The sequence below is a fragment of the Scophthalmus maximus genome, chromosome 22, assembly GCF_022379125.1.
Source record: "Scophthalmus maximus strain ysfricsl-2021 chromosome 22, ASM2237912v1, whole genome shotgun sequence".
In the NCBI taxonomy this organism is placed as follows: domain Eukaryota; kingdom Metazoa; phylum Chordata; class Actinopteri; order Pleuronectiformes; family Scophthalmidae; genus Scophthalmus; species Scophthalmus maximus.
In genome coordinates, this window is record NC_061536.1 from 252,012 (window position 1) to 396,190 (window position 144,179).

The window sequence follows — 144,179 nt, forward strand, 5'->3', positions numbered from 1 at the left end:
ACGTGGCGCCAGAGAAAGGTGGGGCGTGAGACCTCAAGTTAAACGGCGGCTACCTTTAAACATGTGACTCTAACAAAGGAGAGATCGGGACGAAGTTAACTTCGGACCAGAATCTCTCCAGCACCCACGAGTGTGTGTAAATGTTTGTTAGTAGGAAAGCAAAGGGAAAGCGATCAAAGCAGCAGTAAGGCTCATGCGATGATGACTGAGGTCCAGCACCTGGTCTGGGACGCAGGGGCGCAGCGGCTCAGCTGGTGAGCCGGCGCGTCTCTGGTCTTTAAACGGATGACAGCGTGCTGAGTTCAGACACGATGGCAGAGCAACACACAATAGTCCGACGTGGTCGGACACAAATCACAGTCAAGCAACACTGATAATAACGCGGTTATTATAGCGGCAATAAACGGGACACGGAGGTCCGGTACAAACTTCACAACAATACACAGTAAGTTAACTTACTGAAACACACAAATAATCTACGTTCTGCCCAGAGCTAAAGCCTCTTACGGTACTCCTTGCGGGGGAACAAGCGTGTGTGGTCCATCCTGGGATGCGCGAGGCGGGAGCCGCGGCGCTTCCTAGCTACTGGTGGGGGGGTGCGCGGTCCTCCGGGGTCCGGATCGGACCGGCGGTCGACTCGGTTGAAAGACTGTGGGTTCAGATCTTTCCTTCTGCAGGGATCAATAGACAGAGTGTTCCGTCTCGGCGGCTCTTGTCTCGGTACCAGCGCGGTGTGCGTTTCCAAACGTGCACAAAGAAAAGGAAAAAAAGAAAAGCGGATTCCGATTCGTCCGGCGAAGTCGGGAATCCTGGGGCCTGGTTCAGCTGCGTGCACGGTCACTTCTTCTGGGTTCTAGAGTGATCGTCGCGGTGGATGAAGTCTAGATTTAGAAGTGGTTGCCTCCTTTGTAGGTCAGAGGAACCCACCTGATCAAAGTGTGTTTCTTTCCTGGAGAGCGATGATCGGTGGGCATCGCAATGTTTTATAGAGTCTGTGACGTCGTGCGACCCCTCGCGGTGCCGTGCGGGTCTCTGCCAATAAGGGATGCGAGTTGGGCTATGTCCAAACCACGCCCTCAGGTGTGAGATGCGGGGTCTCCGCAGGTCGCCGTGGGGGTCCAGGGGTCTTGGCGTTCCCTTTCTTCAGAAGACCATGCGGTCAGGCTTCTGAGATAACATGTAGGCCAAAGTTGTCCTATACCCATGGTGCTCGTGCACAACAGAGCCAATCCCGGCGGACATTGGGTGAGATGAGGGGTACACCCTGGACAAGTCGCTCGTGTATCGCAGGGCCAACATGCAGAGACAAACAACCATTCATACTCACATTCACACCTACAGGCAATTTAGATGTATTTGTATTTCCCCTAATGCAAATGGACATCCATGTAAAAAAAAAAAAGGTTAAATGAGATTCTGTGAAGTCAAATGTACATGAATTTAACAGCCTGCTCTTGCATCCATATGCCAAGGGTAATCTGGGAGAGAACACTATTCCACATTTGTATCCCTATGACTTTTTGATAGTTACATTTACATGTGCATGTCACTTGTTAAGACTCCTAACTGTTTATGGTTTCCGGCTGAGTACACAGGTTCAGATATTGTTCTCCTCATTTCAGGGGGAACATTAAAGACCGCCTCCGAGGCCTTGCCGCAGAGGGTTCAATGATCTGTGCGCTGAGGACCCCGTACTGGAATACTTGCACCCTTTGCCCTTCTTCTTCTCCTCCCTATCTTGCTCCTTCCCTGTATTTTGTCATTTCTCCTGCCAACCAGCAAAGGTCAGCTCCCTGAAAGCCATTAAATTAGTGTTTTAACAAAAAAAACTGGCATGCTTTTGCACTCCTTCAAAGGCGACTTTTCTGGCTTTGGAGACAATACAGAGACTCCTCTCATGTCTTGTTGCATATTCTCAGACACACTCATCTGAGGGGTGGGATATTTGCATGAATATTCCAGGCATCACCACAAACTCCACACACATGCACATACACATGCAAAGAGACAAAAGACGAGAGTGACAAAAACTCTCCCATACTCATAATTTTATACCTGAGATGGTCTTTAAGAGTGAGCTTTCCCAGAGCTCTGATGAGTGTTGCACTCTGGCGCTGCGGTTCCCAGGAGGTTGTGTGCTCCAATCTCTCTAATGAGAGAACCTTCCAGGCTAGACATTGTGGTCTCTGGCCCCAGCCTCCAGCCCATGCTGTTCTCACCACAAAGAAACAAGCCAAGTTATTCACTGATTCCTCTGACATCCCTGGCCAAAATGTCTCCAATCCTCTCCTCCAACTGCCATCCCTCTCAACTTTCTCTCAAACACATACCCTCATCTTTCTGTTGTTTTTCTTTAAAGGACTCTTATTTTTTCTTGTAAAATGTGGTCGCAGTTGTTATTCTGACCCAGAGAGCACATACTCTTCAACTAAAGATGGTATGAGACACATAAATATACATTTTAAAGGCGCAATTCCTACGTGGGCAACACTACTGGCTAACTGATTCAAAATTCAAGCTTTTGCAGGATCGCTGCTGTGCTTGGCATGTTCAGAGAGCGTCGTGTTTACACAGCATGTGATAGGTCTGGCTAACAGGAGGCAGGAAATAGCATCTGAAAAAAGGTTGGCCAGTTCTAAAGGAGGAGGTCCATCTGTGCAAACAGCACCTAGTTAAGGGAGTTATTAATTACCCCGGGTCACTGGCCAAGCAGCACAGCAAGGAGAGAGGTGACGTTGAATAACAAAGGGAAAGGAAAGAGGGGGTGAGGGTGGTGAGGTAGTTGATGTTAGAAACCATATTTTTGGTTGTTTTTTGTATATAGCAAGACATTTTTAAAAAGAGAGACGTAAGCAAAGCAGATTGTACAGTTCCTGGGAACATTTGGGCTTCGTACAACACACATGCAAGTTTTATTTCCACGTCCTCCTCTCTCCTTCACTTTCTTCTCCTCATAAATTTGGGAGAGATGGGTCAATTGCTCTTTCTTTTGACCCCTCCTTTCTGATTTCAAGAATGTCTGCAATGCTTTACAGGAATCCTGCCTTGTTGACTTTGGTTTTGGATAAAAGGTATAGCCTTTTCTGTTCTCCATACTGATCCGAAAGGTTATTAGGCCAGCCTTAACCTGAGCCCATACATAGCCCAGCACACTGGTCTAGACAGATTACCCCACGTTCCTGTGAACTCCCAGGTGAAAAGGTAGATGAGAGGGGAGAAATGAAGGGAAGAATGTTGGTTGCTTGATGGCGGTATAGAGAGGACACGTTTGTTATGATGGAAGAGTGAAAATTCAGATTAAGCAGTTTTCTGGGAAAAGCAGGTGATTCTGCTGAATTCAGTAATTCCTGAATGAATACAGCAGATTCCCAGACTGGCCACATCTCGGCCAGGTTAGAGGTGGAAATTTTGAATCACTACTGATTCAAATGTTTTCAGAACATAGAGTTTGTTTGTTTTTATCACGAAACTAGAAGTAAAAACACCAGTAGGTAGGGGACTCACTCCTTCTACTCAGTTTTTATTCTAAGCATGTTTGGTCTGTCGCAGGTTGTAACTCTTCTGTTTAGTTACTGTGGAAAACGTTCAAAAGTTCACATATACCCCTCTGCCCCATTTAGGTACACCTGTTATTGTTCTGTACCAGGCTAGTTTTGGTCATCTAGGTATTCTTTTGTCTGGATGAATCCATCTCAGCACAGTCCATCGACACTTTCTTTTTGGCATTATACAAAGGTGGTATTTCGTCATCTCACTCTAACTTGTCAGATACATTGTTTTGGAAGTCCCATATCCAGACCATTTTCATTGCAACACTTGGTTTCCTCCTTTCCTCTCTACACTGTAATTACCATTTGCCCCCTCCTTATGCCTCTCCCCAAAACTGCCATCAGGAAGCTCTAAGTAAAACTGGTGTTTTGAAATAAGGTGTATTTTCACATTCACATGGTTGAGAGAAAATTGTGATTAGCTCGCATGGGCCAACAATAATATTGTGTTTAATCTAGATATCATTACATGCAAAACGAGCAGGAGAAATTCAAGGGCGCCATTGTTTCCCTCGGCTACTTTTGTTTCCTTTTGAAACCCAAAGCGTGAGAGATTTGATGGTGCCACTTACAGTATTTGAGCAAAATGAAAAGTGTAAGTGCACCATTATAATACACAATGGACAAAATATATACTCTGGCAAAGAAGACAGGTTTACCCGGTAACAGCTTGAGAGCTTAAATTATTAATTCTTATTATCTACAGCTAATAAAATCTACAGACACAATTGTCATTTTGGCCTAAAAATTCAAAAGCTGTCAGCTAAAAGTAAGCTGGAGCCTGCTTTTTTTTCTATTTTAGGTTTTCAGTTGCCAAAGGTCAGGTGAGGGAACTTGAAGTGGAAAAACCCATGAAGGAGGCACTGGGACAGAGGCAATCCTCTGCCGCCCCGTTTCTCATCACCTATATCCAAGAGGAAGCATCAGGGCCAAGTGCAGCAGTGGCAAAACAGGAGGAGGAAACAGAGGCAGGGACATCTGCAGATTCACCAAACTGAGCCAGAGAGACTGAGGGAGAGTTGTTGGAGCTTGTTAAGGAGCACACACAGTTCCAGGAAGACATGGAAAGGTAAGAGTAGCAGGCCATTCACCCCTTTTGGAAAAAACATGTCGAAAAATTTAATAGCAAAATGTGAAAAAAGAAATCTATGAATCTCTGTATGTATGTCCTCAATGAGCTGCAACAAATGAAAAGACAGAAATGGGCTAATTATAGTCCTTTTACTGGCTTTTAAAGCTCTTAATGGTCTTGGCCCTTCTTATCTTTCAGATTTTCTTTTAACATATGAGCTCTCTAGAACCCTCAGGCCTTCTTGTAGTGGCCTTTTAATTATTCCCAAAGTTAACTAAACTAATTTGCAGTCGGGGGTGATTATTAGCTTTGAACCAGTGTTAATATAGAAAATAACACCAAGTGCACAATGTCTGACACTTGGTTTACTACTCTGTGCTTCATTAGGGACAGAGTAGTATTTAGAAACTATTCCTGCAAAGGGATATTTCCAACACCTGACTGTTAGTATGGTGTGTTTTCATTGTACTACTTGTGTGGCTTTTTCTCACCAGTGCATTAGCTGGGGTACAGAACAGCCAGAAACTTACTTGAGTTACACCCATATATACACACAGCAAAGGAAACAATAATGCTATTGCTCTCAGTCTCGCCATCCCTTTTTAATAACTCCTCAGAGAGGATGAGAAGAACAGGAAGGAGGAAAAGGTTGAGAGTGCTACGGGATGTGATTAGGCTGGACCTCCCGTTTATGATTTCTGTATTACAGGCGCTTGGTGCCAGACATTCCCTTCATGGAAGGAATGTCTTCCTAACCAGTTCCATGTGAATGGTTTAGGAGGGAACCACAGCCCACTGGTTGGGTTTAGGGCTCAGCCTTTAAAACACACACCAAGGGAGAAATATGTTGAGGATGCTGGGCAAGAGACTGGAGAGGAGGGAGAACGAGAGAATAAAGGGGAAAAGATGATGAATAAAAGCTCAGAAACTAGTGGACTGCGCGAACATGTTATACACCACAGGCACTTCTCTTTTTAGTATATGCAGTATTCAGTCTTGTCTCACTTTTTCCCCCAAACTGCTATCCACACCAGCAGCACTGGACATAAATTAACAAAAATACTGAATAACACAATATTAAGTGGGGATTCAAATAAAGTTAGTGATGTGGCTTTAGTTTTTATACAAAAAGGCTCATATATTTGCCAGGATAGCAGGACTTCAGCTTTAAAAGGCAAATAGAGGGAGGGAGCAAAATAACCCTAGGCAAGAAAAGAAAGCATATTTATATACAATGTGTTGGCTTTTTATAGATGAGATCATCGTGTGATCATGTGTGTTAAAATGGTGTGGTTGGATGATGCATCACTTACTGCTGCTTTTATATGTAGCCTATTAGATCTTGTAAGAGCCATTTGTTTGTTTTTCTTTGTTTTCTTTGTGTTATGCTGTGTGTGTATGGGAGGGACAATTGAGCATCATTAAGTGGGAAGGCATAAAGCCAGGAAGGGTGATACAGTGGTGTTTGTTGCATGTCGGGAGGCCTACAGTTTTTTGACCACTTCGTATCACAATGTTGGGAACGCTGCAGGATATGGCTTACAAAATAATCAAGTTTTTATGAACCATGAAGTGTTATATTAGCGTATAAATTAATCAACGAAACACAATACACGGTAAATGTTATTTACCATGTATGGCACGCATCATTAAAAGTTTCACCGACATGCAGCAATGTATAGTGACTAAATGGAAAGCCACTTTAGATCCAAAGGTCGTGGCACATTAAGAGAGATTTTGTTTAAATTTTCATCATTATGACCTTTTATCACAGAGACATCTAAACACTAAAACATACTCAGACTTTAAACAACACCACAAAAGCCCTGTTTGTTGTCTGAGTTTTAATTTAAGACAATTGTACGTACTTGAATCGTAATCGCAACATCAACAAATGTGCAATTCACATTCTGTTTCTCTTCCCACGAGAAAATGACCTGGAGAGAGCACAGAGCTGAGCTCCGTCCCTCCACAAGTTATTTGCCCAAGAGTATCACAGTGCAAAGTGTCAACGTTTGTTTGTCCTGGAATTTTTACTGGGCTGGATTACTTGCCTGGTGATTTTGGCCACGTGTAACATAATGATAACAGTGGTTGTGTGGGGACCGGCTGCAGTCTCTGAGCAGTTAACAGCAGAAAAAAGCTTCCCCTAGGAAAACTGCTGTGAGGAACATTTAGTTGGCAAATTGAATCAAAAAAAATATGCTAAAATAAAAAAAGGCAAAAGACAACCTCAGACAAAACTGAGAGGCGCTGTTAGAAATTGTATGTAATACCCTATTTATTTTAACTTTACCTTAGCTCTTTGTGTCTTCCCTGAACACACCCACACACACAGAAGTCAGCTGGTTCAGCTGAGAGGGTTACACCACTAACTTCAGAAGTTCAGGGTTCATTTCCAGCTAGGCCCTTCATGCTACCTTCCTCGATGATTGTAAATCACTTTGGAAAAAGTGTCAGCAAAATGAATAAAATTAAGTCATGACCTTGCTCCTGTACAAGTTATTGGCCTTAGCTTCAACAATAATTTTTATTTGTCTGACTCAAAAACGCCCTAGAGAATGTAGATGTCCTGCATGTGTCCTAGGCCCAAATCTCATGCACATAAACCTTCATAGGTGTGCAAACAGACAGACGTTGGCGTGTGGAGTGACGGGCTGTAGCCCCATGTCTGTGGCAACAAGCTTTAGTTGCGAACTGGGGAAGGTGCTCATTGGTGAATTGTTGGTTAATCACTTGGCCACACTGAGGATTTGGAGGCATGTTACTTAGATAACTTTTTCAGGTCTGACATTGATTCTGTAAAACCCTAGACGTGTTTTAGTATTCAATATCTGTGCATGAAAACTTATGGTTTCCAGATAGGGAAAAAACTGTAGTTCTTACAAATAAACTACTGTTAAACCTATCCATACTGTCAGGCCTGGACTATAAAGAGGACTCAGATGCAGTAGACAGTTCAGGCAGGCTTTTATTCAATAATCTTAAAACCTCAGACAATGACAAAAATAGGAGGGTGTAGTAAATTCATCTTTATAACGACACATAAGGCGATTCTACTTAAGAACAAAAAACACGGAGGGAAAATAACCTCAAGACTAATCTAATTGACTAAACATAAATCACTCCAACGGAGGCAAAGAAAAATGGCTATGAACCAAAACTGTGCTATGAACCTGCGCTATGAAAATTACAACAAAAAAAATCACTCACAAGGAGGCAAAGAGTACAAACCACAATACGAGAAAAGCAAGGCGAGGACTGTGACATGGGGCTGGGGTGCTCGTCTGAAACAATAACACTCAGGCACAGGACAAAGGGAGACGCAGACTATAAAACACCTGAGGGGAATGGGGAACAGGTGGACAAGATCAGAAATCAGGGAAGACGATCAGACCGGTGACACATGAGGAAGGACAAGTAACCTGAAACGGGAGGAGTTCGTTTTCAAAATAAAACAGGAAGTCACAAGACAAAAAACCCAGGACGAGACAACCCTCACCGCGGTGTGTGACAGTACCCCCACCTCTAGGGCCAACACCTGACGGCCCAGACTGTTCAGGGTGGTCCCTATGAAACTCCTCTATGAGGCTAGTGTCTACTATGTGGCGTGAAGGAACCCATTGTCTCTCCTCAGGTCCATAACCTTCCCAGTCCACCAAGTATTATTTGCCCCGGCCCCGGTTGCGTGCCGCCGTCTATCACCTCAGGAGGCGGGGGAGGTGTGGCGGCTGGGACCATCGGACTCTCCTTGGCAGGTTTAATCTGGCTTACATGGAAGGTAGGGTGTACCCTGAGAGATCGAGGCAGGTGAAGACAAACTGCCGCGGGGCCGATGATCTTGATGATGGGGAACGGGCCCACGAACCGTGGCGCCAGCTTCTTGGAGGGAACTCTGAGGTGGAGATTCTTGGCAGAGAGCCACACTCTCTGACCTCGCTGGTAGGCGGGAGCAGGCCATCTCTTGCGGTCTTCTTGTCGAATCAGCACCTGTCGGGCGGCTGCCCAGATACGGCGGGATTGACGAATCATGGCATGGGCGGAGGGCACAGACACCTCTGGCTTGTTGTCTGCAAAGACGGGGGGCTGGTCACCATACACACATTTAAAGGGGGAGAAACCTGTGGCTGAGGTGGGCAGTGAGTTGTGGGCATATTCGACCCAGACCAGGTGTTTGCTCCATGTAGAGGAGTTCTGGGAGACCAGGCACCGGAGGCCGGTTTCCAGTTGCTGGTTAAGGCGTTCGGTCTGGCCATTGGCATCTGGGTGATACCCCAAGGTCAGGCTGTCCTTTGCGCCGATGAGCTGGCAGAACTCCCTCCAGAACCGGGACACAAACTGGGGCCCCCGGTCAGAGACGATGTCTTTAGGAAAACCATGAACCCTGAAAACACTGTTCATCATGACCTCCGCCGTTTCCTTGGGCAGAGCAATGAATCTAGCCATCTTGGAAAATCTGTCCACCACCGTGAGGACAGTGGTGTTTCTTTGAGATACCGGGAGCCCCGTGACGAAGTCCATGGAGATGTCGGACCATGGTCTGGAGGGGATGGGGAGTGGTTGCAAGAGACCCATGCGGGATCCGGAGGACGTCTTGTTTCGGGCGCAGACCGTACATGCCTCTACGTACTCCCGGACCTCCGGCTCCATGGATGGCCACCAGAACCTCCGAAAGATGGCGAACATCGTCCTCCGAACTACCGGATGGCAGGAAAGCAGCGAGGTGTGGGCCCAGTGGATCACCTGTGGGTGCAACTCAACCGGAACCAACAACCGATTCTCCGGGCAACCACTAGGTGGCAGAGCCTCACCATTAGCCTGCTTAACCTCCATTTCTATCTGCCAAGTCACCGCTCCAACCACACAGCTTAGTGGAAGGAGAGATTCTGGTTCTTTGGCAACAGGCTCAGGGACGAAGAGTCGGGACAAGATGTCGGGTTTGACGTTTCGGGACCCCGGCCTGTAAGAGAGAGAAAAAGAAAAACGGTTAAAGGAAAGCGCCCACCTGGCCTGGCGAGAATTTAGTCTTTTAGCCTTCTTGATGTATTCCAGATTTTTGTGGTCAGTCCAGACGATGAACAGATGGTTTGCCCCCTCTAGCCAGTGCCTCCATTCCTTCAGGGTAACCTTGACCGCCAGCAGCTCCCGTATGCCGACATCATAGTTGCGTTCTGCCTTGGACATCCGCCGTGACAAAAAGGCGCAGGGATGCATCTTACCATCCTGCTCTGAGCGTTGAGAGAGGACTGCCCCGATCCCCTCGTTGGAGGCATCTACCTCGACCACGAACTGACGCTGTGGGTCTGGCATCGCGAGGATGGGGACCGAGGTGAAGCGCCGCTTGAGGATCTGGAAGGCAGTGTCCGCCTCCGGAGAGCAGTGGAACTGCACCTGGGAAGAGGTAAGAGCATGGAGAGGGGCAGCTATTGCGCTAAAGCCTCTGATGAACCACCTGTAAAAGTTAGCGAATCCTAAAAACTGCTGAACCTTTTTGCGGCTATCAGGTGTGGGCCATTCAGCCACAGCGCTAATTTTAGCCGGGTCCATCTGTACTCTTCCAGGGGCTACAATGAAGCCCAGGAAGGATCAATGTGGGCATGAAACACACTCTTCTCTGCTTTGACATAGAGTTGGTGTTGTAACAGTCTTTTCAGAACTCTAATCACATGGTCTTGGTGCGTGTCAAGGTCCGGGGAATAAATGAGAATGTCATCGAGGTAAACTTAAACAAAATGGTCAAGAAAGTCTCTAAGTACATCATTAATCATGGCTTTAAAAACGCCAGGAGCATTTGTGAGCCCAAAAGGCATGACCAGGTACTCGCTTGGGGTATTAAACCCGGTTTTCCCTTCGTCACCCTCTCTTATGCGGATCAAATGGTAAGCGTTGCGGAGGTCTATCTTAGTAAACACTTTGGCCTGCTGGAGCTGGTCGAACACTGAAGACATGAGAGGAAGTGGGTAACGGTTCTTTATTGTAATGTCATTTACCGGGCTATAGTCTATGCAGGGTCTTAGGGTCCCGTCCTTCTTTCCCACAAAGAAGAACCCGGCGCCTGCTGGAGATGAGGGGCGGATCAATCCCGCTTTCAGTGAGGTGGTAATGTACTCCCTCATAGCCTCCCTCTCCGGCCCAGAGACCGAGTGCAGGCGGCCCTTTGGAATGGTGGAGCCCGGGATCAGTTTGATAGCGCAGTCGTATGGCTGGTGTGGAGGAAGGGACATGGCTTTAGTCTTATCGAAAACCTCCCGGATGTGATGGTAGCAGGGAGGCACTGGGCTCAGGTCCGGGTATTCAGAGACTGTGGTGAAATTAGCAGAAGCAAGATTAATCCCTGCCACAAGTGGCAAAACAGTTCCCCACACAGTCTTCCCCCCATCCCATGATTTCTCCCGTTCTCCAATTTGGCCTTGATGGGCTTAGCTAAAAGTTCAGTCTTGAGGCCAAATTCCTCTGCTGAGCCCCAGTCCATCAAACCCTCATCAGCCCCTGAGTCTATGAGCGCCTTGAGTTCTGTGGTGGTGTGATGCTTTACCTTGACTGTAGTGAGGGTGCGAGAATCGGGGCCTGAAGCCGTGAACGGTCTCACCACCAGGGGCCTCTTGGCTGGGCAGGCGGCGACGAGGTGACCAAACTCCCCGCAGTAGAAGCACCGGCCTTCCAGTTGTCGCCTCCGTCGTTTCTCCTGGGTCAGCCGAGCTCTGCCCAGCTGCATGGGCTCCCCCTCTCCTTCCGAGGTGGAGTGACGACGCTGCTCTGGCGGCGAACAGCGGGGAGCCGACCAACCCGGTGTTTGGTAGCGCGGGGGTCTCTCCTTCGCCACGGATCTTCCGCTCCGTTGCGGTCTGAGCTGGCTGATCCTGTTGTCTGTCTGAATTGCGAGCACGACAAAGCAGTCTAAATCTGGGGGTAAATCCAAGGGGACGAGAAGGTCTTGAATAGGAGCTGCCAGCCCCTTCAGGTACACATCGTAGAGGGCTGTGGAATTCCACCCACCCTCCACAGCCAGGGTGCGGAAGCGGATGGCGTAGTCACAGACGGACCCGCTGCCTTGTGTCAATCTGCTCAGCTCCTGAGCCTTTTCCCGGTCTGTCGAAACCAGATCAAAAGTCCTCTGTAACGCTGCCTGGATATCTATGAGAGAACTGCAGAGTGGTGAGCCCCGAGCCCATTCCGCTGAGGCCCATGCTTTGGCTCAACCGGTCAGGTGGGAGATCATGAAGGCTATCCGGACCGGTCAGTAGGAAAAGCATGGGGGGTGAGCTCAAAATGAATTGAACAGTCAATGAGAAATGTCTTACATAGTCCCAGCTCCCCAGCGAATTTCGCTGGCGGGGCCAACTTGCTACCAGCCCCAACGATAGTCACGGTCGGAGCTGGTGCAGCAGCGACTGCCGGGGGCGGAGCTGCTGTGGTCGGCTGGACGAGCTGGTCCTGCATTTGGGACGAGAGGTGGCCCAGCTGAGAAGCCATAGCCGTCTGAAACTCCTCCTGACGGGAGAAACAGGCCTCTTGGGCACGCAGGATATCCGTCATCTGTTCTGCCTCTGCTGAGTCCATACTGGCCAGAGTGTACTGTCAGGCCTGGACTATAAAGAGGACTCAGATGCAGTAGACAGTTCAGGCAGGCTTTTATTCAATAATCTCAAAACCTCAGACAGTGTGACAAAAATAACAGGCTGTAGAAAATTCCTCTTTATAACGAAACATAAGGCGATTCTACTTAAGAACAAAAAACACTCCAAAACACGGAGGGACAATAACCTCAAGACTAATCTAATTGACTAAACATAAATCACTCCAACGGAGGTAAAGAAAAACAGCTATGAACTAAAACTGCGCTATGAAACTGCGCTATGAAAATTACAACAAAAAAATCACTCACAAGGAGGCAAAGAGTACAAACCACAATACGAGAAAAGCAAGGCGAGGACTGTGACATGGGGCTGGGATGCTCGGCTGAAACGATAACACTCAGGCACATGACAAAGGGAGACACAGACTATAAAACACCTGAGGGGAATGGGGAACAGGTGGACAAGATCAGAAATCAGGGAAGACGATCAGACCGGTGACACATGAGGAAGAGCAAGTAACCTGAAACGAGAGGAGAATTAGTTTTCAAAATAAAACACAAGTCACGAGACAAAAAACCCAGGACGAGACAACCCTCGACGCGGTGTGACATACAAGTTTCTGGAAGTAGATTGATAGTAGATTTATTGATATTGGTAGATTCGGTTACGGAGTTGGTGGCAGCAGCACTGGCAGGGAGGACCTGAGAGCATACACACACGTAGGCAGGTTCAGTGAAGGGGAGAAGAAGAAATCCGAAGCTACGGAAAACAGGTCACATTGGGAAACACACTGAGACATAAGCAGACGATCTGACAAGGAGCAGGTGGATATGGCTGCATGGTTTACAGTGATAATACTTAGTGATAATGACGATAATGAGAGAAATAAGAACAGGTGATTGAGAATGGGAGACAGGTGAGTGACAGGCAGTTGTAGCAATCAGGTGACTGGATTGGGCAAGGGAAGTCCGAGGACGTCGGGTGGACAGATGGAGAATTGCAGGAGATTGTTGACAAAAATAGACAGGACTGAGACATCATACTTTCAGCTCTTTTTTTGGGACATCTGCATCTAACTCTTTAGCCATCCATGCATGTCGTGCTCCTTATCTAGTAGCACCCTAGTACAAGAAGCTGGTTTTGGTTCTTGTTGCTCACTTGTCACCTCCATGGGTGGTCCTTTGCTGCAGTTTTCCTGCTGTGATGTTTGTACAGTTCGCATGGCTTTGTCTTTCTGGTGTGGCAAAAGCCGGAGGCCTGCTGAATGTTTTCTTATGTGAAGCTACATATCTGTGGAGAAAAACAGGAGGAGCGGAGAGAAGAGAGGCAGAAAAACACAGAATGCTTTGCATTCAAATTCACGTTGTCCATTTTCTCCTTGTAGGTGTATGGGAGCGTTAGTGTTAATCTCGCTCTACTGACATAAATTGTGGTTTGTTGGCAATGGCCTGGCACACATGTTGACATCCTCGTTATTTATACTCCATTTGACAGCTTGTTTTGCGCAATATACACACACATATTTCCATCCTTGCACCACCCGGTCTTCTCAGTTTCACAGGAATAAGTCAACTTAATGAATTTTGCATGAAAAAACATTGTCCCCAAAGGGTGTGTTATGGATTAAACAGTCACTCAGTCACCAGAGCTTTATGGCCAATCCCTACTCTGAACAACATCATGTTGTTCCCTATTTATGCTCCCACAATGATCAAAGCTGAAAAAGTATCCCATCTGACAGTTAATATTTCGAAATGCCCCTCTAAGAGCGCGTTTTGTGTTGTACAGACTGTTTTCCCAGATGCATTTATCATGACATATTTCCAATGTAGAATTTGAAATTCATGATGTCATGACTGTATGCAAATGTGAGTGTGTGTTTTTGTGTGTGTGAATTTAGCAGGATGTATGTACACTACAGCACTACTGACAAATATTTGGCTATAAAGGGGCTGTAACACAAACAATACTTTAAAGCTCTCCAGGGTCAGCAATTGGTCAAGTGAATATATTAATTTGTTATAATAGGACTTGACTTACAACAGTGGGTTTGAGAGGACCGCGGTGACCTCCTGAGGCATTTGCAGTGGGAACACATATGCTACTTAGTGTTAACATGGAGGACAAAGGTCAGGGAATTGATTGCTGTCATTTAAAAGGTCATAACCCAGGTTGTTTTAATGCTTGGGAGACCAGGACCTACAAGCATAAAACAGCCGGGAAACTTGTCAGTTTGATGCAACTTGGGACTTTACAGTGAAATTCAATCATCAGTTTAATGAAATCAAAATCAAGTATCTCAGGATCTCATGAAATCTGAATCCTTGATAGAATCTATCTAGCTTTAGTAGTATTTATAGTATTATTTTGACTTTGTTTATTAATATATTGAATCTACATTTTGGGGGATTGATCAGTCATTTCAATTGATTAATCAAGCGAACATAGCCAACATTTTAAGTGTTAATACTGAAATAACCTTTCCCTGTTTCGGACTAAAGAATAGAAACAGAAACAGCAAGATGTGACAGTTTGAGCGCATCTAACCTCACTTTAACTCCCAGAAGTTTTACTGTGAAGCTGGGCTAAGACTTTAAAATCCTGAGCGTACACTTCAAGATTTAAAGATAATGACACATCACACACTGCAGGTTATTATCAGGATTTTCACTCCCAAAGGAGCAACGCAACAATTTACGTCACCTCTCTGACGGTGTTATGCCACGTATTGACAAGCCTTTCCTCCAACTCAGCTGTCCACCGCGCTCATACAGTAGGCATAGCTTGTTTTGGGCTGCCATTTTAAAAGGTCTATGATTGGTTACGCATGGAAAGTGCTGATGTAATCATCCACATTTAAAATCCTGAATATCAAGCATGTTTAATAATTATTGGGATGAATCTGCGGGCAGTTTGGGAGGTTTAAGAGAGGTTCTGTAAACCCCTCACACTCAAGTGGCAACCACCATGATGTCACCCGCTGGTTTGTGAACTACATAAATTCTTATATAGAATGAGTTTAAGCTACCAAATAATCTCGCCGAACATCAGTACCAACCAAGGGCCCAGACCAGATTCTCGAGGGGGACGAATATGGGTAAGATTGGTCGAAAATTCCAATAGTCTGAGCCCAGCTTAACATTGTCTCACTGTGCTTACCCTGCTTTTGCAAAATGGGATTTAACCTGTGAGCCAGTTTGAGCTGTGTTGTCTCAAGATCGCTTAATTACCTTGTCATTCTTCATATCAGTCTATGTTGATTGATTATCAAAAGAAAACAATTTTATGTATACTGTGCTGTCAGTCTTCCTGAGAAAATAGTTTACATTCTTATGTTGATATATGAAACATTGTTGTCATTGCTGATTATGGCCAAAATATCTCAATAATTTTAAATCAGCCAGATTAACCCATGAATGAGTGTTTTTTGAGGTCTATCCGTCAGGGTGCCAACACCACAGATCTTCATCAAGTATCTGTTGAATAGAAAACAGATGTAAAGTTCACTTTATAGGTTTGCAGGCCATTAGATCAATTTTGTCACCACGATAACACAACATATACTCTTTATCCCACTGATTTATTCAAGTAATCACAAGAAAACATCCTGTCAACATGTTCGACATCTCACTATGAATCGAGTCATGTGAGTTAATTGATGTGGTTGAAAATGCAGGACAACACTGCAATCTATTATAGCAAGATAATAAGATAATAAGGTTGTGATTATGTGAAACAGTTTGTTGTGAGAGTAAGTGAGATAATTAGGATGTGATCTACAGATAAAGGCGTCACTACATTTGACCTCAAATAATGAACCTCCTGTACTCTACTCTGAAGGTTTAACATTTTCCTGTCTTAACAATAATTCCTGAGGTTTAAGACAGGTTTATTAATAATAATAATAATAATATATTTGATTTATAAAGCTCTTTTCATGTACCCAAAGCTCTGGTACAAAAATAAATAAATAAAATAAAAGTGGAACGGGGGGAGCTAGGGATATGCAGAGGAAAAGAGGTGGGTTTTTAGGCGTGACTGAAAGGTGGTGAGGGAGTCGGAATCACGGATCTCTTGGGGGAGGGAGTTTGCACATCCTTAGACCACAGTCCCAGCCGCTCTTATCTAACTATTTCGTATCTTGAGAAACTGCAGCAGGTGACTTTATTTATTCTGAGCAGGCAACTCCTCGTCTTGCCTACTGGTTCTCAAACTGAAAATGTTTTTTTTGATAAATTGTAAAACAAAACAAACCTCAAACTTTCTCTGTCTGTCTTTTTGCGAGAGATCATCATTGGCCCTGTCTGAACCGGGACATGTCTGTTAACAAAGGGGGAGAACAAAAATAGAATTATAAGCTGTTGAATAGCTGTTAGAGTGATGGCCTTATCAGTAGAGTGCAGGTCTCTGGGTGTGTTGTTTTTACTGAAGACTGGCAGGATATGGGTTAGGTTAGTGACATGGGGAAATTACAGTTGCAGCAGGTTTGTGCTGGTATGCACTTTTTAAGATTGTTTTGTTAAAGATGGGGTTGAACTTTGAGCTTTATACAGTAGATGTGTATTTGTGTGCTCACACACTGCATTGAAAGGCCTTCTGTTTGGAATATGTCGCACTGTCGCACTCTGGAAACAATTACCCTGCAATAATCTTCACATTCTTTAATCCCACCACCAGCTCAGCTGATTGGGATATTCACTGGTATGCAAGTAGGCTGACCTCAAACACGCTATCACACGCTTGCACGTTTACTGTTTCTACTGTACAGTCCAGAGGGTGCCCTCACTCCCTCTGTGGTTACTTACCCAGCCTCCTCTGTTTCTCAGGTTCACACACACATGACATTTGATTCCTGACTGATGATTAATGACCCTGGAAGTCTTTCAGGAGGGACCACCCAGGTTCAGAATAAATTGCCATAAATACAGAAGCAGTAAATTACCATGCAGTTGCCACTCTTCTTTTTTCACATGCTGAAGCATCTTGCATGTGTAAATGCATACATGCACACTTAGGTGTGTTGGGGGGGATTTACTTTTCTAACGCCTTTGAAATTGCACATCCTCATCTTCATTTTTCATTCTATTTCCCCCAGTCTCCTCTTGTCCGTTTCAACAGACAGAAGAATTGCCCAGGCTGTCGTCCCCCCCCCCCCCCACCAGATCAGTGTCAAATGAATACTTGGGAAACCAAGTTTGGCAACAATATGCGTTAGGTGAGCCAGGGGAGTCTGGCCAAAAACATCTCCTACTCAACCTGCTCCCTCCCTCACTCCCTACCTCCATCCATACATACATCCATCCATCCATCCACCAACCACCTTGTCTTCCTCTCATGCCCTCCCATCACCCCACTATCCACCCATGTGTCATGCGAGTGTGGTGGCAAAGCCCCAAGCCCATCTGAGAGGAATTTCCCTGTTGAAATTCTTATAAATTTCAGAGGCCTCAGGTTTTATGGTGTGTGAAAAACTGAAACTCCCCTCTCCCTCTAGCATTCACTTTCCATTCCTTCCTATTCTATGTCTGCTGCGTTCTTCAAATGCTTCTTTCCCTTCCTGCTTGTCCTCTCCACTTTTAAAAAAACCCTCACATTAGCTGTGCTCCTTAAATATTTATCTCTTTAAATCCACTTTTCTTTTGCCTTTTTTCTCTCTCTTTTCCATTCCTTCCCTCACCACCTTTTTTCACTCTCTTTAATGGCCCTGCGTGGGCACAACTTGGTGAATGCCAGGCATTCCTTTGTAAGGTTAGAACAGACAAAGGTGGACCACATCACCTGAGAGAAAACGGCCCTTTTCATTGCCCGAGGGATAGAGAGGCTGATAGTTAACAAAAGAGCGAGGATAAAAGCATGGGGAAAAGAGAGATAGAAGGACGCCTGTCCTTGTGTGAACCTTCAACTCTCACCTTATGTGATATTGATACCTTGTCTGAATAAAAAGGGGGCTGAGCTGAAAGAGAGCACTTTAGGTGAAAAACAAGGTGTTTGGGTGCTTTTAAAGGGTTTTTGTGCATCAGAGTAATGAGATTAAACACTGTCAAAACCATATTTATCTCACACTTTCAATGCAATTACTACCATACAATACTTCACTCAGAGAGTGATCACTGACTTGAATAAACAAGGTAAAACGTTTATTCCAAATCAAGCTCATAAACACAAACAACTCCACCCTTCAACACACTCCAACCATTCACAAAAATCAGTCAAGGAAAATACATGCTCAACACACCCTCAAACAAATTCACCCCAGCACCACCTTCGACTAGAACAGACCCCTTTACGTTAACACATAGTGGGCCTATGTTTGGTGATGCTAGGTGTGGTATAGGGTGGAGTGTATCGGTGACGCCAACGTGCCTCTTAAAGCTTATTTTTGGGGGTTTGATGGACATCAAGGGCAACGTCTGTGTGATGCAATGCATCAGTTTTCCAGTCGGTCAATGGCTCCTGTTTGTTTTTACTCTTACTAATGGAATAGAACGAAGGGGAAAAGTGTAGTGAAAAAACACAGCTTATGAGAACCAGGTGTTTTTTTCGCCTATTCTCGGGAATGTTTCACCTTGTAAAAGCAAGCGAGTGGAAGGGGCATGTGTACCATGCTGGAGTGAATGGTTTGGGAATGGGTTTTTTCAAGGGGTGTGTGCTGACCAAAAGGGTATGAGTGAGAATGAATGTGTTTTGAGAGAGCATTAGAGGGTGAGCTGAGTTTTAAAAAAAAATTTGAGTAGTCAGAAGGTAGAATTATTCAGTGCAACTGTAGCATAGCCATGACTGGAAGAGGCAGAGGCTTCCTTGTGCCTCTTGTGGATGAGCCTCTGCTAACCAATTTCTTGCCTCATTGAGCCACAGAAAGCTATTGCTTTTTGCGGTAAGGGTGTGATCCACAACACATACATGCATGTCATGCTAAAACACCCACCTGGGGCATGAATGAATGGCAAGCCTGACTACCACACAGGGCTCCTATTGATGACATCATTGCAGGGCATCTGGTCACTCCACCCATTGCATGTTCAGAGAGCCATTCAGTCAACTTTGACGGCACCATGGTTCTTTTACAGACATGACGGCAAGTGCTTATTTTTACAAAAATTATTTAATTAAGCTGGCTCTGGTAGTGAATGAACAAAATCCCTTTCATTTGAGTCTGATTGAACAATCAACAATCGGGCAGTTTATGATCTGCATCAGTACAATAAAGACATCTGCGAAAAGAAAGATATTAAATCAGCATGCTTTATTCCTCTAATGCATGTTTAATCACTTTTCTATCCTAATGTTGATGGAATATGCAAAAAGAGAACAAAGGACATAAAAAACCCATCTGCATTGTGAATTGCGCTATAATGATGCTCATTATCCAAATATGTCCTTATTGAAATGTAGCCTATAGTTTGCATGCAAGGGAAAGCTGACTTTACTTTTAATGGGTGGTAGATCACACAGTCTGGGAAAGTTTATTTGTTTTCATGAGCAAAACATGAATGAAAGGAGTGCATCAGGACTGCCAGCATTTGATAACAAGGAATTTATGAAAGTAACGAATTCAGAATACTGAAATGGCAAGCCTTAAATAAATCAGTATAACCAGATGATGAACGAGCCCCCCCCCCCCCGAAAAAAACCTTAATTCTTTATACCTCTCTCTCCTCTCCCTGTAGCATTTCAAGATGTATTTGAATAACAGTCTCTATCTGATCTCTAACTCTGCCAATGGCTTAGTCCCAGTAGGTCTTTCAGGAAAAGGCTAGGCCTGCTTTCCTCCAGCTCGTCAAATCACATGCAACAGTACAGCTAACTCTTCAAGGTCCACTACCATAGCACAGGGACAGCTAAAACTCTGCCAATTAAACCCTGAATGCTCAGCCTGTACTGGTCTCACTAAACCTCTTCTTTATTAGAAGTTACCTGGTGAATGATAAAAAAACAACTGTAGTCAATCCACATTGTTAGCTAACGTCCAAAACATGATTTCCAGCCACCCATGTTGATGAGAATGTATGCATTTTCCCGGTAAATGCTTGGCATTGTTTAAATGAAAGGAGTTTTTGATGCTTGTAGTACATCTTTTAGAAGTTAATAGCTGTGCTGTTGCAACGACCTGATGTCATTTACTGCTGCTTTGGTGATTAACCCCAAGAGAGCTATCATGCAACCAATTTATTTGAACTTCGAGGATTAAATCTCTGGGGTGGGTCATGCCAGTAGCTCCTGAATAGGTTGAATTTGATTTGATGTTTTGATTTGTGAGCCTGTTTGAAGAGCAAACTGATAAAGTGCAGAGTGAATTCTTGGATGGTGAGTTTGGGAAGGAGAGGAGGGTGGAGGGCGCAGGACATGAAGAGCTGCCTCCCAATTCCCCTCTTCTTGTCTCTTTTCTTTCCCTTCCCTCCTCTTCATCCTACCCCACCCCTCTCTACGCGGCTGCTACCCCACCCCTTCCTGCTCACTCCCCTCAGTGCAGCCAGACAGAGACACTTGTTTTTTTGTATGAAGGGGGTTTACCCAATGAACAATCCTGTCGTTCTTTACCAAAATAAGCCAGTGGGAGAGGGATCGGCGAGTCAGCCAGGGAGATTGGAGCAGCAAGGTGAACAGCCCCTGGTTATAAGTTCTGGGAGTGGGAGTGCAGCATGCTTGGACCCACATATACACTGCCTTGCTGCCTTCCTGCCTGACTGACTTGACTGGCTGACTGACTGACTCACTCCACTGTTACTCACTCACTCTCTCTCCCTCTCTGTCCTGCTCCCTCGCTCCTTCCCTCCTACTTTCCACCCTTGAGAGCAAGAGCGCACAGATTGGGAAGGTGCTCCTCAGACCTGCGTCTGGACAGCTTGAAGACAGCACAGAGGATTTTTCCCTCTTCTCTCATCTTCTCCCTTACTTCCACCACTTCTGCCACAAAACCACATGGATGAGTTTTTTTTGCGTTTTGCTGGAGGAAGAAAAATAAAAGTTAAACAGACAATTTGTTTCATTTGCAGTTGAAAATATAACATTTTTAACTTTTGTTTTCTGGTTGTACTTTTTTTTCTTTCCCTGCACTTGTGAGCAGCACTGGACCAATTCAGGGTGCCAGCTCTTTGCCAAGGAGGACACCACTCCTCTTTTTTGGCTGCATGTTCATTGAATATCTGATGCCATCGCATCCCATGGGAGATATGCGTGGCTGAAGCAAGGAGGGAGGTAAAAGAGAGAGACCCACCTGAAGCTCACACCTACCGCCTCCCTGTACCGTAACGCTCTGAGGAAAGAAAGGTAAGCCCTACCTGCCCTCATGTTTCCTGTGGCTGTGTTAGCATCCTCATGTCCTGCCACCTCTAATCTTTTCACTTGTATTACCTGGGGCTGGAGCTAGAGTGGCCAAAAGAATCAGATGGAGAAAACAGGACAGAAAAAAAAAAAATATATATATATATATATATGTATATATAATAAATCTTAGTCATGGGACCAGCATAATTATCCTCAATCCTGAACTAGTGTCACAGGGTCTACGTGGAGATTAAAAGGAACCGGTACAGTGTTCACCAAGCTCCAGCCAAAACACCATATGGTCAGTGATTCTAATATTTAGATTGTGCATCTTGTGCCCTCGCATTCTCTTCAAAGAAAGGAATGTTGATCTACATGGAAAACAGATGGCATTGATTATGGATTATGCCTTGGGTATGTGAAATTTCAGGTGTTTTTGGTAAGACATTGTTGATCCACAAACATCTGCAACCTTTGATGATGATGATGATAAGGGGGGTGCTATGTATTTGGAGAGTGCGTTTAAAGGTTGGGTAATGTGGTAGTTGGATATATAAAGATGCTGATTATTTTTTTAAAGAGTATTCTCCATGTAGGCAGATCGTGTGTTTGTATCTGTGAATGTAGTTGCTACTCATGACTCACTCTCACATGATCGGTTGGTAAAGACTGACACTTGTTTTCTAGTTTTGATAGATGTGGTAAACAAACATATTATGTTTTCTGTGGAAAAAAAAAGGAATGTTGCAAATGGTCAGATGGTCCTCTATATTTTCCTTTCTTCTCTTCTCCTCTCCTAATGCCCCTGTTGCTTCACTCTGTCCATCCACTGTGACGCTTCTGGCAAGCGACACTGCATTCCACTGTAACGACATCCCTCCCTTGCAAACAGAAAAAGGGGAGATAGTCGCGACCTTGAGTTCTCAGGTACCCTGCATGACAAAATAACAGGGAGTGAGACAGATAGGAAGAGTTGAGCAAAAAGTGAAGAGGAAAAAGAGCAACAGGAACACATTAGTGAAGCTAGGAAAACATTTCCAAAAATAAAGAGAAGATTCGAAAATGCATGCTTTGCTGAGATGATACATTTCTCAATCACATGTTATTCAGTGCACCAACAGCAGGCTTGCTTAGGAAGGAGAGGTGGAGGGAGACAGAGAGAGAGAGAGAAAGAGAGGTATTGCTGAGAGTAACAGAGAAGGGGGGAGAGAGTCTGGAAAAGACAGTGGGCTGGAGTTCTGAAATCCAAAAACATTTGGCAGCATCCCTAGATTTCACTGCCTTATGGCAAGAAAAGTCAACTGGATATGTGTGTGTGTATGTGTGTATGTGTGTGTGTGTGTGTTGGGGTATACACGTGTATCCACACATGCATGCTCCTATGTGACTGAATCTGTGTGCGTATCAAAGTGCGTTACACAATCTTCAAGGGGAGTGGGTGAACGCATTAAAGTGTGAACTCTCCCCCCTGGCAGCGAGTTATAACAGAAGTTCTGCGGTCGACGGAGCTGCTGGTGCGCAGCAGCGTCTGCTTAACTGTTCAAAGTAGTATTTGCTCATAAATTTCAGGGCCTTTCGTAGGTTTAGTGGTTTCCAGGCAGCTTCCCACCCTCTCTTCATTTCTATTAAAAAGTACCTGTAGGTGAGAAGATCTATGCACCTTTCTGTTTCTGCCAACATCACTGCATTTTTATGGCATGTATTTCCATGCCTGGAACAATGGTCATGGCAACATTGTGCTGTGACCATGGCAACCCCATGCCACTCACAGTGGATGGCTCCTGGTCAGCAGTTGGTCGACTGGTGGATATAGGCAACTCAAGTGTGTGTGTGTGTGTGTCTTTGTTTTACATCACACCTAACGGCCTCCAACCAGCTGATCATTCCAGACTTTTGATAGTCTCAATCTCAAACAGATGAACACACTCACACTGTCTGTTACCAAACCGCCTACTCATATAGTACTGAGCTTCATTCACTATGAGCTTCATACGCCCCACTGCAGTTACTTTATAGGCCAGACGTGTTGAAGTTGGGACTTCAGACTACAAGGTGTCTCGGTGACTTCCTCTTCTTTATAGAAGAATAGATTAAGCTATTTCGTGAACTTATATCCTTGAAAGTTGGATGGCTGTGATGTCTCTTCTCTCAGTCAAGGCTGATTTTTGATTAAAATCAATCACTCGATCAGAGGGAGCGAGGCAGAGTTAATGCACACAGCATCAAGTTTTTTCTAGAAGCAGAGAGAAGAACATTCTATAAGACAGTGAGCGAATTTAGATTGAACTTTTAGGAGCTGCAAGAATGAATGCCTTCTCTGTATCACCCTTTGTATGGCTCTGCTACCAGCAGAGTGATAACTCTGGCTTCAAGGCTCAGGATCTAGCTGTCAAGTAAACATAGAGAGAGTAAACATAGAGGTCTCTCAGTGTCACTACTTTCTCCAGTCCACTTTAAAGACGCCAAATCACTTTTCATATTTGCTCAAAACCTTAATGTATCACTTGCATGTACTGCTGCCTAACTCTGACTGATGGTGCATTTTTCTCAAAGAGGGGGTGACACCAAACCCCCAAAATCTAAGTTAACAAAATATCAAGCAAACATGTATAAAGGCATTACGACAGTAGATATAAATCCTTGAATTTGTTTTTGTTGAGCTAAATGGATATTTGTGTTTGTGGGTCCTCAAAGTGTAAAGTAATGGTAAAGAGAGCCATGATGTCTGGATTATCTGCCCCAAGCTCTTTGACTCAGAGCATGTCTTATACGGCATCATTTTTTTTAGGAATTTCACTTTAATTTCTGGTTATTAGTCACTTTGCGAGCTGCAAGCCTCAAGTTTAGCATTTTGACCAGCACCATCTTGTTTTTTTCAGGAACAGATGTAGGAGAGGGGGATGGGTCTGATTGAGAACTTGTCCACTGCGTGCTCACCTAAACTTGCAACCATGAACAGATTGAACAAGTACTAGCTGTCAATCAGGCTGTATCTATGCTCCAATGCATGTCATAGCTATTTTACTTTAAATGAGACCATCATTTACAAAATGAACATCATGCTTTATTCGAGAAGACACGGAAATAGCAATTGAGACCATTAAATCCTTTGTAAAATGTTTACTGAGATTATAAATCTCTAGACAACCAAGAATACTTGTAACCCTGGATTTTTACTGCAGATTATACATTTTGTAAGAAGTAGTTTTTCTAAAAAACGGTTATTCGGTGAAGGTCTCTGTGGTTCTTTTTATGTTGGTAAGGGTGGGGTGGTGCCCTACCACCCTCTATTGGCTAATCGTCTTCTAGTTCATGTTTTTATGTGCTTTTTTGCATGTGTGTGGGTCAGTCTTTTGCCGTGCTCGCAGGAAATGAAAGAGAATGCCACTCATTCTCAAGGAAAAGTAAAGACACTTTTCACTTATGTCTCTTGAACCCAAACACCTTAAGAATACATGCACGAACACATGCACGCACGCATGCACACACACACTTTCCTTATGTTTCATATGTGCTTTAACAAGGGAAAAAGACAGTGCCAACAGGCCACTCCCTTAAATCTGTTCAAAAAAGAATGTATTTTCTTTCTTGCTCTCTTCTGCTTGTCATAACACACACATAGACATACTTTACATGCACACATTCTTCAGTATGTGTTGTGAGACGTGCCAACTGGTATTATGAATTAGGAATAGTCATGAAGGAAGCCGGAAACAAAATACAGGCCCTGGTCTTGATCTTTACCTGGACCATAACATTCAAGATAATTGACCTGATTTGTTTTTCAGCAAAAAAGGGGAGAACAAAAAGACAAAGACTGATATATGTGGAAGTCAGTCAGCTATATGGCAAGTGGTGAATCTGCATAAACATAAGGACCTCAATTGTGGATGGAGGAGCAGGTTATTAATCAATATAGTAAAGGACCTTGTTTTGGCCCTCAGCTCCATATGAGCTCAGAAATCAGAGCAAATGACATAATGAAACAATAAAACAGCAGAACATCTTCTACAATTGTAATTCGGTTCTATTTGTTTCAAATTAAAATGTTTCTTGCTCTGTCATTGTCTGATTCACTTTCCTGTTTCCCAGTCACACTGTCGGTCTATCATAACTGTGTCTGGACAATTGGGAGATTTTCCACTGGGCTGGCAGCAACAGGGACAGGGGGTCCGTGCAGCATAAAGACTTGGCAAAAGTTCCTTATTATTTTTCATCCGCATCCCATTGACTCTGTCAGCAGTTTCTCAGTCTTAGAAGACCAATGCAGGCTTAGAGTGGCTTGACAACACGCCCTCTTCAACTATCGCAGGGAACTTATCGCAGGCACGCTTACGAGACAGAGTCTTGAACATTCCCCTTCTTTTTTGATTCAATTCCAGTTGCCCCTGCTCCTTCATTTTTTTACTGGTGTAGACTACAAATCCTCTTGAAACAAACCCTCACTCTTTACTGGACTCAAACTAAAACTCCTGTGGTAAAGCAACCTTGCTCTCCGACGCCAGACATTGCTTTTAGTCAGTGAGGCCTGAACAAGGCGCAGTAACTAAGCCATGCACAACACATGTATTAAGCAATACTTCCTGGAATCAAATGTATATTTTTCCAGTGGTGCGTCATAGTTTTAGGGGACGGCAGCTCATGTTTTCAAAGAGAAACCAACAGGAACAAACAGGAATGAGAGACCGAGTGCTCATCCAACAAATGTGCTGTTCCTGGTTAATGGGATCTGACATCTTGCACTCTTCCGCTGAGGCTGAGTTTTTCCTGGTTAAACTCTGGATGCAAGGAAGCAAGAGTTTTCCCATGTCTCCTCAGAGGATATGTATGACCTCCCCACTTACCAGTCTCAGTTATGGTAAAAACGAGGGGGAATCCATTTCACAGAGGGAAACCAAATGTAGATTGTCTGATTGTTTGGTTGGCTGTGCAGCGCAAATATTTGTATGTTCAGGTAGCTAGTACAAATGAGCATGTGCGTGCAGTGTATGTGTGTAGGTTTATTTGCCTTTGGCTTTTGACTCTGCTACAGCTTATTCATCACGCCCCAGTTCACTGTCTGGCAAGAATTTAGTTTGGAGCTTCTAAAAGCAGGACGTTTGGCCAACTCTTAACAGGGGTCATAGTCCTCAAAATAAAATTCACATTATCCCTCTTTTGATCTTGTTACAGGCGCATTTCAGAAGCCAACTCTTTATTTTTATTGCTTCACTTCAGATGCAGGATGGATATATCTCTCTTTGATGGGTCAATATTGAGAAAGGGGTTGGAAACGTCTTTTCTGAGACCATCTGAATAGCTCCAGACTTTGTTATTGTTCGGTCTGAGATAGATTTCGACGTGTGCATAGTTGTTCGTAAAATCAGAATAGACATCCCATCGGAGCAGAATAATAAAAAACATGCATTATGTGTTCACTCAAAGTAGAGTTTTTCCTCAAATTCAGACAGTAACTTCATAGCTATAGTGCATCAACAAGTTTTGTTCCACCTATTACCTAATAATTATTTTTTTATTAATAAATAAGAAACAGAGCCAGACTACATATTTCCACTGACTTCAATTCTTTGTGCGAAGCCAAACCTACCAGCTGTGATAGGGAGCTTAATATTTAGGGGCAAGACAGAAATCCTTAATATAAAATGATATAAAAAGAGAAAAAAAGGCTTATTTTGATATTTTAAAAGATTTACAACACATGGAAACAATCATTTGTTTTACCACCTGGGGGCAGCAGAAAAAGCTGTAAACATACTGTTGACATACTGAATTATTTACCTTATATAGTTGATGGTGAACATGTTAGCAAAAGCATATTTACACATATATTAAACACAAACCAACATTATAATTCATTCATCCATTAATTCTGTATTCCTGGCTCCTGAGAAATTTAAGTCCAATATTCTCTCTGCTTTAGCTCAGTCGTCAACTTATGAGAGTTGACGACTATCTGCTAATTGCACCACCATAGCATTATACAACACTGGCTAGCACTACACAATAGTGCAGTAGCAGGAGGTTATGACACAAACAACCTAGAAAAAAGTTTGTATTGATGAATATGTTGATAGTAGATGATAATTTATTCATATATTATTAATATATGATATATTCATTATAACATAATAATGCTGCTCAGCATTATATGAAATGAAAATATTTAAGACTGTCAATGTGTCTCAACGTCCTTAAACAAACTGACAGGGGTCGTCAGTTTTCTACCCAGATAAACACGTGATATTTAGATTGGATCACAGTTTTCCTTTAAAACAAAACTCATTTTGACGCACTGTACTATATGACCTCTAGTGGATCATACAATCTTTGTGTACACTGATTGACACCAAAGACTTAATCACTGTTGAAGACAGCAAATAGAAAAACATAAATGAATAGAATAATTAGACAAAACACAAAATATTACTTTTACTATAGCCACTGTGGTATCCTATTATTGTTCAATGCAGGTTACTGGTCTCTCAGTCTTTATGTGTGAATGGCCATGGCTTAGAGACGTAATCTTTTCTGTACAGACTTTGAGCTCATTGAGCAACATGTGTTTCATAATGCAATGCTCAGAGGCATTAGGCAGCATACAAAACAACCAGTCCTTCAAGGATTTTGTCCTAATCATTTCCTGTAATCAGCAGCAAAGTAGTGAAACGATTAAATGAAAAAGCGACTTAGTGCCGAATCAAACTGGTTCTAGGTAGATTGCTGTGTGAGCATTGCATTACAGTGTGTGTGTGTGTACGTGTTCTTAACTGCAGTTCTCTTGTTTTCTGTTTATCGCTGCAATTTATGTAATGTTTCCTGAAGTAAGACAGGAGAGGCACTGGAGTCTGGCAACATTCCTTTGGGCTTAAAGTAGCCGTTGAAGACAAATCATTTTTGTTTCATGCTCTCAGGACAGGAAGGGATATTTCTCTGTCTCCAGTAACAATTTAAGAAGGAGACAAGTTGAGTAGAGTTTCATGGAGAGTATTTAAGATGCTGTAGAGCAAAGATTAAGATAACAAAAACACAAGATTAATTGGATGACAGCCCCACTGTTTGGCTCTCCATCACACACTTGCTTTGTTTGGTCTGTCAAAGTCAACTTAAGTGGGTACCATAAGTAACATTGCAAGCAAGTTTGGAAAGATTTCAAACCTGGCAATTAAGCTAGTGGCGCCTCTTTTCACATAGTGATCATATTAAGTATATTTCTGTTGATCAAATGCTGCTTATTCATCCATTAAAGCTCAATTTCTACCATTTTCCATGTATGAGCACATGATAAGAGGGTTAAGTAAGCTGCTGTCTGCTGTACGAATATAGCTGTAGTTGCATAAAGCATCACAGAAGTGAACTGTCTTGTTGAAAATTGAGGAAGGTCAAAGATTTAGTTGAGTTGAGTTAAAACCTGGATGTTCTAGATTGCAAAATTAAAACATTGTCTACCTCACGTTAACCATGGAAGTCTGCAGTTGTTTGGACAGTGAACTCTACAGAAGTACAACCACTTGTGGGAGGATGTTTTTTGGCCAACCAACATAATACTTAATTAGAGAGGGCTTTGAATCAATTACCACTCACTTTCATGTGGTTAGCAGATGGCTACACATTCTCTCTTCCCCATTTTTCCTGCTTTTTTCCTCTGCAGGCCGCCAGCAAAAAGCCATGTTGCGTTGCCTCAGTGCTAATTTGAACCAGAGAAGTGGTCATTTCCTAACTGTGGGCCCCCGCCTCTGCTCCGCAAGCCGAACCGACAACCAGCCCAATGGAGCCTGAGCTTGAGTGCTCCCAAAGCTGGGTAGAAACCACACAAACCCCTTTTCCTGACATGTGGTAAAAGTGTGATAGGGATATAGGAAATATCAGGCAGGGTTAGGAAAGAGGAATGGCAATGGATCCATTTGGAAAAGAAGGAAAGATTGAAGTAGGACATGATGAAAATGTGGATAGGAGAAAGGGGAAGGGGGAGATTGGAAAAAGGCAAGAAGAGGTGAAAGTATACAATGAAAGATTTAAAGGTAGAAGAAGCAGAAAAGAGAAAAATAAGCTTAGTCTGAGGTGCACTAAGGTTGTAGAAACCATGTTGCGTCTTTGATCTGGCCAAGGATTTGAACCAGTATCAACCAAAACATGCAGGGGCCGTCTGTTTGCGCCTAGACACAATGTGATCATTCCTCTATGAATTACTCTGCTTCAGTTCGCCACAACTTCTTTACTACTCCAATGTTTGTTTACCCTGTCAGGAACACCCAGCCCATTCCTCAAGCAAGCTCAATAATACGTCAGAACTCCTGCAATCAGCTAAACTTTCTATGGCATTAATCTCGAGGGGAAAACAGAAATCTGTGTAGTTTTGAAGATTTTTAAGATACAATTGAGTCAACCAATACTGCCTTTATGTTCTCTATTTTGCTTAGCAAAAGGCATTTCTCAATTAGCGATGTAATACAGGATCCATTTATTCTACTTTAGCCACTGTATTCCAACATTAGGACGAAGCATGTCTTGTATCCCTCGTAGTCTGGAAGGAAGGAAGAGGGATAACAAGGAGGCGGAGGAGGAAGTCAAGGATGCAGACATGTCCGCCAGATCGTTATAGTAAGAGGATGTGTCCTGAATGGTGTGTCTCTGCCATATGACAGCCTACTGATTCAAACCTCATGTTGGTAGCAGAGAAACAGTGAAGAGGCAATAGAGTTAGAAGCTTAATTATGGGTAGCCTGCAAACAATGGCCATCTAGAGAAGGTATTTTGTGCGAAAGAGAAACCTTTTATTTTGGTTTTAAAAGCTGCACCAATTGATATTTAAACATGAAGAGTATCAAATAGTTTTGTGCAATGTCAAAGGGGATTCATGGCACAAAACTTCTGCCTTTGACAGAGCTTTCTGAAGTCTGTTAAGATAACACAAGTGATGTGACCAAGGTAATAATAAGCTTGAGCCTGCACAGAGTACACATTTTGTGCAATCCTAAATCACAGGGGACCTCTAATAACATTGTATAATTTTAGAAAGTAATACACATAAATAGAATGTAGACACTCTAAGGACGGATCTTGTTTAGATTAAATTGGAAAGGACAGATAGCAAAACATTAAGAAATTTGAAAATGATTGTTACAAATTACCCTTTACCAGTATAAAAAACAGGCAATTGTGTTGTGTAAAAATGGTTAACATAGTTAACACATTAGTAGATGCAATTAGAACCACATATCCTAATCCCTCATTGCAAGGGGATCAGCCAGAACATCTCATCTTCAGGGATTCTGAGGAAGGCCAGCTGAGGCAAGCCAGGTGTAATGATGTAGTGAAACGCACAAACAGCCATCCACTCTCATGTGGAGAGAATGACAAATCCAGACCGCTTCAACACTTGTGGGAAATGTGCATAGACCCCATCTAAGTCAGCAGAGTACACACTAACAGTGTCCTAAAGAATCAGGGGCATTTCCCCAATATGCTGCATATATTGTGTGTGTGATCATAAAACCAGGGTCCCTCACATTTCTCTCTGTCTTGTTCTTATTGTGATCCCATGCATAATTCAGTTTATCACATGTATTGCTGTTTTCTCTGGAGTATGAGTATAATAGTCATTATGCAAAGCTCTTCTCAAAGACAGATAATACTTCTGCAGTACAGCACCACAATACCGTGGTCCAATTGCTCCTGATAGTAGGTGATAAGAATCACTTTGATCCTGGACACCACAAATTTCTGTCCCAGCACAGACCTACAACTTTTGCTTTACATTACTATAAACTTACCCATATCATAGGTATCATCATCAAATAATGTCTTTAAAATGACATTTGAGTCACATTCACGAAGTGCTGCTATTTACCACTATTTTTCTGTCGGCCAGAGTAGTACAATTACAACAACAACAAAGAGAGAAACAAGCTTTCTCCAGAATCAGTCACTACCCCTTTAAGTCTCTTTCCCAAGGACACGTCGGCATGCGGACCGGGTAAAGTAGAGATTAAACTGCTGACCTTTGGGTTAGTGTTAGATTGCCTCTACTTCCTAAGCCACTACTATTGTGGAAAAAAAATTGTGTGAGGGAAGTAGGGGAACCTAAACTCAACATAAATTAAGCTGTGTTGTGGGGTTTCACACTGCTCCTTTCCTTTGTGATCAGTGGTGTGTATCAAACAAATGGGCGAACAACATTGAAGTATGCACTCCATGGAGCCTGCATCGATTAATTTGCTAGTCTTCTCTATGTGACACTCCTCTTGCCTTCGTCCCTACCCATTACACAAATCTCGATATGCTTATACAGGGAGGAAAGGAAAAAGAAAAGCATTAGTTTTAACGCTGCCAGGGTTCCAAATTGTCCAAATGGTTCTCAGGCCTGCCAGACACAACAGCATATTGACTCAGCCTGTCTGTGGATTCAATTCAGTCTGGCACATTTTGATTCTGTCTCCTGTTGTGTCCTTTAGCGATTTTTGTAATGTTTGAAGGAGCAAAATAAAAAAAAATATTTGAATAAATTGTAAACAAAACAGACTATTTATAGATGATTATATTCTCAAAAGGTAAAAATAACAAAATCACTGGAGAGACAACAAAACAAACCAGGGAACCGGGCACGAGAGACAGGAACAGTTGGAGCGATAATCAAGGACTGGAACAGACAGGTAACAAACAGGTCCACAAGAGGTAATTAAAGCATTAATAACAGTCCATAAAGAAAAATAAAAGACTTTTCAAGAGTCTATCAAGTTCATGGGGGCAGAACCATGAAAATTTTGGCATTTTGCTAAGATGCTGCCTATATGTCTTTTATGTCTATTGTCATGACAGTGCTCTTGTTCTTGTGAATAATCTGAAAATCACATACCAGCATAAGCCATATTCCCATGCAGAGACTCAAACTTGTTGTCTCCTCATTCCTCTGCATGTTCTGAGCCTCATCTGTAACCTCAGATGCATTTCATCCTATGTCCTCTCCGCATCGTCATGCTTCTCTGTTGGTCCATCATTCACCCCACAGTGGGCCTGTGAAATGTGTCCATAATTGTTTTCAGTGCATTTTTCTTCAACAAGTGGGAAACAAACAGTAACACCAAGTGTCTGATGGATGGGAGCATATGCAGAGATGCAGACAGTATTGACAGGCAAAGTAATGGATGGTGACGTTTGTTAGCTGAGAAAATCATGTGATTTACAGATATAGACATTTAGACTGGAGAGGGCTGGACCGTTTTCTTTAAAGTGTCTTAAAACAAAAACATATTTGCTCTATTGACTTATGATACTTTGGGAACCAAGTTTCCAACCCAAATGGAGGGTTTTGTCTCCACTATCAGTCTAGACTAGACTCTAGACGTATTTACACATCTGTGCTTGTGCGATAAGTAAATTATAGCCATTACCTTATGACTGTGAGAAGGCCATTGCGTTTTTCCCCACGGTGTGGATAAAGAAGCAGAGGCAGAAGGGGGGAAACAAATGCACACAAGCAAAAATGAGCGTGACCAATGTGGGAGATGTGTTGAACATCAAGAAGTGGGAATGGAGGTCTGGGGGGAGGGTTTTTCGTGGTCGGGTGAAAGAAATTTGGCATCGCTGATGGAAACAGGGAATGGAGACAGCACACACGCATAAACACATACAGTATATGCACTGTCAGAGGAAAGACACAGCACCCATCATTCAAACACATTTAAAGGACATTTAAGTCATTCCAATAAAAACCACAGTCATTACAGCCAATATAATGTCCAGGGGAGATGGAGGGAGAGAAAGTTATGGCATTGCCAGGCTAGGGGTAAAGGCTAGTAGAAAAGAAAATGCAGGAAAAGTGAGTCAGACAGTGTTTGTTTTCAAGTCTGCACTTTGAATCTTTTTCATGTCATTCTCCCTCCCTGCTTCTCCCAGTGAGAGGGAGTTAAGTTCCCTGTCTGGGAAAATCATTTTGTAATGGCAAGAAGGTGTGAAGGGTTTATATTCCTGCCTGTCTTATCAGTAATCAGTTAAGTTCTCCTGTTAGCAAAAAGTGTCATATTTCCCACAGGTCTAGTGTGTGTTGGCTTAAACGCATTGATTCAGCACTGTGGCCAAATACTGACCCCGTGTTGGCAACATGTTGCCAGGAAACATTTCACGAGATGTCTGACCATGTGGTGCACTCTGCTACTTTTTGCTAGTTGCTAAAACCTATTTATTTACCCTGATGTAAAACCCTTCACCATTATGCTTTTGTTGTGTAATTCAGCTATCCCCCACCACCTCCCATTAAGACGCCAGACTACCGTCAGACAACAACCTCCTGACAGACGTGACAGGCCAGACTAACATGTAGCAAAAAAAGTGAGGGGGGTTTATCTATCTGTCTCATGACTTTAAATCTCCATCCAAGGCCAACAACTGAATATGCAGTGTTGCATTCCGGCGAATGTTATTTCGGCATTATGTCTATTTGCACTGTTCTCAACGAAGGAGCTGTGAGAAGCCGTCTAAACACAGCTCTCTCATACCACGCGATCCTGGCCAGTGTTAGCATAACCGACTGAGTGCAAATATGGAGCAGGGTGAAGTAGATGTCGGATAATCACTGCTCCTTGAATTCATGAGCTGTGTTCTTAATTTTGTGTGTCTTAAATCTTTTTCATCCAACTGGTCCTTTTTCAACCCCTCCAGTGACTCTCTGAAGCATGCAAATCGTCATACCTCTACATCTAAATGAAAAAAAAATTGTTTTCTTACATTCCCCTTAGTGGTGCCTAGTCATGCAATCTTTCGGTTCAGTACATGTTGCGAACCGAAACGATTCGTTGTAATCCTAAATACAGCTTAAAATGTGTGAAATATAATTTTCTCAGAGCCACTGCGCTCAACCAGGTAGTCAACACTACATAACAGACAGCGTGCTGTCTGCTCCTCCCCTCCACAAAGCAAAACGTTGCCCTCCAGTACGGCAGCCGGGAGGGTAAGCTAGCTCATTTCAATATGGCTAGTAATGCTATTAAAAAAAAGGCATGTCGCATCCGTCTCAGTGCACATCACCTGACTAATGTAGACTTCAGATAGTTACCGGAAAACCGTAATAAATAACAGCGCCCAAACATAGAGCCAACCGTCCGAAGCACCGTGAAGCCATCTGCGGTCAGCACGTAAAGGGCTACACAGAGCTACAAAGCTAACGGCACATTACGTTACACAGTAATGCTGTTACTTGTCTGTGAACGCCTTTCCCTACTGAGAGGGTATTTTCCACTGCAGGTGACAATGTCACATCAAGCATATCTGTGCTGTGTACAGAAAATGTGGACATTTACTGGAGTGAAAACACAATGAGTTCCATAAATAAAAAGATGTTTCTTTGGTTCTTTTCTTTTGTTTGTATTTGTTCATATCTACTACAATACGACACATTTTTTTATTAAATGATCTGCTTTTGTTTTGTATGCTGCTAAGAAGACCTCCAGAAGATGTGCCCTTGTTCAAAATCCAAAAACATTTAACATTATTATGTTATTTAAAAATATTGGACATTTCTCTGGCATTTCTACTTTTTATGCTGCATTGAAAACGTACCGAACCGTGACACCACTGTCAACCATGAATTTTGTGAACTGTTACATCCCTAAAATATATATATATATATATATATATATATATATATATATATATTTATTTATATTTATATATATATATATATATATATATATATATATATATATATATATATATATATATATATATATACTATGTGTGTGTGTGTGTGTGTGTGTGTGTGTATGTGTGTGTTTTATTTGAGGCAGTAAAATATAATTTAGAAAACTGAACAGCAATATGATTTGGACTCGAGCTACACTTGGGTTACAAGTCTGGTGATTTTATTCTCAGCTCAACATTATCAAAAAGACCTGCAACTGGACTTTGACTCTCACACCACAGATTTCTGACTTTTAGACCTTTATTTTGGAATAGGTTGATATCATCCCCAAGGCCATAGATTGAAAATGTGTGGAGCATCTGACAACAGACATTCGTTTTATCTATCAAACAGCAAACATTCATGTTAAAGGTATTTGCAGTGCAGATCAGTGGAAACATAAATACAAATTTAAGGGACTGTCACCTTGACTTGGGACTTGACATGAAACTTTACTTTGGAATTCATAGCAAAGAATTGGGACATATTGGTGACTAACCATGACTTTGTACCACCAACCTGTTAATTTGGGTAATCCAGAGACTTCAATGTCATGAGTTTTCTTGTGGACCTTTCCTTGTAAGAAAGTAGTTCCAGTTAAAACTCCTCTTGATTCACGATTAAAATTACATTTAGAAATTTTAGAAATTCATCATCAACGAATTTTGAAATGTAATTAATGTAATTGTTTCTTCAATTCTTCAGAAGCACAAATTAAATTAAAATTGAAATTAAATTTAATATACCTCCATTGTATTTGGTGGCAGCAGAAAACATATCTCAAGTATCTCAGTGACACATGAAACCAAATGTTCAATACTATTTTACAAACATGAAGATAATTACTAGTTTGACTCATTTTTATATCTATAGTAATGGATTGACCCACTGCATTGTATTATTCTTGTCTATGATTTTTATGTACACACAGACATGAACACACACCTACAGGCACATAAGCACATTTTCACCCTCACTGATGTGCTAAAGGCCCAGAATATTTTTTCAGACCATTCAAAAATAATTACCTCTGATTAACAGAACACATATGAGCTTGTTCTCCTTTAAACCCACCTACCACAAAGCTCACCCTTAGTATGCACCACCTCGAACACGCGTAAAGTTTTCTTGAACATAAGGTTTGAACATTAATCGATGTCTCCTGTCCCCATCCTCTTGCTTTGCATAGAAAACAAACACACACACTCACACACACACACACACACACACACACACAAAGTGTTTGGGGGATTTCACACCTACCTCTCCAAACCTAAGTAAACACATTAGCTTCCAAACCATACAGACTCGTGCTAAAGAGACGTGTCAGACAGGGCCTGGGGTTATGCTTTCTCAGCAATGGATGAATGATTTGAAAGGAAAGGGAGCTTTTGTGGGCAATTATCATGGCAGGACTTTTAGTCATTTCTGGGTCGTTTGTGATTTGCAGGCAGCCATTCTTCTGGCTCTAGACGGTCTGTCATATCTTTTTGATGGCCTTCATTCACACTTCCTTTCCCTACTCAATTACCATGGCACACTTTAAGAGGCAAAATTAGGGAAATATTTTTGCATCTGCAAACAAATGCCTGACAAGGAAGACAATAGACAGAAAGACTACACATACAATTGTTTTCCATTGAATATCATATGCCCTTAAAGCACAGATTTCCAATTCAGTTTGTGATTCTTTTACCCACCTCCCTCTTCTTTGCATTGCCCACTAGCATGATATTGCTCGACTGGAAAACAATGACAGAAGTCCTCCATCTGGTTGCAGTTTGTAGCCTGTGCCAGTTTGAATGGCAGGGATACAGAGACTTCCAAGATGTTTAAAACAACAACAGCTCACAGTCAACAAAAGACTTGTTCCAGCTACTATAGCAATGAACACATGCTCACCCACACAGATACATGTTCATGAACTGGGAAACTCAAGCGTTCAACAATTAATAACAATAAATATATCTGGTGACTGATTACCTTCATATGGATGCCAGAAGGCAGGAGGTATTGAAAAAATATTTAAAGTATGAATTGTATGGGGAGACCGAGGGACAGAAATGTATTGAGCCCATGGCAAGTGCAGTGGTGGAATGTGCTGGGATGTTTTAATGGAGTTGGTCTCTCCACACCTGTGGAACCAATAGCATGCCACTGAAGTCAGATGTCTTATGAAAATATTTGGTGGAATGAGAGAGGGGGAGAAGTGGGCGTGGATCAGTTTGGAGGTTCATACCTAAAGACAGGCGTGTAGTTTGGCTAAGAGCTAGGATTTCCATTAAACGGCAGGTTTGAGGAACAAGATAATTGCTCTAGCAGTCTCCAGCCTGAACCCCTTCTCCTTCTCTGTCCCTGTTTCTCATAGAAGCACTCCATGTGCTGCAGAGTTTCTCAGAAAAAAAAAACTGTTTATAGGCATATGTCATTTTCACGTTTCCTCAAATTGATTATAATCAATTGATACCTAACACAGTCATTACATTGGTAATTACATCACTAGCCATGTAGATGTGCAGTCTAATAAACAATTGCACATTTAAAATTAACTGAGTTCAAAGTTGTTCCATGGATCGAGCAACATGTGTCCTCGGGATGCGTGTAACCTTTTATTGCCAATATAATCATTTGAACCTAAAACACATTTCTCTTCTTTTTATTTTCACCCAACAACAGTTATATGCCTACAAAGGTTGTAAGAGGTCAGTGATGATGAGGAGCCAAAATGTGGTATAGAAATGGGCCTGGTAAAATCAGGGGATTGGTTGAGGCTTTCCACTGATGCAAATGCTTCTGCTGTTGCTCCCTCTTTTTTTTTTTTTGTTGAAGGCAGTGATGGTAATAGTTATCTCAAATGATGATGTTCCCAAGTCTCCTTTACATCTTGGGCTGGGTCTTTTACATTGCAAAATATGTATGCCATTACTGATTTTTGTAAATAAGCCATGACAAGCCCCATTGGCAGTGCAATTCCACTTATTTTGAAAAAAAAACTCTACTGCCTGTCTACTGATGTTAGACAGGCTGCCTTTTAAATCACATGGCTCTATGGATGGCAGTGTTGGTCGGTCTACTACTTTGGTCCACAGTGACATATCTCAACGGCTATTGGATGGATTGCCAAGAAATTTGGTGCAGATATCCATGGTGCCCAGAGGATGGATCCCTATTGCATGGGTGATCCTCTGATTCCCCCTGGCCCTACAACGTACTCACACTATTGCTGTAGAATTTCCTCCTCTCCTGTGTGAGAAACTGTTCTTTGTGCACTGTTTCCGTCTTCCTGATTCAACTGCATACATTTTTCCATCTCAACTAGTATGTTGCAGTTTAACAGTGATGTTAGAAGTTTGTCCTTTTTAAAAATATCTAAACAGTTTCTTCACCAAATTCTAAAACATATTCAGGAGAGGTATCACAGCTTATTCTATGTTAGCTACTCCCAAAAAAATACCTTCTGAATGATGTATTAGACAATGCAGGCTGAAATATGTTTGTGTTGCAGTTTTCTTAATTCAAGGGGTTTGCTTTAGTAAAACTACTGGGTTTTTTTAAGTGGGAGTGGGATGGCGGGAAGGGGAATTAGTTAATTTGCTAAACATGTAAGAAGTAAGACTGTTCTAATATAATGGACAACCATTAGCACATGTTAGTGCAGTTTTTGGGGGTCTGCTTTAAGAAGCAATGGTATGTTTATGTGCCTGCTTTCAAAATTCCAGTGTCTAGTTAGGGTAAGCACACCATACATGAAAATGGAGGTGATATCTACATTGATTAAGTTATAAAATAAAGAGAAGGCTTTACAGTATCTTAAGAAATCGCTGTTCAAAAAACAATGGCATGACATTTGGATCTTGCGACCAAAAGAGATTAAATTTTACCCCCATTGTCTTCATAGAAACAAATAATGGAAAGACTAAGAAAGCCAAGGGTCACAGTCTCCAGCATTGTCATACAAAACTAGTCAAAATATTTAATAAATTCTGCAGGCAAATGCTATATAAATTTTAAACCTTCGCAGGCAAACATGGAGTGACCATAGTTGCAAACCTGATCCTTAAGTGTGACTGAGATGAAATTTGACCCTTTGACTCTTTCAACTGCTTCATGATCTGTGACATTCCCTAGGTCATGGTGGGTTACAGTGCATGCACAGTTGGAAGCTAGAAAGCGATGCTGGTCTGGTGGCTTTTGACTGACAGATGCTTAGCTGGTAGGCAGATGCTGGTTGATAAACGTAAAAATGGAAAGGAGGATCAAAGGGAAGCTTAGCCATTGCTTGATTTAACAGTGCTCTAGGTTCACTTTCCTTCCAAAAACACTTTTAAATCCTTCCAGGGCACGTGGTGTGATGTGTGTAATGGAGGATTGTGTTTGAGTGAATATGTGTCGAGTGTAAAGCAGATGTAGAGCTGTCAAACTGCATTGAGTATATCAGCTTGGATGAGAGGAAACAAAGGCCCTCCTCATTTTCCAGCCATCTTCGGTCACTAGAACAGAGCTAACAGTGGTCAGAAAGACGGCGGATTACTCCATTCACTGTAGCAAAGTGCAGCACTGCTCCATTCCACACAGTCCCCTCGCTCACCCAGACTTTAATCGTCATCTTTGATACCAAAGATAATGCGGTAATGCGGTAGGGATGGAAAAGGGGGGGAAAGGTCGTAAAAGAGTTGAGCAACGGGGGAATTTTTTTTTTTAAGCTGAGAGATGTATTCAAGTCTGGATATCAAACGGTGTGGTGCTTTTTATGTTCTCAGACTACAGTGAATGACAGAGCTGAGGTTTCCTACAGCGGCCTGCTCTGTGTCATCTGAGGACCTCGAGCAGGTCTCCCTCTCACTATCTAACCTCTCTTTCTCTCCCCACTTTCTCTCCACTTCTTGCCATTACGCTGCTTGGTCAGTTGGAAGTCATTCTGAACTTTGCTTGGTTCGATCTAAGCCGCTTAAGTCCCTTTTCTTAGTCTGCACATGATATCTTCTGTTCCCATAGTTAAAATGGCATACTGTTAAATCTTCATGCCATATAGATATTTTACATAACCTACCTTTACAAATCATCAGAAAATCACTAACTGACCTGACATATCATTAACAAGGGTGTATCCCAGGGGAAATGACACATTTTCCCATCTATGATCTCACTCACACAGTTGTATGTAGTTTGAAGGCATCTGCTTGGGCAGGGCAAGATCACATTCTCAACCTAATTTGACTCATTGTTGCCGACCTGCCATGTTCCAACTGCACTTGGCCTGGTGCCCCCATGCTCCACTTTGCGCTGATTTGCCAACTGACAACTAGTAAATAAACTCGATGAAAGAGGCCAATCAACCACCACTTTTCCCTCAATACCGCTCTTCATCCTCGTCATTCCTTATTTTGGCAGGTCTGTCGATTTATTTGGAGTAATAACTGAGCAGACTCCCACCCTTGAAGGAATTCAGTTTACTGGAAGAACTGAATATGACTTCATGAAGATATACCTTTCACTCTGTTGTCCTTATTAATATTCCTCATTTGACCCTTTTTGTTGCCACAGAAGAGTTATTGTGCTAGAGTGCAGTTATAAAGCATGTTGTGACTTCTTAAATAAAAACTGCTATAATTGTTGATGTGACCACTTGGGGGCAGTGGGAACATGCAGTGAACCCAACAGTGGCATTTTGTCACTTTTTAGATACGGCTAATTTGGTAGCCAACCCCAGCGGTTATAGAGCAACACAAGCATTAATTTGGACTCACTTTCCCTGCCACCAGATGAATTCCTGAGGTCCTGTTGTAGGTGTGTGACCTTTTAGCAAGTAAATTGCTACTGTATTCACCAACTATTCTCTAATTTATGTCTCCTGTTTGGTGCTGGGCAGTTGGCATATAGGTAGCAGTTGTATAGCATTTTCACTTAAATTTGCCTTAGCTCTTGCAAGTTGGAACATCAACACAATGGGTTGAAAATTGTGATAAACCTTTGTAGAGTAACTCCAGAGCTTGATGGTGGTACTTTGAGGGTTTCTTCCTCATTGGTCATCGCAATGACCGTAGCAACTTTGAATAGGAGAACTTCAGACAGTTCAGACAAACGGCTGCAACCCCCAGATTTTTCCAAGCTACAAGCTATTCTTTGAGAAACATGTGCACCTTGTGCTTCCTGTAAAGACAACAGGAGCGGTCTCTGTTTCTGTTTTGATTTATTTGCCCTGGATAGGCTCTGTTTCGGCAGCCTGGCCTCCACCACCTCTCACCATCTCCCCCCACGGCTCCTAGAGTGTCCAAGGATGTGTCTCATTCTCATGTCTGTGGTGTTAGTTTTATTCCTCTCTAACTCTCATATTCCTCCCACCAATCCATCCGCCATTCTAGCTGCCAAGTGGAGACAAAGAAGCTGCTTCAGCCCTCCTTTGGTCGGGTGATTATCTAAGCAAGGGTCCATCAATCTAAACTAACTCCAGACTCTCAAGAATGTCCCCTTGTTCTGGGTGCCAACTAAGAGATAAACATACTCTATCTGATCTTGAGAATCAGCCGTAATGAACCATTAGTTGCATCCAGACTGATGTAGCCTCCCGCAGCCTTATCATTACCTCCCAAACTGCTCCGTTTTGGCAGATGCACTGATACAATCTGATTGAAGCACTGAGCATAGATCCCTCTCCACCAGGAAAACTACTTATTCAGTGTTTCTTTATTTACATTTAATTTCAACTGTTTGCTACCTAATGCATAATGATATGGTTGTTATTGCATCTAGCATGGCAAATGTTGAATTTGGCATGGTCTTGGCAGCCCTTCAGGCAGGTGAACTAGGAAAAAGAGTTATTTCAACACTGCACAATCATGTGAATGTTTTCTCATCATTAAATGTTCTTGAATGCTTTTCCTTCCTTCCTGATTAACCTAGCTCAAACGTGACACTTTGACAGCCCATTAACAGTGAATTTGTCCTGATTATTTGTGTCTACCATTTTCACTAAATTAAATCATACCTAAGCTATACAGTTGCTCATAAAGCAATCAGACATTTTAGAGAACTTTTGAAGTCATATCCACGTTATATACATTTTCATGTATGATTATGCAGCAAGCTTTCTTGCCCATAAACTCTCCACTACTGACAGTGTTGACCACTTTTGTTGGTCGTTTTCATATTTTGTCTCATTCCAACTGAATGAACATTTGGACCGGCTGTACACTCTGAACCATGATGCTAGCAGGCCTGACGCTAGCCACCTGGGGTGCTGGCTGGATGGCACACTGGGAGGCTGGCTGGATGCTAGCAGGCCTGATGCTAGCCAACTGGGGTGCTGGCTGGATGGCACACTGGGAGGCAGGCTGGATGCTAGCAGGCCTGATCCTACCCAACTGGGGTGCTGGCTGGATGGCACACTGGGAGGCTGGCTGGATGCTAGCAGGCCTGATAATAGCCAACTGGGGTGCTGGCTGGATGGCACACAGGGAGGCTGGCTGGATGCTAGCAAGCCTGATGCTAGCCAACTGGGGTGCTGGCTGGAAGGTACACTGGAAGACTGGGTGGGAGTCCGGAGTATTCAAAAAGTCCTTGAGCCAGGCAGGCAACGAACTCCTCAACCAGGGCCTCAGGGAAACAGGAAAAAAGGATATTTAATAATAAAACCAAAACAGAATCAAACCAAGGGTGTCCACGAGATGTAGCAAAAACAGGTAATCCAAATACTGGAGCCAGGGGGAAAAATGCAGAAACAGACGTCTCCGGACAGACTGGGGAAACACAACAGACGACCCAACACAGACAAAGGGAAGCACAGAGACTAAATACACACAAGGTGGGCGGGGCAAATAGAACACAGGTGAGACACATTAGGGACAGGTGCAGACAATCACAGGGGCAGGAGACACAGGAAAAACAAGACACAGGAAAGGAAGTGAATCAACACGTGGGAAGGGACTTCAGAACAAAACAGGAAACCAAAACACAGAATCATGACACAGGGGCAGGAGACACGGGCAAAGCAAAAGGAACCGACAAAAGACCGGGAAACAGGAAGTGCAAACTAATTCAAAATAAAACAGGAAATGAAAACACGAGATCATGACAAAATTGACTGATCTGGAGACAACTCCACGGGGAAAAATATCTTTGTTACATCTGTTTGGTAGATAGATGCCATTTTTAGTTCCAAAGATTTATAGACAACAATTAACATACTATATAAATTAGGCCTGTGGATATGTGAATAATTTGCATAAAGTATAAATCGATTGAATTGGTCTACCAAAAAACTGTCTTACACTTATTTTTTTAATAGGTAGTTATATTATCATACAAAACATCTCCCGAATAGTAAGAGATTAAGGGTGTGTGTGTTTGTGTGTGTGGGGGGGGCACAATATAACTATATATTTTATTTTGATATCATTTGCAATATCTTAGGCAAACACACACCCACACACACTTAAGACTGTATCCCAGTATGAATTCACAAACTATATCATACACTCAGTAAACATACAGTCGTGTAACAAGACCAGACATGATCCCAGGTCTCCACTTGTCCTATACTCACCTGAGTGTCTAACACTCCCCAGGGTTCCTATTACTGTCTGCTCTGACCTGTGCTGCTCTCTGGTGGTTTCTATGGCCTTCATAAGACCTAGGGTGGGCCCACAGTGCACTACTCTTATGGAACGTATCACTTGGCTTTCTCATAGGTTTTACATGACCCTGTGGGTGCATGTCTGCAGCCAACTAGCTTCTTCTATGCGTTTCATACTAGGAAAGCAATCCATCTTACTCAGAAATCCTTGAAAGTGATTGCTCTATTTACTAGGAATGACTGGATATTCATGTTCCTTTTTCTGTGTTGTACTCCACATTTGTGTTGGTGGTTTAACATTGTTTCACTGCCTTTTTTAAACTCATCCTCTTCCTCTTTGCTGCGATCATCTGTCATTTTTGCTTTTTATTTTCATTTTCTAAGGCTCACTCATCCCTGAACTCTTGCTTTTTAGATCTTCCTCTGTTGCTTTGAATTTCTAAGCTTCACACAATCTTTATATCTGTATAGACAGGACTTTTATGTACTCTCACCCACACACACACACAGAGCGATGTTTTTACAGCCCAATGGTGGATTTTGGGAGTGTGAGGCCAGAACTTGCAGGGTCCTTTTACACAACCAGGGCTCGAAGCCAGCAGCTATTAAACACTTGCATTGATCCTGATGGGTGGGGTGGGTTTCAGGGTGGATGGGGCTATGCTGCATGCTGGTTGTCTAGTAACTATGCATGCATTTGGGGGGGTTTCAGAGACTGAAACACCCAGCTGGGGTCAGCGTTTTAAGTGAGTGATCAGTCAAGCGGAGCCCAATGAACAGTTAATGGTCCTCAACTGGGATTCAAATCACCCAATGAATTTCCATTTAAAACACAGTGTGAGGTGGAAGGGGGAACATGTTCTTTTCTGAACAGAGAGGGATTCTTCAAATTTATTTCCACCCTCCAGAACAGAGACAAAGTGGGAAAGTTTGGTTCAAAATACCCTTTAACGTGTTACTTATGCTGAATGTGCTGCCTGTTTGGTCCAATCTCTAAACCATGTTATAGTATTTCATCTATAAAATATTCTAAGCACTAGCGCACTTCACAGACACTCCACTTATCTCTGCCCACAAACTATTGGTTTTACAGAAACATAATTGTGATGGTGTCCAAGAACTGGCAGCCCATATCCTGTAATGGCTCCGTGTCATTCAGCCTGAGCCCTGGAGCAACAATAGCAGGTTACTTGATAGCTCATTTCCTAATTGCTTTGTTTTTTGTGTATCTACATTCAAAATGTATGTAGTCAATCCCTTCAGTTTACACTTTGTATTGGCTTGAGAGAGAGAGAGAAAGATCGAAGAACTTGCACTTACTCTAGTTTAATGGTTTTGTTGAGCCATTTCCCTGACGTGTATTTTTTTCTGTCTGGTTTTAAAGTCAGACTGTGCTGAAAAATGAAAAACACAAACACAGACATTTTTTTATTACAGCTGAAAGGGTAAATTCATAAGTAATAAGACCCACTCTTGCCTGTTTTGTTACACTCTGGTTTTGCAGCCACAGCCTTACTTGGTCTGGTATGACCAGCAGCTCATGGTGGCTAATATTAGTTAACATTTACACTTTATTTCTGTGTCGGCGAATCTTCTATATTTGTGGTACCTTACAGTTTTGCATGTCACATATAAACATTTCAAATATTTCATCAAAAAATAAAATAAGAGGTTAGCATTCCACAAAAGGAGACACTTTTTTGCCCTTCATTAGTTAATCTTTCTACTCAATGACGTTTTTAATAGAACTGGCTCAAGAAAATCTCTGGAAATAGATGGAAATTCAGTGTGCTATTAATTTGCAAGTGCAAGTTTTCTTCCTTTCAGCTTTTCAGCACTTATTAAATGGAAATTCATTGGTGGCATCCTAAGCATTAAGTGTTAACTATTGCACTTTTTTGCACTGCACTTCCACGAGTTTCAAACCATGTCCTGTTAAGATAAACTCTAAACAGATGTGCCTGAATTTGAAGTCATAGTTTTGCCAATTTTTATATGATTTTTTTTGACAGATGTACAGTATATCTGTTAAAAGAACATATAATGGTTTCGGAAATATGAGTATTTATATTCCATAAAGTATGGAAAAATTTAGAAAGTAAAGACCCCTCAGGTATTGTACTGACACATTAACAAACAAGACCCATTCTTAGGTGAGCTAAAAAGTCAAGAAGCAAGTATATAAAAGTGAAAATATTATGGATTTAGAAATTGCTGGTTATATATTTTATACTGTATGGGAATATGGCTCCAAACCATGATGGAGTGGAATTCCTCTTTTCCTGGTCTATTGTCTGCTTTTGTGGTTGTAAGCCCTTCAGCCTGTGCCAGAAAAGCCCATTCAGATGGAGCCCAGTCAGTAAATAGTCCAGTAGCCTCCAGCACAGAGGCATTTCAGCTCCTTCAGGGGGATTTGACGAAGATTTCCTGCCTCTTATTAAATTATAATCTCCCTTCTACCTCTCCTCATTTCTATCTTTCTCTCCACTTCGGACAGAAAAGTGTAGGCCTCCCTCTCTGTTTTGCTGCCAACTGATGAGTGTGTTTGTTGCTTGTGGGACACGTGCATGTACGTGTGAAGCGGTTTCGGGCTGCCAGCAGAAGGAGTGTGTGAGATGACTGGCAGGGCACACATCTGAAGTGGGTCAGCAGGGAGATCAAAAGCTAAAGCTTTTACTTTCAGCTTCCTTTCATTTCTCTCGTCCATCTCCCTGTTTTCCGTTCTGCCTGTCGTAATGATTTCATGTCTCCTTCGTGGCTTCTTGCTTTCCTTATCCTTCTGTTGCTTCGATCTCTTTTAGGGTCATAATCTGCTTTCCTCTTTTTTTCTTCCTCTCCCTATTCCTTTGACAATGTGATCTGTAATAGCTTAGTGTTTTCATGGAGTGTCAAACTGTGGAATCCTTTGGTAGCAGACTACGAGAGGACTTTTCTGGGCTTTTCCCTCCTGGAAGTTGGCCACAACTACGTGTAGCTTGGGACTATTTCCAGTCCTGGCAAAACAGAATGGAACAATTGATGGTGTACAATTGTTCCTGGTTTTGCCCCCTCATTTCAGTGCCCCAAAACATTTCTATACCTTCAAAGCCCTGAATCTTAAATAGACCCATGCACTCCCTCTCCACGTGGGCTTTGGCTCCTTGCAAAAGACCGCTTTGCATAAGAATGAACGGCCATCATGAGTATTTTTATACAGTCAGGGAATAACAGAGCTGTGCTACAAAAAGCTCACTGCATAACTTGTTTTTGAGAAAATTGTGGCAGCCTGTTTTGAGTTGTTTTCCTTTGTCTCTACTTTTTTTCATTTATATTCCCTGGCTTGTGTGGACTGCACATATCAGAGGCCCTATTCTGGCAGACACAAAGCTACCCACCCAGTGAAGGCAACATGGCAGAACATGGCATAGAGACGGAAGACATAACGCAGACCAAACCCAACCTAGTAATATAGAGCCCAACAGAGTCCTGCATCCAATTCTTTATTCTGCTCAACACCATCCAATCCATCTACTGAGCAACATACACTTAAATAAGCAATTCTAAAGCAATACATTTGTAAAAATCAGCTAATAATTCCTCACCGTCCGTTAGCTGTTGTGTGTGAGCCCAGATTCTGTAAATCGAAAACCAAGTAATGGTGCTGACCGCACCACACAACAATGCGAATGCAATTTGTAAACATCACTCATCGACACCTTTTGTTCACTTTTTGTAAACCTTTTAAAAAAAGCTTATTTTGTGATTTGTTTTGCGATTCATGTGTCACTATAAAATTTCTAAGCTGCATTCGTACTATGCCAGTCATGTGTTTCACTTCCTGTTGCCTTTGATGTCCCCTTTCACTCCTCCTTTCTCCTATATTATTTTCTCCTCTCCAGACCTGTACCATTATGTTAAATGAAGAATAACAGAGACTTGAGTATACATCAGTATCAAAAGGGGGAAAAAAACACCTTGCTTGGTCAGGTCTTGGCAGCAAACAATAAAAGTATTCACACCAGCAATGAGCGGTGCACAGAGCCAGAGGCTTAAAGAGGGAGAGAATACGGGGAATAGAAGAGAGGAAAGAAAGAGCTGGTGTTGCCAGTTGAAACACAGTGATCACTCTGATTTACAGGAGATTATATTACCAGGGGTCCTCAAAGTTTTCCCTTTTCAGGTGAGGTTATCTCCACACTGCCCTCTAACACACAACCCTCTGTAAGGTTATGTATTAGCAATACTTGAATCACTATGTATGTGTTAGTTTCAGATTTTTCACATGATGAGAAAATGATACGAAGCAGGTAATGCTGGTGTTTGAAAATGTGGACTTGTGCTTTCAGTGGCCTGTCTCGCTGCATTGAAAAGCAGAACATTTATTTCTCTGGAAAGGTGGAAGCAGATTGGCCTTCATGAGATTTTATTTTTTTACCCTTTCCTCTCGATTACCTAATCAAGCACTCATATTGGGTTTCGGTGCACTGACGGTTCAGACAGAAAAGTATAGTCGTGTCTGTCTGCCCACAGACTCTTGCTTTCTCCCATCTTCACAGCAATACTGTTCTGTAAGTGGTATCTTGGCAGGTCCCTGTCTTTATCTCCCTTGGCGTTTTTATATATGAAGCAGTCAAAGTGGGGCTAATTTAATTAGTCACTCTTATTAACCTGTAGGACCTCACATATATACAGTTACCATGTGTGGTTTAAGGTGACTATCAGTTATTCTTCATCCCCAAGGAAGAATATAATATATATTATTTTATTATATTCATACATGTATATTTTTAACATCTCAAGCCACACATGGTAACTGTACATGTGTGAGGTCCTGCAGGTTAATAATAGTGACTTATTAAATGAGCCTCACTTTGACCGCTTCACTCTTTGTCCATGAGTACACTGTACAAGCACACATGCACTTTTATATGCACAATCCATCACCCCCTCCATTTTACGATTAGCACATCTGCTTCTGCACTTAGACAAGTAGGGGAATTAAACGGCTTCCTCTGAATAAGTCATCAAGAAATGACAACCCTCTATCTGACCTCCTTGTCCCCTCCTTCCGGTGTTTTCTTTACACCCCTTTAATACCTCGGATGCACGATTTTCAAAGGCGTTGGATCACTGCACTGTTGATACAACAAGTCTTTCTATCTTGTAATCACAAGGCTTTCAGTCATTATGCTGTTCACACTCTACGTGACTAATCGGCAACGGGGGGTCACACACTACACGATCCTTCACCAGGAGAAATGTTTCCAAAGTACGAATTGTAACACGGGAAAATACACATTACACCCACGAAACAGGAATTGTTTGTCACTTTCACGATTGATGTCTGAATGACACAGTGGTTTATAAATATAATACATTGCAGAATACTCTTATGCTGAAAGGTCAGAAACAGGAAGTAGTGTGAGCTGACGCTCTCCGTGTTGTGTGGACGGAGAGAAATAATAAAAAATAAACCAAATAAATATGTGGTTTGACAATAAAGTCAGCTAGAGGTTACAGTCATCATGTGTTGCAGTGAAAACACAACACAACAGAAACAAGCACTGCATATGTTCTGCGCAATGATTGAGAATTTGTTATTTCTATCCATCCACACAACACAAAGGGCTTCCGCTCAAACTACTTCCTGTTTCTGACCTTTCAACATTAGAGTATTCTGCAATATAATGAACACAGTCCCTTTTTGACATCCATCATGAAAGTGACAAACAAATCCTGTTTCGCATGACAGATAAAAAAAGAAAAGAATTATGTGATTTAATCGGCCTTTGTGAAGTCTTTGTGCCAATGGCTGGTTAGGATGAAGCGACATTGCATGAGCAAAGTCTCTACACTCAGTCTATTTGACTCTCCATCATTATCCATATTACCCTTTCTGAGAATGAATGGACATGTCAAATACTGTAATGCTGTTTTCACTGCCTCTAATATCTTGCGACGTCTGTAATGAAGCTCCACAATGTCTGTTACCGAGTGTTGCCGTATTTGCATGAGAAATGTGAAAATATCGGGTACTTTTTCAAATGCTCATTCATCAGCGGCAGCCTTAGTTATTTACAAAAGTCACTTCTGTCCGTGTTGTGTTATAAACACAACATTATCTTATAAACACCATTATAAGATAATCGGTTGTGATTGGACCGGCAATCCCTGCCCAATAAAGGGGATCCAGACCGTATTCTGGCAGACCAAATTCAAATGAGCAACCAGAATTCATGGTGTAAGTAGCCCATTTCAATAAAAGATGAAAATTTTGATTTGTTGTATATGACAGATTTGACAGATCTGTGAAAAATATACATCACGTCTTGACATTGAAAATAATAATTGTTTCAGGTGATGATTTCTCCACTGGAGCAACTCGATTAAAATTATTTATGAAAAAAACAATGGCCTCCTCTTCCCCCCTTGACACTGAATCCTCACACTTTAGCCCCTTTCACACTGGCCAAAAAAACAGTTTAAACCCACTAACACATCTCATACACACACACTTCAAACCCCATGAAGCCACCTGCGTAAAGGGCCAGGCTTGGCTCGTAACACTGTGCTGAGTTTGTAAACTCTGAAGTGTGACAAAAGTACAAGATATAAGGTAACGATGACCACAGGCTCACTGGCTTCCATGCTTTCTGTTGTTACTACACTGTTTTTCTTCTTTGTGTTATGGCACGCACCGCTGTCTACCGCCATCTATGACCGCCACCTGTCACTACACTGTTTTACTGCTGCCGATCATCAGACCCTGGTCTGCTCGCAGTGTGAAAGTGTCCAATTGCCGATTAAACGCGGGACGACCCACATTTAAAAAACCCAAGTCTACACTTTAATTTTGGTGAGAAAGAGGTATTAGTGTTTGCCTATAAACTCTCTGTGGCACGTGGTTTAGGAAATTCTTGGCAGTCTGGATCCACACATGTGCTGCCCTCACGGAGATGGTTGCATCTTCAGCCTCACCTGCCCAATGCTGTTGATTTCATTAGCGGGTAAACAGTAGCAGTTAAGGGAAGTGTGTGCTTGGTATGGGCTCAGCTGTGGTGCCTGTGTCTCTTCTGCCTGTCTGAGGAGGCCACTTGAGATGCTACTGAGCTTTGGTTTGGAGGCTTTTGAGTCTACTTTCCCTTCGCTGATTAGCGTTTCAGCTCTGTGTAAATGGCATCCAACACATGTTCAAGGAAGGAGATGACTGCAAGTTTTCAAGTTCGTTTTGTGTTCGTGAATCAGATTACCAGATGGTTTGGAGACAGATCTGTGTGGTGTACTGTGTGTGGGATAGTTTGAATGTCTGTCTATGGTCTTTATGTTACTTGCCAACATGTGTCTATGTGTTCGACATGGGCATGAATGGATTACTGAAAAGGCCTACCAAACTCAGCCCAAGGGGCCCAAGGACTGAGGAAGCTCTTCTGCCAACCAATAACAATCCAACATTTGTTTTAATCCCCCCCGCCCCCTTCATATTGCAGCTGTATGGCATAGTGGATGTACAGCAACATTTCAGTTAAATGAGGAAGAGAAATAAAAAGCAGAACATAAGAGTAGTTTATTTAGGAAAATAGAATCTTCCTTTCCAGCTTTCTTTGATAGTTTCTTTTAATATATATATATATATATATGGTATTTTATATACTATGTGTACATCTCCATTGTGAACAAAAGTTCAAAATGCCACTTAAAGAGATGCAAAACAAATGCAAAGACGCCAAAAAATATAAAGACATGCAGGACTACAAAGAGGCATATGACAACTTCAAATAGAAGCCAAATTACTTCAAAGAGAGATACAAACCGCGGCATCAAATGTTATCATTTTTTTATCTGTTATGTTCTATTGCTTTGATCCTTTTATTCATATTTATTTGCTTTAACATGTAATGTTGTCCTTTTCTTTTTATTGTTCATATTCTTTTTAATTGTATTTGCTGTTTTTTACGTGATGTTCTCTTATTACTTTTATTTCTTATTTGTTTTGTTGTGTGAATGCATTTATGGGTCTGCTCCTGAGTATCTTCTGTTTGCTTTGTCTGTCAAAGCACTTTGTAAACCCTGTTTTAAAAGGTGCTTTATAGATAAATGTTACAAAATTCAGCATATTATATAATTATAATTTTTTGTCCACTCAGAGTATTTTTGTAGGCCTATTTTTCATATAAAGTCTACCTTAAGATGTGGCCATCAGACATAACATACAGTAATTGGACAGCTGTCTGGAAGTACTGACTATAAGAATGCAATGGCGGAGCTGGCGGTGCCGTTTTACACCCCAGGTTCAGACATATTTACCTTCATATTATTTCCTCAATAATGCCACTTTTCTGTTCTGTCGTTTCTTTCTTTGTGAATGTTTTTGGGATCTGTTACTTGCCGTGTGTGTGTGTGTGTGTGTGTGTGTGTGTCTGTGTCTGTGTGGGTGCGGTGATTTCAAATCTGTTTCATATAAAATGTCACTAGGCATGCCAGTCCAGGCTTTTTCGCTGTAACTTTGGATAATGCTCATGTTTAATGACTGAGGGAGGCTTTGATTCATCATTAGCTCCCCACTCCTCAAACCCTGGATTTTTGTTATGGTTTGTTTCGAATGGGCTGATTTTATGTGAAAATGGAGGAACTTTTGCGAGTTTGGGTATTTTCAAGACACACTGTGTAACCACTTATACTGTGTTCTCATGCATACAGAGTATGCGTGTTTTGTTTCATGAGTGTTCTTGTGAGGGAGAGCCTGTGCGAATTTTGGTCCAGCAGTGGTCCATGGTTACCAGGCAGAGAGGACTGCTTGAGATTTTTTTTTAACAACGTCTGCAGAGCTTTTCAACAAAAACATTTGATAAACAGATTGTGGAGGTCTGTGAACTGCCTGTCTGGGTCTGATCCCTGCTCATGCAAAGCTTCTGTGTTTAGCTTGTTAATGTGAGTTGCTCTGGTTGACTTGATGCCTGAAGAACGGTGGGCACCTAGAGCTGCCTGTTCAATTACATCTGCACCAAAACCACAGACCCCCATACCAAACCAGCCTCCCAGCAAGCAGCCAGGCAGCAAGTCGGCCACGAGCAAACACTACCCTACTGGTCTCTTTTTCTTTTGTTTATTTCTCTGAACATCTTTGTCTTTCCTTTCTTCATTTTTAATAGAATAAGCTTTGGTGGGAAAATTTAAATGTTTGATTCATGGCGACAAAGACTCCAGCAACACACTGCGACATTAACAAGCAAGGAATCGCACATGACAGCGAGAGCAAAGCTGTAAACCAGACCTGATCTCAGCACACATGGTGGCAATGAAGTACTTTTGATTTTGATGTCTGCCCGTGAATTCCCAGATTACTCCCAATCCCTGCTTCCAATTAAACTGCCTGTTATTTCATGCAATTTTCAAATTAAAAAAATGTCAGATCATTTTCAAATTATACAATGTCAACTGATGTTTGTTTAACACACCTTGCCTCATAATACACTTTTCCAAGATAGCTCTCCAGACAAGCAAACCTGTTACTGGTCCTGGTTATGCTGTATATTAATAAGCCAAAAATAATCAGACAATAAGAAATTCAACATGCCAGAGCTATGAAGTGTGTGTCCCTTGTGTCTTTTGGTTTGTAAAGTGTCATCTATCCTACTTATTTGTGTGACTTGATGATATTCCATGAAAACTTTGGCCTTTTTCACACATCATTTCACCAGTTAAAGCCTGTGCTGGACACTTTCAGTTACTCATGGTAGACAAACACGCGAACGATCCTCTGATGGTTTCCTGTTCGCACCTCACCACAGTTATGAAAATATTTGGCAGAGGGCAATGTGGTAATTTCTTGTTTGAGAAAAATTAAAGTCAACAGATCTGCCTGTCACTGCTTCTTAGGGCCATCTAGACCAAACACTTCCCCAGCCAAGTATTTACCACATACTGTGCGTACCTGTGCAGCAACAGACCGCAGGGACATATATAAGCCACACGCTTACAAGTTATAATCTTGTGTCTTTGCGTCTTGTGTTTGCAGATATAAAACTGTAGGGATCACTCGAAATTATCCTTCACACTTCCTCTTGGAGAGAGTGCATACCTTCCCTTTACATTTAGACATATATGAAGCACTTCCCATGCTTTTGAACAAGTTTCCTAGCTTTCTTGGTTTGCTTTGGCCTGTGTGCGGCTGACTTGGATAGGACACACACATACTATGCTTGCAGAGGATGTAGAGAAAATGTAAAACCAAATCTTCACAGAGGAGAATATCACAGCATGCCTTAAATAATTTGGTAGATAAATTCATTTATTTCAGCTTATTAACAGTAAAATACACGTTTCAAAGGGGTACATTGCATCTTTCAAAAGTTTTTCCTCAAATGTGTGATGGCAAATTCTAAACTTATATCAGGATGGCAACAAAACTCATTATCACTGTGGGCATATGGAGTTGATAGTCAGTGATTTCCAAAATCTACAAATGAACACAACTATTTCTCTGCTAAAAATGTAATTAAGAGAATACTAACAAATATCCCTTGTTCTCTTTTTCTGTTTCCTCCAGTTTTTTGTGTCTGACACCTGAATCCTGGGATGCTGGTGACAATGCTGTTGGCTCCTCTTTGTGTGCTACTGATGCTAGGGGGGCGCGCTCTTGCTGGAGGCTACCCCCCAATACCCCACATGAAGTACATGCAACCCATGATGAAAGGACCTATTGGACCCCCATTCCGAGAGGGCAAGGGGCATTATGTCGGTGAGTAACCCCTGTGGACGAAGTATATGTGTCGTTTTTACTTCAATGTTTTACTTGACAAACTTCGGAAGAAAGGTCCTTTTACACGCTTCAGTAACTGTCCACTGGGTCAGTGGAAACACTTTCATTCATTCATGCATTTACAAATGGTAATGTGCCTGGCCTGCTTGCAGAGTTATTTTCAGCAAGCAGTATATTTCCAGTTGGCAGTAGCCTCAGATCTTTTTTTCCAGCTATTTGAACGAAAGTGAGCATGATCGTTATCATATGATAATGATCATACTGCACAAAGAGTTCAAACCTTTACAATAATAAGCGTAAACATTTACAGAAAAGTGACCTTCTTCGAACAAAGGTCACTTTGTTCGAAGAACTGTGATGTCTCCAACATCACAGTTTAAAATGTAATAGATATGGAATCCACCCCAATAATAGGACAGACTTGTGTACAAAAGCCACTGGTTTGTTTTTTTCCTGATTCCAGGCAGTTTAAGGGCTCGCTACAGTTGGACTTTGTGCCCTGTGTGTCCAGCTGCATTAGGCAGGTCCTGAAGGAGGCCTGAGTGCCCACTGGGCCAGTTTTTCTCTTGCCATCTGGATGGTGTTAATCCACTTTTTAACACATGCTCTTCAGCTGTAAGTAGAGAAGAGAGTGTGAAGGCCATTAAAATTGATTAAATAAAAGACACGGACCAGGGAACTTTGAAAATCATCCTTTAAAAGTACTTTCTATCATTGCCATCATTATCAAGCCATCATTATCAAGCAACAAATAGTAATTCTTTTGAGATCAAGTTCACTGTTGAAATGTAACATTTAAATGCCCCACAGATAAACTGAAGATCTGGTAGAGTAATATCCCCTGTCTTAAATTGTAAGTGGGATTGCAAAAAGTGGCAGAAACAAGATTTAAAATTGGGTGAGAGAAAGCAGTACATTGCGTTTCACATGAATACAGGGGTTTCACTCCCACCCAGTGGCCAAATGTCTACATTGCATCACCATTGAAATAATCTATCAAACTCTTTTGTTGGAGTACATAACAGCCGTTAGAAGCAGCCCACCGCAATACAACCCAATGACAAAAACATATTCAATGTTCAGCTTTAGTTTTAAAGTGGTTTTTATTAATCATATAATTATATATCTAACTGTCATAAGATCCACAGTATAAGGTGTAAAAATCAATATCCTGCAATGGTGTTAAATCAACTTTTACAGAAGTGTAGGGTATATTTGTGTGCCACTCCACAAAATAGATAGATATGAATCACTAGCATCATACTATCAGTCAGACAGTGATATTAAAATGTCCTACATCTGTGTGGATCCTCAGTTATTCATGCCATGGTATTTTTCAACTGTTATATGAGGGCAAATGGATTTACTACAGATTCTTGAAGATTAGAGAGAAACATCTTCAAGAACAAAAAGCAAGTCCAGTTGCCTTTGTATAACAAATAGAAAGACTTGCCATAGCGTATTAGTTTGTAGATATTTCTCTGTTTAGGTCAATAAGGAGAATGTGTCAATTTGAAAATGTGATCAATATGATAACTAATAGGAGTTAAGTGTCAAAGAAAGGTGACTAATGTCAAACGTTTCAATGAACAATCAAGGTTTGGGATGGTTTCTAATCCCCAGTTACTTTTGTGGGGAAGAACACCAACTACAAAATAACCTAGAGTTGGTCAGAATATCTAGCTGTGCTGCAGTTTTCTAAAATACTAATTATATTCCCTGCGCACAAGCATTCACGTGCCTCAGGTTATTTTTTTATGTTAATTGGCCTGGAGTCATTACTACTTAAGCATTGTACTGGGACTCTGACCTGTTGGGTGTTCCTGTTTATTTGCTCTTACAGGAGCATATTTCAATACAAATATATTTGAAAACACAAAAGAATCACAACAAAAACTTAAGATGCCTTTACACCCTCTTAGAATGAAGCACCTATGTTTTCTCTCTGGTTGATATGTTAAGGTGGTTTACAGCAGACAGGTGTAAAACCAGGTTTCATGACAGGAACCAAGACCAAATCTGAGCCTGTGATCCTCATTGCACAGTTTCTGTTGGATGTGGTGCAAAACTTGTTTGGCCAGAAGGTTTCACCATTATGTAGACAAACCACAAGTTCAGACATGCTTTGTAAAACATGAATGCGGAGATGAAACCTAATAAAAGAACATACCCAAAATGTCCTCGTTGTGCAAAAACTTTGGTAAAGGAATGAATGAAAGTTAATCCTGGAAGTCAAAATTAAACCATGAACCTTGACAATGCACAGATTTCATATTCATTTTCTTCAACATCTTCCCCTTAAATGTATAATAAATGCAGGAATCTGTTAACAATCCTCCTGATTGTCTGGCTGCTTGTGTTCCTATGCCTGTTGGACTTTTCAAGCTTGGAATCATCCACAGGGTTTAGAAATAAATGTGGTGTTTGAAATGTAAACAAAAATAATAGGAATAATGATCACAGCCCAACAATTAAGATAGGGACATATAACCACAATTTCTGTGTCTTCTTGAATAATGTTTTTCAGGAATTAAACTACATGACACAGGTCTAAAGGTAGCAGCCACCCTCAGCATGATGATCACTTACATGACTGTTACAATATAACTCATTCAATACGATTACCCTGTTACACTGTTTAGGATTCTTTAAGCTTTTCCTGGCATTTCTGTCTAATGTCATTAAATGATCTTTAAAGGATGCATGTCTCATCTATTGCCACTAGGGGGAAGTAGGGGCCTTTGGCTACATGAAGGGATGTAAAGGGAATTTTAACTTGCATTCTCTTGAAAGCTTGTGACATGGAAAGGAATAGAGTAACTATCTAAGTTATTGCTTCTGATGTGCTCTTGAATAAGACAACTGATACATTTAAGTGATAAATTAGAAATAGTACAATGTGGTTCCATTGGCTGGTCCCAGGTTTGGGAGGCCATGCATGACATACTGTATACTTATTGGGATAAGGATACAAGTTTCAGAGAAATCATTCACACAACTAAAGGATTGAAATGGCTTGGATTGTCTTCAAAAACTGAACTGCCCTGCCGTGTGACCTGCCTTGAAAAGTTACATTTAGGCACAGTGTTGCTGAGATGAGGCAGTGAAACATCAAGTCAGCAGAAATTGGCTCTGGGTTATTGTTGTGTTCTGCAGACGAAGCTTATATTTCTTTCTGATCTTGCTGTGCTCTGCGCCCCTTTGCTGGGGAAAGAATAATAGTTCATGTGGTGTACTTTTTCTTAAGGTTTTGGTTACACAAACAAGAAATTTGCATTTTAAATACAGCCTCAAACCCAATAAAACAAGTCAGTTAGTTGGACAACAGAAACAGTTACTCCTGACCAATTGTACTATTACATAACAACTGCTTAGCTAAGGATAGAGTACTGTTTTAAATATGGATTCACAACCTGCCCACGATGTACTCTGCCTTTTCCCAGTGCGTGCAGGGTTTAGCCAAAGCCTCACTCAATCCTAAAAAAAGCAGTTATGAAGGGAAATAATTGATGACCTGAGTAGTGAAAGAAGCATCATGCCTTTGATGGAAAAGTCATAAGGCCACCAAAAGATTTAGAGGTGAATCTAGAGGGCTCTTTCCACAGACTAGATGCTTAATGACAGCAATTCCTGGCTTTTATTTTTGACAGGCCTCACATTTAAAATTCCTTTTTCTTATATAATGATGTTGTGATGCCAGATATCTCTTGTATGCATCTACTAAATTATTGGTGTCACATCTTTTTTCTCACATTCCTACTCAAATGCTGATTTGCTAAATAACTTGTGTATCTGATCCAAATACTGAAGATCATGGTTCAAAAATATAAAATATATAAAAATATCAAGTTTATAAGCTTCAAACTTTAATATTTGATATGATACAAAACTCAGTTGTGTGCAGCATCTGTCTCGACTGGTTGGGGTGAGGAGTTAATGGGGATGAGAGGAGAGGTGAGAGAGACAGGAGGAGTGAAGAAAGAGAGAACAGTTGTACAACTGCCGCTTTAATCTCTACCAGACTGATACCTATAATTACAAAAATAATACTTACAGACACTTATAGATTCCATTATTCATTTTTGTTATTATCATGATCATTATCATGATCATTATTATTATTATTAACAACAACAATAATAATAATAATAATAATAATAATAGTCATACTCAGTTATTATTATAATAATAATCATAATAAGGACGGATTTGGGTCTTCCAGCTCTGGAGTCAGAAATACACTAGGAGAGAGAGAAAGCACAAACAGATAGTGACATGTAATGCAGACATATCGGGCGAGAGAGGAGTTGTATGACAGTTGCTTTAATCTCTACCACACTGATACTTGAAATTACAAAAATAGTACTGGTTAGGGTGAGAGAGAGAAAATGGGGGAGAGAGTAGAGGTGGGCATGAAGAGGGGTAGCAAAGAGAGAGGGGGGAGAAGAAAAGTGGGGGACAGAAAGGTGAGAGAGAGGAGATAAGCAGTGTAAGGTGGCGTGCCCGGTCTAGGGCGACATCCCACCGTGCCTCTCTAGGCTTAACTCTGACTTCCTGATCAGTATTCTGAGAGGAGCAGTGAGAGGGAGAGAAGGTGAGAGATGGAGAAGTGAGGATCTTCCAATGGGCGACACTGCTCTCACTATAAGATTTCTCAAAGAGGAAGGTTTTAAGTCTAACTTTAAATGTGGAGAGGGTGTCTGCCTCCCTGACAAAAACTGGGAGCTGGTTTCAGAGGAGAGGATCCTGGTGGCTGAAGGCTCTGCCTCCCGTTGTACTTTTACAGACTCTGGGAACCACAAGTTGTCCTGTGTTTACAGAGCGAAGTGATCTATTAGGATCTAATACGATCTTATATGGAATTTTGAGCTCTGTAAGATATGATGGGGCCTGATTATTAAGGGCTTCGTAGGTGAGGAGCAGGATTTTAAATTCAATCTTTCATTTTACAGGAAGCCAAAGACGCTAACGCAGGAGAAATATGATCTCTTTTTCTAGTTCCTGTCAGAACTCGTGCTGCAGCATTTTGGATTTGCTGGAGGCTTTTCACAGACTTATTGGGGCATCATAACAGTAATTACATTTGTCCAGTGTAGAGGTGACAAATGCATGGACTAGTTTTTCAGCATCCTTTTGCGATAGGATGTTTCAAATGTTCTTGATATTGCACAGGTGAAAGAAGGCTGTCCTAGAGACTTGGCTTACATGTGAGTCAAAGGACATGTCCTGCTCAAAGATAACTCCAAGGTTCCTCACAGTAGAGCTTGAGGCTAAAGTAATCCCACCCAAGGTAACTATATGCTCAGATAGTATTTCTCTGTGGCGTTTAGGGATGGGTAAAATGATCTCGGTTTTGTCAGAATTTAGAAGTAAAAAATGAATGTCTTCATTCTTAAGTTTGTGTACCTGATTAATTTCATCTGGCTTTAAAGATAAATACAGCTGGGTATCATATGCGTAGCAATGAAAATTTAAGTGGTGTTTTATTATAATATTGCCTAAAGGAAGCATATATAAGGTGAAAAGTATCGGTCCCAGCACAGAACCTTGTGGAACTCCATGGCTAACTTTTGTATGAATGGAAGATTTGTTATTAACGTTTACAAACCGAAATCTTTCTAATAAGTAAGACCTAAACCATTCCAGTGCTGTTCCTTTAATCCAAATAATGTTTTCAAGCCTCTTTAATATAATCTTGTGATCAATAGTATCAAATGCAGCATCTAATCCACTGAGACAATGTATGTTGTGATTTGGTGCTATTCAAATAAAATATAATTGAATTCAAAAGTGCACTTGATGTTAGCTTTTCTTTCTGAGCAGCAGCACTCCTTTTCTTGTGAACAAGGCCATACAGCAGAGTAAATGTTTTTGGTCCCATTACACTTACGAATAATGGCAGAAGCTTTTTCTGCTGTCATCGCTGTTTGCTTGGACAAAATAATCACAATGCCCTGTATATTAGATTCGTTGGTCGGTATTTTCATCATAGGGGCCAATACTGACTTTCCCTGTTGTTTTCACCTTGGTAGCAAATTACATTACTGTCAGTCACAACAATTATGGTTGGCTCTACTGGGCTCACAGCACCCTCATTTTTACAGCCATTATATGTTGTATCCCCAGCGATGAAGCTATTTAGTTAGCCTGTGAGCTTACAACAGCAAAACAAGCCAATAATAACGGTCTGAATCATCCTTCCATGCAAATGCTGAACAGATGTGGAAGCCATCATAATCACCACCACCACTTTGTTGTGCCTTCTTGAGTATTTATCCAACTTATATAACAAGTTATTACCTTTATTGAATGGAGACAGAGTTTTCAGTGAAGTAGCTGATTTTATTTCCTCTACTACAAGTGCACACTCCAGCAACTCACATGTAATGTGGTATTCTTGACACAGGTATCAGAAAGATGTCATAGCCACGTAAATATAAATAAATCTAGAAGTAACTTTGAAACTACATTGTTAAATAGTTTTAGCCATTTTTGTTGATCAAAACAAAGACTGATAGTCATAAGTGTATTCACCTATAAATGATCCTTTTCCTTGCTAATTGCAGCCTTTTGTGTCAAATGATCATCTACAACACGATTAAATGTTTTTAATTTTAATTTCAGAAAAATAAGGTATTATAGGGATATATTTCAGCCATTATTATTTAATTTTTTTACCCTTTTAATAGCCTGAGGCTTTAACCACTAAGTAACAGTATTGTGCAAAGTCCAGCGTTCCAACTGCTTAATTAGGATGAAGCTGTGGGTGGATTAGGAAAGTCCTTCCTATTGCCTTTTCCTAACCACTTTTCCTTAACCTCAATCATCATGATGTCAAGGAAAAGTGTAAAGGAGGATTCATAGGACTTAGGAAAAGCCAACGGCGGTGCTTAGAGAATCCGACTCCACTTACACTAGCGTAATTATACGACGGCAGATGTTATTGACGTTTGTCTGTCGTGGTGAATCTACACAACTTACTTTTTGCACTACAAAAAGTGCATCTTACTTCCACTGTGCGTTCTTAGCGGGTCGATTCATGCTAAACAAACAAAATATTTATTTATTACCAAGGTTGGAATTGAAATAAAAACAATAATATAGGCCAAGAAACTGAAACGAAAAGGCAATGGTAACTTACATGATGCCTTGCGTCCCTTCTTGGTCATATTCATAATCTTCTTCTTCTTCCACCTCGGACTTAATCATTTAAGTTTGTGCATTGTGCGTCATGTTAAATATTGCTGCCGTAATAAACTGTGGGGCGGCTATTTCTCCTTTCCTTTCGCATGGGAAGTTCCAGTGTACCCTATTCTAAGGGGATAGGAAAGGAAGCATTGAAGTACCTTTCCTAAGCATTTAAAGAATTCGAACAGCTCTTATCATGGCTGCCGATGAAATACTTCCGGGTCATTTCACTCAGGTAGGAATCTTCCTACGAAAAATTGACAATTGGACATGGATGAAATTAAAAAGTCAAAATACACATTATATTAAATTTTTCTCAAAGATGTTTTTTTTGTCATTTTAAGGAGTTCTTGTCACATTGGTGTATTCTGTGTGTTCATGTTTCTGATAAATTTGAATGCGGTGAAACACAATGATTGAGGGCTGAGACAGACTCCCGATAACATGTATCGGCACCACAATCACTACTGCACAGACTCTGGATCCAGGATATTTTAGCTTAATTATTTCACAATGGGAGGAAATGGAGACATGTTGCCCATCTTTATATAAAGTCTATGGGGTGAAGCCATGTTGCCTTCTGAATACAAGTATACAGTATACCATCTCCTGCCAAAAGTGCAGTGGGCTATACTTCTAATGGGATTTTCCATCTTGTTCAACATTGACATTGTTAAGTTTTTATGTTCATTCTGTCTTTTTTCATGTCCAGCATTCATTGCATGTAATTCCTCAAATTAAAGCAGTTTGAGTTGCATTTCATGTACGAAGGTTGCTATGCAAATAAAGAAACTTATTTTTCACACATGGATAAAAATGTGATACATGTTCCAGTTTAATTCTCTGAACAACATCAGCAATGGAATAGCCATTAGTAAAAGCATTAACAACATCTGTTAATAACAAATATAAAACTTCAAAGAGTTGTTGGATCCCGCTTCTGAGAAGACGCACTCACACGATGGATGGATTTGTCACATGACAGATCTCTATATTGTAAAGTTTCTGTTTTTCCATTTTGAAATACATTATTAAAGTAACAACATGATCATCTTCTATTTTTCTAGATATGCCACCCATGATGGAAGTGAAGGGGGAACCAGGACCCCAAGGAAAACCTGGACCAAGAGGCCCACCTGGGCCAGCAGGAACTCCAGGGAAACCTGGACTGGGGAAACCAGGTCTCAATGGCCAGCCAGGCCCCCAGGGACCTCCTGGTTTTCCAGGTATTGGTAAGCCTGGACTTCCAGGTCTTCCAGGAAAGATTGGTCCGAATGGGATACCAGGACTTAATGGTGAGGTTGGCCCTCGTGGTGAACCAGGTCCTAGAGGTCCTCCAGGGCAGCCTGGCCTCCCTGGCCCAGCTGGCCTGTCTCTGAATGGGAAACCTGGGCTTCCAGGCATCAGAGGGCCCCCTGGGGCACGGGGTGAACAAGGAATAAAGGGTATTTCTGGCCCACCAGGTGAGCGTGGGCTTAAGGGTGAAAATGGAAATGGTAAAACAGGGACTCCAGGTATAAGGGGTCCTCCTGGGCTAAAAGGCAGTACAGGACCATCTGGTCTTCCAGGTATAGGCAAACCAGGACCAAAAGGTTTGCCTGGACTGCCTGGTCTAAAAGGTGATCAAGGACTGCCAGGGGATCATGGGGAACCAGGAGATGCTGGGGCTCCAGGTACTCAAGGTCTCCCAGGGCCAGTTGGGTTAGGGAAACCTGGGATAGATGGACTGCCAGGAGCACCAGGTCCACTAGGACCAAAAGGTGAGGCGGGAACCAGGGGTTCTCCTGGATTTCCTGGGCCTCCTGGCTATGGTAAACCTGGTCTGGGTGGACCAAAAGGAGAAAAAGGCCATGGTGGGTTGCCTGGTCTCCAAGGAGACAAAGGAGAGCAAGGGATGGTGGGCCCAGTTGGGGAGCCTGGACTTGATGGACAACCAGGACCATCAGGACTTCAAGGCCCAATGGGACTTCCAGGAAAACACGGAATGCCAGGACAGAAGGGAGAGCTTGGGCCCCAGGGCCCTCCAGGTCTGCCTGGCCTCAGAGGTGACCAAGGCCCCAGTGGACCATCTGGTAAACCGGGCATCCCTGGGGATAAAGGAATCCCTGGGCTTAATGGTCCAATTGGAAAACCTGGACCCAAGGGTGAAGCAGGGCATATTGGCCTACCTGGGAATCCAGGGTTGACAGGTGGCTTTGGGCCTAAAGGTGAGACTGGGTTTATGGGAACTCCAGGCCCCAGGGGCCAATCAGGCATTCCTGGTCTTCAGGGGCCTATGGGTCCCATGGGGCCACAGGGTGCTCCAGGCACAAAGGGTGAACCTGGGCTTCCAGGTCCTCCAGGACTGGGTAAGTTGGGAGACAAAGGAACCATAGGTCCCCAAGGTCCTCCAGGGAAAGCGGGCCCCGCTGGCCTTAATGGTAACCCTGGCCCACCAGGGCCTCCAGGGCCACCTGGTCCTCCAGGAAATGGCCAAACAGTTGTTGCAGGGCCAACAGATTCACAGTTGGAAGGGGACGAAGTACCAGGGGACAGGAAGGGGTCAGTGTACAGTCAAGTTCCACTCTCTGCCTCTGTAGCACCAGCCTTCACAGCCATCCTCACCACACCTTTCCCTCCCTCTGGCATGCCAATCAAATTTGACAGGACCCTATACAACGGGCAAAATGCCTACAGCTCTGCTAATGGCATGTTCACTGCTCCTTTATCTGGTGTCTACTACTTTGCGTACCATATGCATGTAAAGGGAACTAGCCTGTGGGTGGCATTGTACAAGAACAATGTACCAGCTACTTACACATACGATGAATACAAGAAAGGCTACATGGACCAGGCGTCTGGTAGTGCTGTCCTCGAGCTGAAGGAGGGTGACCAGGTATGGGTCCAGATGCCATCGGATCAGGCAAACGGCCTCTATTCTACAGAGTACATCCACTCTTCCTTTTCAGGATTCCTGCTCTGTCCCACATAACCATATCCTTTCCTTCAAATATGTTCCTGACCTTGCCTCTCAGAGCAGCCCTAAACCTAAAATACCTGCAGCCCTAATAGAAACACAAAACAAATACAATTATCAATATTATTGCCATCATCTTCAAATATCTCACTCTCAACAACATGAATGAAAGAGAAAACAAACTGTGTGAATGAAATAGAGAGTTTAAAAAAAGCAGGGGATGGACTTTCATACTGTGTTCTTTGTTTCAATGTCTTTCAAATGTGCGTTTTGGGTTGTATTTTATGTTGTTGTTTTTAGCTTAATTATTATATTGTCATAATTTTATTGTTATTATTTGGTCCTTGTCATCATTGTTATTGTTTATTGGATTCAGACTATTGAGTGCCTTACTTTGTAATGTGCTAGTAACAGACCTCTCTGTGTGACTGCACATCCTGCCCAAAAGCGCTGACATTATAAAAACAACATCACCAGACTCTAAGGGGTGACTGGTTCCTCTAGCTGCAGTTACTTTCCCCTCACCTTTTATTTAAACCGTGAATACTGACATCAAAATAATACGATACAATACAATGTAGAAAATGTAGACAAAGAATAACAAAAGAAGTATTTAGTGCTGCAATACCATTACTTTGCATTTTTCTTTTGTTTTAAGTATTTGGTAATGAGATAAAATCTTTGTTTTTGTGTGAGATATATATATTTTTGACATTTTGTCATGAGCATCTGTCAGGTGCTTATTTCTCTTCTGGTTTTAATAGCTGACCATTTAAAATAATGGGTCTTTGTCTTTCTTACAATTTAACGAACTGTCTAGAAATGTTATCCAAAAAATACAATCCAAGAAAAGGGCCTCACAATATTAGAATGATTACATTTAAATTGCCATTGTAAAGAGGATTAACGGCACCATGCAAAGACAATAAATGAGAATTTTATGTATGTATACAGTCAATGTTTACATGCGATAGAATAGATACTGAAGGCAACTGCACATGAATTTTAAGGACATGACTACAGATTGATCGACCTTGTATTGACCGGATTTTTCCCATTTGCACCACAGATCCCATCACTGTGTCATAGGCATCATCTTCACATTATTTTCCATTGTTATTCTGCCTATCAATAAATCAGTATCACATTAAATATCAAAGTCAGTAAACTTTACTTCGATACTATAAAAGTCCAATTCTGATCAGATATTACATATTACCTGTGAAGATGCTGTAAACGTATTCCTGCTCATATATAAGAAGGCAAACAATATTAAATATCAGAACTTTTTCCTTCAATGCCAGTTTCTGTGTGACTTGTTTCCGGGCAAATGAAAGCAATTCTGAATCTTTTGTAGATCTGAATGGAAAAAATTGTTCTAAAAATTCCCAAACCATTGTGTGGGATATAGCTGAATTATTTAGCTTAACTGAACATCTGTGGCTACATGAACCGAATTTGTCACAGAACACAGCTGGAAATTAGATTTGATCTGCATTTTTCTCTATGAATAAGTAAAGGGACTTGACTGAAGCCCACAGGTTGTGAAATAAAGGTTGTGTAACATTTAACAAATCCCTGCCAGGGTTAGGTGGTAGGCCAGTGGTGAGAGCTGTGTATTTACTCATTTCTGTCGTTAAAGATAGACGCTGTGTGTGTGTGTTTGTGTGTTTGTGTATGTGTGTGCGTGTGCATGTATGTTCTAGTAGGTGTACCTTTCTTTCTGTCACTCTGTCAATACGTGTAAGTCCATGCATATTTGTGTGTCGTGGTGCCCCTGGCATTTAGGTCATAAACACTTCAGTAAAGGTAATAATAAACAAGTGTAGTGACAAAATGTGAGGAAGAATCCTGTTAATGTTCCACAAGAAATCTGTTTCAGTGTCCATTGGGGTTTGAAGGAAATTCCCCAATTTTGAACATTGCCTTTTTGCTGCATTTATCACAATATCTGTGCCTTTACCTGCCTTAGCTCAGACAGGATTCCAATCAAACTTGTGACGCCCAAACACTATCATTACACTGAATTATGACTACCTTACTCCCTGATGGAGGAATTTCAAAGTATGGGAGGACTGTGCCAAACTGAGCTTAGCAATACCAATGAGTGTCTACCATTTGACCAATTTTCAATACTTTCTCTAAACCATGCAGTGTTACTTTACATAAACAGTTAAGTTGCTCTAGAAAAGCAGTCCTAGGAGAAAGCAAAATCAGAAATTTACATAAATGAAATGCAAACAATGCACTTGCTCCTTTCTTTCTAATAACAAAAATACATCTCCAACTGCTATTTTACATTATTATGTGGGTCTACAAGACAGTCTAAGGCTTGTTATTACTTGTATGTTGCCTTTTATGCCATTTGTTTTTTTGTTTAACATATGACATAGTGATGTGAGTAATACGTGGCTAATTCTCGCTGTCCTTATGTTTTCATAGACAATGTCACTTGGTTGCAGAGTTTACCTTGTTTGCAAATCATTTAACAAGTGAAGTTTCAGTAAAATCAATGTATCTTCTCAAACACAAATTCCTTGTTTTTTTCTGTACAAAAATGAACACAAAAAAAGAAAATAAAAGACAACCTCTCTTCGGTTCTTAAGGGATATTTGTTTGTTTTAGTTTCAAGTAATACAAATGGTCATTCCCATTTGCACATGAAATTAATGAAGATGTATTTATACATTTATGATAATTTAATAGGGATGCCAAAACAGACCACCGAAGCCTAGAACGTATAAATCGTATTTAACGGCATTGATGAGTTAAGAGCATTTACTGTTTTCTAGTTAGCATTGTATTGTTGTTTGTGAAGGATTATTTGTGGACTTTTTATTTTCTATTTGTGTAATGTACATGTATCAACGTATAGGATTTTTGTCATACAAGGCTATTGCGTGCACGTTATGCAATAGAATTTGGGTATAAAATGCACTCTTTTTGATTGATGTTTGTCTGCTTATACAAAATCTACAGTACTTGATTGTATTGATACCACATCAATAAAAACTTTCTTTTATGTTGGTGTCAGGCTTCCATTTCAATTTTATTTGCTGCACGAGGATATTATAAATAAAATATAAAAAAAACATTTAATTATAGTGGGTTAAGTATAGTGTTCGTAGCCACTTATAAGAAGTTATTATTTTTTATTTTTTAAGTAAGGATATGTGTGGCACATTTTGTGTAGCAATCTCTTGCAGGTAAAAAGAATAGACACTAGAGGGAGATATTCAATTATAGGAAAAACTGTTCCTGACCTCTAATACATGTGTCAGATCCTTGTCTGATCCTCCACTAAGCTCAGAGCTGCATCAATAGACTTTTACTTATAGCTCAGACAACTTGGATAACAAATAAATGTTAGTCAGAGACTTGAAATGTCAAATAATTACAAATAACATCAGGTGGTTTAATCTTAAAATGAAAACTCCCCAAGCTCTTCATTACATAGAACACTAATAATCTGTAGTATACTGTATGCTATTAAAACAGCCTCAGTTCTTCAAGGCACAGTCTCTACAAGATGTAAGAAGCTGTGAGATTCTGCTCCAAGCTGACATAACTGCATCACATCATTTCTGCAGATAAGTCAGTTATACAATCATGCTGTCAAATCCTCTGTTCTTTACCATGTCCCAGAGTTGTTCTACTGAATTCACGTGGTGAGTGGGGATGGTACTGAACTCATGTCCATGAAACCATGAGACCACATTTTCTTTGTGACTTGGTGCATTATCTTGCTGAAAGTAACCATTAGAAGATTGGAAAGATGGATAGCTCAAAACTATTGTTACCTTAGGCAACGCTTTGATGCGTTGCTCAACTGCCAAGTGATTGGCTGATTGGATAAGTCCATGAATAACCAGGTGTTCCTAATAAAGTTCTCAGTGAGAGTGTAGACAATACCAGTCCTTGTCTCAGTTTTTATCTGTGTTTTATGCCATCTGAGAGAAGCAAGCTCAAAGACAACCACAGGCAATGACTTCACAGGGAACTTTTGGAACACAGTAAAATGTTTAGTCTGATCTTATTGTCGTGTCTCTCCTGTTTGACAGGGTTGCCATGTTTTAGACTGGCTGTTGACGAATTTAATGTTTGCTTTGATAGTGGTAGGATGTCGATCCTGAATAGAATGTTGTCTAAACAAATTGACTATATATATATATATGTACAGACACACTCAAAAATAATAAATAATAAATAAATTAACCTTTAATTAACACAAGCACTGTGGATAGATCATATAACATATGGTCTGAAATATGCTTATTTAGAGGCACTTGAAATTTGATTGGATGAAGACATTAAATTCAAATATGTATGTAACAAAACAACCCACGAGGGCAGGAAAATATTGTGCGCTTATTTTCTGGAACTGTAGTCACCATGGTGAGCTGTCATCACGCACCCGGATTCTTCCTACGTCGCATTGACGCCAGACCCTCTGTGTTGCATTCGGGTGATCTCGGTAAACTCGATATCTTGCCCAAGGACTTGAGAAAACAAGTTGACATGCGCACATCTGGTTTTGAACAACCTCACATACAACGCAAAGTTTGGCAACTGAATAAATTCTTACAAATGAAAATGCCCATGTAAGGTTTCCCATTGTGTTACCGTGCCATTAACTTAGGCCGCCTTGAAAGTCACATTTCCGACTGCGCCTGAGGGTGTCGACAAACCGAGGAGGCTCCTCCTCAACAACAGTTCTCGACTTCCGACGAGAAGCTGCCACATTGAAGAGGAACTAAAAAGGCGACCCGACAACGGGTTTCTGCTCTCCCTCCACTTTCACCGGGGTTGTCACGAGATTTCAATGTTCAGCCTTCTCTTTGTAAGTAGCAAATGACCCGACTAACTAAAAACTGACCTGTCGGAACTTGTCCAATATACTCGTACACGATAGTAAACACCACAGAGCCGCCGGAGCTCGATTAAGAGTTGTCTTGCATATTGTTGGATAAATGCTGATCACCATAACACAAGGGAAGCTAAAATAAATGACATGACTATGTCTGAGTAGATGAACCAGTGTGTAGTGTCGTTAACGTCCATTCGCAGAGCAAAGGTTGGGCGGCAGTGTTGTCTACGTACACTATTCAAAATTGTGTTGACGTTTGTTAATATTAAATCTAATTTTGCGATTTGCTATAACTTGCACTCGGGTTAGTTGAATCCAATTTAACGAGGGTTGATGTCTGGGCTGGTTGCTTGATGTTTTCTTGGTAATGGTAATTACGGAGCTGAGCTAGCCAGCTAGCTAATATAGCCGTGCTAGCTTGCTATCATGGCTAGGGCTATTGCTGTGGGTATATCGGTTAAGGTAGCATTTCTCCTGGATAACATCTAGCTTAACGTTTACCAATGCTTTGGGTGTCCATTAACGTTTTAACAGCTGTCTAGGCTAACGTTCACACAGGTGGCAGGGATACGGGTGTTTAAAATATAACCAGTGCTTGTGATTGTCGGTATTTTCAGCAGTGTTTCGGTGAGGTCTCGACAGACGTCGGTAGCTGGGTAAAGCTTGACGAAAGGTAGATGGCGACTGAGCAAACTGCCTTCCGCCCTTTGTGACAAACCTTGACTCACATCGCGGTTGACCCATTCATTTGGAGCCATATGCCAAACTAACGTTTTAACAACAAAACAGAGCGGTCAACAGTTTACATATATCGTTCCTGTTGGGTGTTAATGCTGTCTTGGATGACCGCTTTAGATTTGTCAAACTGCTGCCCTTATTGTAAACCAGTCGGTTTGACTAAGTTCTAGTCCTTCCATGTGGAAAACTCTGGTTAAGGTTGGTCAATAATTTAACCTTGTCTGGTTTCCTAAAACAGAGAGCACCCAAACCATTTAGCCATGTGGGCTGAAGTGAAATGAGGAAACGCACCCGGGGAGGAAGTTGATGCGAGCAGCTGTGACACTAAAGGCCGCAGCACATTCCCATGCCTCTCAGTTTTCAATTTATGACCTTCCTATGGTTTTATTCTTCTCTATGGTAGTAAATTCTAGTAGCTACTAGAAAAATAGAATAGCTTTGAACACTCCCACCAACATTAGTGTATGAGTCAATGATTAACTGGAGTAATAGGTAAGCAAATTATATATTCCTGATTGAGTCACTGCAAGGTGACCCAAATTGCTAGCATCAGAGGATAGAAGATGGGATGCGTGCATTATCATAACAAACTGAGATCATGAAAAAGTGTAGCAGAAGTAACTGTGGAGATTCTCATTCTCATTATTTATTATGCAAATCACATAATTTTACCACTTTCCGTACAACAAACAACAATGACAACCACTTGAGTCTTTATGCTCTGTTTGCATTTTTTATTGAGGAAGTAGGACACATGAACTTTATAGCTATTTGAGACTATGATGTAAAGCTCAATTTAGAAATGGCATTGCACCACTCTGTCCAATTCAAGCAGAGGCACTTGTACATGAGGTATTGCTCTTCAAGCCAGCCCCCCATTATATTGGGTGTTTGAATAAAAAAACGGCTAGGTTGATCCACAATTTCTGCCTGTAGCACTCCTAAATGAGCATCAACATACATATCTTGGTAATATTTTTGTTTGAAAATGATCATAACTAACAGTTATGACTGTAATTTTGGCTTTGTATGCTTTGTGATCGCAATCAGCAGTAAAGAACAGCTTCCTAAATGTCTGGCTACTTCAAAAACATTTATTGCGTTGCTCTGCTTGTGAATAAATTGGTTCATGTTAGAGTTTAAGTGTAATAGGCCTTATTATACCTGGATACCGACAAAAGGATAGTTCCTGTCTATAGGCACATTTATAAAAAAGGCTATATGACAAGTGAGGAAGTTCTCGGCCTTGGTTACTGTAACTGAAAGGTGAGCCTAGTTTACAGTAACATGACACCAACCTACCAAGGAAGGTTACTGGGGGAGAAGAGCACCTATGTTGTAACCTGCTGGCCTTCAGCCCATCTAGCCACAGGGTGACTGTGAGTGTTGAAAGGTAGCGTCCCTTCAACAGTGTCCATCTTAACAGATCTGACCAATTGCCCCTGGCTCTATGGCTGTGGTTAGAATTGGATGCAAGCTATTGTTTTACTATGTGCTCATTTGCAAAGATCTCTGGCTTCGAAGCAATTTTTTTGTTTTGAAATCAGTCCAAGTGGTAAACTAGGATTAGATGCACACACGTTTTTTTCTTATAACCCACATATAATTATACACTAGTCGTCATGGGCACCTTGGGTGTTTCTTGTGCTGCGCGTCTGTTAATGAATCATGTCTTGGTCGACAGCGTTCGTTTACTGTTGTTGCCACAGTGCTGGGATAAAGCAAAGGCGCAAGCTCTGTAGCATTGGCTGTGTCCGACAGATTGATGCCTCTTTTAGATGCTGCTGCAAGGCTGCCTACTGTAACTATAGCAACAGGTACGATTTACTTTTGTTATTACTGTTTTCAGCTGCCTTCTCTAGCTAAAGCTGCCAGAGCTTCAGTTAGCAAAGGGCAGTCCTTTGCCAAAAAATGTATAGTGAAGGGTGTTGTTATTGTTATTAGAGCCGTTGTTTTTAGGCGTATATACTCATTTTTACTGATCCATAAAATGTTGGAGGTTTGAATTGTCTATAGTCTAGAAAAGGCTGGGTTATTTCTCATAAACAAGCCTGCTGTGTTTTCATATTGCCTGGGCACCATGTTGTTACTCGGTGGAGGTTTGACTTTTCCTTCATTTCCCTAAGCAGCTTATTGACCGCATGAATGTGTAGGTACCTCTCACAATATGACCTCAAACTAATGTGCCATAATATTAAAAATATGGATTTTCTCTCAGGAGCTTGAGATCACATGGATAAAGGTAAGGATGTTGACTTTCACAGGTTAAAAGTTTCTACATCAGAGTAGGCATGGGCCGGTTTCCAGTTTCAAGGTAAACCACGGTATCAAAAAGCCATGGTTCCGAAACCACTAATATTTCCCGTCAGACCGCCCCGATGGTATGAACTGTCTTTTAATTCCTGTGCGCTGCACTGCCCGGTGTTGTATGAGCGAGCGAGAGAGCTGTGAGCGTGGGTGCCGTTTGTTTGGCTAATGCCAATGTGCACTGCCGGTTGCAGTCTGTCTCACTCTATTAAATGCCGCAGCGCCCTAAGTTTAAAGAGGACGTCTCGGTGCGTCGGAGCGAGATGGCGCTTCCCGACTACAGTAAGGTCTGGACGTCTAGAAGGAAAAAAAACACCGGCTGCTCCGGACAGCTTGATTAGCCGACTCACCGCAGCTGTGCTAATGATGCAGCTAGCACTGCTCCGCTGAGCTGGCTCTGCTCCGCTTCTCGTCTATCTATTACAGCTGAGAGCCACAACCACGTTCACCTACACCATCTCATATCACATGCCTTGATCATTGTATATGTGCAGCCATGTACTCTGAACCCTGACCCTCTTAAATGCTGCACCTCCCGCTGCAGCTTCAGCTGTGCTTTGTGGATGTTCGAAGTGGGCACCATTGCTCTTCTCTGATCTCTTCACAAAGAACACCAAAATTCCCTACAGGAGCACTTGTTGCTGAGACAATTGTTGATAAGGCAACAGGCATCCCCTGATGCTGCTGTCAGAAGCCTGTGTTAGTTTCCAAATGTCAGAAGAATTGATGTCGCAGCAGGGCTCTGCACCTCTCGGCAAAATATGTGAGCAGACATTCTTCTATCTGCTGGGGATTGTTGAGCTGGATTTATGATTGACGCATCGGTCCATGCGCACGGCGGCTGTGACGTCACAGCAGTTCACAGTTCGTTTATACTCAGGATAGAGGGGCGTCCGACACCGAAGTCTTCTCCGAAACAAAAGATGTCCCTGCTGACAAAACACTATCACCACAAGAAGAAAAAAGCGACAGGCAACGGCGACAGAGCTGGTGTTGGGATCGGTAGATGAGTACGAAATTGTGGTTTTAAAATTGCTTTCAGAAAAGCGACGTAAAAGAAAAAGGTGGTCTGTTCGTCATTTGAACGACGACAGGCACGTCGGGGGCGTACTAGTGAAAACTTCCCCTCATTCTCCGTGAACAACATTGTCTGGCACAAGCTTTCACTTTTAAACTCACGGTGTAGGAGAGATCTCAATAGGGCCATGAATTATTCTCTGTTTTCACCGTTTGTGAATATCTGCCTCATTGACGGATCATATGAGCGGTGTTTTGCCTCTGACCCGTTCATATCGCTAAGTTCCAAAAAACGAGAGGTGCACGACTTCGTGAAATGGCCCTAGATGCGCACTGCGCGCCACGGAAAGTGACCTCAAAATGACGCCACCGCTGCAGTGCGGACGGACCGATGCGTCAAGCATAAATCCACCTTTAGCATCTTGCACTGAAACCTATCTCTCTTTTAGACTGTAAGGAATTTGCAGCAATTTTTCAGGTTGATTTCTGACATGAAGATAAGTTTGACCATACAACCCAGACATGCCTTCAAACAAGTAACTTTTGTCTGTATAGAACAGGTTTTTGCTTTAGTGTAAGTGGCTGTAAATTTTTTGCCAAATTTTAAGTATTTGTGAGCTGGAATGTGGAAGAAACACCTTGTGTTGTGATTGGCAGAGTTTATACTACACGATTTTAAGCCCAATTTTCAGCTCACCGACAAATCCTGGAGCTGCAGCAAGTCGGAGGAAAATCAGCGTGAAATCGGCCACGCAAATTGGCACTTGATCGCTATGTGTGAACTACCAACGATGCGATCAAAGTGACTCACCGAGGCCTCGCCAACGTTTTTCAGATATGTAGCAGACTACATATCTAAGTCGGGGAACCAGCGGGGAACCCATCTCCTGCAGCGTGAGCTATGATGTGACAGGCAGTGAGTGCGTCAACCTGTGTCCAAGGCATAATCAGCACTATATCTGAGAAGATCTATCGAGTCAAAAGTCAGATTTGGCTTTACTGATAGAGGTAGAGGTGTGATTTACTGTCATGCCGTGTCCACCTAGGCTGGGAGGTGTTGTCCTTGAGCTTAATTTAAGATTTTGACATAAGAAAATGATTCATCACAAGATCACAGAGATGGCCGATTCGTCCCTCTACCATATCCTATTCCAAATCAAAGTAGTAGAAAATGTTTTTGTTCTGTCTGGGAAGATGTAGTGGTGTTTTTTTTTTTCAAAGAAAGAAAAGGGAAAGAAACCCTAAAAATATTGATACACATTAATACAGAAATATATTTCAATGGAAGTCATTTCATGCACTTGTAGGCTGGTGAAATGTGCCTCCCATCAGATGCCCTGCCTTAAACTTTGTACTCTGCTTGTTTTACTGTCCACTATTTCCATTACTTGGGGAAAGTTACTGATGGCTACCAGGGGAAACAAAAGCACTATCCTTTTTCTTTAACGGGTGCACAGTGGCAAAGTGTGAGTCAAGGCCAATTTTTCATTGAAAGTTCATGCCAGGTGGCAGAAAGTGATGCTTATATGGAACCAGTCAGAACTCCGATGTCATTAGATTCTGCTTACAATATTTACTTTATAATAAGTTAAACCAAAAAAGCCAATGTCAACAAGTTGTTTCATACTAGTTCAGCTATATAGACATATCACAGTGCAAACCTTTGTCCTTTTTTTCAGTTGTTGCTAAATTCCCATTAGTTGCTACAGCTTGCAGGCTGAAATAACTCCTGTACATTTAGTGGTAGTCTGCAATTTTTACACAGTTTAAAGACAACCCCTCAAGCGAGCCTAGTTTTCCCCAAAAATCTCCATTAGTCTGAAAAAGATGCTTTACCCAATGCATGTGTCTTAATCAACTATTTGATTTGCCTTTGTTGAACCACATTTTTTGCATCAAAACTGTTTTTTGTTGAGAGCCATCTAGTCAAATGTTAGTGTTGTGTCTGGCTTTGTTTCGCTTTCAGATGTAATTTTAAAAGTTAAATTATGTGTAAAGTGTGATTAAAAATGCAATTAGGCCACAGCGAGGAGATAATAGGCCTTTGTCAGGATATGTTTTCCCCCTTTCATTAAAGGTACTGAGCCCTGGGGCCTGTACTATGAAGTTCAACATACCCAGGATATTTTTTTCGTTATCTGGTTTGACTTGACCAAACATTGACCATCCTGGATAACCTATGCTACGAAGCTGGATATTAACTGTCTCAGTCAACCCTGGGTTTTCCTATCCTGTTACGAGCGCGTTCATGTGGAAGAGGCGGAGCTGGTAATTTCAAGTGACATCGTCAGAACCATGAATAAAGTTTTTAATATGATACGAAAAGAAACGTTGATACGTGCAGGTCAATTTGGTAAAAGAGACAGACAAAGTGACATTCTACAGGGTAAAGTTAAAATAATATGATCAAATAATTAAAACAGTAAAGAACCACTCAAAATATTGTATTACATTTAAAGTTGGCCTAAATATGTAATGTAAATGAGCACATGAATTTATCAAATTTAATATTGAGTGAATATTATACTTCACTCAATACTGTGAAGTTAAAGTCCCCCTACTCTCAAAAAAGTGCTCTTCCGTTCTGTCCTCTGAAATGTCTGACATAAAAATCTAGGGACATGTATCTGTGTAAATGTTTGCACTATAGATGTGTTTTCACATTCCTCCCCTGGGGTAGGAGATTTCTGTGCACTTCTCTGTTATATGAAATTCAAATGAATCCTGGCTAGCTAGATTTGGTACGTCACAAATACATAAAACCAATCACTGTCGAATATGCAAATGTAGGCAAAGAATCCGTAAACTTCCAGTGCACGCAGAGGCAGCACATCCACGAGAGGATGGCAGGTGTCAGCAGACAGTACGCGTCAGCATTAGCAGTTTGTGAAAGTTTTATGGCTGAATCTCAACGATGTTGCCGCAAGACATCTTGTTGCGCTCATTCTTCCACCGGTCAACCTAGCGCGAGCAGTTGTGGTTAGCGATTTGCATATCATGAATATTCATAGTCTAAGAATTCCTCAATGAGGGAGAGAGAGTGGATGGTTTCCCGACCCATTTTAGAGGGGTTTTTTAAAAACTTTTTTGGAGGTAAACAATGTTAAACTAAATATTAGGGATAGCAGATTATTTTTATATATTTTAAAACACAACTGGAGGGATCTTTAAATGATCACCTTTATAATTAACTATTATTTCATTATCTGAAGAGAAGCTAAAGTGATGTCAGGTCGTTTCTGCTGCTGAAACGGAGGAGAGAAGTTAAAGTGTCCTGAGGGGGTTAGAATAAATCGATTTGCGTATGTATCGCAATTTTTTTTTAAAAATAGATTTTTCTCCCAAGAGTCAATATTTCTATTTTTTTATGGTTGAGACGGCAACGACGCAACGTCATATCCGTTTCCGTAAAAAATAGCTGAATGCGGGTAATGGCTGATACTTCTAAACCACCGGAGCTTCGTTTAATCAATGTAACTAACGTTGTACTGCTCACTTTGTTTCCGCACGGATGATTATTACCGTCACACAACGGGCCTCTGAGCGAAACCAGTGAAACAGGCGGAAAAAACGACAGTGTCCAAGTTTCCGTATAAGCAATAAACATATTGCTTTTTATGAAAAAGAAACCACTCTTGTATATTTACTTTTGCTCCTTTTGTATGAATGACGTAACTCCTGTTGTGAATGGGGCAGTGCATGGAGTGTTTGCAGTGTGGTGAGTCTACGAGCGAGACAGAGAAAAAGAGCGGAGCAGCTAGAAGTTCGGTGTGCATGCTAGCAGCTAATGTTACAGCTGATGTCCAATAACAAATGCAGCAACGCCTCGGTTCCACACGAAAGTCTCTGTGTGTCTGTTCACCGCGCTGTTGGAGGAAAAATAAGGGGTTGGTCCCGGAGCAGACTGCTTCAGCAGTGGAGAAACTATCTCCCTGCTCCCAGACTACGGTCCGGGCGACGGGCAGGATAAAAGATCAACACTCCTCTCAATAAAGGAAAAGTATAGTATTATAGTAGTATAGTATTTCTTTTGTTTTTCTTTAAGCGGGAAAATAAAATCTCAACAATTTTATCCAATAAAATCGCAATACTAGAATCTGAATAAATCAGAATCGCAATAGAAATGGAATCGGCACCCAAGTATCGTGATACAATCGAATCGGGACAGAAGCATATCGTCCCAGCCCTAATATGCACCTGTAGAAGCCACAAGTCTGACCCTAACCCTACTTTAAAAAGTAACAGCGGCAGTAAATAAAAAGGTAAAATGGTATTTTACACATTTTGGTAAAAACGCAGAGGGTGACATTATGTGACGCTTTTGAGTAGGCGGTCCCTAATGTGGCCAAAAGTCACCTACCTGTTTTTTCACTGCTATTAGGATGTGGACACATGCGACTTCAATCACCTCAGAATATGGTCTTTGAGATCCGATTTTAATGCGTCCTCAATGCGTCCTGAGAGTGTTTTCACCTGTACCTAGAGCTGTCAAATTGTGATCGGATTACCTAGGAAGGATTTTATTGCCAGGTGAAAACAGGGTCAAAGTGACTTGCAGAGGCCTTGCGTCTGCCAGATATCTGCCAGGCTAAACATCTGGACGTGTCAGTGAGCCCATCTCCTGAAGTGTGAGCTGTGATGTGACAGGCAGTTTGTGTAAACCTGGAAACCCAGGGGAGGAACTGTAGCACAACAAAACATAATTTTTTTCACACATATTATCTGCCTTTTCATTACAGCAGCTTTAACAGGACGTTAAAGTTTTTGCTTATGTTTTGCTGATTTTTGTTTTTCGACTGGAGAAACATTGCAAAAGTAGTCCTTTTTAAATACCGACAGTGCTGGTACTCAACCTTATCAATGGTCTTTAAAATGTATTTTCAAGGGTTTGAAATGACTGGCCGAACAATCATAATAATGTCATTAATTTGCTTTTAATATACACCATCTTAGCTTTGAAGTTATGTGACCCATTGGCTGTTATTGGCTGGAAGTTCAACTGGTTAGCAGCCAGATATCGCAATCTGGGATTGTATTCTTGAGCTAGCAATAATTGCCTTGCTAATGTTATCCACCGTAACTGAGTAATTCTATAAAAAAAAAGACGTTTTGGCTGAGTTATGGTTTGTGTGCTCTCTGGAAGGCAGTGACTGCACAACAGTATCTATACTTGACCAAAGTGTTTCACATGAAAACAAACCATTTGGATTCTGCACCACTCCAATGAAAGATAGTGGATAGTGTTACCAGTCGATTTATCTATAAGACTTGCATTAAATTTGAGGGAAATCACCGTGAAATCGGGCATCGCAAATCGGCACACGATCGCTTTGTGTGAACTACCAATGACGCGATCAAAGTGACTCACCAAGGCCTTACAGACGTCTTTCAGATTTCTAGCAGGCTAAATATCTGGACAAGTCGAGGAACCCATTTCCTGTAGTGAGCTGTGATGTGACAGTCAGTGAGTGCGTCAACGTGAAAACGTTCGCTCAAAGTACTTCCTCTTTCTGACTTGTCAACATAAGAATATCCTGCAATATATTGAATACGGCTTCTTTTTGACTTCCATCGTGAAAGAGTATTGCATATTTTCAAGTCAAGTCAAGTTTATTGTCAATTCATGCAGTATTGTTCCAGACATACAGAGGAGTTGAAAAAACGTTTGTCTTGGACCCACGGTGCAATAGTACAAAACAAAAAAACAAAACAGAAAATAAAATAATATATACAATAAATGAATTCTAAATAGTACAAAACCACACAGGATAGAAACGTAAAGAAATTGAAAATGTGCAATGGAAAGGAAATACTGTACAGTATGTGTAATATATAGGAAACTAAATAAATAGAATAAATTGAAAATATGCAATATAAAGGATATGGAGTGCAGATTAAATGTAATAAATGTAGAGGGCACTGATGAAAGTGACAAGTGTCACTGTGTCCTGTCACTTCTCGCATGAGTGTTGTCAATCTGGAAACCTGGGGGAGGAACTGTAGCACAACACAACAACACATCATTTTGCAACAATAGTATCTGCCTTTTGCGTGTTTCTGAACAAATCATCGCACAGACTATATGCTTATCACTGATAATGAAGGTAACCTTGAGCTGATTTTATTGCGGAACTACATAGTAACGCGTTAAGTTGTTGTTCTCCGTCACACAACACACAGATTGTCTGCTCAAACTACTTCTGACCTTTCAACAAATGATGTTTTTTCTGCAATATATTGAACACGGTTTATTTCTGACGTCCATTGTGAAAGCGACAATTCCTGTCTGCGAGTTATTTCGCATATTTTCCCATGTAACTTCCCGTGTGTGTTTTTGTGACAAAATGTGCTTTGGTGACATTTCTCCTGCTGAAGGATCATGTAGCATGTCAACCCCCCGTAGCTGATGAGTCGGGTAAAGTGACGCACAACGACTGAAAACCTTGGGATTACGAGACAGCACATTGTGTAGTATGAACGGTACAGTGATCCTACAACTTTGAAAATCGTGTAGTGTGCCCGAGGCATTGGGGAAACAATCTAGTAGTTAAAGTTCCTATAAACTGTAAAGCATGTTGATATTTTGAGCTTGTAAATTTAAAATCCCTGCAGTGGAAACATGGAGTGGGATAATTTTCACCATGGCACCATCTGTCTCTTTTGACTGCCATTACTATACTTTTAAACTTCCTTTCAATTGGCTGTCTACTTTCTTTCGGGTTTAGAATAGATTGAAACAGCTCCTTTTTTGGCCCTCAACAGCATTTTTTAAAAAGTCATTCACACCTAAATACTGTATTTCCATCCTGTCAGAGGGCACATTACAGCGCTAAGCCATTTGTCAGTGCTGTTACCTTTGATGTTTCTCTTCCATTACTTCATGAAATGCCAAATCCACCTATTATAGAGATAGTATGTCTAAGAATTTCAAAAACCCCAGGCAGTTCTGGAAGTTACTTAAAAGTACTGAATAAAAATAATATAAATTTTACGAATCAGATCATATTTAACAATGAAAAAATTGTAGTTCCTTTGCTCATTTCTAATGGTTTCAATCACCATTTCTCCTTCATCTGTAGTTCCCATTTCCCTCTTATACTCTGGCAGGCCCCTTAAACTCATTGTCTTTCAACTCCTCTTTTTCATTTAGAAAGATTGCTGACACTAATGTTTTTCATGCAATATGTGATCTGAAAGAAAATAGTAGTTCTTGTCCTGATGGTTTGGAAGCTAAATTCATTAAACTTACTGCTCATATTATTATGTATCCCCTTGCAGACTTATTTAATTTATCTCTTTCCACCTGTTCAAATCCGGTCATATGGAAATCCGCCAAAGTTAAAACCCTTTTTTCAAATCTGGTGACCAATTTGACATGAATAATTATCGCCCAAATTTCAATTATTTGTTGCATAGCCAAAACTTTTGAAAAAATAATTTTTAATCAATTATCGCACTACATCAATCAGTTTAATATTTTATCTCCATCCCAATCTGGTTTACTACTACAGCTCTTCTTAAATTTACCAATGATGTGTTGTCCTCCTTCGATAATGGCCAACTCACGGGCGCAATTTTCATTGATCTCTCTAAGGCTTTTGATATGGTCGACCACTATCTCCTTCTTGACAAACTCCACTCTATTGGCCTAATTCAACATGCTCTTCTCTGGTTCAATTCATACCTTCACAATAGACGTCAATGTATTTCATTTCTGGGCTCTATGTCTGATTTTTTTGATAGTGGATAAGGGTTCCACTTTGGGTCCACTCCTTTTTTTTTGATTTTTATTAATGATCTACCTCATGTTATGTTTAAGTTCTTCAGTTCATCTCTATACAGATGATACTGTAATGTACACCTCTAATACCGATATTTCACAAATTCAGAATTCTCTACTCTATGATTTCAACTTGGTTCAATTATGGCTTCACAATAAATTACTTTTGATAACAAAAATAAATCATGCTGCATCGTATTTGGTACACAACACACCCTTTCCAATCCCCATGATTTATTCGTTCATTTCAACGACGGCTCCCCTTTGGAAAAAGTTGATTAATTTAAATACCTTGGTCTCTGGATTGATCCTGAACTTTCTCTTAAACCACCTATTGATTCTATTATTAAAATGACTTGGTTGTCTCCACTCACTTTACCGGTCAATTAATTGTTTTACCTTCCAAATCAGAAAAATTATAATTCTCAGTTGTAGGGCTGCAACGAAGCATCGATGTAATCGTTTACGTAAATTCGTCAATTTGCGTAGAATGCGTCGACGCGTCGCACTGTTTACGTTCATTATCAGTAATGGCTGCTCCCATTCTGGGGTATACAGAAAATGAAAAATAATGCTAAAAAGCTTGTGTTATATGAGCGGCGTATGTGCGTTGTGTGTTTGTGGAAGAATGGGAGAGAGAGAGAGAGCCTTGGGGCGAGTGACTGTGAGCAAGGTGAGGCCCGGTGAAGTGGAGTTCGTTGCAGCAGTGAATGTGTGGCGCAAGTTTCAGTCTGACTGTTGATTTGTCTAGGGACAAATGAAAAGTTCCTCGGTGTTATTTACCGCTAATTTAGAGAGGAAGTAAACGGGGTGAATCCCGGTCTGAGCGAGACAACACTTCGGCACAACACTGAAAAAGCACATCTCCCGTGGAGGAAAAGGCAGCAAACTCAGATACTCACACCAGTTGAGCGACGTGGAAATTTGCGTCAAGCAGCGACAAACATAAACTACGTTTTACCTTTAATATTTTGTCATGATAAGTTCTGTTTTGATCCATAAATTCGCTCCTGTTTAATGGGTTTATAGTGAGAAGCCTCACATGGGACATCTGACCATGTCCATATAAAGCCTGTAACTTTGCTCTGCGTCACTCTATCAGCATTAAATCTTTTATTTAAATTGTGTTCCATCTTCATTTACTCTGACCCATATATCTTATTCAAAGAGATATGGATATGGATATATATAGCTCATTTAAAAATAAAGCTCCATCCGACTGGAATAATCTCCCCCTCTCTCTGAGATCAATTACCACTTCATGTTCATGCCTTGAAAATGAGATGCTGCATCTCAAGGGGCTATCCTTAATAAATTAAAATTCTCAAATTCCCTCCACTCCAAGCGTTGCAGGTCGCCGTCCCGTTCCGAGGGCGTGACAGACCTGATGCGGTGTGCTCGCAGAGGCATAACAGAACAGCAGCAATGTGTGGGGTGCTGCTTAAATATCATAATTTCACTTATTAAGAAGGCATTGTGGGTCAAAGGTGTGTACACACTATCCACTTTTTTACATGAAAAACAATGGGAAGAGACCGCATGGCGGAAAAAATTGTTCTATCAAATAGTAGATTAGGAAAACGCCAGAATAAGAAATAAAAAAAAAATCAGATTATTTTATTTCTGTTTTTTGCGTTAATCCCTGCTTACGTTTCAATCACCAATTGCAAATAACCACCCTTTTCGCTCATTCAATTCAATTAAATTGTGAACTGAATAAAACAGCACATTGTAATTTCTGTAAGTTGTCTATTCATTACCAAAGCATTTAGCAGTAATACAGTTAAAATGTGGATAATAGGCCGATTTAAGGTGTGCCCCTGAAAATTGAATTAAGGGGCTACAGCGCTCCTAGTAAAAAAAGTCTGTCTGGAGCCCTGGGGTGGTACTTTCAGAGCGCCGTCAGTCAAATCCATTCTGCTTGTAGAATGCTATAATAACTTAAACTCCGTACCGCCTTTTCGCTACTCACTTGCCCTCCATGCTACTGTTTTCTGACACCCCTTGAATCCATTCCACTTGATTTGCTCATTGAGTCCATATACATTAAACACCATACCACGTTTTCCCCACTTGCGCCGGCTGCACAGAGACACAGGCAGCGCACCCACTGAGGCAGCTGTGTGGTCACATACTGTCACTATAGAAGCTTGGCATGTTGATCAATGTTCATAATTTGTTTGCCTGTTGCTTTTAAAGACATCATATAAATATTAGATGCTGTTGTGTAAATTTTGGGAAAACCGTGGCACGTATGTGGTAATTGTTTTGGACTATAAAATAATTTCCTATGTAACGTGTGAGTCGGAATTCCGATCTTCTGCATGAGAGACGTTATTAAAAGAGCTAAAGTCCTGAACTTGAGTCCTCTGAAAAGCAGATCATATGCCAAATTAGGACCGTCTACTATATATATATATATATAGTGTTGCCATATCAGTGTACATTTAGTCAAAGCAAGCAAGATCTCTGCATTATTAACTGTAAATCTGTCACCAAACCTTCCATCTTGTCTACACAGTTATAATGGTATTTCCCAAGAACACTTTCAAATGTTTGTGGCTCTATTGCCACATTTGAATTTTGGTAATATTAGCAATATCCTCTCTTCTACCATAGAGATGTCGTACCCCGTGTATTTCTGCTGAGTCCATTTCAAAATACTACTGCCCACAGTGGGTACTCTGTATATCTCTGGGGCCTGCAGTAATAGCTCTTTGTAAAACATAGTTTTGCTGTATTTCAAACTGAGACAGCCACGAGCAAGTTAGAGAGTCTGTGCCTGGTTCTACCTTGACACAGGTAAACACAGACATGACCAGCTGTGACTCATGTCCCAATTGTAAGACTCTGATTTGGTGACCCAGTCCCAAGGGTTGCTAATTTATAGTGTTGCTTGTATTCACTGATTCCTTCGAGCTTTAGTGCCTTTTTCCGGCAATACACGTACAGACAAAACGGACTTTCTAGACAACGTGATCAATTTCATCTATTACATTTTAATATCAACAGGTGTGCATTCGCAAAATCATTTTTAAGCATTGTTTTTTTTCACTAACAACAGCCTTTGCAAGAATTTAAATGCAGGCAGCTGGGAATACAACGGACAATGATTTCCATAATCAATTAATATTCCTGTTATTATCTTGTCTGTATTATGTAAATAAAAACACAATTTACCATTCTCCAAGCATGTGTTGATACATTCGGTTGGCTTGTTTTGTCTGTTCAACATTCCAAAACCTGAATATATTAGATCTTCTCTCATATATAACAAAAAGAAAATACAGCATATCGTCACATGAAAAGCTGAAACCCCAGAATGTTTGGTATTTTGCTTGAAAATTACTATCCTGTTTGCAAATCCCTGGAGTGTGCAGTTCATGGGAGGCCAGTGTTTTCTCTAGGATTTTTTTCAGCAGCGGGAGCAGGCCAACACCCCCCCCCCCCAAAGAAAAAACTCATTCTGCTTATCAATAACGGTTGTTATCGAAAACCTTTCCTGCCACAAGCCATAAGACTGTTATTCACCTCACCTCGTCAAATTCAAGGTAAATGCATCCATCAAATTAGGAATATGGGCAAAATTTGTCGACTAAAGTGGATCAGTGCACTACATCTAACTGCATGTTAAAGATCTTTACTGGAGGAGGAGCAGCAGAGTGTCACAGTGGCACTCAGACCTCTGCACAACAAACCAACAATGTAGCTATATTGCTCCAAATCAATGTTGTGCTGCCTTACATTTTTGTCCAGATTCGAGGTGCGAGCTGACTTGCAGCTAATAAATGCCCCGCATTTACCGGACTTTGCCTTGTTGTCGCTTTCTCTGTTGTAGGCAGACTTTTGACTGTTTAACTCTGTCCATGTTTCACTCGGACATTAGCATGCATTTTAAGTCCTAGCTCCTATCAAAACACAGGCGCAGTTACATTGATGCATGACGTAAATTAAAATATATATATCTTTTAGGAACCGATGAGCAGAAGTGAAATGTAACTTTATCTCACAGGTAACCGGTAACACTACTCTGTCCTTACTCCTCTCTCCCTCCCTCACCTTGGGGGAGTGTTGCCTACAGCGATCAATAAAAGCCCTGGCAGGGTCTTGAAATTGGAACTTCATGACATTTCATAAAATTCTGTCGGAGCAGGAGTTCACAATTTTTTTGCCTTCTCTTTTCCATCTGTAGATGCTGTCTTGTCCAGGAATGCCTAGGGATTTTATTGTCCAGCTTGTTACTCTAGATAAACTGGTGAGGCTCAGAAAAAAGAGGGGAGGCTTAAGTAGTATAGCTTAGTGTGTGCGTATTTGCTCTTTTGCTTGTCTGTTTGTCTTTGTGTGTTTTCAAGTATGAGTGATGGCGAGGCAAACCTGTGCACACTATTTCCTTTGTGTGTACTGTTTGTGGTGAATGCTGTGGTGACCTTTCACCATACCCCACATTGACAAGCCCCTTCAGTTTTGGACTGTGTCCTGTGAATTTGTGAACACTTTTGTCTTTTATTCCGCATAAAGTGAATTCTCTTAACTGTTGACCCACTGAGGGCTGCTGCACGTAGAGCATTTTCAGAATTTTAAGATGCAATTAAAGCTGCAAGCAGCAGTGGACGGGCCCTAGGACTCGCGGGGCGGCCCGGGACGGTGGGGTGTGTCGCGGTTAAAGCTGCGCATCATTTGGGTAAACCTGCCATGCACAGGACTCCAAAGTGTAGAGCGTGCTACTTCCTGTTGCCAGCATGTGGCACTGTGGCTTGTGGTCAATATTGACATGTAGCTGTGTTGAGGCCAGGCCTATTATGATGCTTGAGAATTTGCAGTTGCAGTGACTGAAATTCTTTTGGTATTGTTTGATCACCAAAGTCTGTAGATGATACTGAGCGAATATGGAGTTACTGCGTTTAATCGTCTAGGAGGAGTTCGATCAAATAGGACGTCTGAAAATGGCCCGTAAAGCAAGAATTTGGCACATGTAATTGCAAATAGTTGACTTCCTGTTGTTCTGAGGTCCTGGTCCCCCTGGGGTATTTTGTAGGTCCTGAGACGATTCACGTCCACAAATATTTTCATAATTTTACATGAAAGTGAAAGGTGGTGAAATGGTCTTTGAAGGGACTTTGAAGGTCTGTAGGGGGCGCTATCGAGCCATTTTGACACAGAGCGACTTAAAAAAAATATGATACAGAAGGGCTCCCCGCTCTGCACATGGTATTCAAGTTTCGCAAGTCCTTCAAACCCACCATTTTTAGGTAAAAGTTCAGAATTGGTCGCTATGGCAACGGCCATTGCGCAAGAGGTCAAATTTCGCACACTTAATGCCAATTTCCCATGTTTGTGTACGTCTGAGGTCATGGCTCCAAGAGGCTTTTTTGTAGGTCCTCCCATGCTGCATGTGCTCACCATATTCGGTTCAGGTAGCTCAATGTTAAAGGTGGGGGCTTTGAGTTTTAAGGATTTTAGGGGGCGCCCTGTGGGGCCATTTTGACATAATCAAGCCTAAAAACCATTTCAGATCCCAGAATTGGGCCATGTCAACGTGTGTGTGAATTTTCACGAGGCTCCAAGCATTTTGAGTCTCTCAACCATGTATTCGTATTTTGGTGGCGATTACAGCGTCGCCACGGGAACAGCGTTTAAAATATGGCGCCAAGGCCCTAAATGTGACATGACCAATTTGTCATAAGCATGCTGACCGAATTTGAGGTCGGTGTGGTGATCCTGGCACGTACGGGACTCAAAAGTGTATAGCATGCTACTTCCTGTTCCCAGCAGGTGGCGCTGTAGCGTGTGGTCAATATTGACATGAGGTTGTGTTGAGGGTCCCACCAGTATCATGCTTGAGAATTTTGGGGCAATTCGGACCAATGCATGTGAAATGAAGAGCCACTTCCTGTTTACTTCCTGGTTGGCGGCGAGGGTTCGGCGGAGGTTAAAAATTTAGCAAGGAATAACGTCCAGGCCCTCCGGTGAAAAGTCAGGATTTTCTCTTGATTTGGTCCCACGGATGTGGAGATGACGCGCACCAAGTTTGAAGTCGGTGGTGTGAAATGTTTCCGAGCCGTTGGCCAAAGAATGATGACGGGAAAGAGATTTTGCTAATGGAATCCAAAATGGCGGAAGTCCTGGAGGTCAAAGGTCATGGCTGCAAGAGTTTTTTTTTGTAGGTCCTGGGATGATAGACGTGTTACCCAATTTTTGTAAATTTTGGCGAAACTATTTGATTTATGAGAATATTTTGCAAATTTGTAGGTTGCGCTAGTGAGTCATTTTGCGCCGCTATTTCCCGGGACCCCTAAAATAGGGGAGTGCTACTTCCTACTACTTCCTGTTGCCAGTAGGTGGCGCTGTGACATGTGGTCAATATTGACATGTAGCTGTGTTAAGGGCCGCACTAGTATTATGCTTGAAAATTTTGGGACAGATTGGACCTAGTAGTGTAGAGCATGCTACTTCCTATTGCCAGCAGGTGGCGCTGTAGCATGTGGTCAATATTGACATAAGGATGTGTTGATGGCCGCACTAGTATCATGCTTGAGAATTTTGGGACAGATCGGACCATGCATGTGTGATTACAAGCCACTTCCTGTTGCCAGCAGGTGGCGTTGTTGCTTGTGGTCAATAATGACATGTAGCTGTGTTGAGGCCGGGCCTATTATGACGCTTGAGAAATTTGGGACATATCGGACCATGCATGTGTGATTACGAGCAACTTCCTGTTGGCAGCAGGTGGTGCTGTGACGTATGTTCAATATTGACATGTAGCTGTGTTGAGGCCGGGCCTGTTATGATGCTTGAGAAATTTGGGACAGATGGGACCTAGTAGTGTAGAGCATGCTACTTCCTGTTGCCAGCAGGTGGCGCTGTGGCTTATGGTCAATATTGACATGTAGCTGTGTTGAGGCCGGGCCTATTATGATGCTTGAGAAATTTGGGACATATCGGACACTGCATGTCTGATAACGAGCCACTTTCTGTTGGCAGCAGGTGGCGCTGTGACGTGTGGTCAATAATGAAATGTAGGTGGGGTGAGGGCAACATGCTACTTCCTGTTGGTAGCAGGTGTTGCTGGAGTAATTGGTTATAGTAAGATGTGAAAAAATGCCCAAAGTCCAACTCGCTGGATCCAAAATGGCCGTTTTTCCTCAAAGAGCACTACATTTGTAGACTCTAGATCCAAAATGTCGTCCGTAGGTCATTAGAGATGAACGTGGAATTTTGCGGGGAGCCCACGGCCACGCCGTTGCAGTGAATGAAATTCCTTTGATAACTTTTAATCACAAATGTCTGTAGATGATACTGAGCGAATATTGAGTTACTGCGATTAATCGTCTAGGAGGAGTTCGAATAAATAGGACGTCTGATACTGGCCCGGAAAGCCAGAATTTGGCACACGTAATTGAAAATGGTTGACTTCCTGTTGGTCTGAGGTCCTGGTCCCCCTGGGGTATTTTGTAGGTCCTGAGATGATACACATCCACAAATATTTTCATAATTTTAAATCAAAGTAAAAGGTGGTGAAATTGACATTAAAGGCGCTTTGAATGGCTATCGAGCCATTTTGACACTTTTTTTTTTCTTTTTGTTTCTCTTGTTTAATTTTGCTCATCCATTGTTATGTCCTCTTGAAGATAATTCTTCACATCTAACAGGCTTTCTCCATGTCACTCTTCCTTCGTCCCTCTTTGTCCTCCTTGACATTTGCATGTAAATCAATTATCTCTTATTTTGCACTCACTGAGGCCACAGGAATGAAGACATGCTTCTGTTACACTTTGCCTTTCTGTTTTCACCAAACTGTGCTCACAGCTGTTAACGTTCCCCCTCTAACTCTTCTTGGTGAGTTCGAGATCAGGCACTCAAAAGGGACATGTGTTTGTTATTGATGAAAGTGTGTAGCCTGAGTTAATAACTTAACACACAAAGGAGAAGTGTGTACTGTGTGTGTAGCAAGCAGGTGGTATCTGGGGCAAGTGTATCAGGGCTTTAATCTTTTCTGCTGTCATCCATGTTGCTCTCACTCCAAGTAGAGCAGGGGCTGCCTCCCTCCCTCCCTCCCTCTTCTTAAGTCCATCCTGCCATGGATGTCAGGCACCACTCCCCTTGCTCCTTGACTCGGCTCCCACACATCAAATTAGCCCTCAAGCTGCTTCAAGGCAGTACAGTCTGGTCGTGCCCAGTCTGGCTCCAGACAAAACATCAGCGAGACTCTGGCACAACCTCAGACCACCAGACATGGCTGCATGTAACACTAACATCTTTCACAGAGGGGGGGGGGGGGGGAGAAGACGGACTAAGATATTCCACATTTTGTGTAAAGGCCTGACGTTCTGTCACAGTGCTCTTCGAGACAGTATATACCATAATTAGACATTTTAGCCCATTTGCTCTTGTGCATGTTTGTCTTTTTTGTCTCATTTTAGCACATACTCCTCATCCTTTTGGCGAATGTATTGCCCCATGACTATGTACACGTGGTTCATAATGTGAATAGTGAATGCGATGCACATCTGTGGCTAATGATGGAGATGGGGCTCCTTACAGCTATCAGGTGTCCACCCAGTCTGCCCATGACCTTAGCACTACAATTATGGAGTCCTATGGTAGTGAAATCAAGTAAAAGGCTTTCAGTTATCACTCCCAGTGAAGCAGTTCAGTCTCTCTCTGTGCCCTTTACAGCTTCCTCTGGCTGTGTTTCAACTAGGGATCGACCGATACCGATTTTTTTAGGGCCAATGACGATTTTTTTTTCATCAGCCTTAGCCGATGACCGATACGGACTGCAGATTTTCTTGAGCCGATATCTGGAGCCGATACTACTTTTGCTCCCTCAGTTAAATAGTTAAATATAATTAAATTCAGCAAGTTGTCTCATCTGATCTGAGGTCTTAGTCAAAGTGGGGTTATGGCCAAGGCCGTGGCTCGCCTCCCTGGGTAGAGGGAGACGAGGCTCACGTCGCTCTGGAGCATCTCGGGAGTTCCCACCGCACCGGGACTCGTCCGCCCGCGAACGGGATCCCCTGCGCAAAGCCTGCGGCGCGGTCAGGGGATCCCGCCGGGGGGGCGCTGCCAGTCCCAGCCTGCTGAAGCAGAGAGGGGAAAGGCGGGGAAGAGAAGGAGGGTACGGGGGGAGAAGAGCCAGCCGACGAGCAGAGAGAACGCGAGGACGAGGAGTATGCGTAAAACAGCAACCACAAGCCTCGCGCCCGTCCGTCAGCGGCGGCCCCCCCGAGATTAAAAAGTAAATTTCCACGAGGCAAAGGGTTTGGAGAAAAAGGAGAAAGACACAAACCCACCGGGCGCTCCGTCCACCGCGACCCACGACTAAGCCGGCCGGAGCCATCGAGAAGTCGTCGGAGGAGCGGCGGTGGCAGAGCGGGGTGGGAGACATTGAATCCCCCTCCCGCTCTCCGGAGGAGAAGGGAGAGTTGGGTACCCGGCGGGCTTGCAGCGCGGCAGCCTAGGGCAGAGGCACCGCGACGGCGCTGGGTAAATTGTTCCGGAGAGAGCGGGGCCGGGCCCGATAGGCGACCGGATCCGCCCTCCCAAAAAAAACTATCGGCGAACGTAGCAGCCGCGCATCGGCCGATGCCTATACACTTAAAAAAACTCAAACATCGGCCGATATTATCGGCCGGCTGATAAATCGGTCGAACACTAGTTTCAACCTTTTCCCGGTAGAAAAAAATTACAAAATCTACTGAATTAACCTGATAACAGCTGCCTCATCTCTTGCACTCAAACCAAGACACAGATAAGCCTAATTGTCTTCCTTATGCATCTGACAACACTACAGGATTTTCAAAGTCGTAAGATCGCTGAATTTTTTTAATACAATACAACGCGCTGTCTCCAAATGTGAGGCTTTCAGTCGTTGTGCTGTTCACACTACGTGAGTCATCGGCGACAAGGGGCCACACAATATATGATCCTTCACCAGTAGAAATGTCTCCAAAGTAGGTACTGTCCCGAAAAACACGCAAGAAGTGACACTTGAATATACGCAACACACTCGCCAAACAGGATTTCTTTGTCACTTTCGCGATGGACATCAAAAAGAAACAGTGTTCCATATATTGCAGAATACTCTTATGTTGAAAGGTCAGAAGTTGTTTGAGCTGACGCTGTCTGTGTTGTGTGGACGGGGGTAGCGAAGAGAGAGGGGGGAAAGGAAAAGTGAGAGAGAGGAGATAAGCAGATTGTAAGGTGGTGTGCCCGGTCTAGTGCAACATCCACCCCCGCCTGTCTAGGCTTACTTTGGCTCCCTGATGGGAGGGTGAGAGATGGAGAAGTGAGGATCTTCCGAACTAACTATAAGATTTCTCAAAGAGGAAGGTTTTGAGTCTAACTTTAAATGTGGAGAGGGTGTCTGCCTCCCTGACACAAACTGGGAGCTGGTTCCAGAGGAGAGGAGAGGAGTCTGGTGGCTGAAGGCTCTGCCTCCTGTTCTACTTTTACAGACTCTGGGAATCACAAGTAGTCCTGTGTTTGCATAGCGAAGCAATCAATTAGGATAATGTGGAACTATGAGCTCTGTAAGATATGATGGAGCCTGATTATTATGTGCTTTGTAGGTGAGGAGCAGGAGTTTGAATTCAATCTTGGATTTTACAGGAAGCCAATGTAGTGACGCTAAAACTGGAGAATTATGATCTCTTTTTCTAGTTCCTGTCAGAACTCGTGCTGCAGCATTTTGGACTTTTCACAGACCAGCTGGGGCATCCTAACAGTAATAAATAACTGTAGTCCAGTCTAGAAATGACTAATGAATGGACTCGTTTTCAGCATACTTTTGAGATAGGATGTTTCTAATGTTCTTGATATTGCACAGGTGAACGTATGCTGTCCTAGAGACTTGTTTTATGTCCAGTTCAGAGTCAAAGGACATCTCCTGGTCAAAGCAAAAAGCAATGCTGTCCAAGGTAACTATATGCTCAGTAGGGGTGTTGAAATTAATCGTCTCTACGTTGCGATGCGGAAGTGGACGATGCTGCATCGATGCAGCGATGCAGTACCGAGCTTTTATTGTTACACCTGTACTGTATCATTTATACAAAATAATGACACAGAGACCGTCGTATGAACTAACTTGATCCAAGAAGGAACAACAACAACTTTATTTATCACCGTCAAACACTACAGCGCATCCACTCCCTTCTTCCGTTATGCCCTTCACAATAAAACCTCAACTTAAAATCACTCAGCATTTTGCTGAGGCAACCCAAACACAGAACCAATTAAAATGTAATGTAACAAATAAATTAGCTTACACTACGTTGTTGTTTGCTAAGTGTCCTTTTTTAGGTTAAAATAATAAAATAAAAAAGGGAGTTCATATATATCTGACTGCTTTGATTCATTGATGAAAACGTAGCCATGATGTGCAGTAATATCAAAAATGGAAGACCTCATCTTCTCTCTCTTTCTTTTCCTTTTCTTTTTTCCTTAGTCACTGTAGGAGGGTTCTGGGAGAGGGCAGCTGATTTTGGAGGTTCTCCCTATCAACCGGTCCCCCTCCCTACTCATCTCTACTCCAACATTAGAACACATGAGTGTGGGCCTCTGACCTTTCTGCCATTTTAGCATATATACATGTATACACTGTGTGCACAATTATTAGGCAAGTTGTATTTTTGAGGATTCATTCATTAATTTCTGAGAAAAATAAACAAACAACTCAAAATTTACAAATAAAAAAAAAATTCTGACATTTTCTGAAAGGAAATCAGTGACCAATATTGCCACCCTACTTTTCAATAACAGTCATAAGCCTCTCCATAGCGATTACTACTAGGGTAATCTAATCTCCATTTTCTCCTCCTAATGACCTGAACTGAACAATGCAACACCTCAAATATTAAAATAGATACACATATAAAACACAAGTATAGAACAAGATATTGCACAACAGTATTGCACATTTTAAGAAGCTTTTGTGACTGGTAATGACCTAAACTGAACAGTGCAACACCTTAAATATTAAAATAGATACATATATAAAACACAAACATTGTACAACAGTATTGCACATTTAAAGAAGTTTTGGGACTGGTGAGAACACTTTACATCAGTTTTTAACAATTGTTCTGCAGGAATATCACCATATTGGCCTTCTTTGGCAATATACAGCATCTTTCCTGACTTTGCATGCCCAGCACACGAGAAAACCCTCTCAGAGGGGGTTGATGAGGCCTGCACACACAAGTAATTATCTGACAGGACAGACAAATTAGGGAGGGTATCCCTCTTACCCCACCACCAGTCCACAGGGTCTTGTCCAGATGGGATGGCTGGCAGGCCTTTGTAGATCTCTATCTCTTTCTGGACCTGCTCTGTGATGGAGAGGGCACTGCTTGTGGTCTGAGTTGCATGGAAAAGTTCTCGATCTTCATCCTCAAACAACTGCTCCAAGGCTGACATCTTGTGAGCTCCTCTTGGCTGGAAAATACAAACAAGTTTAGTAAAGCACAAAAAACAACTATTCATTGTAGACTAGATAGATAGTATATAGTTGAACTTACATTTCTGCCTGCTTGGTCCTCCTCCACCTCATCATCACCCTCACCTTCTACTTCTGCCTCACTCTGAAGAGAGTCCTCTATTGGAAGCTGTAGACACAAACAGATTGTCCATACAACAGCAATACTTAATTACAGAAACTGACATGGGCATGGACATAGTGCATATGAAAAAAGATTAGCAATTAGTACACTGTCCCTGACAAACATGCAGTAAAATACCTGAGCTGCTGTGGCATTGTCAATCCCTGCTTTCTTAAGCCTATCCCAAGCTTCCGCAACACCAACTTCCAGCCTGCCTTTAAAGCAAGGGTCCATCAAGGTGGCCTCCTGAAGGAAGTTCTGAATATCTTGATCCTGTAATGAACACATGGTTTAGTAAATAAATTGACATTATTACAAGTGACCCTCTTGTCCATCACCTCACCTGTCTCTCTCCATTGGCCTCCTTAGCCTCTGATCGAGGCAGGCTGCCTGGATTGCAGGGAACTGCTCCACAAAGCGCTTCACCATGAGGTATAGGGAATTCCAGCGAGTCCTCGCGTCCAGGATAACATTATGCTCTGGCAAATCTAAAGCACAGACATTTAAATTACAATAAACAATTGCTTATATTTAAACGTTTAACTTTTCAAAATGTATTTATACATTCTGCTGAATGCTCCCCTTTTAAATGTAATGGACAGTCACTGTTAGATAGTGGTCCTGTGCATCCATCGCAAGTAATTGCAATTTTGTTGACCTGGCCAGCTGCTGGATGACATTCTGTTTTGTAACAGAATACCACGCAGGTATAAATGTGTTGGATATGTCATCCCTGGATGGTGGCTGGTATCTATGATTGAGGGCACTGCTCATCTCCCTTTATAAAAAAAAAACCAAAACATATATGATATCTATTAGTCTTGTACACAGAATGTCTTCATGGTACAGAGGTGTGGCCTACACATGCATCAAGGAAATTCTATTTTCATATCATAGCCCACATTTTGACCTGAAAGATGGCGATTCCACCATGGAAAACGGATGAAGCCCCATCACCACAAATTTGGTGACTGCCCTGTGGATTTCCTCCATCTTCTCTTTGGTTAGTGCAGCCTTCTTAGCCAGGGTGAAAGGAGTGACTGTGGTAACTTGAAAGCCAGAAATAAAAATATTACTGTCAAAATTGTTTAGAACATACAACTCTTCAGGTTACCATTAGTAGCCTATTCTGCTCAACAGCTCATTCTCCCCCACTTCCCCTCCCCCTCTGGATAAATAGGAGTAGCCTCGGATTGACTGCAGCCTCGAACAATTTAAATTGTTCGAGGCCGTATACAATATCTTAGCAATTACAAGAGTGCCGCATCCCTCTGAAAGACAATTTTTGACATTTCAGAGTCAGTTAAATCTTTTTTTGTGGCCTATTTTGCCTGAGGAAAAGAAGCTGCCTAATAATAATGCACACCTTGATATGGAATGTTGATCTCCTTAGGCCACACCCTCCCTCATTACACAAATACACATCACCTGATATGCTGATTTTTAAACATGGACGTCGCCATATTTTCTAACCGAATTTGGTGGGACATTGTGGGTGACAGCAAAAAGAAAAAGGAAAAAAGTAAACAAGCTAAGTTAGCCCTCTGAGCTTATGTGTTGCTAAGTTGCTTTGAATTATTAAGTCACCACTTCCAAGCAGAAGATAAGGTTTTTTTCAGAGCCTGACTAGGCAGCTGCCCCTTCTCACTTGAAAACCTGGGTAAGTGTTGTGCTCGTCGCAGACATCTTCACAAAGTGGTGCGATTGACTTTGATAGTGGACAGATTTTACCCTAGAGAGCAGCATGAAAGGTAGGATTGCTCACTCTGCAGCTACTTCTGGGCACCAAAGTACACTGAGGTGTACCCTTAAGTTCACTGAACATCATGGGACAGGAGAAAGAAAAGAGTGCTGGACTTGAAGAATCTGCGCGACTGATGATTTGAATCGTCGACATTCAGGGGGAAGCCCTATACATGAGTATTTAGTTTTTTTATTTAGTCGAGGTGTGCTAAATTGATTTTGTAAATAAAATTTGAAGTGGTGTAACATTCTGGTTTGATCATCTCTCCCAAGATGATCAATACGCAGACATAAGAATGCAAATGAATATCATTTGGTCAAATGTTGACAAAACAAGAAATTAGAAGGTCATTTTGGGCTTACGAATTTGTTAGAGACAATCCCACTATTTTTGTGCATTTACACTAATTTATAGTTGTTGAATACGAAAATATTTTTTGTTGCAGATTCAAACCTCTATATGATTTGGCATAGTTATACAGTGTTTAAACTGCAGATAAGTGAATCACCCATTCATGTTTAACTCAGCTGATATATACAATACCTCTTGTTTCCTGAGTGGTTTGAATGTGTTTTTGCTTCTACAAATTTGATTTGGTTTGCATTTATGTTTGTTTTGTCTTTCCTGCATCTGTGCAGTGTGCACCGCAGAACCAGTTTGCGTTTCAGAATGATTTGCATGTGTTCCAGACGGCGCTGTGTGATTGCAGACTGTGTGCAGGCTTGATGCTACTGGTTTACTCTTTCCTCTGTTGACAAGCGTACTGAAGACGAGGAGGCGTAGCTTTCACTCATCCACTGACCAAATTTTGAATCTGCCTGGTTTTGGTTGACTCATAAGTCAGACATGCATCATTGACTCATTATTTTTACTACTGTTCCCGTCAGATAAGTGCAGTAGCAGTATGTTGGAACATGGTGAGGGGATTACTGTCAACTCAGATGGTATTGTAGCTTAGTCAAGTGCACACAAAATGCAGTATAATTATAGTGTTTCTCAGCCGCTGCTCAAACCTAACCATGTTTCAGTCCATATATTCCAGTGTTAACTTTTGTGTTTGCATTTTTTTGCCTCAGTGACCCCAACTATTAGCTGTATTAAAAACACAGACCATATGAAATCACTTTGTGCCTCTGGGCATCCCTCCACAATCTAGTTGCTTTTCATCTTGAAGCATAAGCTGTCATTGTGGTGTCCTTGGTGTGTTTGTTGGCTCTTTTGTTTACCAGTGTTTCCTCCAGGTCTCAGTCTGCTCTCCTTTCCACCATCCAGTTTCACAGGTGACAAAAACATGTTGATTCCCCTTCTCGCCCCATGCCCCTCTTTTCTTCTCTGGAGGATGAGTAGCCGATTGAAACATACCTTAATTCCGCTTACCTCGTGTCAGAGGTTCAGCTTGTTTGCAAGCAGCAATGCCGTACTGTGCTCAGTAATGCTCAGAGGTGGTAATTACATGTACACTTCACAATTACATTACATGATTGTTAAAGTCATAAGATTGCTGTACCGCTCATCCTACACACTGTGCTGTCTTGTAATCCCAAGGCTTTCAGTCGTTGTGCTGTTCACACTACATGACTCATCGGCGACAGGGGGTTACACACTACACAATCCTTCACCAGGAGAAATGTCTCCAAAGTTTTTTCACGATAACACACGGGAGAAGTCACACAGGAAAAAACGCGATGCACGCACAAAACAGGAATTGTTTGTCACTTTCACGATGGACGTCAAAAAGAAGTTACACTAATTATCTGTTGCAGTGAAAACGCACAACACGACAGAAACAAGCCCCTTAAAATTGTCCTTGATCGTTGATTTTTCCAGAAACTCGGAAAAGGCAATGGCTATGGGTGAAGTATGTTGTTTGTGTTGTGCTACAGTTTTTAGTTCCCAGCTCACACTATAGGAAACATGTCCAGATATTTAGCCTGCTAGATATCTGGCAGACGTCGGCGAGGCCTCGGCAAGTCACTTTGATCATGTCATTGGTAGTTCACACATAATGATCGAGTGCTGTTTTGCAAGCCCTGATTTTCCTCAGATATGCTGCGAGCTCCAGGATTTTTTGGCGAGCTGAAAATCTGGCTTAAAATCGTGAAGTGTGAACTCGGCATTAAGCGCCACAGAGGATCTCAGCCATCGTATAAGGGGACAAAAATCAAGGCTGTCTTGAGTGGCCTTTGGCTATTGCGAAATACCAAAGATGACGGGGATGCCGGAAATTTAAAAACTGGGTTGATGCATCTCTTTGACAGAGGCTCTGTGGTTAGCAGCTAACAGAGGATAAGCGACAGAGGGGTAGTGAGTTGGAGCAACAGGAAAAAGGGAGATAGTTGGTGTGGTTTTTCAGTGACCTTGGATTGCAAGAAATTAGATGGGTTTGAGAGACAAAACAATTGGCGTATACTCTCATACAAGTTAATTGAAGTATCCTGAGTTGATTGTGTTGGAGTGAAATAAGAATGGGGAGCAGTCTCAAGGAGGTGAAAAGAGGGAGCATGGGACTTGAAATACTTTGGTTGTTTGAAGCTTTGCCCACCCTGTAATCCTCACCTTGTGACTGCTGCCTGTGACACAGTGCTAAAGTCCAAGCCCTTTCTCTTCGTTTCCCTCCGACTTTTGTGTTTGCGCAGAAACATGAAAACATGAAAATGAAAGTCTGTTGCATTCAAGCCTTTTACCAAACAATTTCACACTACACTGATTAAGCCTATCAGTGCCAGGGACATAACTCTTTTTTTTCGCAGTTTGATGCCGATGTCTATGGTGACATGTCTGCGCTGTGCATTGCTGTGTATCTCTGCGTTCTTCAGCGGTTATACACCAACCAAAAATAATCGGTTTGTCAGAGCTAAAGTGGAGAACAGCTGTAGCTACGGAGATGGAGTAGGCTACAGCGACTAGCAGTATGGCGGAAAAACCTAGGAATCGTCCAAGAAAAGTGTCTGATAAAAAGTAAAGAAACTCATTGTTCAGAGGAATAGTTGCAGTCTAAAAAAAGAACATGATCTATGGTGAGGACATACAAGGCATACATCATAAGCACGCTTCAGCAGTGTTTGTGTAATTATTCTCAGTGCCCGAAATCAGAGACAAAAGTTCTGCAGTGCAAGTTTCTGGACATATTTGGAGAAAGAGGGGTCTAATTAAACTTTCAGGTTTAAGATAAGACCTACTACCATTGCTTTAAACACACTGCTGAGTTTCACTTAATCAAGACTGGAGTAAAGACAGGTTGCCAAAAAGATTGTAGAATACGAAACTTACGTTAAAAGGTTTGGGAAGGGTTTGGGGGAGGGGTATTCTAACCAATACTGTGATATCAATTGTAGTTATTTTCAATTGCAATTATTTGTCCATAGCATAATGGGAAAAGTCAACTAAATAAACTAAGCCAACATTTATTAAGATATTGTATTATTGTGTACCTTACACATAATCATGACTATGAACATTCAATTTATTAACATCCACTTATTTATCCAGCTATGGTGCTGGTACGGGGCCATTTGTCATTGTCCACCATCGGCTCTGTGCTGCAACTTCTTAAAATCATGTTATTCATTCCAACAATTCAGTTCAGTAGCCGACTAGCTGTGTTATCCTCGACTTGACAACAACCAAGAGACATTCTAGCTTCCTAACTGAAAGTGACGTGATGCAGTCACCCAGAGTGTTCATGTACAAAAAGTCTCCCTGATATGTTGGTCTTTAATGAAACAGCAAAAAGACAGCTCAGTTGTTGTTGTTTTTTCAAACATCTAAATTATACAGCTAGGAGTTTCTTCTTTGGCTTAACTATCATTGACGGATCATGCGTTTATGTAGACACCAGCATGCAGAGGTCATATTGACCAGACAACAATGGTTATTATGAAATTAGAATAACAGCTCTTACGATTTTAAATTGGCCTCTTTTCATAATTTTTCTATGTAAGAAAGACTAGTCCCGGGGTGAGTGATGTCATTGCTTTATCTGTTCTTTCTCTTCTTTTCTCTTCTCAGGGTTTCTGTGTTGACTTGAGCCATACCTATATGGCGTGTGTGAGCGGAGAATTTTGCCAGGCACAGCACCTCACCTCTGTGGAGAAGTGAATCGGCCGCCCCCCGAGGGACTACGCTACCCAGAAACCCCCCTGACGGCCAGCACACTAGGAACTGTAGACTCTTCTGAAGGCCCCCCACCCTGGGATATTGCGTAGTCCTTGGCCCGACCGCCCTGCCCTGTCCCAACCAATACGAAAAATCTTTGCTCTCTTCTTTCTCCTTGAACAGCCAATCACAAACAGCTCTCCTGAATGGGGTAAACTGATTGGATGACTCTTGGATAGTATCTCCATCTTTTTTTCCTTTTTTTATTGTTTTAAATTTTTGTTTTGTTTTGTATTAATTCATTTTTACATCCGGATTACTGTGGACTACTTTATCCTTTTTGTTACCCTTCTCTGTGTACCTCATCACATAGTTGAACACTTGTTTGTCCTCCTGACCCATCTTGCTCCACGTGTTGTCATTTTTATTTATTCTACCCTTTTCCTCAATACATGAATCTCCTAGCAGTCTTTGCTGACTTCTGAGCCAAAAGTCGCTTTTGTTTTGTAAGAGTATTGTATTGTAATTGTTTTTTAAGCCGTCTCGCCAACATGAACCGCCCCGCTGCAGTCGAGATTGCCTACGAGTGCATGAGGTTCCTCATCACCCACAACCCCACCAATGCCACACTTAACAAGTTCACAGAGGTATGCCCTCATTAGTCTGTCTGTATCTGTGTGTCCATTTGTAAGTCATCTACCTAAAGTCCTCTCTCTTTTGATGTCTGTCAGGAGCTGAAAAAGTTTGAGGTGAACACATTGGTGAGAGTTTGTGATTCCACCTACGATAAGGCTCCAGTAGAGAAGGAGGGGATACAGGTCCTGGTAAGACTTGACACAGGCACGTTTGTGGCAGCCTTTCTTACAGAGTTTATCCGTTCAAATTAAATAATCACTCTTCTTTTGTCTCCTCTAGGACTGGCCCTTCGATGATGGCGCCCCTCCTCCCACTCAGATCGTTGACGACTGGCTCAAGCTGCTCAACACCAAGTTTCGAGAGGAGCCAGGCTGCTGTATCGCTGTGCACTGTGTGGCAGGGCTTGGCAGGTGAGTGAGTTGCTTTGATTGTTTGTCCAGGGATGGGATGAGAACTTGGGAGACAAAGCTCACTGCTGTTACTCTTGCTAAAGCCCCTTTTGCTACTAACTTAAATGACCTTCTATGAAAAAATACAAGCCTGGACATAACAAATGCAAATGCAGTGGCATATATGTAAGGTTTGAAGGTAGTTGTGTGATTGCTGCCCCCCCCCCCCCCCCCAAAAAAAGTATATTTTTTAATGTTGTGCAAGCGTAGTAAACCTACCTGAAGAACATCAATACAGAATAACTTTACATGGTGAATGTTCTTTTAAACTGTAAAATCTATCGAACTTAACTTAACTTGTTAAATCTGCTTTCATCTAACTGTCTCTGTCCTAGGGATGGGTATCATTAGAATTTGATCAATTCTGATTCTGCTTATCGATTCTGGCTATTATCGTTAATCTTTCCTGCCACAAGCCATACAACACCTCACCTGTCTGACAGAGACACTCTGGACTCTTTCACCTCCATGTCATCTTCTTATGCACATTACTGGTAACTGATTACACACTTGCACTAATATTATGTACATTCTTTATATTTATATTCCTCATACTTTTATAGTTTTGCAGTTCTTATATTTTTACATTTGTATTTCTCATACTTTTTAATATTTTGTAAGATGTGTTGTGTGACAGATATAGTACAGGCAGTCTTTTGACCGTTTAATTCGGTCCATGTTTCACTCGGACGATAGCAGGCATGCTACGTGCTAGCTCCCATCAAAACACAGGTGCGGTTACGTTGACGTTTATTAAAATATATATATATCTTTTAGGAACCGATAAGCAGAAGCAAAATTTAACTTTTCTCACAGGTACCCGGTAACACTACTCTGACTCCTCTCTCCCTCCCTCTCCTCGGTGGCGTGTTGCATACAGTGCTCCGTTGCTGTGTCTGGTCTTGTCTCAAAATAGTCTCAAAATAAAACCCCTCGTAGGGTCTTGTGTTTGCGACTTCGGGTCGCCGCCGCAAAATGAAACCCTGGATTGTGTTAACCAAAGATTGTCCTTAAATCAATTTGCTTATGTTTCTTCGAGGTTATCTTTTCCTCTTCCTGTTAGAATTATCAAATTAGTGTGATGTTTCTGTCTTGGCGCTCAGACACAGGTGCATTTCATCTCCACTAGAACAAAGTGAATCCAAACAGACGTGGGCACACATAAGGCCACAGAGAGCATTTGTTAATTGAATGTTGCGGGTGTCTAAATAAGTCTGTTTTGTACTAACCCTACAATCTTCTAGCCCTCCTCTGAACCTTACTCTTACCTTAAACATTTGCTGCTTCACACATCTTAAGCTGGCTTGACCAAATGTGCAGCATTGTACTTATATTACGACTTCTTCTCAGTCTAAACTTAAATACACACAAGTGATTCTTTCAGACTGGTTGTCCGCTCTCTCTGTTCCTGTTATTGCTCTGTAAACAGATAATCAGCTGGTTACGTTTCCTATCAATAGCAACAACAGTCTGTCGCTGTTGCCTTGCAGACTTGAAAAGGAAAGGCAATTACATTTGCGTGATGTCATCTGCCTGTTGGTCATGAGGCTGCACAGGCAGATATGCACCATCATATTCACAGGCCAATGTGACAGGGAATTCAATACGAAGGATTTACGCAGGCTAAACTGCAAGTGTGTAGAAGCACATGACATGGGCGCTTTGGTGTGAAAAGATCATTCATGACCAGATAATACACTGTACAGTAACCCAATCAGTTCTCAATGGCTTCCAGCTTTTGCATTGCTGAGGTTGTATAATTACCAGTATTGGTCAGACTGTCATCCGTCTACTTTTCTTCCATGTCCTGTGTTCAGTGCAGTCATCTGGGCATAGATGTACGTCTGATCTGCTTGACACTAGTCAACATCCTCTTGAGGCCTCAATTGTACTTTTTGCATGAATGCACGTACAAACGGCTGGGGACACCACAGCCTCATATTTCTTTTTATTATACATCTAGTCCACCAGACGTCTGCATAGAGCATTTGCACATAACCACTTGCAAAATTTCCGTCACACGAACCCACCCCTGCATACTTGGAGATGCAGAAGGCCTACAGTGTGGGAGACTGCAGCGATTGGCCTTGTTGTTGTTTGTCCTTTCTTTAACCATATTCTCACCCCCCTTTCACACTATTACACTGTTTCTTTTCTCCTCTTTCGATCCTTTCTTTCTCACATACTGTCCCTCAGGAATTTTGTGAGAAAAGCCTTTCTAAAACGCTCAGTCAGCACTGGACTTAACCTGCCAAGTGTTCGAAAGTTTTCTATTTATTTATTTTTCTTTACTCAATCTATCTCTTCTGGTGATAGAGGAGAAGGTTGTCTTACTGTAACTTATCAGAGTTATGTGTGTGAGGCTCAGGATATGAGCACAGTGCCCCAGCAGGGCAACGGTGAACTTGGTGCACCCCTGTTGATTTCCCAGGCCTCTTTCCCAGGTTTTAAGCAACACCTCCACCCCCACAATATTACTATGGAACCATGTGAACCATGGCATTTAATCTTCTCTCTCTCTCTCCTCCTTTGATTCTCTCACTGTCTCCTTGAACTGGTCTCCTGGATTTCTTTGCCTCTCAGAGCTCCAGTCTTGGTGGCCTTAGCCCTCATTGAGTGTGGGATGAAGTATGAAGATGCTGTGCAGTTCATAAGGCAGTAAGTGCCCTCCCTACTGTTCTGCTTTAAGTTTTTAATAAAAATCAAGTCTTAAAGGAGTAAATGATGTAGTAATTGTAACTCGAAACATTATTAGCCAAACTGTGATTTGATTTTTTTAAATAAGGTAAATAAATTAAGCTTTTATGTTTCTCTGATTTGTTGACAACAGCAACAAATCATCTTGTCTTCTATAAACTGTTAAATGTAACTCAACAGTCCGGTACTACCATTAGAAACAAGGCTGTAATTTACAAGATGTCCGCTGTTAAAGGAATAGTTTAACATTTTTTTCACTGAGAGATTCACTGATTGCGCTCTCTGCCCTGCAGAGACTTCAGGAAGTTGCTGCCCCCAAACAAAAAATAGTCTGACACATAAATTGATAATATATTAAATAGCAAGCTTTAAATGTGGCGGCAGGTGGATTGTTACATTTGGACAGTGCCAGACAAGTTCCTTCCCCCTTTTGCCAGTCTTAAGCTAAAATAACTGGCTGCTAACTTAAGCCTTATATTTCAAAGACCGTTAAGACATTGGCATTGATCTTCTCATCATAATTTTCTCCTTTTCCCCTCTGATTTTCCTAGGAAGAGACGTGGAGCCTTCAACTCCAAACAGCTTCTTTACCTCGAGAAATACAGACCCAAAATGCGTCTGCGGTTCAAAGATACCAACGGCCACAACTGCTGTGTGCAGTAGGCTGCCTATCAGTGCATCTTTCTTATGTGCATCAAGTGGGGAATCTTCCAACAAGGGAAGAAGAAAAAAAACATGAAGAGAGTGCTATCAGTAATTATTGTAATGATTTGTTAACACTGAGTCATGGTTAATTGATCGGAGAGCAAGCGATTGATGGAATTAATGAATCCAGGTCTGGGGATCCACCAGCTGGACCAATGAATGGAAGGTCAAAGCACACAGATAGGCCCGCCTCCCGGTTACACTGTACAACCACGGGCCAGATTTTATTTTTGTTTCTACTGGAGTCCATTCTGAGTTTTGTTTTAGTTTTTTCAGTTGTAATCATGGGATAACATTTTCCATTTTCTGATTTATTTTTTATTTTAAACAAACAGTGGTGATGTTATGTTAAATTATATCCTGATTTTTATTTCCACTAATAAATGATATGATTAGGCCACAACGTACCACGTACCTTTTCAAAAACATTTTAAACTCGAATACAAATTGTGATTGTTCATTTTGGTATTGGGTGGGTTTTTTGGGGGGGGGTTGCACAAAATCTCAAAGGTTCACCAGAAAACGCAGTAATGTTTTCCTTTAACCCTTCACTTGCTTAAAGTCACTTTCAGTTTAGTTTGAATATGTCTGAAATATTTATTCACAAGATACGCTAAGTGTGGCAGTTATGAGTTTGGCAGGGGTAAGGAAACTTTGTCATCCAATAGTTTTTTGTAGTTTATTTTTAAGCCTTGAGAGCCATGTCTTTTTTTCTTTTCTTTTTTCTCTTTTATTTTGTTGGAGTGCAATAATCGGTCCACGCCAGATAAGCCGACAAAACCCTTGTGAACATCCTACACTCATGCACACTTCAGACACTCATTCAGGCAGTGTAACAGGACAAAACCAAATTTAAGTCAGACAAATGGTACTTCTCTTGCTTTTATCCATTCTCTGTCATGGGGCTACAATAGGACTTCCCTAATTATGCATATTAAACTCATACACAGAGCCTAAGATCCAATAACCCTAACCCAAGTTGGAGAAGAATGAAAATGGTCAGTTTTTTATCATTGTACCCATTTTGAAGACAATCCTCAATTCGTATTGGTTCTTACAAGATAAATAAATTGAAATAAAAAGCACAAATGTCTTTTTATTCCTGCCTCATTTGGACACATTTTAGATGGATGGTTTTGGTGGGATGGAGTTTGAGTTGACAGCAATGAACACAATTTAAGTTGCTTGATACATGGCTGTGAAGCTTCTGTCTGCTTTTTGGTATAAGTCAATATTGTATATTCATAAAAGTTAAAAAAAAAAAAAAAAAGACCATACCAAAATGTAATTTTTCATCCCCTTTTTTAAACGTACAATGCTCCCACCTCACACTTGGTGACGCTTGGTGTTTCCCAGACACAGTGTGCTCATTAGGGATGTCAGTCAAAGGCTGCCCGACATGTCCTCTCCCCATTGGAAAGTGAGTCAGCACCACGTGAAACACACAGGACACCATGGTACTGAACAATGACTCACAGACTCAGCTGGTAATCATGACTACTGTCACCACCTGAACCAATTGATAGTGCCCCCTCTGCTGTTCAAATCCTATATTGAGGAAAGCACGTCAGTGTCCACAGTCAGAAGTGTGAGAATAAGGCTACAATCAAAGGCATCTGGCATTTTTCGATCCCAGAAGAAGTTGTACAACACATGTCAAACATCACTGTGTCTAATATTCAAATACTTGTAAGATAAGAAAATATCTTCCCATTCTCACACACTAAATTAACATGACAATAGAAATCTTTCAACATAGACTTTTTATTGAAGGAAAACAACAAGTAACATTAATGATTGCTTCATTCAAATTAAGCCTGTCCAGTGAAACCAAATCCTGGGTCTGGTTGATGTAATTGGAGCCTGGCTTTAATAAATGCTATTATTTATACCTGTGCTTTTTCCTGCTTCGAAATGTTAAAATGTGTAGCGAGAAAAAGGTTCTCTGAAATTTTGCCTCTTTTTTGACTGAACTAACCCTGACACTGAAACAGTAATTACAATTTACTGCCAGTTCCTGTACTAATGCAACAGAAAGCACAAAGAAATCTTGCACAGCCTGCCTCACAGACGGTCACTGTGTGCTGTCTTCCACACCAACAGGTGTCACTGAGTGTGAATAGGATCTTAATGGTGCTGTAAATGATGTAGCCCAATAGTAAAACGACTCAGTGTTGTCATTGCTGGGCAAGATGGTGATCAGAGCCATAAATATGTTGTGCAATGTGTTGTCAAGACAGGGGCCTGAATATTTTCTTCCTTAAGAGGTAAGAAGTCTCATCTTGGAGGTCTGGCCAATCTGTCTAAGACTTATTAGATCAGCTCCAAAAAAAATCCTTCAGATGAGGTTGATTTCACAATTATGCAACTATACAAAGATAGGTCACAGGCACTGCACTTTTGCATTCACTGACACTTACATTGATGCTTGTTGCTAGGGAGACCATTAATCACCACAACCAACACATCTTAAGTGTGTGAATAATAGAAGTGTCACAGCTCTGGCCGTGTTGAGTGTTTTTTCCTCCGTGTCTCCCCCTCCCCTGCCTGTGTGTTCGTGTGTGTGGGTACTGTTGTTGGAACCTTCCTCCTGCACTCGAGCCGTTTCACAGATTATCTGTGAAACGTGAAATATACGAGTCTGGCACATCTGTCACCAGACCTTCTACTACTGCCTGCCGGGTCCTGCCATCATCCACCGACACCAGTACCAATATCGGCTACTTCACAGACAACACTCCACTGCCCAGTTAACCCTCGTCAGCTGGGCACGGTAACACCACCGGCTGAGCGAACAGCCTCTTGCTAGCCGGCTGGAAACTTGATAGCGGGCCACTGGATACCCCTGCTCCCTGCTACTGAGAGGCATATCCCCGGACATCCTCTCAACTGCCTCGGTGCGGTTAAGCCCTGCTGCCTGGGAACCTAGCCAGCCACCTCCTGTCAGCGAGCGATCGGCTGCTAACGTAGTGGCTAAAGGTGGCCGCTACGTTAGCAACTATCGCCCCCCCCCCAAAAAAAAAACATCAGCCAAACTCTCCACTCAGTCCGGATCACCTGCCATGCTGTGGATAATCCTGCTGTGTGTCTGACTCTATCCCATCTATCCGATCTTTAGTTAGCAAGTCCGTGGTAAACACACCCGCCTATGAACTCTGTATCCGTCCTGACCCGGCGCCACACCGGCATGACGTTAAAGTAGTCCGTCCAGCAACTGCTCAACTTAAGAAACTACAGCACTCCAACGTGTATCTCAGCCACTAAACAACTTGGACTTTTACGCCGACCCCGCGAAGTCCATAGAAGCTTCCGCAGAAAATTTGTTCCCATCCCATCTTTCTGGTCAGCTGATCGCACTGTCTCACTACTAACACATCATCGGAATATCACACCTGGGACTAGTAGTAGCGCTGCAAACACCGCGAGACCTGTTCACACGAAGAGGGACAGAAGACGTGGAGTGGATTTCAGTCTACTTCGGCCTCTACAGTACACCACCCCATCCTCAAGCCTCAATATTGAACTGTTAAACACACAATCTCTAACAAATGAATCCAGTCTCATACATGATCACATCTTTGACAAAAAATTGACTTCATGTGTCTTACTGAGACCTGGCATCAGCCAGAGGACTATTTTGCACTAAATGAAGCTTGTCCTTCTGGCTATCATTATTTGGAAAAAGCCTGCCGCACTGGTCGCGGTGGTGGTTTAGCAATAATACACCGCTGTGACTTGAAACTCACCCCTCTGTCTCTGCCTGAACTGTCCTCCTTTGAATGCATTGCTTTCAAATGCAAACCCCCCTCCCCAGTGACTATTCTTCTCATTTACCGGCCACCCAAATCAAACCCAGCTTTCGTCCCGGAGATAAGTGAACTCACCTCATTTATCATACTCGGAAATTTAGAAATTTACGTTGACACCCCCTCCTGCCACCCTGCAGGTGAACTTCTACAATTATTGGACTGTCTCAACCTCAAACAGCATGTCGTCGTCCCCAAACACAACAGAGGGCACACGCTCGAACTGGTCATTACTGACACTGCCCCCATCAAAAATCTGCTGGTATACGATCTGGGAGTGTGGGATCACAAAGCCATTTCATTGGAGTTGAAATTATCTCAACACACCAAGCCAAAACGCCAAATTAATTTCAGAAAGCAGAAAAACATCAACCTTGACAAAATGACTTTGGACCTCCAGCAAATTCCCTGCGCAAAATTTACATCACCAAATGAATCAGCAGATTTTTACAACAACACCCTGAGCAGTATCCTGGACCTCCACGCCCCTGTGTAAACACAAACAGTCACCTTCTCGCGCTCAGCTTCCTGGTTCACTACAGATCTACGGAACAAAAAAGCAGCTGGGAGTGTACTTGAGCAGTGTGTTGCACAAACTGGACTCACTGTGCACAGATTGGCCTATCAACAACACCAAAAGGCCCTTTCCCTAAGGCCCTGGTCAAATCCAACATCTGCGCTCAAAGTCCCCTAATCACCCAAGTCATCAACCACTCACTCCAGGCGGATATGTTCCATCTGCTCTCAAAACTGCTGTCACCACACCCCTCCTCAAAAAACCCACTTTAGACCCAGAAATCCTAGCCAACTACAGGCCCATTTCCAACCTCCCATTTCTGTCCAAATTGCTGGAAAAAGTAGTCGCAGCACATCTTCAGGACCACCTAAATTCTCATTCCCCATTTGAGAAGTTCCAGTCCGGCTTCCGTTCCACCCACAGCACCGAAACAGCCCTGGTCAGGGTCACAAACGACCTGCTGATGGTGGCTGACACTGGATCACCATCGCTCCTCATCCTTCGGGCTCTGTCTGCAGCTTTCGACACGGTTGACAATAACATCCTTCTTCAGCGCCTCCAGCACACCATCGGACTCTCTGACTCCGCCCTGAGCTGGTTCCAGTCCTACCTGTCTGGAAGAACAGAATACATCTCCTCGGGAGGAGCAAAATCGCAAACACTCACTGTCAGGGTCGGTTCTCAGCCCCACTCTGTTCACCCTCTACACTCTTCCCCTTGGCCGCATCATCAGCCAGCATGGAATATCATTCCATTGCTACACTGATGACACACAGCTCTACATAAAAACCGACCCTATCTCATCTGCAGCCTCAATGTCATGGTCATCATCATCACCGAGCTCCTGCCTTGAGGAGATAAAGGCGTGGATGACAGAAAACTTCCTACAGCTTAATAGTTCCAAAACAGAAGCTATTTTAGCTGGTACGCCACACCAGGTCCAGTAATCCCCCATAACCCAAATCACCTTCTCTGGTCAAAATATACCCCTGTCATCAACAGTCACCAACCTGGGTGTAAGATTTGACCCTCATCTTACATTTGACACCCACATTCAACATCTGTGCAAAACCACGCCTTTGTCTCCTCAAGGCTGGACTACTACAAAGCTCTCCTCATCAGGACTCCTGGCAAGAGCATTCAAATGCTTCAATACCTCCAAAAACAGCGCCGCTAGGATCCTGATGAGAATACGAAAATATGATCACATCACACCCGTCCTTCACTCACTCCACTGGCTTCCTTTCTCTTTCAGGATTGATTACAAAATCTCCCTACTCACCTATCAGTGCCTCCATGGCATGACCCTCCCTACCTCAAAGATCTCCTCTTACCACAAACCTCACCCAACCTCCGCTCCGGAAACAAAACCTTCACCCTTTATCCCTCCAGGACCAGGCTGCGCACCATGGGGGATTGAGCCTTCTGCTCAGCCGCTCCTCGACTGTGGAATTCCCTTCCAAACCACCTGAGGGTTCCACAAAGCACTCTCTATTTTAGGAAGGGCCTAAAAACCTTTCTTTTTAAACAAGCATTCCCCTAATTTTGTGCCTTTTCTTCTACCGATGTTTTTTTCTTTTTAAACCTATTTTTTTTATATTTCTTTTATCTTGTTTCTACTCTGTAGCACTTTGAGATTGCTTTTAGCAATGAAAAGTACTCTATAAATGAAATTTAATATAATTATTATTACTGGTCGTCCTGGTGGGCGTGGCCCCAGCAACCAGAACTGGCAGTCTGACTCAACTGCAACTCATCAACTCATCAGCTCATCAGCCCCTGCATAAGAGCTACTGCCACTCTGCATTTGGCGCCAGATTATACATCTACACAAGTGGTAGTTCTTCTAGGCCGCGCTGCACTTCATCTTAAGTCTGAGTTATTATCTCCTTTGTGATCCTGCACGATTTTCCTAACATGCTGTTTCCCTTGTACAGATTTCTGCCATGCCACTTCCACTGGTTCCCACCTTCCCAAGGACACCGTCGCTTGACTGCACAAGTGTTCCTACTCTTTTTTTCGCACTGACTTCGCCTCTTGTCAAAGTACCTCAGACCAGCGGGATGGATCTCCTGGACGGCCATCGGATGGGTAAAGAAACACACCAGCAACTGAAAAACTATGTGAGAGATTTTGACATTGTCAAAGAGGCTGCAGACACTTTTGTGAACTGGTCAAACAAGATTTCCAAGTGAGGAATCTGAAATGGCAGTGCAGGCCACGTAGCCAGCAAAACACAGCAAGAAAAGAAAATCCATGGCAGGGGAGTCTGGTGATGCAGCAGACTCAGCTACAGACTCATTGTCGGTCTATAGAATCAATGTCCACAACGTCAATCTTGATACAGTATCAAAAGGTATCCATCGTTGGTTCCTGCAGCACAGGGAACTTTATGCTGATATAGTGGATCTGGATCATTTTAATTTCCCACTGATAAAAAGTAAAGCTCCAGCTTTACATTTGATGAAGATGCAACAGTTGAGAATTTACACTCTGAGTTGTGAAATCTCGCCAGACACTGGGACAGTCTGAAAAAGTCTCCACTCCTCACTGTCCGCTAGGTGTTGGTTCTGTGGTTGATAAATCCAGTAGGTTACTGGATCACACTTAAGCTGTTATTTTTAAAACCTGAATTTTTTTTTAAGTTGCTCGTCTGCTTTTTGGCAAAACAAGATTGCAGCCAGGCTCGTTTTGTGTGATTCAGGATGAGCCGATAGCTTAAATTATCACGAAAACAAAACTTTATTTTAGTGTTACAAAGAAATGTGAATTATTAAGACGTCACTTCTGGCAGCTAACTTTTTGCTGGTTTGGTTGTAAATTGATCTTAAAACAGATTCATTACTTTTAAAAATGTGATTTTCAGAACTAAGCACGCTAGGCACAATTTATTGGAACACATCAATTACCAACTATTTAATACTTTCTAATTTTAAATTCAACGAAGAGGAGCTTCCGCAGCACCAGGTGCTCTTTGGGTTCGTCACCTGCTCAGGTGCTGTGGGACCTACAACTCTGTCACCTGACACAATGCTGGCAGTAGGTTTCTTGGAATTTCTAGACAATAAGAAACCTGTAAAGCTTCTACAGCTTGAACAACAACGGCCAGTGAATGAAAGTCATGATTGCATCAAGTCAAGTGGAAGTTTTCCACCCAGTGGACGCAGATCTCTGGACATAACTTCGTAATAGTCAATGCAGGAGGAAGATGAGGACTGCATGTGACGCCAGGAAGGACTCATTCAGAAGTTTGATGTATGGGCAAATTATATGGTTTTCAAGAGAAGTTCAACCAACAAACAGTAGTTGCAAACCCATTGTATTGTGGTTTGTGATGTGACGACTGCCTGCTAGCCTGCTGATGATTGATTTTGTTTTGGATAAGTGGGCTTATGCATTAACATCAGGATTAATGCTAATTTTAATTATTCAACTTCAACTTCAAATTTGTGTCCCCGTAGGGCAATTTGTTCTGCAATAAGTAAAAAACACATAACGACATATTCATACTATCCTAATAGATCACTTCGCTCTGTAAATGCAGGACTACTTGTGGTTCCCAGAGTCTGTAAAAGTAGAATGGGAGGCAGAGCCTTCAGCCACCAGGCTCCTCTCCTCTGGAACCAGCTCCCAGTTTGTGTCAGGGAGGCAGATACCCTCTCTACATTTAAAGTTAAACTTAAAACCTTCCTCTTTGATAAAACTTATAGTTAGAGCTGCTCAGATGTTTAATAAACTATTTCTTCATTATGCTGCTATAGGCCTAGACTGCTGGGGGAACTTATATCATGAGCGTCTTTCTCCCTCTCCCGTTCTCCCTCTCTCTCTCTCTGGAGGCTGCGCTGCTGGTGCTCCGGGTTTCCCGTGGTTATTGTCGGTGATTGCAAACTTTTTTCTACTCAAACTGGTACTACGTGTTCTATGGTGTGAGTGTGTGTGATCGTGCCGGGAGTTAGGGAGTTTGGTGGGTGTTTGCTGCGTGTTTGGTTGGTGTCTTCGGACATCAAAGCCACCAGCATGGACTACTCCAAGCTAACGCGGGCGCATGGGATCAAAGTGACTCCCGGGTTCCCGTGCTCGGTGGACGACTGCTGCCACGCAGTGGGGGACTTGATCGGCGATTTCAGCATCAAGTCGGCCTCCCGGATGAACGGGGGGGTCGTCATGTTTGTGGAGACTGTGGCGAAAGCGACCCAGGTGGTGGAGTCGGGGATTGTCATCAATGGCGCGTTTGTGTTTGTGACTCCGCTGGTGACACCGGCTACTAGAGTCACGGTCACCAACATCCCCCCGTTCGTCGGGGATGACTTTCTGCGGAGGGAGTTGGGCAGACACGGTATGCTGATGTCTCCGCTCAGGAAGCTGTCGGGCAGCAGGTCTGCTCGGATGAACCATCTCATCAATCACTCCAGACAAATTTTGATGGTCCTCAATAAGAAGGACGAGGACTTGAGTCTGGTATTCAGGGTCAAAGTGGGGGATTATGGGTACTCGATCTATGTTAGGTCAGGGCCGGAAAGGTGTTATGGCTGCAGGGAGGTGGGGCACGTGGTATAGGCCTGCCCTGGGAGACGTCAGAGACCAGCTGGGCCCGACGCAGGGAAAGTTCCACCAGGTCAGTCTGCACCCCAAACGCCGTCGCACAAAGGGAATGATACGAACCCGGCTGGTCCTGCGAAGGAAAACGATCCACCGGGTCAGTCTGGCAATCAGGTGCCGTCAGGAACAGATGACACTCGGTCGGTGGTTCAGTCTGAGGATGGGGAGACTCAGCCTCGGACTGAACAGGGGGCTGGGAGCAAGTCAGTGGACAGACCTCGCAGTCCCACTGAAGGTCAGACCTGCACCAAAAGTGGGAAGTCGGCTGAGGTCGAGCCGCCTGTCGTCCCTGCGGTCACAGCAGTGGACACAGTGAGGACTACTGGGGGTTTGGTGGGCGACAATGGGAATTTCATCAAGGTGTCTGGGAAAAAAAGGAAACAGAAAAACAAGAGGGGGGGTTGTCAGGTCGACGCAGTGGCGGTGGAGGTGGTGTTGGAAGACAAGGGGGTGGGGGGTGGGGAGGTGGAAGGGGAGGGGACAACTACTGAGGAGGGCATGGGACTGGGGGACGGGGGGGGGTGGACTGTACTGACATCAGTCAGCCTCTTCTGGTGATGGCTGTAAGGAAAAGAAAGAAGTCGAGCGAGGGCGATTCTCAGGCCAAGAAAGTGGCAGTGGGGGAGAAGGAAGGGCAAATACAAACGAACGCGGGCGATTCTCAGGCCAAAGCAGCGGCGGTGGGAAAGGAGGACGGTCCGATGCAGACGGACAAGGGCGATTCTCGGGTCAAAAAAGTAGCGGTGGGGGAGGAGAAAGGAATGAATGAGGGCAAAAGGGTGAAAGTGAAAATACGGATGAGCGAGGGCAATTCTCGGGCCAACAAAGTGGCAGGGGGGTGGGGAGGTGGGGCAGGTGGTCGGGGCGGCAGTGGTAGGGCAGGAGGTGGAGGAGGGGAAGGCTGGGGAAGAAGGGGGGGGGGGGGGATGGAGAGGGGGACGACGGGATGGGGATAGAGGACAAAGAGGTGGGGGACTGTACTGTAGTCAGTCAGCCTCTTACTGACTCACAGAATCTGGTTCGGAGGCTCAAAATTGAGCTTTTGAATGCGGAGGGGAATGAAGACTTGTAAAACTTTGTATCTCTCCTCATGGCTGGTCTTATGAGTAATTTTACCATCTCCACTCTTAATATAAATGGTGGCAGAGATGTGAAGAAGAGGGCTTGCCTCTTTGAGTATTTACAGCTTAAGAGAATCAGCATAGCGATGCTACAAGAAACGCACAGCGACACTCTAACCATGAAGCGGCTGATGGAGACTCACAGTTTGGCAGATGTGTGGAGAGAACGCCATGCGGCGCAGAAGCGGTACACATGGGTTCATGGCAGGGAACATTGTTTCTCTATGGCTAGATTAGACAGGTTTTATTGTTTCACGCACCATCTTAATGTTGTTAGGGGGTGAACTATATCACCTGTTGGGTTTTCTGATCATTCATGTGTGTCTTGCGATGTATATATTGCTAACATAAAAAGCAGATCTGCATATTGGCATTTTAACACTGCTTTGCTTTTGGATGCGCCCTTTAGGGACGTTTTCATTTTCTTTTGGAAAGGTTTTAGGGACAGACGGGGAGAGTTTAGTTTGCTGAGGCTGTGGTGGGACCGGGGGAAAACTGACATCAAGCAGCTTTGTCAACAGTACACTCTCAATGTTTCTCGGGACATTACCAAGTCTATGCAAAATCTAGAAAAGACCATAGTGGACCTGCAGAGTTCTGCTGAGTCCGCTGGGAATCAGGGGTGTGTTGACGACCTCAGGAAGGGAAAGGCCATCTTGGCAAACCTACTGGGTTTGAAAGCATAGGGGGCTCTGATTTGGTCCCGTTTCCACAGCGCTGCGCTGATGGACTCACCGGCAAAGTTTTTCTTCAGCCTGGAGAAGAAGAATGGACAGAGTAGAATGATCCACGCGCTGCGTTCGGCGGGGGGACAGCAGCTCACCACGGCGTCGCAGATAAGGGAGAGAGCCGTGGAGTTCTACTCCGACCTGTTCAGTACGGGATACATGGCAGATGACGAGGGTTTCGAGGTGTTCTGCAGGGGCCTGCCCACAGTTTCTGGGGACGACAACCGGGAGCTGGAGGGGCCCTGACTGAAGAGGAGGTTTTCAGAGCACTACAGAGCATGCAGGGGGGTAAAGCCCCTGGCATCGATGGTCTCCCCCCAGAGTTCTACAAGACTTTCTGGGAGGAACTGAAAACAGACATTATGGATGTGTTCACCGAAAGTTTTGGGGACTGCTCGCTTCCGCAGAGCTGCAGGAGGGCAGTGTTAACTCTCCTCCCTAAGAAAGGCGACCTGATGGACATAACGAACTGGAGGCCAGTCTCTCTGCCGTGTTCGGACTACAAACTGCTGTCCAAGGTCCTGTCCTCCCGGCTGAAAAAGGTGATGGACCCCGTCATCCACAGGACCCAGACCCACTGTGTGCCCGGCAGGTCCATTGTTGACAATGTGTCTTTGGTCCGGTATCTCTTGACCGTCTCTGGTTCATTGGGTTTAGATGCTGGGCTAGTTTCATTGGATCAGGAAAAGGCTTTTGACCGGGTTGAGCACCATTACCTGTGGAAAGTGCTTGGGTTGAGCCCTGGGTTCATCGCCAAGATAAAGGTGATGTATGAGAACATTGAGAGTGTGCTGAAAATTAATCGTGGTTTGTGTGAACCTTTCAAAGTGACCAGGGGGATAAGGCAGGGCTGCTCGATGTTGGGTATGTTATATGCTCTGTCTATCGAACCAATGTTGCACAATGTCCGCTCATCCATCAATGGCCTGGTTTTACCTGGGTTTGATACACCTTTTACTGTGTCAGCCTATGCAGACGACATCATAGCTTTTACGAAGGGTCAAAACGATGTGGATAGCTTAGGACACATTGTTGAGGCTTTTCAGAAGATCTCAGAGGCCAAAGTGAACTGGGCCAAGAGTGACGCCTTGGCTGTGGGGAAATGGGCGGGAGGTCTCCCTCAGCTCCCGGGTGGGTTGGCCTGGCAGAGAGGGGGTTTAAAGTACCTGGGGGTTTATCTGGGGGATCAGGGAACCACAGCAATGAACTGGGAAGGGGTGGTGGGCAAAGTGGAGGGAAAGTTGAATAAATGGAGGTGGCTGCTTCCCCACATGTCATACAGAGGCAGGGTGCTTATCATTAACAACTTGGTGGCATCCAGCCTCTGGCACAAACTGAAATGTATGGAGCCCCCTGCTGGTCTTTTGAAGAGTATCCAGTCGATCATCCTAAAGTTTTTTTGGGACGATCTACACTGGACTCCTCAATGTGTTTTGTACCTGCCAAAGGAGGAGGGTGGACAGGGATTGGTGGACTTAGTGAGCCGGACTGCTGCTTTTATTCTCCAGTTCGTACAGAGGTTTTTATTTGGGACTGATGATGTTGTATGGAGGCCAGTGGCCAGCACCATTTTGAGGGGGGTAGCAGGTCTGGGTCTTGATGCTTCATTGTTCTTAGTGGACTGTGGTTTTGTCCCTTTGTGTAAACTGCCTCACTTTTATCAAGGACTTTTTACAGCGTGGAGACTTTTTAAGTGGTCCAGACTAGGACCTGCAGCGTCTCTGTTCTGGCTCCTGGAGGAGCCTCTGGTGTGGGGGGCCCGGCTGGATCTCCACGATGGCAGCAGACCCGGACTCACCGACAGGCTAACGGGAGCTGGAGTGAAGAAACTTGGGGGGATCGTGGAGGCTGCTGGTCCTTGTCTCCAGAATACGGAGGCAGTGGCCTCCCTGCTGGGCCTGAGGTCGGCCCGCCACACCAGGACAATTCTGAACGAGTGGAACAACAGACTGGACAGTGAGGAGAAGGAGATGCTGCAGGACTATTCTGATGGAACTGAAGCCCCCGACTCGGGGGACCCTTTTCCAGACATTTTTTTTTTTAGTACGTCATGCTGACCCCCTGGACACTGCTGCTGACTTTCACATGCAAACTGGGAAAGGTTTGTACAGACACTGTGTTCTGGCCACTCACAGGAAGACGCTGGGTGGGAGGAAGGACATGGTGTGGAAGGACAGACTCCCACGGGACAGCAAACCGGTGTGGAGACTCTTGTACAAGCCTCCACTGAACAAGAGGTCTGGAGACCTGCAGTGGAGGATCCTCCACGAGGCTCTGGCGGTGAATCTCTTTCTGTCCAAGATAAATCCCACCGTGTCCTCCACATGTCCATTCTGTCCACACACGGAGACCATCATTCACTGGACTGTCACAGACTCAAACCTCTTTTTAACATGTTAAAAACCGTGTTTTTCGACTGTGGGGAAATGTTTACGGAGACTGCTTTTATTTTTGGTGCTGGCTACAGAAAACAAGATGCTACAAAGTGGCAGTTGCTGAATTTTGTGGTTGGTCAGGCCAAGTTGTCGATTTATAAAAGCAGGAAAGACAAGATAGGAAATGTGTCCGGACACGAGCTGACACACATGTACGTGTCTCTGGTGAGAGCCAGAGTGAGAGTGGACTTCAGGTTCCACTCTCTGATGAACGACATGCAAGAGTTTTTGAATCAGTGGTGTTTCACCACGGCTGTGTGTTCAGTGAAGGAGGGAGAGCTCATCTTTCACTCTGTGTTTATGACGTGATTCATTCTGGTTTTCTGTTATTTTGTTGTTGTGTGTGGTTTTTTTTCTCATTTCATTTGTAGAGGACCATGATGTTCTCTGGTGAATCTTAATAAACATTGTGTTATAAAAATCAAATCTCTCTCTTTATCTCTCTCTCCTTCTCCCACTTTTTCGATCTCTCTCTCTCTCTCTCTCTGCCCCCATGTATCTACATTACATGTCACTAACTCTGTTTTCTCTCTCTCCTAGTAGATCTGACCCCAGAGCTGCAGGATCCAAACCCGTCATTATTATTATTATTAATAACATAATTGTATTTATAAGTGTCAGTTTTCCCTAATTATAAGTATCAATCTGGTAGAAATTAAAGCAACTGTTATACAACCCCCTATCTCCCGATATGTTTACAGTACATGTCACTAACGCTGTTTATGTTTTCTATCTCTTCTAGTGTATCTCTGACCCCAGAGCTGCAGGACCCAAACCCGTCATTATTATTATTGTTGTTATTATTAATAATATTAATATCATCACTAATAATAACAACAACATAATTGTATTTTTTAATTATAAGTATCAGTCTGGTAGATATTAAAGCGGCGGTTGTACAACTGTCCTCTCTCTCTCTCTTCTCTCCTACTGTCTCTCCTCCCCCCTCTTCCTGCCCACTTCTCCTCTCTTCCCCATTTCTCTCCTCACCCCAACCATTCGAGACAGATGACCGCCCACAACTGAGTCTGGTTCTGTCAGAGATTTCTTCCTGTTAAAATTGAGGTTTTTTTCTCTCCAGCCTCGCCAACTGCTTTGCTCATTGTGGGATTTGTTGGGTTTTCCCTGTAATATTGTAATATTGACCTCACTATGTTAAGTGCCTTGAGACAATGTATGTTGTGATATGGCGCTATACAAATAAAATTGAACTGAATTGAATCCTGTGTTAAATTGTAAAATGTACTTTCTTTCAATTCAAACTTGTCGGGTTTGTTGCTTGGGACCTGGAAAAATGCAATGTCAAGTTTTCTGGATGAGGACTGTTGTATTAACTCACAAGTTTGAGCTAGATGTATTCAATGAGCTGGCTTGTGTAGCTCTAGAATCCAATTGGCATTTGTCACCAGGACCAAGCACCACACCGCGGGGGACGGGGCCTTTGCACCTACCTTATGGTACTCTCCCCTCCAAACATCCCGCACTCAAGACTCACCTACCTCTTTCAAAAATCCACTAAAACCCACCTTTTCAAGAAAGCATACAATACATGACTGCCACTTCAAACTTTGTTTTTTTGTTCTGTAACTCTGTATTTAATGTAAGCCTCTTTGAGTCTTTTGTTTTCTGTATTTGTGAGTAATTTGTTTTTTGTATTTGTACAGTGTGTCTAGAAAGCGCTACATAAAACCTATATTATTATTATTACTGTTAGATCACTACAACATACAATCCTGTGACCAAGACACATTAAAGTACATGTTGACCCCAGAATGTTCCCTGCCGCTCAAGGAATCATTGAAGTTGTGGTAATGCTGGGTATATAGTTAAAGTTTACCTTGTAAATTTATTGGGCCAAAGCTTTCTCTTAACTCCCTTAAGAGATAAGAATCTTGACCCCAAAAAATAACCCTCTGACTGGACTTTACCCAAGAATTACTTTTACGTTTAGATCCGTCTTCAAGAAGAACTTGATCTCATGCAAAACTCTGCATAGCTCATCCAGGGCACATAACTAAGCAGCCAACTCTGTGATTTGTGTGAATCGTGGCCCTTTAAAAATGCATGTTCGCTCTTGGCTCTGTATCTTTAATGAGGTGTGTCTGAAATATTTGATAGCTTTGTGCTCATTTGAAAATCAAATACGTTTATTTTTCATTAACATTTGATACGGAAATGAATATATGTAAAACACATACATTAATTAGTCTGTTTTGATCAATTGTCTCTGTCTAATGCAGACCGAATATTTCCACACAGTAGCTCCCCACAGGGTACACTGGTGCATATCATTCTCTGGTGCTTCAGAGCAAAACCATGTAATTTCCAATGTGGGATTTAGCATCTTCTAAGGCTGCACACTCAAAGAAATTCTCAAATTTCTAAAATGGATGTTTGTCACATAAGAATGTTTTGCTTCAAGAAGGAATGTATAAAAATGCAAAAATCACAACTGTAGCATGACAGAGAGTAACTGTGACAGCTTGGAACTGATTTTGGCTTTGAGGCCCAGAAACAAAGCTTGAGTGTCGATTGAGGTTATTGAAGTCAGTCAATCAGTGAGCAGTTTGTATGAAACAATATTTAAAAAAACACAAAAATCCCAACAAGTGCAGGTTGTTTAATTCAATTACAGACATGATATATTTAGATTAACCCACTTTTAGGCCAACAAACTTCAAACATTCTACATTTACATTGGGAGGAAATATAAAGAAAGTGTAATTAATCTGTTGATCAAATTGTTAGAATTAGTCAAATCTAATTTTCTTCTTCTTTTAAACTTAAATGGTGGATGACTACAGGTTATTGTACCACCTGTGCCCTCTTTTCAGCACTTCCTTTTTTACTGTTAATGCTACTTCTTTCAGTATTTCATCTTCTTCAAATGTTTAGACCGCAAATTTTCAGTTGTGTTCACATGTACGTAGCCTTTTCTATTTTAGTTGATTCTCCATTCTGCCATTGCAATCTGTTGACAATCAAAGTCTTTAATATTGGCTGTTAGGTGGCATCTGAATAAAATGAATTAATTCACATCTTGGATATATTTTTTGCCAGCAAACACCCCTTGTGTCATACAGCAGCACCTCTCTGTTTCTTCAGTCTAGCACTTTAGTCTAGGCTTTGGAAGGTGTAATGCCCCTCTCTTTCCCACCAGATGACGATGGAGACCAAATGAACAGCCCAGTATTACACGGTGTGTAATGACCACCAGAGCGCAGTACTAACACAACCACCCCTCAGGTGTCACTGGTGGGCTGCAATGTTGAGAAGTGTGATGTATTTTCTTTAGCAGCACCTTTGACAGCACCTGTTACGACCCAGCTCGGTAGGGGAAAGGGAAGCAACATAAAACCAGGTGTATTTGGTAAATTAGTTATTTATTTGTACAAAATTTTTTTAGTTATCAAAACCAGAACAAAAGAGACTAACTGGAACTGAAAATGGGCCTGTGAGTGCTGTTCAAATCAAACAGACAACTTCAACAAAAGGAGGACTCATAACAGTGAGTCCCTGTTACCACTAACAGAAAACGAAAATGAAACTAAAACCCCTTAATTACTATCAAACAAAACACAGTCAAGAGCAGCACTCCTGCACCTAATGAAGGATAACAAAGGGATTCTGAAGGTGTGAGTGGTCTGATCTATAGTTAACTAAAACCTGGCCCAGTCCTCAGACAAGTTTCACGTGCCTCGTTTCACAGTTTCACAAAATCGAGAGACACAGTGGCGTGCTGGTCAAGTGAAATCACAGCCGCCCCGACTGACAAACTGTGGGGAGATTTGTAGCCTCCTCCACAAATTGCTCCTTGGTGATTGGTGGACTGTTTCAGGTGCCGCTCCAATCCAGATCCTCCAGGACGCCGGCCAGAAGTGGGAGGGGCACCCTGCTTAACAGGCCAAAAAGGTTATGCATACAAAATGGGGGCAGAGGTCGGCGCCGGCCGTAACAGCACCAATCTGGTCATTCTGCCACTGTATTCAGGATGTTTGTATTCAGCAGTAGAGGCCGCGCAGTAATTAATGACTACATATTTACTGTTTGTCATGCAGGCAGCGATGATCGGGGGGCTGGGCATTCTAAACTTGTCTGGGACTCACCATTGCTTAACTCAGAAGGGAGACTACAACAAGAACGCTGTGTTTGTAATTGTACAACTGGAAACTGATCGCTGATTGGCTGACTTGGCACGTGCATTGTATTCATTTTTTTAAATTGTTAAAGTTAGAGAAACTGCAATTTTATTTTGCGAACTCAGATATGGTTGACACTGCTCTCAGATTTCTTGCCAGAATAAAATGGATGTATGAAAAAGAGCATAGGACGGGGAATATTTTTAAAAGGTTATTTTATCCTACGGTGCAGCCGTTTGGCATAGAGCAGCTTTATGTGGGTGAATCTTCTTGTGCAGTGCTGCTTTCTCCCCTTGGCTCCATCGCAGGGAGCCTAGCCAGCGTCGATGAGTATGAGTGGATAGAGAATGACAGGCCGAGACACCACCAGTCCATCAGCGGGGTTGTCTGGACCCTCTCCGACACTCTCATGGGGATTGAAAACCTGTCATCCTCCCGTGAGGCATCTCACCATGGCGCTGCCCCCAACCTCCTACAACTGTGCCAAGATTCTCTTCTCTTCTCTGTTTACCTGTTTGCTTATTAGCCCAGCTCTCATTCCAACTCCAGCTTTTTCTTTTCAACCACCACCTTTTCCTGCTCATATGCGCTCTGCAGTGCCCCACAGCTTCACCCTCTGACCCCTTGCTATCTCTCACTCACCTTTCCATGTCTACCCTTCAAAAACATCCCTTCACCCCACCTTCCCCTCTTAGTCACTCCCTTTCTCTGGTAATGAAAAAAAAAGCTGGTAAAAGCCAAAAAACTGAAGAAGTAAGTAAACAACAGATGTGTGGTTTGTGGTTTCTCTTTAACTGGCTGACCTTCATATATTTGACCACTAAAAATGAAGTAGATTTATCCTGAGAATGATATCTCAACAGGGAAAGGGGTTTAGTTAGGCCAAAATCTTTTTTTTTTCTCTTAATGCACTCGTCAGCAGTCATATCAATAACCCCAGAGCATCCATGAAAGGCCAATCTATCCTGACACAGCATGCCTTAAGTGACTGGCTTAACAAGCACCACCACTAATTGGTTGTGTTTGAGGGTTAGGGTTAGGGGGTTGCATTAGCAGTTAGGGTCACGCCATTTCAGTAGCCAGGTGTGTGCATGTCTGTTGGTTTTAAATCTCTGTCTTATCTCGCTCTCTGTCCCCTTTTCACTGTTTAACTTGAATGTTGTGTTGTGCATGAGCACCGTGGGTGATCTCAGGAGCCTGAGTGACCGCATGGTCCTCTGAAGAAAGAACCAGAACAAAGACAGGCATGCAAATACCCCTGGACCCCCGCAGCGACCTGCGGGGACCCTGCATCTACCACCTGGGGGCATGATTTGGACAGCCCAACTCGCATCCCTCATTGGCAGAGACCTGCACGGCATCGCGAGGGGTCTCGTGACATCACAAACTCTATAATATAATGCGATGCCCACCGCTCATGGCACTCCAGGTACACGACCCACTTTGATCAGGTGGGTTCCTCTGTCCTACAAAGGAGGTAACCACTTCTAACTTAGACCTAGTCCACCGCGACGGTTACTCTAGAAACCAGAAGAAGTGACCATGCAAGCAGTTGAACCAGGCCCCAGGATTCCCGACTTCGCTGGACGAATCGGAATCCGCCTTTTTTTTCTCTTCCTTTTGTGCGTTTGTAAACGCACACAGCACCGGTACCGAGACAAGAGCCGTTGAGACAGAACACTCTGTCGATTGATCCCTGCAGAAGGAAAGACCTGAACCCACAGTCTTTCAACCGAGTCGACTCCCGCCTCACGCATCGCCGTATTCGAGGGCGGACCACACACAATTGTTCACCCGCAAAGGAGTACAGTCAGAGGATTTAGCTCTGGGCAGAACGTAGGCTTTTTATGTGTGTTTCAGTAAGTTAACTTGCTGCATATTGTTGTGAATTTTGTACCGGACCGCGTGTCCTGTTTATTGCAGCTATAATATCCGCATTATTATCAGTGCTGCTTGACTGTGATTTGTGTCCAACCACGTCGGACTATTGTGTGTTGCTCTGCCATCGTGTCTAAACTCAGTACGCTGTCGTCTGTTTAAAGACCAGAGACGCGCCGGCTCACCAGCTGAGCCGCTTCGCCCCTGTGTCACACAGACCAGGTGCTGGACCTCAGTCATCATCGCATGAGCCTTAGTACTGCTTTGATCAGTTTCCCTTCGCTTTTTTACTAACAAACATTTACACACACTCATGGGTGCTTGAGAGATTCTGGTCCGAAGCTAACTTCGTCCCTGATCTCTCCGTTGTTAGAGTCACATGTTTAAAGCCGTTTAACTTGAGGTCTCATGCCCCACCTTTCTCCGGCACCACGTGACGTCCACCGGCACGTCCGCCATTTTGTTCCTCCTCCCCTTTTCACGGCTACAAACCTGTGCGCACACACATACACACACATACACACACACACTCTTGTTGTCTTTTCATATGATCATATGATATATGATTGGTAGCTTAGCTTATAATAAACATTTGTTGATAAGAAGCCGTATTGATTGTACATTTATATTACTAAAGTTAATAAATGCTGTTATACTTTAAAGAGAAGTTGTTTTGTGTTATTTGCATGTACATTGTGATATTGGCTGGTTGACAGAGTCAGTGCTCGGATTCACACCTTCAGTTCACTCCATAAATGCTTGTATCTACCAGATATGAACATTTTGAGTGAACACCTTTAATTCTTGAGACTGAATTGACCATTTGGTTATTGGTCCCGGTTTCCGGGTGGTGCCCCTTTGCTATTAACCTTGATTAATAAGCTCTATTGATTTTGCATAATACATAATTATCTTTGATAACTATAAATTATTGCGGATAACCAAATTAGCCCAAACCGATGCACAACAAACAGTTGTCAGAAGGTGCTTTGTTGCTTTACCCAAACCGTGAAAAAAACCTTTTGTGATAAGTATACACTCAAACCACACACACAGTACCTTGACAATGAAAGTATTAATAGTATTAGGCCTGCAACTAACTATTTTCCTTATTTACAGTCCAACAACAACAGTCTAAATACCCCAAACAATACCAAATTCATGCAAATTTAAGAACAAGAAAGCAGTGAATTTCAACACTAGAGAACGTTGAACCATCAAAGCTTGATATTCTCACTGAACATATGGAATCTTTCCTTCCACAAGCTATTAGATGATAAAACACTCTAGTTTCTAGAGCAGAACTCAAACCGTTTTTTTAATCAGGTAGTGAAGTGGTGCCTTTTGATAATTTGAGTTTTTGAGAGAGTATTGTAACTTCAGCTATCTGTGATAGCACCAAATGATTTGCTCTTTTTTTTCGAGTTTTGTAGGTGCTGGGGGATATGACATCTCCTGATGACCCTTGGTAAGGCTCTGTGAGGTAAGTTAGGTTAACTATGAGATGATTATTTTTTTTATTTTTTTTTATTAATTAATGATAATGTTGACAAAGCGGTAATAAAGTTTGTCCATTGCCACACACTCGTTGAAGAACCTCCAGGATTAATAATGCCCAGTAAAATATTCAAGGATGAGTTCCAGGTTTAAATATATTTGGATTCATCCAAATGCAATCCTCACACTTCAAACAAAGATAAACCTAATTTACTTTTCTGTGGTGCATCAGTCTTTCTATGAGAGATCACCTTTACGCTGTCAAAACACTCTCTGGAGTAATCTGTTTTGGCAGACAGCTGATCCCTGCTGAGTGAAACGACTCACAAGGAATCGGGTCTGTGTGCTGACCCTCACCTCCAGTCTTCCACTGACAGCGAGCGAACCAAGTCCATGTCTGGGGTCAAACTGCCCATCTAAACAAAGGCATTAGCTATTCTTTTGCAGCTTATAACAAACACTCCTCTCGATGACTTACAAGCTTCTCTCACAAGTGTGTATCTCCGAGATAGTATTTGTTTGGTCTTTGCACTTAATTTAAATAATGTTAATCTCTCAGTACTGGTCAAATAATTGACTCAATAATGCTTTCTTGTCAGTGCTGCCCTTTTCCACTATTGACAATGAACAATCTGTTGCCAATTGACTGTTGCCAGGTTGAGATTCCAGGAAACTCCTCTCCAAACCTGGGTGATCTTGTAGTGGCGAAATGTGTCCTGATTGTAAGCAATGTGAACAAAGTCTTGTTGATGCTAAACATAATCATGCTGGTGCCGATGTGTCCTTGCTGTGACCAGTATCTTGTTGAGGCCAGGGCCGGAGTGGGTAATCGGGAGATTCGGGCGGATTCCCGGTGGGCCGCTTCACTTTCACTTCACTTTTGGGTTCACTTCTCTTAAAGTTCACAGTGCAGCCTCTGCCTGACAGCGCAGCAGCCTCTGCATGACAACTCCCTCATCTGAGGGAGTTCCCACCTCCTCCCAGATAGAGTTGGTTGGGTCTATATAGCTTCTCAGGTACCGACAGCTTCACCGTCTCCGCGAGTGTCAGTGAGGACGGATGGTAGAAAGAGGCCGGGAGGGGATGAAGAGGCCAGGTTCAAGAGAAAAAGGGCCATTGGAGGAGGGCGCTGCCAGATGTGCCAAACTCACAGAAATGTTTTGGAGAGGACAGACCCAAGTGGCAGCTGGTAAAGAGAGATATAGGCCTAATGATTAGCAGTGTAATTATTAGGCTAACATTTTAGGCTTAAATATTAGCCCTATTAGCATTTGTATCGCCCATAGTGAATCACAGAATTTGCTAATATTATGCAAATATTGATAAAGAAACAACAACCTCAAGCTTGATCTGTGTATACAGTAAAATTACCTCTTCATGATTTTTCTTGTAGCCTCAGAGCAAAAGATAAGCCAGTCCCCTGCTGAAAATGAGGAAGAGGAGCAGAAGGGACAGGTAGAGAGGATAACAGAGTGAACAATATCAATTAAAATTATTTCATGTAAGATTAGATAACACATACAGAGCAGGAGTGGTGAGAGATTCTATATGATATCCAGATATTCAGAATGGTGTTAACATTAGGCTATAGATTTAGAGTTATCCTAGACAGAATTCATTGTGCCGCATAAATGCATTACCATAAAATGATTGAATACATAATAGGTTCAAGTTGTTTAATTAAGAGTTCCTATCTGCGGTCATGACATCACAGTGTCTATGCCCTTCTGCGTTTTTTAATGCCATGCAATACAGGGGAGTCAGATGCTGACATAGAGACAGTATCCAGTGAGACAACAGCAGCCCAGCAGAAGATCCCAGAGGTACAGACAGATGCTAGTGTAGACGAGGAGACCGATCATTTTGATTATTTTGCTCATCCTCAACCACAGGATTCAGACACGTTTTCCATTACCATCCTCAGCAACCCACAAAACACCCCCTGCTAGCTAAAGTTTTTCACAGCAAGCATGGCACCAACCTCAAGTGGCTGACATACATAGAAAAAACACAATCACTGTATTGTTCTGTGTGTTTGGCATTTGCACCTGCAGCAAGTGATAGTCCTTTAATAAAGGGAGGTATGAAAACATGGAAACATGTTCATCAGCGGATAGAGGCGCATGAGAAAAGTAAGATCCACAGAGATAGTGCTAATGCTTACTTTCTGTTGGCTAAAAGGGGAGATGGCAGATGAAAAAATCCAAACATGTCTCTACATCATGAGCAGGTCAAAAAGAAGCGTCAGGTAATGGAACGCATCATAGATGTGATAAAAGTCATAGGCAAATGTGGACTTAGTTACTGAGGGGGTCAAGCAGAGGCTTATACTCTACAAAAAACTGCAGTCAATCATGGCAACTTTCTAGAGTTGATCATACTTTTGAGCCGGTATGATCTGTGCCTTCAACAGCACATTAGCAGTTGTATTGAGCAAAGCAAGAAGCTTCATGACACTGGTGCAAAATGAAGAGGTTCTCTTGTGACTGTACTTTGAAAGGACATTGTTGGTAAAGTTGTGGATTTTCTCAGCCAGGTGATAAAGGACAAGATTGCAGATGAGGTAATTACGAGAGGCAGGAATGTTTTCAGTTCAAATTGATACAACCCAACATGTCACATCAAAGGACCAGTGTGCTATCATTGTCAGATATGTCACGAATGCCATTCATGAGCGGTTGGTCGCTGTGGTGGACTGTGAAAAATCCACAGGCAAGTATTTCACAGAGCTGCTGAAACACACATTAGACAAACTCAGCATCGACATTGGCATGTGTGGGCAACTCCACTGATGTTGCAGCAAATATGCAGGGACAGTACAAAGGGTTCCCTGCATTTCTCTCTGCCTTGAGACAATGTATGTTGTGATTTGGCACTACACAAATAAAATTGAATTGAATTGAATTGAATACATTTGTAAGAACATATTATAAATAAAAAACTACACAGTAGTAAGAGCTGAACTGTTGCTTCGTGTATTCAATTTCCACCACACCATAGAAAAAGTGGGCCGGTCTTGGGCCTGAAACTCCCAGGCTGAAAAGTAGCCCCACTCCGGCCCTGGTTGAGGCTATCTAGTATGATGACGGAGATGTGTCCTTGTTGTGAACAATTGAACATGTGAGACCTCAGGCCTGTTTCGTAGATGGTGGGTACAAAAGAACTGTACACCCATATGCACTTTGATTCTTCTTCGTTTTGTGCTGTGAACCACATCTCGAAATAAACGTCTCCCGCTGAAACTGCTCATCAGCTGCTTCGACTTGTATTTCTGCAAACCTCCTGAAACCTGAAAATTCCTTACAATCTCATCATTGTCCCTGAACTACTCCTTTTATTGTGGGCAGATCAAGTTGAATTTATGCTTGGTCTCTGAATATATGCAATGACACTAAAATATAGTTTAAAAGCTTCTCTATTAATGGATGAAAAGTCGTTGGCCTAAATCATCAGATGGAAGTTCAAAAGGGCCAATCCTGGCCTGAGTGATCCAGTGAAATGTCGCTGTTATTGTATCAGCAACATAAGATTGTTCTGTTTTAAAGGAGGCCTTTTGCATTTTTAGAGGCCTAGTTCACATTAGTTAGCTTGGCTTTCTCCAATGTTTGCTTGTTAGATCTTGTTTGTTCAATTGCAACAAATAACTGAATAGTAAAAGTATAAAGATGTGGTGTATATGCCTGACCGTTCGCTAGCCAGGTCAAGTCCCATTCGGGTGTCTCTGCTGGTCGCCTGGCAACCTAACAATGATTACAAAAATACAGGGAATTATTGTAACTGGCCAAGTAGTGGTCGAGCACATGACCCTGATTTTTAATCAGAAACAAATAGAATATAATAAGGAGTTACTAAATTATGTTTTAATTTCCTGTTAGGGGGATTTTGTATATGTTGACAGAGCCAGGCTTTCTTATTTCCCAGTTTCAAGTTTCTATGCCAGCTACTGTAGGTTTCGTCACATTCACCTTAAAGATGTGAAAATGGTATCAATGAATATTAAGTTTAATTATGAAACTCCAGTGTTCTAAAGGTATGGGCTCAAGGTATTTTGATGACAGGGTTTTTTGAATTTAAGTATTTGAGTTACACAGTGGCAGGTGTGTGTGTGCATTTTATTACATGCCTCCAATGTCAGCAATGGTCGAAGCCTATAGGGGACTTAATTCAAATGATAATGTTAAAATTTAAATGAAAATGCAATAATCTAATTTTCATTTTCACATCCTTGTATGGGCATTCTGTGACTATAAACTCCATTTGGCTTTTAATTTTCAAAGTCAAATCATGCATGATGGCAGAGCAGCCTCTCGGAGTAGCTGCGTTACGGACTTCGCCATCATGCATGACGTGAGTCAGGTAATGGGTCCCACTTAGCGCTGTGGAGCTTGTCGGTCTCTGGCTACAGGTTCACAAAAGGAATGTCCTTACTGAAGACCAGCCTTGATGAGAGGACTGACAGATTGCATTTTCAAATTCAAGTTCTAAGAGTGTGGTAACATGTAAATTCAAATGCTATGACTGGGGCGCTGTTTCAACCATTACATTTACATATTGTCAACTGAAGTGCAGGTTGAAGCTGCAGTCGGTAGGATTGAGAGGAGTGTGGACTTAGTCTCAGAATTAAAAATCCAACGACTCCTGCTCCCTCCATCTCCCTCTCCGCTGCACTTCGGTTCTGCCTCCACAGTTCCTCCTAGCCAGCTGTGCCCGCGCAGGCTACCATGGAAACTGAAGCCAGGCAAGGTAAGAAGCTAACATGGACTACTTTTGACATTGTTAGACTATAACTCGTTTTTTAATTACTGTTGCCTCACATCATTACTTTTTGTGAAAACAACATCGTCAGTGTTTTTGAACGTAGGCTACCATATCTGTTTATATTAGCTTGTTTACGTACCTAGCGATAGCTAGCACATTAGCTACTACAAAGTGTTACATGGTAGGCCTGTAAATTAAGAGCTTTATCTTCACATACATCATTTGTTGCTGTGCAGGATGAGTGACGCTTTTTATCTATATTTTATAACATTATTAGAGCTTGGAGACTGGTACACTGGACTCCGATGAGGGATTCACACCCACGGCTGCTTCAACAAGCAGTCTAGCGAGGAGAAGAGGGTCTATGAGGCGCACAGGGCAGGGGCCATGGGAGACAGGGCAGATATCGGCGTGTTAGCCCGACACCTGAGGACCTGGGAGCAAAGACATAGCTGATCTTCATGCGATGAGCCAGTTGGTACCTGCTGCTTGCACTGGTTTCATTCAAAGATGGTGTAGTTTCAGGTGCCTTAGCTAGATGTAAATAGTGTGCTGTCCAATACTTTTTTTTCATTTCATTTATTTATTTCAAATAGGGATGTCACGATACCAAAAATCTAGTTGTCGGAATGGATACCACCAAACGTAAACGATACGGTATCAAACCAAATACGATACCACGGTGTAAAAAAAAGGACAAGAACAATAATACTTAACCAATAACTCCTTTATTAAAAAAATATTTTAACATTAACAACAACAATAGTGGCATGTAGCCTTTAAATAATAAATACAAAGAAACAATTTAACATTACAAAAAAAAGGGCAATACTATGCAATCAACTTTATTATGGCACAGCTTTACTATTTTTAAACCTGGCCATTGGAAGTCATACCTTCTAGATATAATAAATATATTTAGGCAACTTTTAATATGCCAAAAAAAGAAAAACAGTAGCATATAGCCCTCAAGTATTTAAAACAATACTGAGCTTAGATTTAGAAATCATATTGTCTGTGCCCCTGAGGAGCTTCTGATATGGTGCTGACTTTGCTTCTGGTAGATCCTCCTCTGACTCATATCAAACATACTGTCTGACAATGACTCAGAAAACAGTAGAGGCTACAGCTACAGTACTAAGGCACGCGAGTGCGTCTGTGCCCCTGAGGAGCTTCTGATATGGTGCTGACTTTGCTTCTGGTAGATCCTCCTCTGACTCATATCAAACATACTGTCTGACAATGACTCAGAAAACAGTAGAGGCTACAGCTACAGTACTAAGGCACGCGAGTGCGCACGACGCACTCGCGCATACAGTTGCACACAGAGGCACACATAAACACACAAACGCACACACAGGCACGCACACACACCTCATATACTCTGAACATCAGCAAAGTGTTGCCGGGACACAGACTGAACAGCTGTTAGCTCACTACGAGTTAGTGGTAGATTTGTTAGCAAATGTCTATGGCTAACATTGAATGGAGCAGAAACGTGAGGAGGTTTCTGCCTCAAACAACATGTTAATGTGCAGCACTGATTTCAGGAGACGGATTAGAAATTTAACAGTTTGTATATGATGTTAATATGAATTGAAACTCACTCACCTTGAATTATTTGAAGTGATCTTGATGCCTGTCTGTCAGCTGTTAACTCCCGTGGTTTGAAATGCATGATGGCATCATTTGCACATCAGCTTTAGCGCATTAATAATAACGTCGTATTCACCCGCCTCGAACGCATCCGACTCTTGTTGGGACGAAGCAGAATTTGTTGCCATCTTCCACTCATACTTTTGCAGTGTTGGAGGGAGATCTTCTTAGAATTATACAGTATTTCTAAATGTTTTTATATACTAAAAACATTTATAAATATATTTCTTAATCAATCATATTCTAGATTTGTGTGGTAAAAGGTACACGGGAAGTAATCTCTGGCAGAACTGGACTCAGTTCTGGGACAAAAAAACAGTCTCGACCGTTTGGGGTAAGGAGAGAAATGGGGGAGAGAGGAGAGTTGGGCAGAAAGAGGGGGAGAGGAAAGACAGGAGGAGAGAAGAGATTTAGATTTTTGAAATCAACTTTTATTTGGCTTTTTTTGTACTGTACACAGTGTACAAGTTATTTGCTAATAAATTACTTTTAAAAAACATTTCTAAAAAAATTTATAATTTGCATGCGGTAATTTGCGTAAATGAGTTTCCCAGCTGTGAAAGAACACAAACTGTTTTGAAAGCATTACAGATGTTTAAAAGAGTCCAGGTCACCTACTGTTCTGTAGAAACCAAAATCAACCAACAGTCTGATTTTGAACAGGTTGACACAGACAGGGACCAACTCAACATGGATTTCCCTCCACCTTCTTCTTCCTGCTGACAGACACCGCCATCATGGCCTGCCCTAAAACGAAGTTTAAAAGCTGGCTCTTCTGTTTGTGTTGGTGAGTGTAACTAAAACCACAAATAAAAACCTGCTTACTAAAACTCTCTTGAAAACTGGTAAAAACAACTTGTAAAAACAGAAACAGCGCTGACAGACGGTGACACTCATTAAAACAGTGAAAAATAGACTTTCTTAAGCCACAGAATGGGCATTTGTCCAGTGTCAGTCTATCCTTTCAGTTTTTTCCTGTTCAAAACTTTTACTAAAAGTTTATAAAAACTTTTCCCCGATCCTTCCTCCAGGGAGACTGGGTGTACTGGATCTAAAAGAGGACCAGAGTAATCCTTAAAATCCACAGCCAGAAAAGTGGCAGTGTTTGGAGAAGATCCATCACCGAACGTTTTTAAAAGCAGGAAGTCTTGATCTGTCAGTTTTTCCTTCCAGTAATCAAGCAGTTATATTATAATCCTGATGGATCTACCTCCCAGTTTGTCAGCCAGCTCAGTGGGGTCCTCCAGCAGGGGCCCGGCCAGCTCCACCACCTGGCCCAGCATGGAAACCCTCACAGTCTGCAGCAGTCTGGACAATGTGGCCCCTGGCCAGCTGGGATGGTTCAGTACCGTACAGGACGGGCTCCTGCAGCAGCCAGTGCAGGGAGTCCCCCTGCTGCTCTCTCTCCTTTTTAATCAGGTTCCAGACAATAAAAACACTTTTTTAAAAACCAGGAAGAGATGATGCAAGAACCTCATTATCATCCATTAAAAACAGGCTTAAATCAAGACCCAGGCTGTTAAAATGCCTCAGGATGCACCGGGATAAAGGTCTCCACAGAGTGTCCTCTGGCCCAGTCAGTAACCTTTGGATAAATTGGAGTCAGAAGGCAGCGCCCCTGCTGGCCAGATGGACCAGGCCCTGGCCTCCCTCCTTCTTTGGAGGGAAAGGACACTCTGTGGGACCAAGTGCATCCTGGCCCAAAATAATCTACTAAAACCCGCTGTACCTCTACCAGGAGAGAAACTGGAGAATCAACACAGTACAGCCAGTGCCACAGGGCAGACGACACCCAGTTGTTTAAAATCAGGGTCCGACCTCTGTATGGCATGTTAGGTGACAGCCATTTCCATTTACTGAGGCACCCCTTCACCTATTCAACCACATCATTCAAGTTTTTCTTTTTGTAGGTCTCGTCCCCCAGAAAGACCCCAAGGTACTTGAGTCCTCCTTTTTTCCAGACTAAGCCCCAAGGCAGCCTGAGCCAAACCCCCAGCTCCTCCCCGACCATCAGAGCCTTGCTTTTCCCCCAGTTCACCTTCGCCGAAGAAATAAAACCAAAGGCCTTCACAGTATCAGAAAAAACATCAATGTCCTTTTGTGTATTGACCAATACAATAAGGTCATCTGCATATACAGATAGTTTAAAAGACCCATCACACTGGGGGAAACACACAACGTTCAACTGTTCCTGAGTTTATGGAGCAGGGGCTCGATGGCCAGGGAGTACAACATGCCAGAGAGAGAGCAGCCCTGCCTCACCCCTCTCTGGACGTCAAACGGAGCACTCAGCCTGCCGTTTATCTTTAAGACACTCGCAATGTCACTATAGAGAACCCAGATCATGGCTACAAAATCTGTGTTGAACCCAAAAGCAGCCAGAGTCTGCCATAAATACTGGTGTTAAACCCGGTAGAGAGCATTTTCCTGATCTATGGAAATAAGACCAGTTTCTACAGCCAATGAACTGGAGAGGTCCAAAACATCTCGAATCAAAGTGACATTGTCACTTTGATTCTGTGGGCAGGATTTTATAATCTGTGCACAGCAGCGAGACCGGCCTCCAGTTTTTCAGGTACTCTACGTCTCCCTTCTTCGGCAGCAGGGTGATGACGGCCCTCCTGCAGCTCAGAGGGAGTCTTCCATTTTGGAGACTTTGGTTCAGTACCTCAAGCAGGTCCTGTCCTATGATGGACCAGAAGGACTTTTAGAAGTCGTCAGGAAGGCCGTCCATCCCCGGAGATCTGCCGTTCTGCACACTGGTCATGGCAGTGAGAGGTTCTTGCAGAGTCAACTCTGCTGCCAGCTGGGAGTTTGCCTTTGTACTGACCTGAGGTAGACCACAAACGAAGTTTCTGTGCACATCTGGATTATTTGACCACTCACTCTTAAAAAGGTCTCTGTAGAAACCGTCAGCAAACGTCCTGATCTCAGATGAGTCTGAGACTTCAGAGCGGCTACCGTTTCGTTAAGAATGAATGATCTTCTTTTGTCCATTTTTTTGCTCTAGCCCCCAAAAAACTGGGAGGGAGCGTCCATTTGTGAGATGTTCATAAAACGTGACCGGACCAGAGCTCCCTGTGCTGAAATGCCCAGCAGATTGGCTATGGCCGATTTTTTGGGACTTGAGGGACTTTATATGCCCTTGATCTCCTGTAGAAGCTGCTAAAGACTGTAGTTCTCCTACCTGTCTCTGCAGATCCTTCATTGACCGGGTTAAGTCTCTTGTGACGTTGCGAGTGAACTGCTGGCAAAGTTGTTTAATTCCAAAGTCCCACCACTGCTGAATGCTGGGAAAGGCAGGCCTGCTCTCTCTGTGGGAAAACCAAAACCACTTAAAAGCAGTTCTAAAAGCCTGGTCTTTTAAAAGAGCCGTGTTAAAATGCCAATAGGTGCTCTTTAAACGAACATTTTTTTATAAAAATGGAGCAGGAGACAAGACAGTGATCAGTGAAACCTCCACTCAGACTGGACTTGTGGCTTAAAATAACCTCCCATTTAAAAGCCATCCTCCAATCACTTTCATTATCTGGTGTGCTGTGGGTTTCCTGTACAAACATCACATCTACTTTCTTCATGTCCATGAGCTTAAAAAGAGCAGCTCTTTTGAAATCAGCCCTAGCTCTGTTCAGGTTTAAAGTGATGATATTAAAATCACACATTGGTAGAGGGAAGTTTAAAAAGAAAGCAACAATGATAAAACATGTCAATAAATAAAACCACAAGGTCTTATGTTTAAAACTCATCTTCATCAATGATGATTTGGGCTTTCACTCTAACAAGCAGTTTTTTGAACCAATATATCTCCTTGTCTGTGACTGCACCGCTTCAGAGTTTTTTTCTCTTTTTGGATATTTTCATGAGGTCGTCATTAGAAATGTCCTTGTTCATTATATCTAAGTTCATTGACTCGTTTTCACTATTTTCCATGATGTCATCACTTTCTTTGTTTTGCTCATCTTGAGCCACTTTTTGTTTCACAGCTTCTGGCTGGGCTTTTTTATTGTCTGTTTCTGCCCCTTACATGTCTCAGAACCAGAGCATGAGGGGGGGTCACTGCACACAGAGTCGATCATGGCCTCCGAGGCAGGAGCAACCACCTCTGCCCCCCGGCTCCCCGGAAACCACCCCGGCCGAAGCCGAGGCAGCCCCGGGGGCCGCTCGCGGCAGCAGCCGGCCGCCGTCCCGCCACTCCCTCTGGGCAGGAGCGGACTGTGTCCCTCCGCCCCGCAACCAAAGCACTTCATGTTTTCCGAGGAAGCAAACATTATGTAGTTGTATCCCCCAACTTTAAAAGAGAAGGACAGGTTGATATCGCTTGTCATGTCTTTGAGGATCATGTACACCTGTCTCCGGTGACACACAACATGTTTTAGCTGTGGGGATCTGCAGCCCAAAGACCCATTTTTATCCGAGAGACCAGCTGGCCAAACGGTGACAACTCTTGAACCAGTACTTCGTTCTTGATGAACGGAGGAGCATCGTTACCTTGGTGGCCGGACTAACCAGCGGGAGAACGGTTGTGAAAGTCTCTTTAATCACAACGGCGTTCTCCACCACCCCGCCAGCTTTAGCCGTGCTATCCAGGAAGACAACGATCGCTCCGTTCATGCCGGAGGCAGACTTGATGCTGCCGTACCCCACCACCTCTCCCATCGCTAAACCTGCCTCCTCCACAGAGCACTGCACCGCCGGGAGGAGTTTGATGGCATGACGACAAGTCTGCCTCTCAAACTCGCATCGTCCCAAACAAAGCTGCTTTAACCCTCCACCAACACACCAAACACAATGAACACTCTACTAACTAATATAAAACATCTGTACACATAAACCCAGAGAAAAATTAAGAAAAAAGTAAGAGAAATTCACTCAAATCACTGAACAATCAGCACACACACACGCTCTCAGCACTCAGTCCTCCATTCGCTCAGAGAGAGAGAGAGAGACAAACTGTTGTTTGACCGCTGCATTAATCTCTAACAGTCTGATACTTATAATTACAGAAATAATATTCACACTTAATAAATGCAATGATGTTATTATTAGTAGTAATAATAATAATTACGGGTTTGGTTCCTGCAGGTCTGGAGTCACAGATACACTAGGAGAGAGAAAACAGAGTAAGTGACATGTAGCGTAAATACATGGGGGCAGACAGAGACATAGAGAGATGCTCATGATATAATTTCCCTCAGCAGTCTCGACCAATAGCAGCATAACAAAGAAATGGTTTAGTAAACACCTGAGCAGCTCTAACTATAATCTTTATCAAAGAGGAAGGGTTTAAGTCTGTGTCATCTGCCTCCCTGGTTCCAGAGGAGAGGAGCCTGGTGGCTGAAGGCTCTGCCTCCCATTCTACTCTGACAGAGTCACTGTAATGACAAACAGTGGCCCAATGTATAACAGATGTCACGTAGAGTAGCAGTAGAAGTTGAAGAAATCATCAGCCACAAAATTAAACTGAAAAACATGAATTATCTCATTTCTAATTTCAGTAATGTGTATGTGAAAAACACTCAATGGCTGTAGCAATATATTAAACTGTCACACACTGTTTTCATGTGTTGGGTCTTCCTGCAGAGGGTTCTTTGCCATTACCCAGGGCACAGTTAAATCCTGAAATCTAAATACTGTGCATAGAATGTAAATCAAGTGGTCATATTTTTCTCTGCAGAATAAAACATGGAGAGGCTGTCTGTAATGTCCACGTCCTGCTGAGCCTGAGAGAAGCGCAGTATCATCGTGGGGTGTTCTGCAGCAGAAAGCCTCAGACCCCTGGGAGGAAGCACGGGCATGTCACCTCAGATGTGGGAAGGAGTGGGCCAGGTCCTGGCAGCTGAAAAATTCAATGATAAATTTGTGAATTTATACCTTTGTTTTGTCTCATTAATACTAGGATATGGTGCTATTGTTAATACATGATTGCCTTGCCAGTTAAATATGGTATTTAAGAACTGAATTGAGAAAAGAATGTGAGCTGCATGTGTTTCTAAAGTAAATGTACATTATTTATATTAATGCTATGTTTAAAATAAAATTATTCAAATTGCTAATGTTTTTCAATAAATTTAGTGTTAGTCAATGCATTCAACAGCAAATCATAGATGAAACAGTCATATCAGATTTATAGGAAACAATTATTAGTTATTCCATTTTAGCATGCATATTAACTTACAGGGCTGCATGGTGGTGTAGTGGTTAGCACCTTCACACCAAGAAGATACTGGGTTTGAATCTCGGTTCAACCAGGGCCTTTCTGTGTGGAGTTTGCATGTTCTCCCCGTCTATGCGTGGGTTTTCCCCGGGTTCTCCGGCTTCCTCCCAGAGTCCAAAGACATGCAGAATGGGGTAGGTTCATATGAGACTCTAAATTGACCGTAGGTGTGAATGTGAGAGTGAATGGTTGTCCGTCTCTGTATGTGGCCCTGTGATAGGCTGGCGACCTGTCCAGGGTGTACCCCGCCTCTCGTGCAATGTTAGCTGGGATTGGCTCCAGCGCCATTTATAGCCATTTATACAAATACAAAACGCACACAACAAAATACACATACAGAAGATTAAGAATAAAAATAAAATTAATTTAAAAAAATTAATTAAATATAAAAAGACAGCAGATCTGCTACATAAAAAATGAAAAGTGGCACATTTTACACATCAATAAATACAAAATTTGCATATTTATTTTGAGTCGGTTAAACCTTAATTAACTGGTCTGTAGTCTGAAATGTAACCCTGAAGTGGCCTATGACAAGCACACACACACACACACACACACACAGGTGGGCGGATTGGTGCCTTACAGAATCACACACAAACACACACATACATACTCCAAGTACAAACGGGGACTTGTTGCCGAAAATGGCATGTTTTACTTTCGTTTTGGCTAAAACTCCTGAAATAAAGCAACATTATTACTCAAATTACGCCATGTAATTTGATAATAACAGCCACCATAGTTATAGTTTTTGTGGTTTGCAAACTAGGGCTGAAAATGAGTTTCGTAACATGATATATCTATGAAATACATCAAATATATAGTACAGCCGAACTGGTAACTGAAACGCATGTTTATGATATCTGATAAGAGAAAATAATAATCAGTCACGTGGGTTCGCTGAGCAAGATGGTCGCCTAGTCGGGGACGTCCCGCTTGACCAACCTAGTTACCTTAAATCCGCTATTTAAACTGGAGTGAATGTGCTGAAATATTGAGAGAACGGACTGTTAAACACTTTTACGGCATAGAGTGAGTCTGGGATGTTGATATTATGGCGACGAGAGCGGCTAAACACAGTGCCAACGCCGGCGTGGCAGGTGGTGCTAATGTCAAGCTAACAGGCACTGCGAGTATCGGTAAGGGAGAGGCTTATGAAGGTAGCGTGCTATCTGCTATGCAACAATCTCTGGAAAAGGCCACAGCGGAGAGGGTGCAGGTTGCGTAACTTTTGGGGTCTTTGCAAGCTGATATCACCGAAACTGAAGGAGCCCATGTTGAGCTGAGAACGGACGTCGACGGAGTCATCAGCCAACTAGATGAGGCGGAGCACCGAATCTCCCAGTTGGAGGATGACAACCACCGGATCTGTCAAGTGGCGGATAAAAACGCCAAGAAGTGCGAGGTCTTGCATCAAGCAGTCGAGGATGCTGCCAATAGAGATAGGCGCCAGAACCTACGGCTCATTTGCCTGAGGGAGAAGATTGAAAACGGCGAACCATCAAAAATGCGTGAGGAAGATTATATCCAAAACTTTGGGAGTTGTTCTGGACTAAACTCAGCTACAACGAGTGCACCGAGCCCTGGTGCCGTTGTCCGAGGAGGACCGACCACCCAGAGCGATTATTATACGGTTTCTGAGTTTCCTGGAGCGGGAGCGGGTCTTAGGGGGGAATACAGAGATAAAGAAGATATTGTCTTGGGAGGTTCCAAGTTATCATTCTTTCGGGACATGACCAAGGAGACGGCGGAAAAGAGGAGAAAGTTTAAAGACGTGCGGAGCCGGCTACATGAGCTGGATGTGCGTTTCACTCTCGCCTATCTCTGCGCTTCACATGGAAAGGGAATCGAATGAGGTTTACAGATCATTGGGAGGCGATGCGCTTGCTTAACAAGCACGAGACGGAGGAAGGGGTTTTGCCAGGCGTAGCGTGAGCTCCAATCCAGGGACTGAAGTTTTGTCCGCGGGCGGCTGAATTCCAGCAAGGGGCTTGGACTTGTACAACAGTTTGATGAGCGGCGACATCCCTCCACGCGACCAGGACACGATTCTCTGCTAAACTATTTCACTCGTAATTATATTCTTCTTCTTATTATTATTGTATACGTTTAGTTTTTGGTGGTAACACACATCTTTCAAGAGAGTAAGACACAGTAAGTATGGAACTGGGTACCTAGGTTATATTTTTGGATGGGCACTGGGTTGCTGTTACAGTCTTCCATGTATTTAATTTACTTTGGATGTTTACGTTGAGAACTATGTAGCATCACACTACATCATGGAGACCTAGGTTTGATTTAGTTAAATGGTACTATTTTTGTGTTTGTGTCTTAGTGCTATATAAATAACAATATTTAACTGCTTTCCGGGCTATCTCTTACTGGCCAGCACATACTGTATATTTACATTAGTGACTCGACAGGTGTCAATATGTGACTTGGGTGGGGCAGTAGGTAGGACTGATGGTGACTACTTCACGGCGCCTCACGGACCAGGTTCTGGGGGGGGGGGGTCCTCCGGTGGGAGAGAGGAATAAGGGGTGGGTGGGTATTTTAGTGTTTATGTGTTCTGAAGGGGTTAACGGTTCAGAACGTGCTCCGTTTGAGCATCGTTATATGTACACATATTCTTTTTTCTGGTTACTCAAGTTTTGAAGGGGCAGCACAGGGGCACCTCCTTCTCATCCGTTATTGTTCACTACTCTCCTTCCATGTGCCCAAATATTGGCTGGGTGCGAGGTATATTTAACACATTTATTAAGCTATGACTAGTTGCATGAGGATAGTGTCGTGGAATGTAAATGGTATACAAAACCCAATAAAAAGAAAGAAATGCCTAACATACTTAAACTCCCAACAAGCCCACATAGCCTTTTTACAAGAAACACATCTGGTCGACTCGGAAGCTGCTAAATTGCGGAGGGATTGGGTTGGTCAGGAGTTTCATAACTCACTCTCTAATAATAAGCGAGGAGTAACTATTTTGGTACATAAAAAGCTTAATTTTGCTATAATAAAGGAACATAAGGATGAAGAGGGGAGAACAATATGCTTGGAAGCTAAGATTGATGGTATTAAAGTTAATTTATGTAATATTTATGTCCCAAATTTGGAAGACAGTATTTTTTCATAGAATTAACAAATTGATGGGGAGCATAGTTGTGGGGCACACAATTATAGTGTGAGACTTTAATAAAATCGCTGATGCGGCTCTAGATAAAACAACCTGCTCTAATAACACACCAAAAGACAGGATGGCAATTAAACTCTTGATGAAAGATCTTGGACTTTTAGACATATGGAGGCTCGTCAATCCAAGGGAGAGGAAATATACATTCTATTCTCATAATCACAAATCTCCCTCCAAATGGGCCTAGTGCTAGAAGCGGACAATACTAAAAGAAATAGATGGAGGCTAAATGTGTCCCTGTTTCAAGACTCTAAATTCAACAAACTAATAGAAGGGGAACTAGACGATTTTTTCCAGGTTAATTTGGGTTCAACAGATAGAGTTGGAACGGTATGGGAGGCCTATAAGACATTTTGTTGCTGGTCAAGGACCCTGCATCGTCAATCCAGAATGTGCTGTCAACGATTGAAACTTTTTCAAAAATATCAGGTTACAAAATAAACTGGCAAAAATATGAATGCATGCCGATATCAAGAGGATGCAGTCAGGCAGAAATGTCTAAATTTCCGTTTAGATGGATTCCAGCTAATCCTGGGTGGGTGAAAATAGAAAGGTCACTTGCGGCACCATCTAGTGTCCTGGGACTGCTAGCGCAGAAGAATACAGTTAAACAGGCAGGAAAAGAAAACCTTTTTTTACAACATTCACAGGGCAAGGGCACACAAGTTGTTGGGAATCTCACATAAACAAAGCTATTCCTCCATATGGAACAATCCCACATTATGCATAGGAAAGAAACAATTTTCATGGGATACCTGGCTGAAAAAAGGAATCCGTTTGGTTAGTGACGTATACAGAGACTTGACCTTCATGTCATGCCACATGCTTAAAGAGCAGTTTAATCTTACTGACAAAGGGGATTTTTGGAAGTATAGTAAACTGTTTATAATGGGCCTGACTCAGGACGACAAATGTTGGAAGTGTAATAAAGAAGTTGGCACTTTTCTCATTGCTTTTTGGGACTGCCCTCAGGTGCTGACTTTTTGGAAGGTAGGTAGTGCTTGAAAACCTTTAGGGTCGGCTCAAACAACCACTTCCAGAATCTCCACGGCAAGGCCTCACTAAATCAGAGACCGGACTGGCGGTAACAGGTTTTATTGTAGCAGCCAGGCTTATTTTACGTAATTGGAAGAGACGACACAAGCCAGAAATATCAGAATGGTTAAAACTTATGACAGAGACTGCTGCCTTTCAAAATATGATTGCCAGACTGAACAATACTCAACCCAAGACTAGCCAAATATGGCAAAAATTTCTGGGCTAAATTAAAGGTGATGTCTTAAGATTGCATATCGACATGCCATATACACTTACCGACCACTTTATTTGGTACACTTTGCTAGTAAAAGGTTGGACCCCCTTTTGCCTTCAGTACTGCCTTAATTCTTTGTGGCATACTTTCAACAAGGCATTTTCGTCCACACAACTGGCGCTCACTGGATATTTTCTCTTTTTCGGACCATTCTCTGTAAACCCTAGAGATGGTTGTGCATGAAAATCCCAGTAGATCAACAGTTTCTGAAATACTCAGACCAGCCCGTCTGGCACCAACAACCATACCACATTCAAAGTCACTTAAATCCCCTTTCTCCCCCATTCTGATGCTGGGTTTGAACTTCAGCAAGTTGTCTTGACCACCTCTACATGCCTAAATGCATTGAATTGCAGCCATGTGATTGGCTGATAAGCTATTTGTGTTAACAAGCAATTGAACAGGTGTACCTAATGAAGTGGCCGGTGAGTGTATGTATACACATGTAACATATGTGTGTAAATCTGTATAGGTGCTCGGACAGTAATATAAACGGGAAGTATTTGGGGGAGGGGGGAGGGAGATCTTCTGCCTTTTTTAAATTTAATTAAATTTAATTTTTTTAATTTATTTTATTTTTATTCTTAATTTTCTGTATGTGTATTTTGTTGTGTGCATTTTATATTTGTATAGAATGGCTATATATTCAAAACATATATAAAAGTAATAATGTCGCTTTATTTCAGGAGTTTTAGCCAAAACAAAAGTAAAACACGCCATTTTCGACGAGTCCCCGTTTGTACTTTGAGTATGTATGTGTGTGTGTGTGTGTGTGTGATTCTGTAACGCGCCAATCTGCCCACCTCTGTGTGTGTGTGTGTGTGTGTGTGCTTGTCATAGGCCACTTCAGGGTTGCATTTCCGACTACAGACCAGTTAATTAACGTTTATCCGACTCAAAATAAATATGCAATTTTTTAATTTATTGATGTGTACAATGTGCCACTTTTCATTTTTTATGTAGAAAAAATATTTTTTAAGGTTTTATTGTAGCAGCCAGGCTTATTTTACGTAATTGGAAGAGCCGACACAAGCCAGTAATATCAGAATGGTTAAAAATTATGACAGAGACTTCTGCCTTTGAAAATATCATTGCCAGACTGAACAATACCCAAGCCAAGACTAGCCAAATATGGCAAAAATTTCTGGGCTACATTAAAGGTGATGTGTCTTAAAGATTGCATATGGACATGCCATATATGTATACACATGTAACATATGTGTGTAAATCTGTGTAGGCGCTTGCACAGTAATATAAATGGGAAGTACTGGGGTGGGGGGGGGGGGGGGGAAATGAAGAGAAACTGCTCCAAATAATGTTTAAAATATCTTTATTCTTACTGAAGATATATTATAAAATGCAATGTAAGTAATATGCATGCTAAAATAGAATAACTAATAATTGTTTCCTATAAATCTGATATGACTGTTTCATCTATGATTTGCTGTTGAATACATTTGACTAACACTAAAGTTGTTGAAAAAACATTAGCAATTTGAATAATTTTATTTTAAACATAGCATTAATATAAATAATGTACATTTACTTTAGAAACACATGCAGCTGACCTTCTTTTCTCAATTTTGTTCTTAAATACCACATTTAACTGGCAAGGCAATCATGTATAAACAGTAGCACCATATCCTAGTATTAGTGAGTGAAAGACAAAACCAAGGTTTAAATTCACAAATTTATCCGTGAGTTTTTCAGCTGCCAGGACCTGGCCCACTCCTTCCCACATCTGAGGTGATATGGCCGTGCTTCCTCCCAGGGGTCTGAGGCTTTCTGCTGCAGAACACCCTACGATGACGCTGTGCTTCTCCTTCTTCTGCGAAATTGGAAATAAAATAATTCATGTTTTTCAGTTTGATTTAGTGGCTGATGATTTCTTCTACTTCTACTCTACGTGACATCTGTATTACATTGGGCCACTGTTTGTCATTACAGTGAGTCTGTCAGAGTAGAATGGGAGGCAGAACCTTCAGCCACCAGGCTCCTCTCCTGTGGAACCAGGGAGGCAGATGACACAGACCTTAAAACCTTTCTCTTTGATAAAGATTATAGTTAGAGCTGCTCAGGTGTTTACTAAACCATTTCTTTGTTAT

The 144,179-nt window shown here is 42.4% G+C and overlaps 2 protein-coding genes across 5 annotated transcripts; both read left to right on the forward strand.

Annotated features, from left to right (window-relative positions):
* Window positions 1-4,478: 4,478 nt before the first annotated feature.
* On the forward strand, window positions 4,479-67,609 carry col8a2 (collagen, type VIII, alpha 2). 4 transcript variants are annotated; one of them, XM_035648012.2, is made up of 4 exons: window positions 4,479-4,617; window positions 21,262-21,464; window positions 54,231-54,422; window positions 62,699-67,609. In XM_035648012.2, exons 3-4 carry the CDS (start codon window positions 54,260-54,262, stop codon window positions 64,600-64,602), a joined length of 2,067 nt encoding a protein of 688 aa, XP_035503905.2. In that variant the 5' UTR covers window positions 4,479-4,617; window positions 21,262-21,464; window positions 54,231-54,259; the 3' UTR covers window positions 64,603-67,609. The 4 variants fall into 4 exon arrangements, with proteins under 4 accessions (XP_035503905.2, XP_035503908.2, XP_035503906.2 ...); XM_035648013.2 differs by lacking the exon at window positions 4,479-4,617 and adding an exon at window positions 20,667-20,793; XM_035648015.2 differs by lacking the exon at window positions 21,262-21,464 and having other exon boundaries at window positions 4,510-4,617.
* A 1,667-nt stretch (window positions 67,610-69,276) lies between these two features.
* ptp4a2b (protein tyrosine phosphatase 4A2b) lies at window positions 69,277-105,306 on the forward strand. The gene is made up of 7 exons (XM_035620665.2): window positions 69,277-69,427; window positions 99,648-99,945; window positions 100,273-100,381; window positions 100,466-100,558; window positions 100,650-100,780; window positions 103,403-103,477; window positions 104,068-105,306. The coding sequence occupies exons 2-7, from the start codon at window positions 99,941-99,943 to the stop codon at window positions 104,177-104,179; spliced, it is 525 nt and encodes a 174-aa protein (XP_035476558.1). The 5' UTR covers window positions 69,277-69,427; window positions 99,648-99,940; the 3' UTR covers window positions 104,180-105,306.
* The last annotated feature ends 38,873 nt before the right edge of the window (window positions 105,307-144,179 follow it).

Excerpts from the sequence above, each read along its gene's own strand:
- col8a2 (XM_035648012.2), top strand. The coding sequence starts at position 54,260 with ATGCTGGTGACAATGCTGTTGGCTCCTCTTTGTGTGCTACTGATGCTA. Across the intron at positions 54,423-62,698 it reads GGGCAAGGGGCATTATGTCG|ATATGCCACCCATGATGGAA; the intron begins GTGAGTAACCCC and ends CTATTTTTCTAG.
- ptp4a2b (XM_035620665.2), top strand. Across the intron at positions 100,559-100,649 it reads AGGAGGGGATACAGGTCCTG|GACTGGCCCTTCGATGATGG; the intron begins GTAAGACTTGAC and ends TGTCTCCTCTAG. Across the intron at positions 103,478-104,067 it reads GCTGTGCAGTTCATAAGGCA|GAAGAGACGTGGAGCCTTCA; the intron begins GTAAGTGCCCTC and ends TGATTTTCCTAG.